At 35.7% G+C, this 144,179-nt stretch overlaps 2 protein-coding genes across 2 annotated transcripts; one reads left to right on the forward strand and one right to left on the reverse strand.

The window, feature by feature from the left end:
• Positions 1-9,762: 9,762 nt before the first annotated feature.
• On the reverse strand, positions 9,763-31,937 carry CENPQ (centromere protein Q). The gene is made up of 8 exons (XM_049765231.1): positions 31,814-31,937; positions 30,528-30,579; positions 26,748-26,874; positions 19,521-19,589; positions 18,227-18,356; positions 11,960-12,079; positions 11,549-11,626; positions 9,763-10,130 (listed from the first exon to the last, which is right to left on the reverse strand). Exons 1-8 carry the CDS (start codon positions 31,913-31,915, stop codon positions 9,999-10,001), a joined length of 810 nt encoding a protein of 269 aa, XP_049621188.1. The 5' UTR covers positions 31,916-31,937; the 3' UTR covers positions 9,763-9,998.
• Positions 31,938-35,741: 3,804 nt separating this feature from the next.
• On the forward strand, positions 35,742-70,718 carry MMUT (methylmalonyl-CoA mutase). The gene is made up of 13 exons (XM_049765338.1): positions 35,742-35,805; positions 40,341-40,765; positions 42,330-42,697; positions 44,773-44,930; positions 48,423-48,594; positions 50,073-50,321; positions 51,552-51,663; positions 52,903-53,018; positions 56,451-56,566; positions 59,264-59,395; positions 60,302-60,449; positions 66,909-67,076; positions 70,516-70,718. Exons 2-13 carry the CDS (start codon positions 40,381-40,383, stop codon positions 70,642-70,644), a joined length of 2,253 nt encoding a protein of 750 aa, XP_049621295.1. The 5' UTR covers positions 35,742-35,805; positions 40,341-40,380; the 3' UTR covers positions 70,645-70,718.
• Positions 70,719-144,179: the final 73,461 nt, after the last annotated feature.

The raw sequence follows: 144,179 nt of genomic DNA on the forward strand, positions 1-144,179 counted from the left end.
TTAACAGGCCAGGTAGCATTGGTAAATCAAAAATAACCCAAATTTCAAGTATATAAAACAAAACAAAACAAACAAAAATACCCCTTAAACACAGGTACAATCAACTATTATTTTATACTGGTCAGAAAAAGCACAGAAAAGTTTAATATTTTCTAAATTGAAAATATTTTTATATACTATTTTTGGTCATCATGACTTTTTTTAATAAGGAAGTATTACCATTCTAAACTCAAACACATTCAATGCTTAGTTTAGTACATCAAAGGTATATCTTGTTCTTTACAGTAAGTTCTCCAAAAACATTGTAACATAATTACAGGATACACACAAAATTAAATATAGCAGCATGATGCAACTATTCAGTACTCCATACAATGTATTATTTATAAGACACCACAGGACACAATTCTTATAAATTAACATGGATTATTGTTCTCAGGTTTGTGCTATTTATACATGTTAGTGATAGTGACTATCAACATTTTTTAAGGTTTGGAGTCAAAGGAGCACTGTAAAAACAATGTTAGTGTGGCAATTATCGTTTGCAAGGGCCCACCAAAGATTGGGGGTCATGGAATGGAAAAACTTTGGCCTAAGTACAAGGAGACCCTACCCCTGAAGTTTCCTGACAGAAGACAATTTCTAGGCTCCAGGCAACCCAGTTTGTCCAATCCCGGTCATTGTCTTCAGTGCCCATACAGCTATATTTTTCACAGTCTCTGTTGTTGATCTCATGCCCCTGCATTAAAGGTCCTGGAATCTGTACATCCCACATTGAAGTCAGGATGGTGTGGAGTGGCGTCTAATTTCATCTCACAATTAACGAGCAGTGGCAGAAAGCCCTGTCCAGTACGCAAGTCCTCGTTGTTGTTTAAATCTTCTCAGTGTTAAGGGAAGACTCTTTTGAGTAAATCGATGTCAGAGCAGCAGTAGGGTCTTTCCCTGTAGAGGACTGCTTCCAGGTGATGTCATAAACAACATTGAATATTTCATAGATGGCTTCCCTGGTTCGGGGTGACTGGAAAATGCCCAAACCTCTGAGGCCTGTGCCAGGTCATCATGTCAATGTTCAGGGTTTGTAAGGTTCCTTTGCACCACAAGATTAGTGTGTTCCCATCTCTATAGATAAGAACTTATTTGTATATATAGTATCTTCCATTTTAATGTGCCCATGCAAACAAAGAATAATGCCACCTGGCGTTATCAGCGCATAAGGGGGCCGCAAGAACAAGTCCAACAATCCCCGTGACCTGGTTCAAACATAAGCATTAAACTGAGGGACTCTTTCACCAAAATTTCTTATTGAACAGTTCCCAGCAAGATTGGTGCCTATGGGGATGCTAGAACAAGTCCAATAATCTAATTGACTTGGTTCTTATATATAAGTTAAATGGAGAGACACTTCTACAAACTTCCTTATTTAACAATGAGCCAGGTCTTTAAGACAATGTTCAGGGTGTAAGGTCCTACTGCATTACAAGATTTGTGTGTTCCCATCTATATAAGGTAAGAACATGTTTGAATATAATTTCCCATTTTAATGTGCCTATGCAAAGGAAAAACAGTATCACATGGCGAAATTGGTGCCTATGGGGATATTAGAACAAGTCCAACAATGGAATTGACTTGGTTCTTATATAAACTTTAAATGGAGGGACACTTCTACTAACTTCCTTATTTAACAAATAACAAAAGGATAAAAAGTGGGGAAAATAAACAATCTAACTTAAGACAGTGGACTCAATAGTCACCGTATGTGGGAACTAATCAGAAACCTAGTATGGTAGCAAACACAGTTACACAGTGAAGAAAGGAAGAGGCCAAGAAGCCACTGAGAGTGAACAAGTAGAAAAAGAGTACTGGCCTCTTCCCAGCCTGAGAGTCCATCCTCTCATTTTTATTTTGAACATATATGGTACCCCCACGCAAAGTGGTCTCCTCCCAGACTGAGAGTCCATCCTCCCATTTTTATTTTGAATATATATGGTTTTTAAAATGGAGACCAATGAGAAAAAAAATAACCAGTGAATGTCAAGACATACACCAGTGCTGCATCGGCCCACCCTCCACCCCATGCGTCCCGCCCTTAGTGTAGGAAGACAAAGGCGGAAAGACTGAGGACCACGATAAAGTCCACCTAGGCCGGCAACCAGGGAATACCTGGAATAAAGGGGAGATAGCTAGGGAGAATGCCATACAGCATGGGGTGTCCCCTAACCCCAATACCTGGGAAGAGCTGGCCTCCAGGATCAAGGCACCGGAGGCCAGCTATCTGCCCGGCCCCTCCCTTTGCTCCTCCTCCCTAGAGTAGGGAAGGGGGGAAGCCTGGGGACCCCTAATAGTGTCCACCTGGAACCCACAGCAGGCCACCTGAGTTGGCACTCAGGCCAGGCCTAGAGTCCAGGGGGATATAGGGGGACAGCTGGAGGCCTGCCAAGCCTCCCAGCACCCCCCAAGCTAGGGAGAATGCCATCCAGCATGGGGTGTTCCCTAACCCCAATACCTGGGAAGAGCTGGCCTCACAATCAACTTTTTTAATTTGGCATGGCTAAGTTGTACTCTACTGCAATGTTAAAGTTTGGGGATTTTTGTGTTTTATTTTGGCTAAACTCTGTGCACGTAACATCATATGTGTCCTGTAAGTGGCTAAAATTTGATTCACAATTTAAAGTCTCATGACACAGAGTACATTGAGAAAAAAAATCTTGCTCTGTGTTGTGAACTAAGATATGCATTTTAATTCTAATACTTTAATGTGTAGGAAAAACAGACATTAAAGGGCTTTAAACCAAAGATTATGGTAGCTAAAATCTAGGCTGGTTAAGACTCTATAAATATAACATAAATGAAAAAAAATAACATAAATGGGTTGAAATGATAACACAGTGGGTAGTGTATGCTTTGCATGTGGCCAATCCAGGTTCGATCCTCAGCATCCCATATGGTCCCCCAAGCCTGCTAGGTATGATTTCTGAGGTAGAGCCATAGTAACCCCTGATCGTGCCAGGTCTGCCCCCAAACAAACAAAAAAGACAAAAAATAACATATTAATACAAAGTATAATTATTTCCCACATTTTTACCCAGTTTCCCATTTTGAAACTATACAAGTCAAAAAAGGGAATCTTGCTAGCCATTTGAATTTTTAAGGCAATCCTTTCTTTCAAAGGTTCTTCTTTCTTTATGCAAAAGCTAAATTTAATAATTTTGGTTAAATGTTCTTAATAATCTAACACTGAACTGTCAAATTTATAAATATTTTCCAATGTTTCAACATCAATCCCTTCATCAGTGTCTACTTCCCTCAACCAATGCCCCATCTCACCCACTATTCTGCTTCTATGAGAAGCACTTATGCATGTGTATATTTCTGTGTTTATATACATTTGTTATACATATATATATACATATGTTTTATTACATATGCTTTTGCACTGTGTTTGACAGTACAGTTGCTGAAAGGATTTCATACATAAAATTTTACCACCTTTCAGAATCACCTCCTCTTCCTGGTTGAATACTTACCTCCATCATAGTCATTGCCCCCACCCTTTCCTATTTCCTACCTCCCTCAAGTTTCATGTTTATAATTGAATAACAATTCTCATGCTCTTTGGTTACTTTGTCTTTGGGCATTTGTTTACTTTGTCTTTGGGCATGTGACAAATGAGATCATTTTCTATCTCACTCTAACTTTACTCAGCATGATCCTCTCCTGGTCCTTCCATTAAGCAGCAAATTGCATGACTCTTATCATTTGATCATTGATCAGTTTTATCATTTCTTATAGCTAAATAATATTCCTTTGTGTAGATATGTACCATTGGTTCTTTATCCAATAATCTTATTCTTGGGGTTTGTTTTGGGTGGGAGTGTGCCGCACCCTATAGCGCTCAGGGATTACTCCTGGCTCTACACTCAGAAATCACTCCTGGAAGGCTCGGGGAAACATATGGGACGCCGGTATTTGAACCACCAGCCTTCTGCATGCAAGGCAAACACCCTACCTCCATGCTATCTCTCTTGCCCTAAAAGTCTTATTCTTGAACACTTAGGTTGTTCCAAGATTTTGCCAATTGTGGATAGTGTTGCAAGGAACTAAGAGTATGATTATCTTTTACCAATTTGTTTTAGTTCCTTGGGGTATAATCTGAGAAGTGGAGTTGCTAGCTCAAATGGAAGCTCAATTCCTATATGGTTTAAGGATGTTCATATAGTTTTCCAGAAAGTTTGGATTAGTTGATATATCCACCAGGAATGAATAAGATTCTCTTTCTCCCACATCCATGTTAACACTAGTTGTTCTTTTAAAAAAATTATTGATGAAAATGCATCACATAGTTGACATAATAGATCATAATAAATAATTCAAGATGAGGGAAAGCAAACTTATTAAAAATAGAAAGAACATAGAAATAAAAAATAAAATGGAAGAAAAGAAAAAAGAAGAAAAAGTTAAGTAGTAGATATATTTGTGAAAATTATTGTATCCCCCAATAAAGTAATTAATACAATAGTGGAAAGTTTAGCAAACTCTTTTTTAAAGGTCAGAGGTAAAAATACAATATAAAAGGTGTGTGTATTGTGTGTGTGTGGCAGTTGATATTGTTTGCATAGGCACAGCAAAATATGGGGGAAATAGAAAGGGAAAACCTTTCTATTTCTATGGGTAAGGGAGACCTTACCCATGAAGTATCCTGGCATAAGACCAACTACAGGCTCCAGGCATACTAAATTGTCCAATCCCAAAATCTTTCTCTGTGGTCCCAGTGAAAACTCTTCACAATCACGGTTGATGCTGTCAGAGTTCTGTAAGAGAACCTGGTTTCTGTACAGATACTTTGTTGATGTCAGGGTGACTGGGGTGTCTTATGGTTTCATCTCACCATTAGGTGGCAATGCAGAGAACCCTGCCCTAAAAACAGGTTGTTGCTGTTACCAAGTCATCAGGGTGTTATTTGAACCCACTCTGGAGTAAGTCGATGCCAGGGCAGTAGTAGGGCCTTCCCTGGTAGAAGTCCAATTCCTGGTGTTGTAGAAAACTGTGGTTGTTTCCATAGATGGAATCCAAGGTTCAAGGGTGAATAGTCAATGCCCAATCTTCTGAAACCTAGGCCAAGCCACTATAACAAGTGTTCAGGGTGTAAGGCCCCATTACAGTAAAAAATTTATGTGTTCCTATCTCTATTAGATAAGAACTTGTTGGCACATGTAAGATTTCCCCATTTTAATGTGCCTATACAAAGAGGAATAATGCCATAAGGTACTATTGGTGCATATGAGGGCAAAGAAAACAAGACCAACAATCTCTATAACCTGGTTCTAACATGAACTCAAAACACTATAGAAACTTATCTACTAGAATTCCCTACTAAACATATCCCCAAAAGTGTGGGAAATTTCTGCTACATAAGAAGATAGACAATAAAGATTGTGGTCCCAAAGCTCTTGACAATCACAGTTGTTGCTGTCAGGTTTCTGTAAGAGATCCTGGTTTCTGTACAGATCCTTTGTCGATGTCAGGGTGACTTGGAAATTTCCTATTAAGGAAATACATCTAAAGAAATATTCAAAGGAGATATTAAGTCTTTTGAACAAGTCTGGGGGGTGGGGCGATAAAATCTGGCACACAGCTTCAGCATCCGATTTGGTCTTGTCGTCTAAAAAATGGCTCCCAGCTGTCACATATCAGGATATATCCTTGAGCTGGAGGCTTCTCAGAAACTGAATCTGGTAGCAAGCAACAGTTCACAGCAAAGAGAGGTGTGGGGGAAAGGGACCACCAAGAGAAAAATCAACAGCAGTGGCAGTGTCGGATTCTCAGGCTGAGAATCTGTCTTTTCACTTTGGAAGCTGATTGGCAGCTGGCTGAAGTGGGGGGGGGGGGTTCGCTTCTACCAGAGTTAGATTTTATTTTTTTTAATGTTTTTTTTTTTTTAATTTTTAAACAATAATTCAAAGAAGGACAAGGTTAAGTTACAGTGGAAGGACAATCTCCCAAAAACAGAGTTCTCAGAAGAAATCCCCCTGCTGACACCCTAATTTTGAACTTATAAAGAACATCAAGAAAAATAAAACAAAACCCATGTACAATTACTTTGTCCCTCAAGACCCCAGATTGTAGTACATTACATTTCATAGCAGTACACAAAGCAATCTAAAGCCACAAAATTTATGTAACTCCTTAAACTTGAAGGCATAGTAGTATTTTACATTTCCATGTACATGCATATTACTTTAAGTCAACCACAAAAGTTTGTGTTTTTTTTTTTTTTTTAAGGTTTAGAGTCAAAGGAGCACAGCAAAACGGTGTTAGAATGGCAATCATTGTTTGCATAGGCCCACCAAAGTTTGGGGGACATGGAAAGGAAAAGCCTTGGCCTAAATACAAGGAGACCCTACCACTGAAATTTCCTGACACAAGACCACAGAGTTAGACATTTTTGAGCTACACTTTATATAATTGGCTGGTAAAATTTTTTCTTTTGAATCTATGAACTGTCTTTGTATCTTGGTCATCATTTCCTTTGAGATGCAGATGTCTTAGTTTAAAGCAGTCCCTTTTATCTTGCTTCAATTTGCTTGGTCAGTGGTCTATCATCCTTTAAAATACCTTTACTGTCAATGTCATGAAGAGTTCTGCCTTTATGTAGTTTTATGGCTTCAGGTCTGATTTCAAGGTTTTTAATAAATTTAAATTTAACCTTTGTGAATGGCAAAAGGAGGTGTGAGTTTAATTTTATTTTATATAGATGATCAGTTTTCCTAACATACTTAAAGAAATTTTCCTTTCTGCACTGTTTTATGCTACTTTGTCAAAGATTAACTGATCATACACCTAAGTGTGTTTGTCTCACGATATTCAATTCTATCCATTAATTTTAGTCTGTCTTTATTCCAATACTATGCTGTTTTAATTACTGTTTTGTACTGCAGTTTACTATTTAAGGTATTTGATTGTTCTATGAATTTTAAGAGTCTTTGATCTATTGATAAAATATGCCTATCCTTATAAAGAATGTATTGGATCTGAATAGTGCTTTGAATGTGTGCTTTATACTATACAATGTTATTGCCATTTTGATAATAATCCCAACCATGAGCCATGGATGTGTTTCCCTTTAATCATGTACTTTTAAATTGAATTATAGTTAAAAAATTGAGTTCTTTCAGCCATACATTAAAACACACATCTCATCAGTACCCCAATTTAATCTCCCATGTCCACACCCCCAGTCTGTTTCTGAGAATCTAAGTGTCTCTAAGAAACTAAGAGAGTCAACGTTAAAGTTGAATGATAGGGAACTAGAATGGTGATTGTGATGCGGAAGATAGAAAATGGTAGTTTTAAACTTTTGGGGGAGGGGGTGTATTTGGGTCACACCCATCAGCGTTCAGGGGCTATTCCTGGCTCTATGCTCAGAAATTGCTTCTGGCAGCTTGGTGGACCATATGGGATACTGGGATTCGAACCACTGTCCTTCTGCATGCAAGGCAAAAGTCCTACCTCCATGCTATCTCTCCAGCACCTCAAAAGTTTTATAAGGCTTTCTTTACATGTTGCACTTCATGTTTCTTTTCTGAAGATTGTTTCCTAGAACGGATTGCACATTTACAGTACTGAAATGATCCAAGGGAACAGTAGTAGACAGATACATTTGGTGGAGAGTAAACAAGTTAGCTTTAAGAAGCAAGATTTTCAAGGGGCTTCTAAATGATTTTTATTCTGATAGATTGATGATCAAATACATTTAAAGTTCTGATCTAAAATCTTTTAATGTTCTTTGTCCACTCTTTTTTTTTTCTTTTTGGTGGGACGCCGGGGGATCGAACCGCGGTCTTTCCTTGGCTAGCGCTTGCAAGGCAGACACCTTACCTCTAGTGCCACCTCGCTGGACCCCTTTGTCCACTCGTTTTGGTTTTGGAGTAACATCCAGAGGCACTCAAACATTTCTTGCTCTACACTCAGGCATTACTTCTGGCAGGTTCAGGGATCATATTGGAGATTGAACCTGTATAAGCAGTGTTCAAGACGAACATCCTACTTGCTGTGCTATCACTCTTACCCCTGATCACTATTCTTAAAATTTTTTCATCTTTTTTGAGGTTTTGACAGAATATCTGGTCTTCATCATTGCAAGGGATGATTTAGAAATGTATTGTTTTTATTTTTATTTTGTTTTTTTGGGCCACACTTGGCGACACAGGTTACTTCTAGCTCTGCACTCAGAAATCAATCCTGGTAGGCTCAGGGAACCATGAGATGCCAAGGATCAAACTCAGATCCTGCTGCATTTAAGACAAATGCCCCACCGCTGTGCTATCGCTCTGGCCCCCAAATTTATTATTTTAAGGATATACACTTGTTTATTAGTAATTTCTAAAGTAAATATATGCTGTGATTACAAAAGAAAACAAATATTCAACTCTATTCAGTAATCCAATTAAGAAAATAAAATTTTCATGCTACTTAAATTGCCATTTTTTTCCCCAGACCCAACTGTGTACCTCAGATGGGTTCAGGGTCACTCCTGGCAAAGCATAAAGATTAAGAGCACAGGATTAAGGCCAACAGGAAATAGGGTCATAAGGAGCCAAATGGTAGGTGCTAAAAAGTAAACTAAAAATTGTGATCTTATCTCCTTGGTCTGTCACAGATTTTATTTTTCCATTTTTATTAGATTTTAAAATTTAAAGCACTGATTTTCTAAGTTATTCATACTTGTGTTGTAGACATAAGTGTTTTAGCACCAAAATCCACCAGCAGTGTCAATCTCCCTCCGCTAATGTTCCCAGAGTCCAACCCAAATCTCCACACTCTCCCTTGCAGCCTGGCATCACAACAGACACATTTTTATGTTTGGTTGTTAAATTTCGGGTCATGATTTCACTGTTGTTGACTCTATGGTTTGGACATTTAGTTCTATTCTTCCCCAATACCACTGAAGTACCTGAGCCCCCAAAGTACTGTCCTTGCTCTCCATTATATCACACCTGTCTTCCTCCTCTTAACACATTTTGTTTCTTTCTCTGTACTATACTGTGAGGCCAAGAGTGTTCTAGACAACTCCATTTAAACCATTCCATTTCTTCATGCAGTTATTCTAAAGTGCCATAATAAGGGATATCATCCTACACTTATTTTTCTTTTCCTTCTGGCTTACTTCACTTAACATAATTATCTTCCAGTTCCATTCATGTTGCAGCCAACTGCATGATTGTATCATTACTTAAAACTACGTACTATTTAATTATATATATGTATCACATTTTCATGATCCACCCATCTGTTGTTGAGCATGTATTCTGATTCCAAAACTTAACTGTTAATATTGGTGTGGATATGTTCTTTTGAATGAATGTTTTTCTGTCCTGGGGATAGATACCAAAAAGTAAAACTGCTACAACATATGACAGATCAATTCTGAATTTACTGAGAACTCTCCATACTGTTTTCAATAGTGGTTGAAACAAACAATATTCCCACCACTGGTGGATGTAAGTTGCTTTTCATCCCATCTCAGAGTCTGTGGCAAATTTTAATTAGGTCATACAAAGGTTAGCGTGTTACCAAAAAAAAATAAAAGTAAACAAACTTGAGAATTTTCTCAAATTCCATGTAATCAAGTAGAAGATGCAAGTTATCAGCTAAAGGATGAGAAAATATGTACATATTTACTATAAACACCTTACAGACACTAAATCACTTTGCACTAGCTAACAATGAACTCTATTCAACAAATATACATTTTATTGTGGCTATATTAATTTTATGGCTTCAGGCAAATAACTAGAATAAAAAGACTTAACATTTTCTCTACTATAAAAAGTTTTCAAAATTATATTAGATGCTAGTAGTAGATCTGCTAGAGTCTAACTTTAAAGTGTATATCAGAAGATAATAAACTAGAAATATAAGCCTCTGTCCTACAAACATAGATGAGGAATTTTACAAATTTATAAACATTACATAAATATGGAACTAGATTTAAGAAACTTTTAATATGCATCCAGTCTTTTATAGGCTTCTTCGATGACAGTTAACATGTTCTTTATCTTAGATGAGTTATGGAGAGTATTCATGTCCTTTAGAAGAGCACTCTGGTTTGGAATTAATGCCAAAATTTCTTTCTGTGGGTACAACAGTACAATTAGATTTAGCATTTCCAAATTAAAAAATGACCAAATTAAGTTATTACGGTATAATAAGCCTCATGCATACCATTTCTATATCTAATGCTTATTAATGCTATTTTTTTTAAATAGGTAGATTTTTTCCCCCTCAGGCTAAGTGCATAGGGTGAGGGTGTGTGGGATTGGATCACACCCAGTGATATTGTAGGTGTCATTATAGGTAGTGTTTGAGAGGACCATGAGATATTAAGGATTGAATCTGTGTTAGCTATATGCAAAGCAAAAGCCTTACACTATCTCTCTAGACTCCCACGTGGTTCAATCCCCAGAACCCAAGTCTCAATAGGATTGATCACTAAGAACAAAGACAAAAGGGAAGTCCTGAATATCGCCATTCTTCCATCCACAAAATTTTCAAATTACTTTCTAGGAAACAAAGACTTTCTGTCATCAAAAGTATATTTACAAAATGTTATCTTGAGATATTTATTGAAGATAAATTTCCAGTTTACATGCTAATACAAATAAAACACTGTACTATTTTATAATCTTATATCATTACTAACAATAAACAAAAGCAATTGTAAAAATTTATGTTTAGAAATATATCTTAGTTGTAACAAGTATGTATAGATATATGTATAGTGCATCCAGTATGACCTAGAATAGCAAATATTTCTACCAGTTATTACATTATAGTAAATCCATAAAACGAAAAGTTGCACAATTATTAATAAGCAATGACACATCTACATGAACTGACAAGACTTTTAAACTTGTTGCCAGAGAGAGCATTCAGGGGTTAAGGCATTTGCCATTGCATACTGCTGATCTTGGTCTATTCTCTGGCTCTGTGTATAGTCCCCAAGCAAAAAGAACAAAAGAATACTAGTTTACTGCAGCATGAGGCTGCAAATACAAAAATCAAAGGAGAAATATAAAAACTCAAGGTTAAATGAGAAAAAATAATTTTGCCTAATAGTTTATAACACAGATTCCATTTGAAAGCCATTTATATGTTGGAACATCCCACGCAGTACTCAGAAAGCCTAACAGCCACTCCCAGTGACACTCAAATAATTTGGCTCAAGAGTTCAATGGTGGAGCTTGAAAATGAGATGTGACATTGCCCAAGGATGCAGCAGACTTAAGGCTTCCCGAGCTGCAACTGGCAGTTAAAGCGGAGTCCAGAGTATGCAAAGCATTCCTTTTCTGTCTCTCCATTTGTTCATTAAGAAAGAAGTGATGTAGATTGAGGAGATGAATCAAAGGGCTAAGAACAAAGCCTAAGGAACGTTGAGTTCAAACACCCTAGAACCCAGAAAACCAATAAATTGCCCCTAACTCAATAAATATTTATGAAAATGACATTCATAAATGCTTCTGATACAAACAATGTGGAAATCTGTATTTACCTGAAGTAGGGGTGAATTCAGACTTTCCTCAGAAAGTTCTGGAAGACTGAGGCTCTCAGTACAAGTTCTCTGATGCAGCTAGAATTAGAAAAAAATCAAGAATTTAAAAAACTTATTATGACTATTTTTTATTACACACAGTCTCCAGGTTGTGAAGGGGGACTGAGAGAAAAGTAGTAATGCATATTTAATAGGTTAAAGGTTAAATTCAGTCCCCAAATCCTGGAGCCTGGAGAACCTCTCTAGCTTCAGCATCATCAGACTTCTCTGCTAGACTGAAATCTATGGCCCTTTACCCCACAGCATTCCTGAATGGCTATTATTTAAAAACGAAACAAAACACTGTTGGTACAATTGAAACACTTAATAATTATACTGAGATTCCACTAATATATCTTTTTAAACAATTACCTCTTTTATTTTCTTCTCCTCCTCTTCTACCTCATTTGACAAAATCTCAATATTGTTCTTTAGGTTCTCAATCTTTTCATTAATTGAATGTACTGTTTCGTCTATCTTTTCTATTTCTTCCTGAGGCCAGAAAAATAAGTCAATATTTTAACTTAATGATTTTACTCTTTAAAAGCATATTAAACAAAATCAAATATCATCAACTTATATAGTATACATATATAACTGTTTATATACTTCATCTAATAAAAACACCAAAGCTGCTGCAATGAGGGACTCTTGGAATACACATATAAATAAATTTTGAGCCTAATGGCTGAGGTTAGCACATACATAGTAAGCCATATATGATATTATAAAAGTCATAAATATAAATTCAGAGTATTTGAATATCAACATTTTCATTTGCCCAAATCAACATTGATCATTATGGCAGGAACACTAATAAAAATTATATTTTCCTATAATTAAAAGGAATAGTTACATTTTTGGCATATGTTTTGGGTCATACTTTGCAATGCTTAGAACTTACTTCTGGCTGTATGTAAAGTAATCATTATTGGCAGGTGTGGAAGATCAGAAAGAGTGCTGGGGGGATGCCTTGTTACATGCACGGAAAGTGCCTAAATCACTGTTCTATCACACCAAAATTATATAATTTATGGAAGAGGACAAAGAGAAATCAATAAAAACAAGTATGAATAAGTTGGGAATGTGTACTTGTTGCAGGTCAGATTACTGATAACCATCAGTGTATTATGGTTTTTAGAGAAAAGGGAGAGAACAAGTAGTGGGAGAGATAATTGCAGAAAGCTTTCCTACTAGGGAGAAAAGCAGCTGTGCAAATTCAAGAGGCAAAAGAGTACCAAACAAAATGAATTCAAAAAGAACAACACAAGACATATAGTAATCAAAATGGCAAAAAAAAAACAAACAAAAAAAACAAAAGAGGGAAATGGACTTAAGACAGTATGGAAGAAAAGGCTTATATAAAAGAAAGAACAAATGAAACCACAACAAATATCCCCTATGAAAGACAAGAGTGGAATGACATATTCAGATTACTGAATGAAAGAAACTTTCAACCTAGAGTCCACTACCCAGCAAACCATTTTTTAGATAGAAGGAAGGCTAAGTAACAGGAAACTTTTTTTTTTCATTTTCATCATCATTTTGGCACAGTGCTCCAGAAAACATCTGAGATTTTATAATAGGGGTGAAAAAAATAACTTGTTATCCTAAGTAATATCTTTCATATACAAAGTTTATGCTAATGACTCAGATGACGAAGTCTGGTTGCCAAAACAATAAAGTGAACAGAGGTTTATCATTTCAGTCTCATGAACTGACCTGAAACGTCCCAGAAATAGGGCTAGGAATTTAATCCGATGATACTTTCATAAAAGCAAGCTTGTAAAATTCCCAGTTTGGTGAATTACTTAAGTGCTAGGAGAGTGATGGGTTCAATAAAGAAAATCATACCTCTTCCCAACTATGTTCCCCTCAGCATCTCTCATTTGGTTTTCCCGAGTTATAGTCTTTTTTTTTTTTTTTTTTTTTTTTTGTGGTTTTTTGGGTCACACCCGGCAGTGCTCAGGGTTACTCCTGGCTCCATGCTCAGAAATTGCTCCTGGCAGGCACGGGGGACCATATGGGACGCTGGGATTCGAACCGATGACCTCTTGCATGAAAGGCAAACGCCTTACCTCCATGCTATCTCTCCAGCCCCCGAGTTATAGTCTTTATATTGTTAACCAGAATTTAATACATTTGAAGACCTACTTGACTTTATGATTCACGAACCAGGCATAATCTAATGATAAAACAAATACTCTGAAAAGTTATATAAAAAGGAAGGTGGGACCAGGCGGGTCTTCAGGGCCAAGCCTGGTTAATCGGGCCCTAGGGGGAGGGGTGGAGAGAAATTTCTCCCTATGCATCCACAAACTACAGAGGCAGGGCTGGGCTCAGAAGACTCCACATGCCAGGACTTCTGGGTGTCTTCCACTGGTATGTTGGGGGCTCTGGGCAGGACAGCTAGCCATAGGCCCCCTGGGCTGACCACTTAGTCCAGGGGACTGAGATCCTCCCACACCAGGCGGGTCTTCAGTGCCACACCTGGTTAATTAGGCCCTGGGGGGGAGAGAAATTCCTCCCTGTGCATCCACAAACTACAGAACTGCGCAGGGGCTAGTGTGTATTAAGAGTATTCCTTATCCTTATGTTATGTTTTGCGTATCCAGAATGTCCATTTTGTATTCTGCCCTTTCCCACACCCCTACAAAGCTCATTTTTACTCCTTAACTCTCTCACCCCTCCAAACATCACTAACCCACATTATTACTCTTTTTAACTTCAGTACTGCACAATCCTAATCACAGACCAAAGCCGTGCATTGTGTGTAACAACCCCAAACTGTTTCAAGAGACATAAAATGGACACATATTTCTTTAGAATATTTTGTGTTTTCTCTGACAGCTGTAAGTCTTACTAAATGTTCTTTTATACAGTGACGATTCTAACCACTTTTTATCTTCTCTTTATGAGCTGTTCAACAAGGAATTTTGGTGAAAGAGTCCCCCAGGTTAATGCATATGATTGAACCATGTCATGGGGATTGTTGGACTTGTTCTTATGGCCCCATATGCACCAATAACGCCACGTGGCATTGCTCCTTTTTTGCATAGGCACATTAAAATGGGAAAATACTATACAATATAATATATAAATAAAATCCTATCTAATAGAGATTGGAACACACAAATCTTGTAGTGCAAAGGGACGTTACACCCTGAACATTGACATAACGACCTGGCACAGGCCTCAGAAGAAAGGGCATTTTCCATTCACCCCTGAACCAGGGAAGTCATTCATGAAACATCCAGGTTTGTCTGTAACATCACCTGGAAGCAATCCTCTACCACGGAAGACCCTACCACTGCGCAGACATCGACCTGCTCAAAAGAGACTTCCCTTAACACTGAGAGGACTTAACAACAACGACCTGCTTACAGGACAGGGCTCCCTGCATTGCCCTTTAATGGTGAGGTAAAACAAGAGGATGCTCCACATCCTGACTTCAATGTAGGATATGCAGATTCCAGGATCTTTAATACAGAAACATGATAGCAACAACAGAGACTGTGTGAAAAATAAAAGTGTGTTGGCACTACAGACAATGTCTTGGATTGGACGATCTAGCTTGCCTGGAGCCTAGAGTTGGGTCTTATGCCAGGAAGCTTCAGGGGTAGGGTCTCTTTGTATTTAGGCCAAGGTTATTCCTTTCCATGCCCCTCATCTTTTGGTGGGCCTATGCAAACAACAATTGCCACTCTAACACCGTTTTTACTGTGCTCCTTTGACTCTAATCCAAAAAAAAAAAAAAAAAATAAACCACCTAAAATTTGAGGTTAACTTAAGCTAATATGCCTCTAATGTTTAAGGAGTTACGTAAGTTTTATGGCTTTAGATTGCCTTGTGTGCTGTTAAGAAATATTATAATATGTTACAATCTGGGGACTTGAGGGACAAAGTAATTGTACATGGATTCTGTTTTATTTATCTTAATGTTCTTTGAAAGTTCAAAGTTAAGATATCAGCAAGGGGACTTCTTCTGAGAATTATGTTAAGGGTGATTGTCCTTCCACTGTAACTTTACCTTGTCCTCTTTCTTTGCATCTTTGTTCTCATAATTAAAAATAAAAAATTAAAAAAAAAAGAAAAATTAAAAAAGAAAGGAAGGTGGGGAAAGTAACAAAAGGAAAATAAAGTGCAATGGAGAAAAATAAAATTTCAGATGACTATCCCTCTCATTGGCTGAGTTCCACCCATTGGCTGGGCTTATAAAGGTAATTTACCTAAATGACCATAAAGGTAATTTAACTCAAGTTTAAACTGATAAGTAGAAGAGAATAGGGCTCCCTCTACAGGCCTACTCATCTCCAATTTTAATTGAAGTTTCCTTCATTAATGTTCACAATAAATTGGTAATAACAAAGTGGCCTTCATGAACACTCTACATTAATTTCTCATAAGTAGCCAGGGGTGTGATCATAGGAACTCCTATTTATGAATTTTAATATTTAATTTAAAATTTAATATTTAAATTAAGTATTTATTTTTGATGTGAATTAATATAAAACAAAATGAAGATAACACATTGGTAAAACTTTTATTCTTACAAAATACATGTAAAATGCTTGGTTGATAAGATAACCAGATGTAGGAAATCCTTTCTCAAAGTATGTGTATCAAACCACCACATGTAAACTTCAGCTCATAATCTATTATTCCTCAATCAAATTAAATTTAAAAGAAATAATCAATATCATCTAAAATTGTTCATTGAGGGGTGAAGCTTGTGACAATACTGAAATTAAACTCTTGACAAGGTATTAATGTTGGGATAAAAATTAAATCTTATTCTATGAAACTGAGGTAAAAATGATCACTTTGGACCAGAAAAGGATGCAGAGGGTAGGTGTTGCAATATGAGCTATGAGTCCTGAGTGCAGAGCCAAGATTAAGCTCTTAAGCACAACTGTATGTGACCTAAATTCCTTTCCCTCCCAAATATCACACTAATACTTAAGGGTTATTCTCAGTCATATGAAGAAATAAACATGAGAATTTTAAATTAGAAAACTGTGATGATGTACTTTTTGAAGATGGATTCTTGCATACTATTACCTTGCATTTATTAAACTGCAAAAGATGTTAATAGCAGAAGATGTAAGCAACTATAATCTAAATTCTGAAATAAAGAATAAAACAATTGTCTACATTTTCATAATTAAATAATCTGCTTTATCATTTCTTTTAAAAATTTTATTTGCGGAGGCCGGAGCAATAGCACAGCAGCAGGGCATTTGCATTGCATGGGGCCAATCCAGGACAGACCTCAGTTTAATTTCCAGCATCCCATATGGTCCCCAAGTAAGCCAGGAGTGATATCTGAATGCAAAACCCAGGAGTAACTCCTGAGCACCGGTGTGAACCCCCCAATTTTTTATTTGTTATTAATATTAATTTTTGATGTTATGATAGGGGAGGCACTACTCAGTGTGAAGTCATTTGACTAGATCTACATCATAATTTTAAGCAGCATACCCAAAGTTAATTAAAAATACCTTTCACTTTTGTAAAATCAGGATAGCATAGAACAAGCATTTTTACTTAGTGTGAAGATACAGATATGGAACTATTAAATGCTGAGAATAGTGCCTAGAAAGTAGAAAGCTGTTATTGCATATTAGCTACAATGATAATAATGATGAGGATCCTGATGTACAAGATGGAAAAACTAGGAGAATTTCATTTGTCATTCCATAGCATTTAATGGTAAATTTAATAACCAAGGTAAGGTAGCTCAATTATAGATAAAATGTTATGGAAAAATAGCACTTTTAGATCATTAATGACATATGAGAACTTTTAATTTATCATTACATTCTTAAACTTTTTATAGAGGCAAATCCAGTGGTGTGCAGGCCCGATACAGTTCAATGGCACTCAGGCCTGATAAGAGCTTAGGGGTTACCAAGATTATGCCCAGAGGCACTGGGTATTGGGAGTCCAGGAATGACCTAGGCTCTAATTTCTACATCACTGTCTATTGAGAATGCTCCAGGAACTAGGGCAAAGGCCTTGCTTTGGAACAACCTTCCTGGTTTGATGTGGGCCTGGTAAGTACAGATCCGGTTGATCCCAAGACAAATTGTAGCAGTCATGCTGCACCTTATGCAGAAATCTGTTTCTGGTTTGTCTCCCTGTGATTTTTGTTTCTATTCTTTTATAATCTTCATAATTAACTCACCTCTTTGCCTCAGGGTTTATTCCCTTTTGATTGATTACATGGAGCTAATCATGTAGACAATACTTATAAAATGTATAAGGCATTAGCAGCCCTAATAAATGTGCTATTGACTGTCAGTTTCCAGGCTACTTATCATCAATCAGTAGTCCACTTCATTTTTTTAGGTTCTGTACACCAGGAACACCAAATTGTTGGATGAACACTGGGGAACTGTACAATACTGTGCACACACAGAACCCAGGGTCTTCCATATACCAGGCATATGATCTATCTCTTGAGTCATATATCTTTAGAATCCTGACGTTCAAGCACGTTTTGTTTTTATTAAAAAAGAAAACAAATAAAAATAAACAAAAACAATATCTAATACTACTAGGAAAATATCCTAATTAAAACAATATTAGTCTTTCCCCTTTCTTCCAATTTAAAAACTCCACATTCAAATTTCATACCTGCAACAATGCTATTCCTTCCTGAGTACTTTTAAGCTGTGTACTCTTCACTTTCACAGCACCAGTTGTATCAGTTGAATATTTCACCTTTTTGGGAGGAACATTCAAGGATTCACACTGCTGCAACAATCTTAGGAACAGAATAAAAACCAATTATTTGTTTCTGTTTGAGTACCACCAACATCTTGTTCTGTTTTTACAAGACAGTTGTCATCTTTTTCTTTCCTCTAATTCCCTGGATCTATAATACTATTTTATAAAAAAATATTGAATAATCTTTAGTAATAAACTCTCCCAGGACTCCTAAGAATTCATCCACACAAACTCCCACTCCACTGCATGGCACTATTTTAGTTTACCACCAGATTAATAAAAAAAGCAAATTAGTGTTCAGACTCCCCCCATATAAAAATTAGATTAAAAAAATTCTCAGGCAATCATAAGGAACAGTATAAAGACTAAGGAAAAGTCATCATTGAAACTCATCAAACATACCATCAGTAGTGTGCCTCACTGTCTCTGAGGAAAAAATAAATTTTTTTACAGTTGCTTTAAGTATTAGAAAATAACACTTTAAAGCAAACTAGTTATTTTTTCCTTTTTTTTTCCTTCAGTGGGGGTCACACCCAGAGATTACTCCTGGCATTGCTTGGGAGAATCATGAGATGCTGAGGATTGAACTCAGGTCAGTCATGGACAAGGCAACTGCCCTACCAGTTCCGCCTATGCAAAATAATTTTTTGGGACACACCCAGTGATGCTTAAGAGTTACTCCAGGCTAGGCACTCAGAAATCATTCATGGTTTGGGGGATCATATGGGACGCAGGGGAATCAAATTGTAGTTTTTCCTAGGTTAGTCATGTGCAAGGCTTTACCGCTTGAGCTACAGCTCTGGCCTCTATGCAACTAATTTTATACAATAATGAAAGAAAACATGGAATCAAGATAAATTAATACCTAAAAGTATTAGACTTTCAAACTTTAAATTGTTCAAAGTGAAGTTAAAGAAGTTAAAATTGACAAAATACAGAAAAATAGCTGTAAAAATAAACATTTTGCATTTTGTGGTGTTACTTTCTTTTCCCCCAATTCTCTGTACTTATTTTATAATTATATAGAAGGCATAAGTTTAGGGAAATATATATACTTATAGCTTTCTTTTAAAAATGATAAAAACAAAAATCCCAAACTTCAAATGAAAAGCTTTCAAATATGTATGTTCTGGCAAAGTAAGATTGAATAGGTTTTTGAAAATCATGTCTTAAATTATCACCTACTGCATGACTTTATTACCTTTTCTTCAGACAGTTAAGATGATACTGAATCTGTTCTTTTTCTTTGACATTTTTACTCAATATTGCTCTAGACATAAAGAGAAAAGGATAAAAAAAAGCTTAGTTTGAAACAAAATTATTATAATTTTTTTCTTTTTTGGGCCACACCCATTTGACACTCAGGTGTTACTCCTGGCTATACACTCAGAAATCACTCCTCACTTGTGGGGACTATATGGGATACCAGGGGATAGAACCGTGGTCTGTCCTAGGCTATTGCTTGCAAGGCAGACACACCTTACCTCTAGCGCCACCACACAAGCCCTTATTATTTTTATCTTACTTCTTAAAAGCCAGGTAAAAATCAATCACTTATCTTTATCTTATTTTTGTGGCCATACCTGGTGGCCCTCAGGTTACTCCTGGCTCTGCACTCAGAACCATATGGGATGCTGATGATTGAAACTAGGTGGGCTGCGTGCAAGGCAAACACCCTACCTACCTGCTCTGCTATCACTCCATTTCTACTTTCCTTTTATTTTTAACAAATTATTTTAAGCATCTATATTTAAAGATTTTTTTTTATTTTTGTCACTATGTATATTACATAATTTATATGACTGGCTCAGTTCACTAATGCCTGAATTCCTATTCATTTTGTTGGGGGGCTTCCTGACTTACTTTCACACAAAGCCCTCACTGCTCCAATCTACTATAGGCAGGTTCCCTTTGAAGTTTAATATGGATGAAATTTCTTCATAAAGTATCCCTGTTGATAAGATTTTAAAGATAGAAGATGAGTTCATAAGACTCGAATTTTGTTTCATGACAGAATTCCAAATTTCTGAAACTAACTTTTTTGCTACAGATAAATAGCAACAAGAGACAGCTATGTTTTCTTCTAAAAAAAAATAATCCATGTTTATGATCATGGTGCTTAAATAAAGATATTAAAAAAAAGAAATATGCTACACCCATGGGGAAAATAACATTTAAAAATGTTTATAAGATATTAGCCCCTTATCTGATGAGTAGTGGGTGACTAGTTTCTCCCAATCAGTGGTTGGCTCTTGTATCCTGGGCACTATTTCCTTCCAGGTGAGAAGCTTCTCAACTTAATATATTCCCATCTGTTAATCTTTGCTTTTATTTGCTTGGAGAGTGCAGTTTCCTCCTTGAAGATGCCTTTAGTCTCAATGTCATTGAGTATTATACCTACGTGTTGTCCTATAGACTTTATGATTTCAGGTCTTATATTGAGGTCTTTAATCCATTTAGATTTTACCTTCATACATGTTAGGTGGGGGTCTAAGTTCGCTTTTTTGCAAGTGGCTAGCCAGTTGTGTCAAGACCACTTGTTGAAGAGGCTTTCTTTGCTACATTTAGGACTTCTTGCTCCTTTATCAAAGGATGATTGTATGTCTGGGGAGCATTCTCTGAGTACTCAAGTCTATTCCACTGGACTGAGGGTCTTTCTTTATTCCAATACCATGCTGTTTTGATAACTATTGCCAAAATATACAGGGTACTGACAGTACTCTACAAGAAAAAAAAATATAATCCCATCAAAAAATGGGGAGAAGAAATGGACACTTTGATAAAGAAATACAAATGGCCAAAAGGCACATGAAAAAATGCTCCACACATCACTTATCATCAGGGAGATGATATATGAGATACCACTTCACACCACAGAGATTGGCACACATCACAAAGAATGAGAACAAGCATGTTGGTGGGGATGCAGTGAGAAAGGAACATTTATCCACTGCTGGTGGGAATGCCAACTAGTTCAACCTTTCTGGAGAACCATATGGAGATTCCTCCAAAAACTGGAAATTGAGCTCCCATAAGATCCAGCTATACCACTCCTAGGAATATACCCTAGGAACACAAAAATACATTACAAAAACCCCTTCTTTACACCTATATTTATTGCAGCACTATTTACTATAGCAAGACTCTGGAAACATCCAAGATGCCCTTCAACAGATGAATGGCTAAAGAAACTGTGGTACATATACACAATGAAATATTATGCAGCCATCAGGAGAGATGAAGTCATGAAATTTTCCTATACACGGATGTACATAGAACCTATTATACTGAGTGAAATAAGTCAGAGAGAAAGAGAAAGACAGAGAATGGTCTCACTCACCTATGGGTTTTAAGAAAAATGAAAGACATTTCTCAACAATTTTCAGAGACAAAAGAGAGGAGCGCTGGACGTTACAGCAGATCTCATGAACCTCAAAACAAAGAATGATGAGTTTGGCTGTGGGGGTTGCCGGCCAATAAGCTGAGCTCTCTGGCCTGCACAAGCTCTGCCCTGCTGTGCCTTTGATCACTCTGAGGACTTCAGCGGAAATTTCTCCTGTGCCTGTCTGTGTTTCTGAATACCTGACGGTCTCCTCAGAGGCCTAGGGAGTGTACCCCCAAAAAACTTTCAACTAGAGGCAGCAGAAGAGCACGGCTGCTCTGCTTCACTTCGCGGCCACACACTTTTTCTAACCAATGAACCCTACCACAACATGCTGGAAAAACCACACTACCAGCATGACAATGGGGAAACCTCGCAGGCAAACACCGTGCACAGAGAATGAAGATGAAAGCTCGGATGACCTAATAAATTCCAACCACCTGATTAACCTCTCAGATAAGGAACTTAAAATAGCAATATGGAAGATGTTTGTAGAACTCAAAGAAAGCATAGATCGATCTGAGCATAATACAAAGACAGAAATCAGAAAACTCTAAACTGAAATAACAGATCTGAAAAACACGGTAGCTCAACTGAAAACCTCAATGGATGACCTCGCCAGCAGGGTATCAGCAGCTGAGGAGAGAATGGGAGTACTGGAAGATATGATGCAGAAAAACTCAACACAGCAGAAGAAATTGGAAAAGAACCTTAAGACAAATGAACAGGCAATAGAAAAAGTACTCAAGGAATGCAAACAGATGAAAATAGAAGTCTTTGATAAACTCAACAGAAAAAACATAAGAATCATTGGAGTCCCAGAGACCCAGTTAGGAGATCTCCAGGAAGAATCAACTGTCAAAGACATCATCAAAGAGATACTCCCAGAGTTAAAGAGTACATGCAATCAAATCCTGCATGCCCGAAGAGTACCAACTAAAAGAGACCTAAAGAAAAACACCCCAAGACACATCCTTGTTACAATGACAAATCCCACAGATATAGACTACTGAAAGCAGCAAGAACAAAAAGAGAAATTACATTCAAAGGAGCTTCCCTAAGACTTACATCAGACATGTCACAAGAAACTCTTAAGTCCAGAAGACAGTAGTGGGATATTGTGACAAGACTGAATGAAATGAATGCCTCACCGAGAATACTGCACCCAGCCTGACTCACGTTCAGGTTTGAAGGAATACATAGCTTCATGGATAAACAACAGCTCAGAGACTTCACAGATGAAAACCCCGTCTTAAAGGAAAAACTGACAGGTCTACTCCAAGACAAGAGAGACCAACAGACACAGCAAACTTATCTACAAAGATGACATTAAATCCTATGACAATCATCTCCCTCAATGTCAATGAACTAAATTCACCAATTAAAAGACACAGAGTGGCAAAATGGGTCAAAAAGATGAATCCAACCTTCTGCTGCCTACAAGAAACACATCTGAATAGTCAAAACAAACAGACTCAAAATCAAAGGATGGAGAAAAATCATCCAAGCAAACAACACCCTTAAAAAAGCTGGGGTGGCCATATTAATATCAGATGACACCAAGTTTATACTCAAAAAAGTGGTAAGGGACAAAGATGGACACTATGTACTAATCAAGGGATATATGCAACAGGAAGAAATCAGACTATTAAACATATATGCACCCAATTGAGAGACCAGCAAAATATATAATACAGTTACTGAAAAATCTGAAAGAAGAAATCAATAATAACACAATAATTGTGGGAGACCTCAACCCGGCCCTATCAACACTTGATAGGTCAACCAGACTGAAACCCAAAGAAAACATACTAGTCCTGAAAAGAGTAATGGAAGAAAGAGGAGTAGATATTTATAGGACACTCCATCCCAAAAAACCTAGATACACATTCTTCTCCAATGTACAAGGGTCATTCTCCAGGATAGACTACATGCTGACACACAAAACATACCTCCATAAAATCAAGAGGATAGAAATCTTGCAGGCTACCTTTGCTGACCACAAGGCTCTGAAATTAGATGTGAACTACAAAGGCACACAGAAGAAAAACTTTAACAATTGGAAATTAAACACCCAGTGGGTCCGAGATGAAATCAAAACTTTCCTGGAAACAAATGATAATGAAGACATAAACTGCCAGAATTTATGGGACACAGCAAAAACGGTTTGAGAGGAAAATTTATAGCTCTAAAAGCACATACCAGGAAGGAAGAAGGGGCATACCTGAATAACTTAATGACACAGCTCAAAAAATTAGAAAATGACCAACAAAAGGAACCAAAAATAGGGAGACAGAAGGAAATAACAAAGCTGAAAGCAGAAATCAATGAAGTGGTAACCCAAAAAACAATCCAAAAGATCAACGAAAGTAGAAGTTGGTTCTTTGAAAAAAATAAATAAGATTGATTGGCAAAACTAACAAAGAAAGAGAAACCTGATAACCTGTATTAGAAATGAAAAGAGGGAGATCACGATAGATATTGCAGAGATCCAAAGGGTAATCAGAGACTACTTTGAGAAACTTTATACTACTAAACATGAGAACCTAGAAGAAATGGAAACATTCTTGGACACTTATAACATTCCACATTTAAATGAGGAGGATGTAGCATAACCCCATCACTACTGAGGAAATTGAAACTAATCAAACATCTGCCCAAAAAGAAAAGCGAAGGCCCAGATGGATTTCCTAATGAATTTTTCCAAATCTTTCAAGAGGAACTACTACCAATCATAGCCAGGCTCTTCCATGAAATTGAAAAAATGGAACATTCCCAAACAGCTTTTATGAAGCCAACATCACCTTGATACCAAAACCAGAGATAAATGCTGCCAAAAAAGAAAATTACAGACCAATATCCCTGATGAATGCAGATGCAAAGATCTTCAACAAAATCCTGGCAAATAGGATCCAATGCATCATCAAGATCATACACTACGACCAAGTAGGTTTCATCCCAGGAATGCGAGGATGGTTTAACATCCGTAAATCTATCAGTATCACCCACAACATCAACAACAAGAAAAATAAAAATCACATGATCATATCAATAGATGCAGAGAAAGCATTTGGTAAGGTCCAACACCCATTCTTGATCAAAACTCTCAGCAAGATGGGAATGAAAGGAACCTTTCTCAATCTAGTTGAAACCATCTACCACAAGCCAATGGCAAATATTATCCTCAATGCAAAAAAACTAAAGCCTTTCCTCTAAATTCTGGTACAAGACAAGGCTGTCCGCTCTCACCACTCCTCTTCAACGTAGTACTGGAGGTTCTTACTATAGTGATCAGGCAAGAAAAAGATATCAAGGGAATCCAGACAGGAAAGGAAGAAGTCAAGCTCTCATTGTCTGCAGATGACATGATACTTTACTTAGAAACCCCAAAAGACTCTACCAAAAAGCTTCTAGAAACAGTAGACTCATATAGCAAGGTGGCAGGCTACACAATTAACACAGAAATCAATGGCCTTTTTATACACCAATAATGATAGGAAGAGTCGGATGTCAAGAAGGCAATCCCATTCATATTAGTGCCACACAAACTCAAATATCTTGGAGTCAACTTGACCAAAGACATGAAGGATCTATACAAAGAAAACTACAAAACCCTGCTCCAAGAAATAAGAGAGAACACACGGAAATGGAAACACATACTCTGCTCATGGATTGGCAGGATTAACATCATTAAAATGGCAATACTCCCCAAAGCATTATACAGATTTAATGCGGTGCCCTTAAAAATATCCATGACATTCTTCAAAGAAGTGGATCAAACACTTATGAAGTTCATCTGGAACAATAAACACCCTCGAATAGCTAAAGCACTCCTATGGAAAAGGAAAATGGGAGGCATTACTTTCCCCAACTGTACTACAAAGCAATAGTTATCAAAACAGCATGGTATTGGAATAAAGACAGACCCTCAGATCAGTGGAAAAGGCTTGAATTCTCAGACAATGTTCCCCAGACATACAATTACCTAATTTTTGACAAAGGAGCAAGAAATCCTAAGTGGAGCAGGGAAAACCTCTTCAACAAGTGGTGCTGGCAGAACTGGTTAGCCAGTTCTTGCAAAAAAGCTCCCATTCGACCCAGCTATTCCACTCCTAGGGATATACTCTAAGAACATAAGAATACAATACAAAAACCCCTTCCTCACACCTATATTTATTGCAGTACTATTCACAATAGCCAGACTCTGCAAACAACCAAGATGCCCTTCAGCAGACGAATGGCTAAAGAAACTGTGGTACATATACACAATGGAATATTATGCAGTCATCAGGAGATGAAGTCATGAAATTTTCCTATACATGAATGTACATCTATCATGCTGAGTGAAATAAGTCAGAGGGAGAGAGAGAGACGCAGAATAGTCTCACTTATCTATGGGTTTTAAAATAAAAGTCACTTTTGCAACAATCCTCAGAGACAATGAGAGGAGGGCTGGAACGTCCAGCTCACTTCATGAAACTCACCACAAAGAGTGGTGAGTGCAGTTATTGAAATAACTATACACATAACTACCATAATCATGTGAATGAATGAGGGAACTGGAAAGCCTGTCTGGAGTACAGGTGGGGGTGGGATGGAATGGAGGAAGATTTGGGACATTGGTGGTGGGAATGTTGCACAGGTGAAGGGGGTGTTCTTTATATGACTGAAACCTAATCACAATCACATATCATATATCACAATCATATATGTAATCAAGATGTTTAAATAAAGAAAAAAAAAGAAATAAAAAAGAGTGACGAGTTTAGAGAAATAACTACATTGCGAACTATCCTAACAGTGAGAATATATGTGGGAAATAGAAAGCCTGTCTAGAGTACAGGTAGGGGTGGGGAAGGGAGGAGGGATATTTGGGTCATTGGTGATGGGAATGTTACACTGGTGATGGCGGGTCTCATCTTATATGACTGAAACCCAACCACAATCATGTTTGTAACAAAGGTGTTTAAATAAAAAAATATTAAAAAAATGTTTATAAGAAACATGCAAAGGAAATCAAATGTGACAAAAGATATTCATACTTACATGATTATGGACTCGATTATAGTTTGTAAATACTCTCTACTATTCTTTGAGAGAGGTTGCCAGGCTTTCCTTTTGTTGGATGATATCTTTACTTGCTTCAGAATAATATGGCTTGTTTGTCCTATCACTAGTGACAGAAATAAACTGGTCAATACAGAAACTAAATGTCACTTAAAAGGTAAAAAAGAAGCTTATCTCAAAAAAACTAAAGAAATTATGAGAAATCAAATGTTATAAAGTTGTAATTTATTTCTCTTTTGCTGCAATTGTAACATGGTAAATATTAAATATAACTATAAGATCTGTATATTAATTGAAGCACTAGTATGCAGATACAAATTAAGATTTAAAATATGGGCCCGGAGAGATAGCACAGTGGCGTTTGCCTTGCAAGCAGCCGATCCAGGACCAAAGGTGGTTGGTTCGAATCCCGGTGTCCCATATGGTCCCCCGTGCCTGCCAGGAGCTATTTCTGAGCAGACAGCCAGGAGTAACCCCTGAGCACCACTGGGTGTGGCCCAAAAACCAAAAAAAAAAAAAAAAAAAAAAAAAAGATTTAAAATATTCAGGATAAAAATGTTCATTTGGCCAACTGACAGTAACTGGTGGATAGAAATAGAGGGGGAGGGGCCGGAGAGATAGCATGGAGGTAAAGCATTTTGACTTGCATGCAAAAGGTCAGTGGTTCGAGGGGCCGGAGAGGTGGCGCTAGAGGTAAGGTGTCTGCCTTGCAAGAGCTAGCCAAGGAAGAACCAAGGTTCGATCCCCAGGCGTCCGATATGGTCCCCCCAGGCCAGGGCAATTTCTAAGTGCTTAGTCAGGAGTAACCACTGAGCATATAATGGGTGTGGACCAAAAAAACCAAAAACCCAAACAACAAAAAACCAACCAAAAAAAAGAGGTCAGTGGTTCGAATCTGGGCATCCCATTGGGTCCCCGGAGCCTGCCAGGAGCAATTTCTGAGTGTACAGCCAGGAGTAACACCTGAGCGCTATCAGGTATGACCCAAAGACCAAAAAAAAAAAAAAAAAAGAAAAGAAAAGAAAAGAAAAGAAAAAAGAAATAGAGGAGGGAAATCTGGAAATCAATTAATAAAGAAATAAAAGATGGTAAAATAGAAAATTCTTCCGGGAGCCAATACTGAATTGATTACAAGAAATGATTGCTCTACACTCTCAGCTTTGAACTTGTAAAGTTTCCATCATAGGTAGGAATTATTAGTCAGTTACATTATCAAATACAGAAATGGGAATGTGTATGTATAAAACTAAAATGGTCAAGGGAATATTAAAAATAGCAGGGAGCTTAGCAGCATTAATTTTGGAAGCAAATTGTTCTGCCATTTGTATGCCCTTGTGCATGTGATTTAAGGCTTTTGGAGGTTGTGAATAAAACAATGCATACATAGGCTAAGCAAAGTATGTTTACTTTACATCATATAGGCACTAGGTAAATGACAACTGTTTTTATTACTTTTATGCTATTAATTCAGACTTGTCTTTTTTCTTTTGGTTTTTGGGCCATACCCAGTGATGCATATGATTACTCCTGGCTATTCACTCAGAAATTGCTCCTGGCTTGGGGAACCATACAGGAAGCCAGGGCATCAAACTGCAGTCTGTCCTAAGTCAGCGCATGCAAGGCAAATGCTCTACTGCTTGCGCCACTGAACTGGCCCCCTAGACTTATCATAGTCATCTCTAGTACTATTAGTCTTTTTATTCTGTGTGGACCAAATACTGCTTCTGAGGCAAGAGGGCACATTCCAGCAATTCTTCACCAACCAAATCAGCAGTTCAATGTGAGGGCCTAAGATGCTTTGCTGCTCAAGCCCTACAATGTTAGGGTTACCTAGGCCACCATAGATGTGCCTGGGGTCTTCAGGGCTGCACCATATGATAGGGAATGGGTGTAGGGTTTATATGGTGATGGGGCATAGAACCGTATGCCATACATAAGCCTTAACTTATACCATGTATCTGGCTCCACATTCATTTGTCTTTAAATAACATCTCCTTTCTCCAATTCTTCCATTTCTCAGTTCCTCTTTTGATAACCTCCTCAAAATCTTTTTATCTGTCAACCTGGCTTTTTCTTCCTTTTTTTTTTTTAATACATAATTCGTATAAAAAAGACATCATGAAGATCTTTCTCCGGCTTACTTCACATACAGAATGCCCCCTCAAGGATCATCCAGATAGTCATAAATAATAGGATATTTCTTTTCTTTCTCTTCTCTCTCTCTCTCTCTCTCTCTCTCTCTCTCTCTCTCTCTCTCTCTCTCTCTCTCCCCCCCTCCCTCCCTCCCTCTCCCTCTCCCTCTCCCTCTCCCTCTCCTCTCTCTCTCTCTCTCTCTCTCTCTCTCTTTGGTTTTGGGTTCATACTCAGCTGTACTCAGGACTTATTCCTGGCTTTGTACTCAGAGAAAACTTCTGGTGGGGACCATATGTTATGCTGGGGATTAAACCCATATTGGCCATCTGAAAGACGAGTGCCCACTGTACTATCACTCCTGCTTAGATACCCTTTTTTTTTCAAGGCTATAGAATAATCCATCACAGCAAAACTTTGTTCATTCATCTCTATATAAACACTTATTTTCAAATTTTGGAATTATAATTTATTACCAGAAGCAAAGGTATTAGGCATACTTCTAAATATTTCTATTTCTTTTAGATATATTATCACAAGTGGAAATACTGAATCAGTTAACAGGTCTACTTAAAAAATTTTAGCCTCCATACCATTTTCCCTAACAGTAGTACTGGTTTACTATTCTCAATGTGTTTTCTTGGAAGACTGATTTTTGTTTTGTTTTCAGGATGTACCTAGCAACGCTCAGAGTTAACTTCTGGTTCTGTACTCAGGAGTATATCCTGGAGATTTCTGAGGAAACATGGGATGCTGGAGACTGAACTGGAGTAGGTGGTGTGCAAGGTAAGTTCCAAGCTGCTGTACTATCCTTTCAGCCCTTGAAGACTATTAATTCTAATGAAGAATTCTGCCATTGTTATTAAGATCAAACAAAAGAGTGTGGTCCTTAGGAGTAAACTAAAGAATGTTAATAAGAAAACCAGAAAATTATACAGATCCAGGCTGTTATTTGAAATGCCAACAGATTAGTTGGCATTCACTGCCTATTAGATGAATGGTCCTGTTCTATTTATAAAAAACAAAAGAGAGATACAATTAACAAGAACAAACAAGAAAGATGGCCTTAGTTCTGAACAGAAGGAACAATAAATTACAGATATACAAAGTATTACAAAAGTAAAAGGACTGTTCAATATGGGAAATAATAATCTATGTGGAGAATATCATCTAATCTTGCATGACTAGTGGCAGGGTAATATTTAAGTAAGGTTATTACGAAAACAATTTCTCCAATAAATTTATTAATAGAATGAAGAAATTTACAGTAGAATATAATCTACTATAGATTATATAGATTACATTATAAATTACATGTTATATATTCCATAGAAGCAGAGACATATTCAGAGGAACAATTTAAGAAATGTCCATGAGTCACAGAGAATAATTCAAACTGTGGTATACATTTTGATTTTCTCTAGTTCTTATCCATTTAGAAACATACATTATTTTGCAAGGAATATTAGTGAAGATTCAATTATCCCAAATAACTTAGTACTATTAATTTTTGCAAAAATGAAAATGCAGCTGATAATTATCCTTTCTAGTTACAAACTTTGTAGGCAAGGCACTGTGAATGTTTTAAAAGAACACAAATACCCCCAAAAAGATAAAAGAAAACAATACCTTTAGTAGACAGGCACTTTGGCTGACTTTTTTTTTTGTGCATTATTCCAATCTAGAGGAAAACATACACACAGAACATTAAATAAAAGAGTATTAATTATGCAATATACCTGCTACATGAGAAAAAGTATTAGTAAACTCTTTAAATTTTTTCAAAGAAAGCATACTTCTGGGGCTGGAGCCATAGTGTAATGAGTAGAAAATTTGCCTTGCATGCAGCTGAACCAGGTTAGATCCTCAGCATCCCATATGGTCTCTGAAGCCTACCAGGAGTAATTTCTGAGCACAGAGTCAGAGTAATCCCTGAGCAATGTCAGTCGTGGCCCAAATCAAAATGAACAGAAAACAAAAACAACCAAAAAAGCAGTATCTGAGATAAAAGAGTACTGCAAGCAAAATAATAATGTAATCCTTGACAATGGAGGTAATATACAACAGAATTCTTTGTTTGATAAAAGATCAACCTTTTAAATATTTATTTTGCCAATGAAATAGAAGTATATTAATCTCTGCAAAACAAGGATAAACATTATCAAAATAAAGTAAAACATTTTAGCTAAGTTATTTATGGTTGGAAGAAATAAATTCCTTCTAAATAATTTAAACGTATTTTTGTATCTGGGCTACAACAGGTGATGTTCTACACTCAGGAATTACTCTTGATAGTGCTTCAGGGAACTATAAGAGATACCAGGAATTGAACTTGGTGTGCTGCATGCAAAGCAAACATCTTTCCACTAAGCTATTGCTCTGACTCTAATTTTTTAAATGTTACTAAAAAAATCTTGGCTGACAAAAAATTCTCCACTTTTAACATATGAACACAGAAGAATTCATGTACCAGATACCTAAGCTCTTTTTAAACACTTTAACAGGGGCTAGAGCAATAGCATAGCAGGAGGGCATTTGTCTTGCATGAATCCAACTCTAGAGGAACCCAGGTTTGATCCGGGCATCCCCCATATAGTCCCCTGAGCCTTCCAGGAGCTATTTCTGAGCAGAGAGCCAGGAGTAACCCAAGTGCCACCAGGTATGGCCCAAAAATAACAAAAGAAAACAAAGCACTTTAGAAATATTCCATGATACAGACATCCCCAAAGAATTCTATGTTAAAAACAAAAGAAGTTTTATGTAAGAACTTCCACAAATTATGCTGTAAGTTCTAATAATAATATTACCAAGATTTACAATAGATTTGATTTAGTCTTCACATTCTTTGATAAAGAATAAAGTGATAATCAAAATGATACTCAGAGTTCCAAATGATCATTACATGCTTTTATTACCTCTTCCTCTGATAAATCTATGCCTGCATTGTCAATTTTCCTTTTTTTATTTCTTTTCAATGGGTGAGATTTTTTCTCGGAAATAGTTGCTTTGCCAGACATCTTGACCCAAACAGAGTAATGGTAACTATAACAGTGCTTCGGAAAAATCTGTATAGGTAAAAAGAACACAAAAAATTACTATAGCATTGCACAATAATTTTTAATATATCTATATATTCCAAAGTTCATGAAAGGGAATAAGAACTGTTACTGAAGGGTAGTTTGTCTTGCACAAACCTGACCCAGGTTTGATCACAATACCCAATATCCACCATGATACCACCCAGTACCCCATTATCCATTATACACTTCCGTGTATGGCCCCCAAACAAACAAAATTATTAAATTACTATTTATTATAAAATTTGGGAAATATTATAGTGTACTTTTAAAATACTTAAGTGTATTTAAAACAATTTGTTTTACTACCATTAATATAAAGATATCTAAATCAATTTCATTCCTAGAAATTTATCCCATTTGTATGGTATTAATATATAAAAATACTTCTGCATCTCTTACTTTGTACTTTCTTATATAATATTATCTCCATATTTAATTCCAAGAAAACAGAAGTATAATAATTTATCTTACTGAACACAATGTCAATTTGATAAAACCCAGTATTGAGATACCTATTTTATGCACAATGCACTACTCATTTATGACTTAGGTAAAGGAGACAGCTTGTAGAATTATATCATATATCAAAATCTATATTGTATATGTGTAAAATCCATATATATATATGGATTATATACATGTTGTGTATGCTAATTTCTTGTGGTAACTTGTCATATATTAAAATTTATTTGTAAATCTGTTAAGTTTTTAAGAATGACAATTAGTGGTGTTGAGAAGAGGTATGGAGTCCAGTGCCTCATGCATACTAGGCCTGTATTCTAGCACTTGAGCCATCTCCCCAAGGCAAAGGCTATCTACATTTAATAAAACAAAAGTATACTAATTTCTCCATCCTCTCAAACTTAAGTATCAAGTACTGAGTTGCGGATGGTGAAAAATCTAGGAGAATCCCTTATCATCAAATTTCTGACAAAAAGAAAACAAACCCAGGCTGTTTATTTTTGCATCATAGCATAAGGAAAAGGTAGGCAAGTATACAAAAGAAAGTATGTACATATCTATGTGTGGTCTGTCCTAAGTCAGCTGCGTGCTAGGCAAATGCCCTACTACTGTGCCACCGTATGGACCCTGGTAAAATCTTTTTTAAGTATAAACATTGAAGGTATTCATGTATGATCCTTGATAAAAAAAAATAGAAAAATTTATGCTAGGTTTAATCATAAAAGTAAGTTAAAATTTTTTATCTTCAGAGACCAGAGATGAGCACTGATTCCACAGGTGGCTGAGCTGTGGGATATATGTAGTGATCACAGAACCCAGGCATAACTGGAACCGACTGAAGTCCGAAGATGCCTGCCTCTCTAAGAAACTGCTGTTATCTTGTTCAGCAGTCATGTAGCTTTAAGCAGTTTTGGAAAGGAGCCACTGAGGTCACCAAAATTCTCAATAGAGGCATCCTGGAGTTTCGAGTGATGACTGTGGACTCCGAGGCTCAGGAGATCATTCTCTGTTGTGTGAAGACAAGAACATGCCCTAAGTGCTCCTATGGTCTGAGCAGAACCTGGGTAGGGCCTGTGAGGTCTCCAGCCAAATTGACAATCAAAATGACCTGCAGATACTGTCAGATATTCCAAGTGGATAAATGCTTTTTGAGAACCACAGAGAGAGGCACTAATAAAGAGAAAAAGGCCAGTTTCCTAATCTAGGCTCTGTTGATTAATTCACTATGTAGTTTTAGATAAGCCAAGTTTCTCTTTTGCATTGCTGAAAATCATATAGTGAAGCACCAACACTAAATGTTTCTGTGAAGCTAACATTTTCCTACATATATTGTCTTCAGCAACAATTGGGCCATGACAGAACAGATAAAAGCCATGACTGTTTTGCAGGCTGGTTGCAGCTACGGAAAAAGCAAAATTCTTTCCTCTTTTTTTTTTTTTTTTTTGGTTTTTGGGCCACACCCGGTGACGCTCAGGGGTTACTCCTGGCTATGCGCTCAGAAGTCACTCCTGGCTTGGGGGACCATAAGGGACGCCGGGGGATCGAACCGTGGTCCCTCCTAGGCTAGCGCAGGCAAGGCAGGCACCTTACCTCCAGCGCCACCGCCCGGCCCCCTTTCCTCTTAAGAGATCCACACAAAAATCTCAGTCTCATGTAGTGATTAGTGATAAAGAAAGAAAAAAAGGAAGGAAGGAAGAAGGAAGGAAGGAAGGAAGGAAGGAAAGAAAGAAAGAAAGAAAGAAAGAAAGAAAGAAAGAAAGAAAGAAAGAAAGAAAGAAAGAAAGAAAGAAAGAGAGAGAAAGAAGGAAGGAAGGAAGGAAGGAAGGAAGGAAGGAAGGAAGGAAGGAAGGAAGGAAGGAAGGAAGGAAGGGAGGGAGGGAGGGAGAGAAAGAAGAAAGAAAGAAAGAAAGAAAAGAAAGAAAAGAAAGAAAGAAAGAAAGAAAGAAAGAAAGAAAGAAAGAAAGAAAGAAAGAAAGAAAGAAAGAAAGAAAGAAAGAAAGAAAGAAAAGCTACTACATACAATCAAAAAGGATGCCAAGTGCTGGAAGTCAAGTGAGTAGCTCAAAAATGGGTGTGCCTAGAGGCTAGATATAAAGAGAAAAATGCAACAACTGAGTTAGATTTCTGAGTCATCCAGATAGTAGGAAAAGGAAAAAAGTATTGGAGTAAAAAAAAAACAGGTCTAGTTATCCATTGTAGAAAGAGGAATATCAAGTATTGGAGGGAAAAAACAGGGCAACCTGAGGGCAGTCAGAGCTTTGGATAAATGGTTGAGTGCTGGGTTTTGAACAACCTGAGGGCAATCAGAGCTTTTGGTAAACTGATGATGAGAGCAGGGTGTTGAAAAAGTTCTGAGTGACTTTTACCTTGCAATGAAGGTGTAGATAGGTTGCAGACATAGGTGTATACATATATACACTGAGATACACATTATCTACATATGTATACATGCATAATCTGAGATCAGATTACAGGAATGGATTGGCAGCAGGTTTCCTTTCCTTACCAATTAACTAGCTGACACCCGTGGACTCCCAAGTTTTTCTGAAACAGATTCTAGGCGGGAACGGGGAAATGCCACCAAACACAAATCAAGCCACTGCAGGTCAGTGGGTCTCCTCAGAAATGATGAGTTCCAGTCGACTGCTGTGGGGAAACCTGGACGAAAGGAGAAAGAAGGAGACATAAACCCTGAGGAGCTTCTTTCACTCCCTCCGGCAAAAATGAAATAATCCAACCGAAGCGCCAACCGTCATTCAGGAGAGGCGCAACTGGCCACCCAAACTCAACCGCCGGGCTCCACGAAACGAATTTGGCGCGTTCACTGCCCCGCCTTAATTTCTTCCGGGGTCACGGCCCGAGGAGCTCTTCGCTCCGAGCGCCCGAACGCTCAAAACACTGCGACAAACCGGAAGTGAGCGTCGGTAACAAGACCGGAAGAAAGCTGAAATGCTTCCGGGGTCACGGCTCCCGGTGCTCTTTATGCCCCGAAACGGTCGAAACGGTGAGATGAACCGGTAGAGAATGCGGTAAAAAAAAAAAAAAAACCCAAACCGAAAGCGCTGAAATCCTTCCGGAGTCACGGCTCAGGGAGCTTTTCGCGGCTCAAAATGCTCAATAAACGCTGGGATGAACCGGAAGAGAATGAGAAAAACGGGGAAAAAAAAAAAAGAGAGAAACCGGAAGTGAAGGCGATTGGCCCGTGCGAGGGCGGTGATGGGCGACGCCCCCTGACTGACTGACTGACTGACTGACTGCACCTGACTTTGTGGGTCCACCCCTGAGGCTTGCAGCTGACTTTGTTGGGAACGCCGTCTTTCTGAAAGCCTCTTGCATGACTCACGGGGGACCAGACAGGCTGGCCTGTGAGTAGACATGTGCAAATTTTAGGGCCAGGCATGCTTTCAGTTTCCTTCAGGCTCTTCTCCTCAGAGGGTCCTGTCGTACCCCCCAAATTTCGCTGCGCCTTGGTCACCTCCTCCAGGTTGAATTCCAAAGGGACCTTCCCACTTTCACGAGGTCTTGGGGAATTAGTCTATTTGGGGATCTATGATTCTAGACCAGGAATTCAGGGGCCTCCAAATTTCTTGTTTCAGTATCTGGAATTTTGGAAATGTTGAATCTTACAATGGGGAAATAGTCACTTAATATTTATAAATATAAGTATTTAGAATAGTTATAACATTTATAAATATTTATAAATATCATAATTGCTTATTATATTTATAAATCATAGTTTTTCCTTAAGCAAATGATATTTAAGCTCTACATTGTCTAGGATTATGGACAAAGAATTTAAGAACATGAAGCTGTTCAGGAGCCTCCAAATTTCTTGTTTCAGTATCTGGAATTTTGGAAATGTTGAATCCTACAATGGGGAAATAAATATTCACTTAATATTTATCAATATTTTAAGTATAATATTTATAAATATAACATTTATGATATGTATAAATATTCATAATATTTATAAATCATAAATAGTTTTCCTTAAGCATATGATATTTAAGCTCTACATGTCTACATGTAACTTTATTGTTACATACAAGCAATGGGAGATGCTCAGTAGAAATCAGAACTCTTGTCAAGTATGTTTCTAGTCATGTTAAGGTGCTTCTCTACAAATAAACTGAATCCAATTTATAGTATAAAACAAAAAAAGAGAAAGGATCCCTGGAAGAAGCTGCATTTATGGGTCTGGGGCTCCCATTATGAGACTGTGAGGTCTCATCCTGTGGTTTCTCCCCACCAGGCCACTAAAGTTCTAGAAGCAGAAGTCACTGGTAAGATTTCAAGGTGTTCCTCCTGTACCTCTTTTCCTCCTAGACTGCAGCCTTTCTTAATCTGATGTTTTTTTCTGGAGAGTGAGTGTTGTGGAAAGGACTCTCTGCATGCACATGGAGGCAGTAAAGTCACATTTCAATGGACTAAACTCTACTCGGTTGGGGCGTTCTGATGCCCCAAATACTTTCTAATGCACTCAGAGTGAAGTTTTTTCCTCCCATGTGTGCTTCTTCAGTTATATGAAAATGACAACTTGTATGCACACTGTTTCCAGGTTTAGGAAAATCCTGTGTGTGTGTGTGTGTGTGTGTGTGTGTGTGTGTGTGTGTGTGTGTGTGACTGTTGTAATAGTTCTTGTCTGTTCTGCTTTAGTGAGTGTGTGTGTGTGTGTGTGTGTGTGACTGTTGTAATAGTTCTTGTCTGTTCTGCTCTAGTGAGTCCCAGACAGTTTTTTCAAATTACCTTTTGTGTATTTATTTTTATTATTACCCTAGTGGTTCCATATCAGCTTTCTTCCTTTTTATAGCTAGAACCGGTACGCTTTGCAAGAGGATGGATGGAGAGAAACTGTGGATTTGAGAGAATGCCAACCATAATAGATTTTAAAACAGTAATGAGAATCAGTCAGGAGGATTGTGCAGTGGGGGAGGTCTGCTTGGTTCAGTCCCTAATAACTTAAATGTTCTTTCACTCAACACTGGGTATGACCCCAAAATCCAGTGAACAAATGAAACAATGGAAATTGTTTTATATTTCTGCTTGGACTTTGTTTTATGCACTTCTATTATGTACTCCTAGTTAAATATAACAGTTAATTTTTAAAAATCTTGATTCTTGTTTAAAGTTCTTGGCCAAATGGGTAGAAAGAGCAGATAAAGCTTTTAGTTTGCTCATCACCAATTTGGCTTTAATCCTAAGTATCATAAAAGGTCAGTCCTTTGAGTACTGGTAGGAGTAATCCCTGAGTACAGAGCCAGGAGTAATCTTTGAGTATAGAGCCAGGATTTAGCCCCGAGACAGCCAAGAGTGGTCCCCAAACCAAATATGTTTTAAAAACTAAGTAAATAAAATTCTAACTTATGAATAATATACTTACAGATAAATGCACTTATTGTAATTGTACCTTTTTGACTAATTTCCACAATTCATCTATACAATTGCCATTTGCAGTGGCCCTGCCTTTATACTTTCTATATGAACTACCACTAATATCTACTCTTCTGGTTTAAAAAGAAATTGGGGGGCCACATCCAGTCATGCTCGGGTTTCTTCTGGCTCTGTGCTCAGAAATTATACCTGGCAAGCTCTGGGGATCATATGGGATGCCAGGGATTAAACCTGGGTTGTTCACATGCAAGCCAAACTCACTACCTATTGTGCTATATAGTTCAGTTCTTATATTCTGATATTTAAAATGTTGAACAGCTACATAAAACAAGTATCTATACATTTGTATATATATATATAAACATATATATATATATATATTCTAAAATCAGCTTATTCATCCCTGTGTTATATGCATGCATTATTGTTCTTTCTTGCACAGAAAATGATAGGGAACATATATTTTATGTAGTAAGTTATGTAGTAATTTTCCAAGAAATGATGTTTCTCAGTGGAATAATACAGTCATTTCTAAACATTTGCGTATTTAAATTATAAACACCTACTATGGTTTTCATGATGTATGTGTTTTGTTTTGCAACTTCCTAACAAATGGTGGGTGATCACATTTTTTCTTGTTTCACTAATTTGTAGGTAAGAAATGTTATGGAAAAACTTTTAGCATACTCTGTTGCTTTAAGCATTATAAAACAATTTGGTATAATGACTGTATTAGTCATATTTGTAACTCAATTCTTTTAAAATACTAGCTTCTGTGTTGTCAGTGTGAATGAGAAGTATTTATTCAAGTAAACAATATACTCTTTTTTCCATAGTTTTTGTAATCAATGCAATTAATTTCTGTTTCTTTGGGTCTTAATTTCTGCATCTAGAAAATGATGGAATTGGGTCAGGTTACCTATTCTAAGACTTTATGCTAATTATTTGGACTATAGAACTATTATGTTAGAGCCAGTTGTAGACCAGCTGTAAAAAGATACATATATGCATATATATGTATGATATACATGAACACATACAATCTTATGTGTTTTATATTAATTTAAAATATGTGGGGCAGGAGCAGTGGCACAAGCAGTAAGGCATCTGCCTTGCCTGCACTAGCCTAGGATGAACTGCGGTTTGATCCTCCGGCATCTCATATGGTCCCCCAAGCCAGGAGCTATTTCTGAGCACATAGCCAGGAGTAACCCCTGAGTGTCACTGAGTGAGACCCATATGGTCCCCCAAGCCAGGAGCGATTTCTGAGCTGATAGCCAGGAGTAACCCATGAGTGCACTGGGTGTGACCCAAAAAACAAACAAACAAAAAAAAAAATAATAAAGTTTAAAAAATAGATGCATACATTTTATAGAAACAGGAAAACCTAGTATGGGAGATGCTAGATGCATAAAAAAGAAAAAAGTGCCATGGATATTGAGTTGCCCATTTAAGTCTGGATTGTGGGGTCAGAGAGTATATTGATAAAACTATATGAGTTAAAAGATAAGCTTTCCTACCAAGATTACTTATGGTTAAATGTTGGCTATTTTCTGTATTTTTTTTTCATCTGTAAGTTGGGGATAATAGTGGTACCTTTATATTAATGATATATAATAAATAAAATTTCTACTCAATGTACTATTATAAAGTACTTATTATTGTGATTTCCCCTTAGAAAGCTGTTCATGTTGGAGATGATATCTTAGGTGAATTAGCCAAAGAACAATACAAGCATATAAAACTAACAAGTCAGAGAGCTTTGATGTTTGTGGATAATTGTATTTAAGTGAATGTTTTTAGAACATAAGATGTGTGAGAGGTAAGCAGGTTATGGGGTCCTGAATGCCAATGTGTTCTGACATGTTCTTTTTTTTTTTATTCTAACACAACATAATGCATGCCATAAAATATAATGCACTGAAAAACTTCACCCAGGATACAAAACTGACACAGGAAACTATGCTTTCCACATGACGCAGAGCCCTTGAAAAGTCATTAACGGTTTCAGATCAAAATTGCTTTTTTTTTTTTTTTTTTATTTCTTCTGTAGTTTTGATTAGTTGGGATCCAGTGCTATTTATTAAAGCCAGCTAAGAAGTATTGAAGAAAAAAAAAATCATAGCATGTGTTTAGTTGTCTACAATGATTGTAGGCTTTGTTTTTGTTTGTTTGTTTGTTTGTTTTTGGGCCATATCTGGTGACGCTCAGGGGTTACTCCTGGCTATGCGCTCAGAAATCGCTTCTGGCTTGGGCGACCATATGGGATGCCTGAGGATCGAACTGTGGTCCATTCTAGGTCAGCTGCATGCAAGGCAAATGTCCTAACGCTGTGCCACTGCTCTAGCCTCCAGTCATGGTAGTTCTAGAAAAATGGAAAGTTATGAATTATCAGGTACAGGAAGCAGAAGAGAAGAAACCTAAACCTCTTTTCTGTTGTACCCAGTTACTCCCATTTTGCTTCACATAAATACGTGTTCACTGAACTTTTTTTTTTTTTTCTCCCTAGACCTCTCCTTGTTCCTGTTGGGTGTTGTCCATGTTCCATCATGTTGAGGGCTAAGACTCAGCTTTTATTGCTTTCCCCTCATTACCTGAAGTACTCAAAGAAGTCATCAAGTTCCAGATATGTATGGCAGCGGCTTCTACACCAGCAACAACCCCTTCACCCAGAATGGGCTGCCCTCGCAAAAAAGCAGCTGAAAGGCAAAAACCCAGAAGACCTAATATGGCACACTCCAGAAGGGATCTCTGTAAAACCTTTGTATTCTAGTAGAGATACCAAGGAATTACCTGAAGAGCTTCCTGGAGTGAAGCCATTCACACGTGGCCCATATCCAACCATGTACACCTTCAGACCCTGGACAATCCGCCAGTATGCTGGTTTTAGTACTGTGGAAGAGAGCAATAAGTTTTATAAAGATAATATTAAGGGTAAGAGTTTGACATGGCATATTTATGGTCAAATTTGTTCTTCCTTTGTTTATTTTCGGGTCACACCTGGTGATGCTCTAGGGGTTACTCCTGGCTTTGCCAGAAATCGATCCTCGCTGGGGGACCATATGGGAAGCCAGGGATAGAACCACAGTCTGTCCTAGGTTAGCCACGTGCCAGGCAAAAGCCCTACTGCTGTGCTATTACTCCGGCCCCTTTTATTAGATCTTGTGAATGGAAGCTGACTAATCTCAATAAAAATAATTTAATTTTGTACTTAAGATTATACTCTGGCAGTGGTCCTCAAACTATGGCCCGCGGGCCACATATTGTATTTGTATCTGTTTTGTTTCTTCATTGCAAAATAAAATATATGCAGTGTGCATAAGAATTCGTTCGTAAATTTTGTTTTTACTATAGTCAGACCCTCCAATGGTCTGAGGGACAGTGAACTGGCCCCCTGTTTAAAAAGTTTGAGGACCCCTGCGAGGGGCTGGAGAGATAGTATGGAGGTAAAGCATTTGCCTTGCATGCAGAAGGACGGCGGCGGTTCGAATCCGGCATCCCATTTGGTCCCTCGAGCCTGCCAGGAGCGATTTTTGAGTGTAGAGCCAGGAGTAATCCCTGAGCGCTGCATGTGTGACCCAAAAGCCAAAAAAAAAAAAAGATTATACTCTGAAAAATGCCTTGTCAAAAGATAGGTAAAACAGAATAAAGTACAAACAACTCATTATACATATTAAAAAATAAATTAGGATAAAGTAAAAACATTAGTTTTGCTTAAACAGCTTTTAACTATTATTGGTAGAGCATGAGTTAGTGAGACAAAAAGCTTAAAAAATAACCCCTAAAGTGATAAATTGTGTCTGTGATAATATGTATCTTGGCTCATCTGTATTCACTACAACTCAGTATTTATTCACTGAAAATTATATTAATTGCTATTTTTACTTTTTGTTATAGTAATACAGTCATCTTGTTTGAATGCTAAATTTTAAAATCTCTTATGTTTATATTACCCAGGTAAGGCTAAATTTATAGTGTAGTTATTTAATTTTTATATTTGTTCACAAATCTATTTTCCTGAATGTTTAAATTGTTAAACCATTGTTATAACCACATTTAAAGAACACAAATAAATTACAGCATGTAAATGCTAAATTGTGTGAATTGTATATAAGCAACTGAAGTGTTTTTTGAACTTGAAAATAATTCATCAGCAATTTATTAAAATTTAAAAACTCAGATAAACATGAGATAAATAAGATGTTATATTCATTTCATTTTTACGACAATCTGACCCTCTTAGGAAGTAAAGTACATGGAGTTTTTCTTTTGTTGTTTTTTGTTATTTGCAAGGCTGGGGATTGAACATGGGTATAATACTTGTATTCTATTGCTATCCCAAAAATGAAACATTTACTTTAATTTTAACATGTATAATCATAAAATATTCTATAGAGGTATACTATAGTAACATAAATCAGCATTCCTAGTAGTGTTAAAGCAAGTCAGTTTACTTGGCGCCAGACTTTAATTCAGTTCTTGTTCTTTTTCTATTTAGCTGGTCAGCAGGGATTATCTGTTGCCTTTGATTTAGCAACACATCGTGGCTATGATTCCGATAACCCTCGAGTTCGTGGTGATGTTGGGATGGCTGGAGTTGCTATTGACACTGTGGAAGATACCAAAATTCTCTTTGATGGAATTCCCTTAGAAAAAATGTCTGTGTCTATGACCATGAATGGAGCTGTTATTCCAGTTCTTGCAACTTTTATAGTAACTGGAGAAGAGCAAGGTGTACCTAAAGAAAAGCTTACGGGTACAATCCAGAATGACATCCTAAAGGAGTTTATGGTCAGAAATACTTACATTTTCCCTCCTGAACCATCTATGAAAATTATTGCTGACATTTTCCAATATACAGCAAAGGTATTTGTCATAGATTATGTTTTATTTCTTTCTGGGAATTTTTATCATACAATGTAACCTAATTTGAATTTGATGACTGAGTCTGAGTAACACTTTTAATATAAAATATATGTGTGCGGTTGGTTTTGTTATTTTGATTTAATGTTTATCTTTGTGACTCACCCTTTTTTTTTAACATTAGAACAATGTTCTTAAGAAATTACCATCTTGGGGCTAGAGCGATAGCACAGAAGTAGGGTGTTTGTCTTGCACGCTGCTGACCTGGGTTCAAGACCTGGGTTCAATCCCCGGCATCCCCTATGGTCCCTTGAGTCTGCCAGGAGCGAGTTCTGAACGCAGAGCCAGGAGAAACCACTGAGTACCACCGGGTGTAGCCCAAAAACAAAGAAAAAAAGAAAAGTAAAGAAATATAAAAAAAATAATAATAAATAGCAGGATTAAACTTGGGTAAAAAAAGAAAAGAAAAGAAATTACCATGTTGGGATATGTATCAGAAGTTTTTCTTTTAAAATTTCTGTGCTGTTCCAATGTTTAAACATTGCAATATTTATAGTGAAATACTGAAAAATAGGATCTTATAGTGAAACATTGAAATGTTTACAGAAAATTTATTCTTATTACTAAATTCTGCTTTTTTCCCTGTAAAGAGAAGTACCTGTTTTTCTTATTTGTAAACTTTCTTCCTATTTGTAAACTTATTTGTACTATCTTTTCTCTCAGTCCATTGTAATTCAGTTTTCTTAATTGCTTTTGTGGTAAAACATTTTCAGTGCTTTTTGGTAACAAAATATTTACTAATCTAAAATATAAAGAATATATGTGACATTTGGATATTTACTATGAATTGGCATAATACTACATGTAAGATATAAATTATTTGATTAATTCCTAAGGCTCTATAAGAAGTTGCAATTATTTTTGTATACTTTAGAAAAACAAGTAATAAAAAGGTTTCCCTACAGTCTTCTGGGCACTGAAGTCCATAGCAAAGATTTGAGCACCTTAATTTTAGAGTTTATGCTTTATTGACATTAAAAATTTTTATTTTTATTATTTAGTTGGGTTAATTCTTGGGAAGGATGGTAATTTTTACCCAGTTTTATTATATTATTTATATGTTACAACATAACACATTTTAGGAGAATATTTTAGTGGAGATGCCATTTTATTAGTGCTTATGGAAGAAAAACTCTGATATATGGCTATCATGAAATGTTACTTTAAATCAAACTGAAATCTTTGATATTTTTAGCTATTTAATCTCAATTTTCTCTATTTACTAATGATGAAATAATTTATTTGCTCATAGTGCTTATTCATGTTCAGTATATTTATTCATATAAAAATTAAAGTAAAAATTGTAATAACTAGACAAATAATTTAATGTTTATATTTTACTTTAGGTTGCTTATAAGTTTATAAGTTTTTGGATTGAAATTTAGTTACATCTTCATTCTTTTTTTTTTTGAACTACACTCAGTAGTGCATAGGGGTAGCTCCATGCTCTGTGCTAAGGATTCACTCTTGGCTGTGCTCAGGGGACCCGAGGGGATGTCCAGATTTTAACCTCAGCTGTGTGCAAGACTATGCTATCACTCTAGCCCCCTCTTCATTCAATTGTTAAGCTAAATATTACCTTCTTAACTTCAGCTAGCTAATTTCAAAGTTTAGACTGTTGACTTGAGTCAAAAGGATGGTTAGTACAAATTTATTTTTGGTGGGGAGCTCTGCACTTAGGGGTTACTTATGCTTCTGCTCTCAGAAATCATTCTTTCTAGGCTCAGGGACCATATGGGATCCTGGGATTAACTCTGGGTCAGTCCTGGGTAGGTTGTGTGCAAGCAAATGCCCTACCTGCTGCGCTGGCCCCTCCAAATTATTTTTTATGAGAAAAGTAAGACAGGGTGTAAAACAGTAGGGATTTTGTGGGAGTAGTGAATTAAGTATAACAAAGTAAATATTAAATACTTTTAGTTATTATCTGAATGGAATATCATTTAAAAATAACACTTTTTAGAAATGGGTTTAATAGAAAATAATTTTAATCACATTGTAATTTTTATTATTTCATATAGCACATGCCAAAATTTAATTCAATTTCGATTAGTGGGTACCATATGCAGGAAGCAGGAGCTGATGCTATTCTGGAATTGGCCTATACTATAGCAGATGGATTAGAATACTGTAGAACTGGACTCCAGGCTGGTCTCTCCATAGATGAATTTGCACCAAGGTGAGTAAATTAAACTCTCAGATCATCTCATCATTAAGGAAATTTATAGGGACATTTTAAGTATGTAGAGGAAAATATATTGAAAAATAAATGTGTATACTGTAATGGACTATTAGTGTCTAATGCTTTATTTGAGAGATAAGTATATGGAAGCCATTTCTATTTATAATTAAAATAGGTATGAATTTCAGTAATAACTATTAGTAAGTTAAATGAATCTTGTCTTTAGCTATAAAGAGATTGCAATTGACTAACATATTTTAGCAAAGAATATTTCATTATAAACAACATTTAAGGATTTTTATTTCCATCTTAAAGCCCAGTCATTAATTTTTCTGTTGCACTTATATAAAAATACAATAAAATTCACAGTTCTATTAAAAAAATTTCTGAGGGGCTTTGAGTTGTAGTGCAGCATGTTAAAGTGCTTGCCGTGCACACACCCATTTTGGTTCAGTCTCCAGCACTGCAAATGGTCCTTATAGCCTTCTCAGGAGTTGTCCCTGAGTAGAGAATGACAAATAACTCCTGAGCACAATGGAGTGTCCAAAACCAAAACCAAACAAAAAGCCCTTGTTTATGTTTTTTTTTTTTTTTTGTTTTTTTTTTTTTAGAAAAGAGCTTGTTTATAAAGTTGTATAAACATTTGGAAAAACTTGGGGCCAAGAGGATAATACAGTGCTGGGTCTGATACTTAATACTATACGGATTACTTGTCATCACTGGGTCGCCTAGCCCTGGAAGTTTGAAAACAAACTTTGCTGAGTTAGTACCTTAGGGCCATAGCAGTTCTGAATTCATGGGCTCTTGCACTGGTTTGTTGATTTTCCTCAGGGTCCCATTAATACTGCTTGAACTCTATTGTATAATTATATAAGCAGTTTATATATTGATACACATTTGGAAAACCTTCCATATAGTTTTTGTAGTATTTTAACTTAAAGGTCAAAAACAAGTCAAAGAACACCACAGGGGTTGTACAGTGGTTTAGGTGCTTGCCTTGCACTCATTCAGCTGATTGGATCTCTGTCACTGGATATTGCTCTCTGAATGCTGCCAGAAGTGAGCCATGAGCACCACTAGTTATGCCTCCAAAACATACAACTGAAAGTCAGTTACATAAGCGTTTGGTAATTTTCTTTTGGCTGAGCACTATCTTACACTGTGAATACAGCATGTGTTACATAAAGGCTTCTAGTTTCAGAGTTTATAGGCTACTAGTGAGTATCTTTATCTCAGGAATTGTTGTATACTTCTCACACCAGTTCTTTAAGTTTCTCACTGGTGTTTCTAGATCAAAACTCTCATGAAATTTGCTGATAAATGGATGGATATCGAAAGTATCAGACTAAGTGAAATGAGTCAGAGAGAGGAGGACAGACATAGAATGATTGCACTTATTAAAGAAACATAGGAGAATGATTGCACTTATTAAAGAAACATAGGAGAATAGTACCCAAATACAATAAGAATAAAGGTCGGGAGTATTCTTAGCAGAAAACTTGCCATAATAGGAAGAAAGAAGATAGGACAGAGAAGAGGATGTATATGACAGTGATAGTAGAAAGTGGTCACTCTGGATAAAACTGTGAAGAAAGGAGGTTAAGTGTTACATATGATACTCTTTCAGTAGCAGAATTTAAAACTCGAATGTATAAAAAGAAAAAAGTTGAAAGGAAAGTGTCTTCCATAGATGGAGGTTTGGGAGCAGAAGGAAAAAATGGGAATATTTGTGGAAAGATGTGGTCACTGGTGAAAGAAGGGTGGTCAAACACTGAACATCTGAAATGTAATCATGAAAAGCTCTATAGCTTTGTATCTCATGGTGGTTCATTTAAAAGAAAAACATTTTGTATAATTTTCCTACTTATTTTTATATATGTAGAGTGGCATTTTCCAGAGACTACATAAAACATAATTCAAGAGACTGAATGTAGATGCAAAGAGTAGACTTCAGCTCTTAAAGGAGACTTCTCTCAAACTATACATTAAAGAGAATTATAAAATTATTATTTTATTTGATCAAAGTATAATTTCTCCATGTTAACATAATACAATATTTTATTATTTTTAAATACTACAAAATATTGTTAGATATCCAGATAAATAAATGTTCTTTAGGGTTGAGGCCGGAGAGATAGCACAGTAGGTAGGGTGTTTGTGTGTTGCCTGGGTATGATCTCTAGCATCCTATATGATCTCCTGAGGATGCCTATAGTAATTTCTGAGTGCAGGGCTGGAGGGACCCGTAAATGCTACCAGATGTGGCTCCATAACAAAAAACAAAAGGTTTCTTGGGGTCTTTAGTGATTTTTAAGATTTAATACTGAGGGACTGTAGAGATAATACAAAAATAGTAAAAAATATGTGGCAAATACTTGGAGACTTACAAGTGTATATATCAAAAACTTTTTTCTTAGGTTTTACTTTCTCTTAAGGCTAACTTTTGGGGGTGGTGCAAATGCTCAATGGTGCACAGGGTATTTCAGCTTTGTGCCCAGGATCAGGATCTCCTATCACAGTGAACAGATTCTAGAATGTCAGGGATTGAATCTGGGTAGGCTGTGTGCAGGGCAGAAACCTTACTTTTTGTATTGTAGCTCCAATCCCTTACCCTATTATATCAGGGATTACAGTGTTTGTGCCTTCAGGTTCAGGCACATAAACTAAATACTTAATTAGCTATAGGAATAAGATAAAAATAGTGGAATTAGAGATAATTGGTAGTGTATATTAAATACACTACCTTTATAGAGAGCTCAGTGATTGGAATAGAGGCCTTGCATGCTCAGTGACCTAAATTTGAACCCCTGTATCTCATGTCCTCCCCTTACTTCAGCACCACCAGGTATGTCCCTGTATGTCTTAGAATAGTAACACTATATATCTGAGCCTGAATATTGAACTCTCAGCCCAACTGACTATTTCATGGAGTGGCTTCCTGAGAAGTGCTGCCCTCCCCAACAAAAAGAAAGCCATTCAGAAAGTGAATTTGGTGAGAAGCAGTTTGGAGCCTTCTTGTAGGTGATGATGTTCTGGGTGGTTCATATGTGGTGCTGACACATGCTCCATTCACATATAAGGCAAGCATCTTTATCCCTCAGACTATCTCTCCAGTTCCAAATTAAACAGAAAAGACATTTTTTTTTCTATGCTTATTAGTACATAGAAATCACTACTGAGTATACTTAGGGATCATGTACAGCCTAACTTTGGTTTGCGCATGCAAGGCAAGCACTGTAACCCCTATAGGAAGTATTTCTCTGAGTATGAAGAATATTTTTACCTGAAGCATATGATTTCTTCTATATGCAGATAGCTGCATTTTGTGTATTGGGTATAAAAGTTACTTAAATATTTATACTTTGATGTTAATTAAAAATTAACTGAAAGTATAATTTAGATATTGAGTTATTTTACATATTCTATAATTAGATTTATTTTCCATTTTCATATTAAATCTAATCCACTTCTGTATATAATGAATTTTAGATTGTCCTTCTTCTGGGGAATTGGAATGAACTTTTATATGGAAATAGCAAAAATGAGAGCTGGGAGAAGACTCTGGGCCCATCTGATAGAGAAAATGTTTCATCCTAAGGACTCTAAATCTCTTCTTCTGAGAGCACATTGTCAGACATCTGGCTGGTCACTTACTGAGCAGGTATGCATGCAATTGAAAGCAGAATTATAGTAAAGCTATCACCCTACTATCAGACTCCTACTCAGTTGTAAGATGAAATCTTGCCTTTTGCTACAAGTTAGGTAGAACTAAGAAGAGAAGTCTTCTGAAGAGAAATAAGTCAGAGAAGAACAGCTACTAATGATCTCACTCATATGTGGCATATAAAAAAAAGAAGGGGATGTAGCTAAGAGGTACCTCACCTCACACAGTTGATGCCCTCCCTGGGTTTGATCCGCCAAAAGAAGAAGGAAAAAAAGACTATCACCCTTATTCTCAACAACATAAGTTAGCTAATGGATTAATCCATTTGAAAATAGTTTCAAACTATTTCAAAATAATAGTTATTTTAAAGTTCAATACCCTTTTTTATATGTGTAAACATAAAATAGGTGAGTTTGCTCCCTCTAGTAATTAATAATATCAAGTAACTTAAGACTTACTTATATTACACCTTTTGAAAGTAAAAGCAATATTATTTGACAGTGCAGACAAGAACTTAATAGTCAAATAATTTTATTAAAATAGTTCAAATATTCTAATTTTTAACAAATTACTTAATTAAAACATTTTGGTTATTTTTGGGGGGGCACACCTGGTGACGCTCAGGAGTTACTTCTGGCTATGCGCTCAGAAATTGCTCCTGGCTTGGGAGACCACAGGGACACTGAGATCCAACCCAGGTCCATCCTTGGTTAGCCATGTGCAAGGCAAATGCTCTACCACTGTGCTATTGCTTCTGGCCCCATTTTTTTCTTTTTAAAAACTTTATTTTTATACAGATGCTTTGTAATAATGACTATGTACTTAAATGTATGCAATCAAAGTTAAATTATTCATTTAAAAGTGAATAAAATTATTATGTTTCAAAATAAACATAACTTTATTTAAATGGAAAATATAAATATTCAAGTTAAAAAGGATTGATAATTATTTTTATGTTAATCTCTTAATTTTTACAGCAAAGGAAACAAATTCAAAAGTATTTCCTCTTGTTCAGATCACATAATTGACTAGTTTCCAGAGTTTTTTGTTTTGGGGCACCATGCTATCTATTTCTTTATTTTAATAGATTAGGATAATTTAATAATTAATTATGTATTGAGTTTCTTCTTTGTAAACACTGTGGTACAAATAGTTTTCAGATGAGTTATGAGATGAAGTGTGTTACAGTTAAGCAAGGAATACATTGATGATGCAATTATAGGAGAATAGGCAAATAGAACTAAATCACAAATATTTAATGTTTTGGATGATTATAAAGTAATTTTTTTTGTGCTTACAGACAGACTCAACATGTTGACTCTTAATTCTGAGTCTGACTTGATTACTAATTTGACCAAATTCTTTGAATATTGTAGACATTAGCCAGGAAAGCATGCAGATACTGCTTAGTGTGTTATTTCAGAACTGCAATACATATCAGTTTTTGTCTTATTTTTCTTTACTAAATGTTTTAGGATCCTTATAATAACATTATTCGAACTACAGTTGAAGCCATGGCAGCAGTGTTTGGAGGAACTCAGTCTTTGCACACAAATTCTTTTGATGAAGCTTTGGGTTTGCCCACTGTGAAAAGTGCTCGAATTGCCAGGAACACACAAATCATCATACAGGAGGAATCTGGAATTCCCAAAGTGGCTGATCCTTGGGGAGGTTCCTATATGATGGAGTCTCTCACAAATGATGTTTATGATGCTGCCTTGAAGGTCAGTTCTCATTGACGCTTTGCTTTGAAAGCTTAGGGGTTTAGAGGCCAAAATGATATTACAGGGTAGTAAAGCTTAAAGCTTTGCATAAAGATGATCCTAGTACTATCCCAGCATGACATATGGTCCTCTGAATACCACCCTATGCACAGAATCAGGAGTAAGCTCTGCACAATGTAGGTGTGGCCCTCAAACTAAGCAAAACAGCCCTGATATTGTATAGAGTTTATAGATACTTACAAATGAACTTACATTGAAATATATAACCAGATTTATAAGCTAAACAGAGGGAATTTTCAATTTTATTTTATGTCAATCAAAGCTAAACTTATTTAAAAATATGTTTGTTTTTTAATAAAGAACCTGGGGGTACAGGACACTCCCAAGCAGTTCTCACTCAGCCCCCTGGCAGTTCTTGGCTTATTGAGCTGTTGAGAGTGTGAGGCCTGAGGATGATATAGAGCTACTCTAGACTGTGGTGCTTACATGGGAATAGTTTACATTCATCTCTACTATCTCCAACTCTTACGTTTAAGTATTTAAAAGTTAAAAATCTTCTAGTTTTAATATTTACTAATAAAAAACAGCGTTTTTATTTTCTTCTGCATGCTTTTTTCCTGTTTTCTTGAGTCAGCTACATCTTTTATTTGTTTTTGAATATACTATTTTTTCCTGTTGTCATTTCAAGTAATTTAAAACATAGGCTTTTTATTTTTGAAAATATAATTGATACATAACAACATCTATGTTTGTGTCTGTGTTTGTAAATTAGTAAAAATTAAATTAAATTAAAAATACATAGTTTTACCCTTTTGATTTGTGATTGGAATTTTTTAATTGTTGTTTTGGGCCACACCCAGTGACACTCAAGGGTTACTTCTAGCTATGTGCTCAAAAATTGTTCCTGGCTTGGGGGACCATATAGCATGCTGGGGATCAAACTAAGATCCATCCTGGGTCAGCTAGGTGCAAGGTAAATGCCCTACCACTGCACTATTGCTCTGGCCCTTGTGATTGGAATTTAGCTCTAATTTCAGCTGTTTTCAGATATATATTCTGCTAATTGAAGAATTTCTAATTTTATGCATGTTAACTCTTCCTATAAAATACTACGTTCATCACTTAAAGAGCTTATAATTTCATAATATGAAATTATACTATGGGTTATGTCATTCATAAAAATATTTTATATAGCTGAGATTTATTAACTTAATTTAATTGACTCATTAGCTCATTAATGAAATTGAAGAGATGGGTGGAATGGCCAAAGCTGTAGCAGAGGGAATACCAAAACTTCGAATTGAAGAATGTGCTGCCCGAAGACAAGCTAGAATAGATTCTGGTAAGAAAAAAAATGGAAAACTTTCATGTGAAAGCAAATATTGAAATAGTTATTAGTATTATAAATCATAATACTCAAAATTAGAAAAATAAGAAAAATAAAAATATTAACTTTAATTTGGAGATATATCAAATTAATAAAACAAAAATAATGTAAATGATACTGTGTAACCTTTTTATTTCTAATAAGTCAGAAAGCCATTTATCTAATTCTTTGTGTTATATTTTTAAAAGCCACACAACATAGCATATTTACAATGTATTTGTGAGATACGCTCTTTTTGTATAAATCTGTCTGATTAGCTTCAATTTTTGGAAGATGATAATATTGGTCATAGTGCTCTAAATTGGGGTACTTATTCATTCAGCCAATCAATATTTTCTCAGTTTTGGTATTTGAGGCACTGTATTTTGTCTGGTCATCCTTCTCATAGTGAACAGAAATGGTTTCTGCATCTATAGGATTTACATTTTAGTAAAAAAAAAAAAAAGAGAGAGAAAATGAACCAAGAAATAATTATATATTGTTTTAGATTATAGTTACTTCTCAGAAGAAAATAAAGAGAATAGAACTTGGAGTAGAAGTGAAAAGATGGGCCGGAGAGATAGCACAGCGGTAGGGTGTTTGCCTTAGACGCAGGATGGTGGTTCAAATCCCGGAACCATAATGGTCCCCGGAGCCTGTCAGGAGCGATTTTTGAGCATAGAGCCAGGAGTAACTCCTGAGTGCTGCCGGGCGTGACCCAAAAACCAAAAAATAAAAAGAAGTGAAAAGATATTTTCAGACAAAAATGTAATCTGGTTGTAGAAAAAATATATTCTTTATTATATTAAATAAATGTATTTGTAATTCTGGCTTATCAGTCACAGATATTTAAAAAATATATTTGTTTAAAGAGATTGGCAAAAGGAGAATTTAAAAAAATTTAGAAAAATTTATGTTTGCTAATCCATGGCTTAATAATATTAGTTTCTAGCTGCTATTACTATGTTTAATTTATAGAGTTAGAGGACAATATCTTACAAAATATGCATAACTTCTAATATATGAAAAAAATGAAATTTTTCCTCTGTGGAGATACATATATGTACCTGTTTCTTTATATGCCTTTGGAATTTGCTAAAACTACATTGAGTATTATTAATACTTTAATGATAATCTTATAGGGAAAGTGTGAGATGATCAGTAACTTGCCTGTTAATACAAACTGCATGTTGTTTTCCCTTGGGAAATTAACAGGTTCTGAAGTAATTGTTGGGGTGAATAAGTACCAATTGGATAAAGAAGAATCTGTGGACGTTCTGGCAATTGATAATACTTCAGTTCGTAATAAGCAGATTGAAAAACTTAAAAAGGTAATTATGGCTGTTATTTTTTAAATGCTTTCTGTGGTTTAGGTGCTAATAACTTACATTATGTTTTTAATCTTTGAGATACATGGCTTATTATTTCTCAAAATTTTAAAGATAAGTAGTATAAAAAATTGAGAAACTTTCCAAGGATAACTAAACAAGTAAGATTCAAATTAAGGTGTATTGATACTCAAAACTCATATTTTAAATCATGGCATCTCCTTCTGTGAAACATGTTATTAACAGTGACAGTTTAATAATAATAATAATAATAATAATAATAATAATAATAAATCCTCTCATAATTATAAAGTAGGATTAAAATGTATAATCTCACAACTCATTGAAAATTGAAAACAAAGTTCAGAGTTATTGGTTAAATCCAGAGATTCTCACTTTAATTCTACCAGATCATAGTTTCCTGATACGAATCTCTTACTTTCTACTTTTTTATGGGGGGGGGGCTTTTTTGTTTGGTATTTTTTCTTGGGGGTGGCAGCTGTAGGAGCTCCGTACCCCCTGGACCATTTTGACCAGCTGGGCTGGAAGTTTTGTGCCAAAGCCTGAGGATGTAGTTTTGTTTGGGCCTTGTGATGCCAGAAATACCTGGGCCACCCCAGCATGCTGAGGATCTTTAGAATTGCGCCTAGTGATGGTTGGAGGGCTGCACAATGTTGAATTAGGTCATATATATGCAAGGCTGTACTATCTCATGACCTCTGCTTTTGTGTTTATCCATTTATTTTACCAACTGTCATTTATAGTACTTTTAATGATAGGATTTAATGCACACATCTCAGCACCACACCCTCCACTAGAGTGCCCTCTCCCTCAACCTATATCTATAGATCTATGTACCAATTCTCAAGTTCTTTTGCCTTTAGTCATTTGTTATTCCCTTACTTTGTTTCTTTATATCCTACATATGAAAGAAGTCATAAGTCATATATTTGGTGGTAGTTTAGTTAGCTAGGATTGATAATGAATTAAATTTATTTTGATGAAATAAGAATACTTGTATTTTTTATTCCTACTGTTCACTGGATAATCCAAAGTATATGAAATACTAAGATAGGTAAAACAAGTTAATTCCTTCTATTGTAAACTATACAAAGCTACCCTGGTCTCTTAATCTTTGACTTTTGTAATGATTGCTGTTTCTTTTTCTTACTATGTCTACTCTATGACTAACGTTTGTTATTTCAAAGACAGTAGGCTTAAAATCACTTAAGATGTTTTGTCTCCTTACTTTTACTGTGATTGTTGTAAGATTCTCTATATTCAGCATTGCATATTTTGAAAAAATGGAAGTCCAATGAATTTAATTTTTGGTATTCGCCAAAGGTATTATATATATACATATATATTATATTTGGAAGCTCCTTTTTAAATACTTTATTTATATTTCTTTTTTGTTATTTGGTTTTTGGACAGTATCTATTGGCTTTTATGGCTTATTGCTGTTGCTGTGCTTAAGGATCACTCTTGCTGGTACTCAGAGACCTTGTTTAGTACCAGACATCAAACTAGGGTCAGCTTCATGCAAGGAGTGCCTCACATTCTGCACTCTCTCACTGGCCACTATTCTTATAGTTGAGTCTTAACTCTATATAGTTATAACTTAAGCAGCTCATTTACATAAATGCTAAACCTCATTTTGGGTGGGGTAGATATTCAGTAATGCTAATGTAGATAGGTTTTTTCCTTTCTTTTATTTTGTGTTTTTTTTTTGTTTTGTTTTGTTTTGGGGTGACACCCAGTGGTGCCAGTGATTACTCTGACTTTGTGTGCTTAGGGTTTCAATCTTTGGGGCTTGGTTAAATCAGGCCATTCTTTACTCTTGCAAGGCAAGAACCTTGAGGCAACTGTTAACCTTTGTACTCTGTCTAAATACTCTCTTTTGTTTAATATAAATTTTCTGTCTCTGTTCTGCCTCTCAAACTGAGGGGGAAATAATGGAAGTTACCAAAAACAAACAGTCCTATGAACATTGAGTAGAAATAAAAAATGATCAGACTTAGGTGCCAAATCCAAAGCCAATGACAATAGGATCAATACCCAATCTACCAACAAGCAAGACACAGAGGGGACCACTTCACTAGCAGCCCAGGGAGCAAAAGAGCAGGATATGGGATTTATGCTGGGAACTGGGTGGGGGATAGGGTGGGGGTGGAGGAAGACAACATTGGTGGTGGGAATGCCCCTGATGTCACTATATACCTAAAATTTTACTGTGAGTGATTTGTAATCCACTTTGCTCAAAATACAAATATTTATTAAAAAATAAACAGTAAAACATTAAATTCCTTTACATTGATTAATGTATAAAATAGAGGAAACAAAAACAGAAATTATGCTCATTAAAATAGTTTACAATTTAATTAATTATGGTTTAAATAGGCATAAGAGTGGTTCCAAAACAAGAATAAAAAGTAGAAATATGAAGTAGTTAAAATTTTCTTAAAAAAAAAAATTACGGTGAAGGGGGGTTGTTCTTTACATGACTGAAACCCAACTATAATCATATTTGTAATCAAGGTGTTTAAATAAAGATATTAATTAAAAATTTTCTTTTTCACCTCCATATATATATGAGCTTAGTGAGTAATTCCATAGTTAGATACCTTACAGGTGGTAAAACTTGGACTTCATTCCATTTTCTTTTGGTTTTGTGGCCACATCCAGTGGTGCTCGGGATACTACTCCCTGCTCTGTGCTCAGGAATCACTCTTGGTGATGCTTGGGAGAGGAGACCATATGGGGTGACAGGAATCCAATTCAGGTCAGCCATATGCAAAACAAATGCCCTGCCCTCTGTGCTTTTTACTCCCTTCCCTTGATTTTAGGTTCCTTTGTTTCAACTGGTTGTTGGTTCAACAGAGTAGAACTAAGTTCTAAGAGAAAAGTGTTTTTCTTGCTTTTCACTGTCTTTATCTCTGTTTCTCTTTATTTCTGTCTCTCAGGATTAGTTTTTTAAGTATAAAAAATACTATAGACATTTTATTACCAATAAATTGTTTTATAGCTAAGCTCAACTTAGAATATAACTCAATTACATTTAGGTTTCTGTTCCCCCTGCTTGTCTATTGATCTTTAGTGTATTTTCAGAGTTCTTCATTTATTAGATTGACTATTTCAGTGACTTGCCATATTAGAAAGGTTGTCAAACTTGGGAAAGTGAGCATGATTATCTATTGTTGTTTTGCTTGTTTCTGATTTATTCTGAGTTAATCAGAATTTAGTATTACTGTAGAATATTCTTAAATGTTTTTTTAGTAAATAAGTGATTTTATAAACTGAATAAATTTAGGCCTATTATATATGTTTTCTTTAAAATGTTTAAAATTAAGATTTAATTGTTGCTATAAGATGCAGCTTGTTCTTTTTATTCTCCATTTTCATAAAAATGTCCTTCTCCTTAACATTTTATATAAGGTCAAATCTAACAGGGACCAAGCTTTGGCAGAACAGTGCCTTGCTGCTCTGACTAAATGTGCTGCTAGTGGAGATGGAAATATTCTGGCTCTTGCAGTGGATGCAGCACGTGCAAGGTGAGGTTATATACATTTGGTGATTTCCACATCCTGAAGGTCATCCTGCATAGTGTTTTGGAGTCATTTAAATACAATGGCAGTCAGAGTGATACTACAGCATGTAGTATGCTTGATTTACACAATCTCTGATACCCATATAGTTTCCTGAACCCCTTCCAGGCAGAGTCAGTAGTAAGCTTAAGCATTGCTAGGCATGGTCCCCAAAACAAACAAAAAAATATTTTAAAATAAGTTAATTAGATGGTGATCCTATAAATTGAGCCTAAAGAAAAAATTGAAATCCGAACTAAATTTAATTCTTTTTCCTACCCATTTGAAATATTTTGAATATTTGTGTACTTCTCTGTGAATAATTTATTTGAAGCCACAGTAATGAAATCATTTTTACTGGCTTATAGGTCAAATTTGATGTATTTTTAAATATAGATATTATTTATTGTATTAAACTGTGAGTAAAACTGTCTAGTGTATAAAGCAGTGTATGTGAGGTGTTCTTCTCGCAAACTACTGGTCTACCACCTTGATTATAATTGCTGGTTCATGGATCAGTATGCAGGACCACAGATGTATAACATCAAAGAAAGCTAGCCGAGATGCTGATAATACTTTTCTTTTCTAAGAATATTTGTGAACAGACATCCTTAAATAGGTAGTTTAGAATGAAGAGAAGTCAGTGTTTGGTTTCACTGGGCTTCACTTGGCATGCAAAAACCCATAGTAATCCATGAAAATATTTTCCCTCATATATAATAATGTCCATGAAAAGAATTGTTTTGCTTTTATCATTTATTATTTAATATAATGAACTTTTTAAACCATCTTATTTTAATTGAGTTATAACAAATATATAGATTTTTTGAGGTATAATTTTTAAAGGAGATTGTATGAACTCTTTGCTTCTAAGTTATTTTAATAACTCATGCTATTATTGCTTAAAATATATTTGCATAAAATAAATGATCTTTCATTTATTTTAAAAAGTGAAACTCTAGGGCCAGAGGGATAGTATAGTGTTAGGCACTTTGCCCTTTTATGCAACTGATCTCTGTTCAATCCCCCACATTGCCTATGGTTCCCTAAGACCCCAGAGATAACAGAACTATAGATATTAATAGTATCTAATCAACCCTCAATCCTCACACATCCCCTAAAAAAAAGAGAGAAGAAAATTGACTATACCATAGCAGTATTGGTGTGACTTTTGTCTGCCATACCTTCCTTATCTGTTGTATGTGACCCAGTATCTTTTTTATTTTTATTTTTTTTTTGTTTTTTGGGTCACAGCCAGCAGCACTCAGGGATTACTCCTGGTTCTATGCTCAGAAATTGCCCTGGCAGGCTCAGGAGACCATATGGGATCCCAGGATTCGAACCACCGTCCTTCTGCATGGAAGGCAAACAAACGCCTTACCTCCATGCTATCTCGCCGACCCCATTTTTATTTTTATAAATAAAAACATAAACACAAAACCACACATAAACACATAAAATATGTAAAATACATAAATATTTTAATCTCTCAGAATCTTTGTGTTTACTGTTTCCTTTCCAAACAATTCCTCTTATGTGTCCTTGGATTTCTGCATGATAACACTTTAGGTTTTAGTTCAAAAATCGTATCTTTATTTCCTTTTTTTTTTTTTTTTTTGGTTTTTGGTTTTTGGGTCACACCCAGCTGCTGTCAGGGGTTACTCCTGGCTCTAACTCAGAAATCATTCCTAACAGGCTCTGGGGACCATATGGGATGCCAGGATTCAAACCACCATCCTTCTGCATGCAAGGCAAAAGCCCTACCTCCATGCTATCTCTTCGGCCCCATATTTTTATTTCTCTAGTATCTTTAAATTATCACTCTAGAGCACCTCAAAGATGACTTGGTGCCTCAAAGTGCTGCCAGGAAAACACAAGTTATGAGTTCTAACCCTAGTGCTGCCTGCACCACATTGGGACAATTTTGGCAACTCTGATATTCAGATCCCTGGAGAGAAAGGGCCTAACTGTGAGTTAGTGTCCCTAGTCAAGCTTAATCTAATTCCTGATTTCTTGCTGAGACAATCCTGACAATCTGTGCTCTGGAGACCTGGGTAAGGTAAAAATAAAATTAGTTTTTTCCCAGATAACTCATTTCATTTGGCATACTTTTACTTTCTTCACAGTACTTACTAATATGCAAAAAATCATATTAATTTATTTGCATTGATATTATTGTTTATATCTTTGAACTAGATAAATTCTATTACAGCAGGTACTTTGATGCAGGGATCATATTTATTACTTCATGTCTAGCACTTAGCTATGCCTTGCATTTATACACTTGGTACATATTAATGTATAAACATGTGTGTTAAATGATGTGATAAAAATATTACTAATTTCTATTTTAAATTAAAATGATCTATTTTTATTACAAACTATTTAGATTAAGCTACTCAGTGGCCTCAGATACTTGTCTGATTAGTCTTTAGGTAATTTAGTCATTTTTTGGTTCACAGCTGTTGATAAGAGAGCACTATATATAAAAAGAGAGATTTTATGCTAAGGAAAGATGTTTTTGGGAAGATAGTAAAAATAACTGTGGATTTCAATAGCCTAATCTTAATTTAGTAATAAAATATGCCTAATTATTTTAATAAAAAGTTAACAAACATTCTTACCTTAAAATGATGTTAATAGAACTTGCTTTTTAATTTTTAGATGTACAGTTGGAGAAATCACAGATGCCATGAAAAAGGTATTTGGTGAGCATAAAGCAAATGATCGGATGGTGAGTGGAGCCTATCGCCAAGAATTTGGAGAGAGTAAAGAGATAGCATTTGCTATCAACAGGTAGATGTAATGTTTCTTACTCTAAAGTTTTATATTTACATATAAACAATCTCCATGAACCTATGGGGGTGTAATTTCTTCACAGACCACTTATAATATTCCATGTGGAAATTATTGTCTTTCCTTTGATTCTATAGTTGTATAAAAATAATATTTTAGGGGCCAGAGTGATAACACTGGGCATTTGTCTTGCATGCAGCTGGCCCAGAATGTACTGGTTCGATTCCTGGTTTCACATATGGTCCCCTGAGCCTGCCAGGAGTAATTTCTGAGTGCAGAGCCAGTAGTAACCCCTGAGTGCCGCTGGTGTGGCCAAGAAAAACAAATAATATTTTGAACTTTCAACAGTCCTTTTTAGAAGTTTCTCATTTTAAACAATATTTGTTCAAAGCAAACTTTAACTGGCACTGATACTGCCTCATATCCTCTATGTGCTTAGGTTTTATTTTCCATATACAATATACTTTTATATATTTTTGTTTGGGGACCACTCCTGGCAGTGCTCAGGGGTTACCCTACCCTTTGAGCTCAGAAATTACTCCTGGAAGGCTTGAGGGACCAAATGGGTTGCGAGTATTGAACCTGGGTCAGTTGTGTGCAAGGCAAATTATCCTACCCACTGTACCTTAGAGATTGGTTTAAGAAAGTTAGAAATTGTCACTTTTGCATCTTGCTTCATTCAGGGTTATGTTCTGTTTTATGAGCTTATAGGCAGTTTTCTTTAAAATGTTCTTTATGAGATGGCAAGCATTTATTATATAGAGCTCTCAATGTAAAATAGAAATACTCACAAAATATGAATGACCACAGTTTTTAAACTTCAAAGTTTTACTGTGAATGTAGTTTAAAATTTTGTCTTTCAGTGGTTAATATATAACTGTTCTTGTATTTTAAAATGTTTCTTAGGGTTCAGAAATTCATGGAACGTGAAGGTCGCAGACCTCGTCTTCTTGTTGCAAAAATGGGACAAGATGGGCATGACCGAGGAGCAAAAGTTATTGCTACAGGATTTGCTGATATTGGTTTTGATGTTGACATTGGTCCACTTTTTCAGGTACTGAAAAAATTTCAGGCACTGGGGAGAAATTGCAAAAAATAAATCAGATCTCACTTATGTTTTAAAATAATAGTAAAATGATTCTACATAAGATCATATGTTTTGATTTGTAAAAGTAAAACATGTCTAGTAAAGTTCCTTATTTCTGAATACATCCAATTATGACAAATATACTTTTTATTAAGATATCATTAGTTTTGATTCAGAACTAAAACTTTCATTAAACTTTTGAAGCAATGAAGATATTTTTCAAGTATCTTTATTTATTGAAATTCAACTATCATGTGGGAAAGAAGACCCATATCAGAAGATATTTTTCAAGTATCTTTATTTATTGAAATTCAACTATCATGTGGGAAAGAAGACCCATATCAGATTTTATAATAGGTCACAGAAAAGATAGCTCATACATCAGGTTAATGAAAACTTTTAAAAAGGCAATCAAATATCAGAGTGACCTTAAGTCTTAATTAAATTTTCTCTTTTACTATCTGATTATACTTTAAGAACTTAAAAATCAATAATATTTCCATATAGGATAGTAATGTATCAAAAAGTAATTTAGAAATGGAATTCTCTAGAGAACTATAAATACTTATTATTTATTCACGTAAAAATTTTGGCTGAATAGTAAATTGATTTAACTTTCATGTAAAAACATTATTAGATTTTTTATTGATAATCTCCTAATGATAAAACTGAATTAATAAGAGTTTGGGTCAGCTCTTACTAGATTCACTTGCTAATTATCGCAGAGAGTAGCAGTTGCTGTACTTGATGTTTGAATGAGAAACTCATCTCAATTACTTCGTTAAAATGTTCCTTTCAGAAGTAGAAAGCAGGGGCCAGAGCTACTAGATAGGGTTTAGGGCTCTTATTTTGCATGCAGCTGACCTGTGTGTGATCCCCAACATCCATATGGACCTCCAAACCCTGTCAGGAGTGGTCGCTGAGTGTAAAATAAGACGTGGGACGTGAGCCTGGCTGGGGGTGGCCCAAGAATGAAAAAAATGGAGGTAACAGAAACACTTCCAAATAGCTTTTATGAAGCCAACATCACCTTGATACCTAAACCAGACAGAGACGCTACCAAAAAAGAAAATTACAGACCAATATCACTGATGAATGCAGATGCAAAGATCCTCAACAAAATCCTGGCAAATAGGATTCAATGCCTCATTAAGAAGATCATCCACTACGATCAAGTAGGTTTCATCCCAGGAATGCAAGGCTGGTTTAACATCCGTAAATCTATCAACATAATACACAACATCAATAACAAGAAAAATAAAAACCACATGATCATATCAATAGATGCAGAGAAAGCATTTGATAAGGTCCAACACCCATTCTTGATCAAAACTCTCAGCAAGATGGGAATGGAGGGAACCTTTCTCAATATAGTGAAGGCCATCTACCACAAGCCAGTGGCAAATATTATCCTCAATGGAGAAAAACTGAAAGCCTTCCCTCTAAATTCTGGCACAAGACAAGGCTGTCCTCTCTCACCACTCCTATTCAACATAGCACTGGAAGTACTTGCTATAGCGATTAGGCAAGAAAAGGATATCAAGGGAATCCAGATAGGAAAGGAAGAAGTCAAGCTCTCACTGTTTGCAGATGACATGATACTCTACTTAGAAAACCCTAAAGACTCTATCAAAAAGCTTCTAGAAACAATAGACTCATATAGCAAGGTGGCAGGCTACAAAATTAACACACAAAAATCAATGGCCTTTCTATACACCAACAGTAATAAAGAAGAAATGGACATTAAGAAAACAACCCCATTCACAATAGTACCACACAAACTCAAATATCTTGGAATCAACTTGACTAAATATGTGAAGGACCTATACAAAGAAAACTATAAAACTCTGCTCCAAGAAATAAGAGAGGACACACGGAAATGGAAACACATACCCTGCTCATGGATTGGCAGGATTAACATCATCAAAATGTCAATACTCCCCAAGGCATTATACAGATTTAATGCCATCCCTCTAAAGATACCCATGACATTCTTCAAAGAAGTGGATCAGACACTTTTGAAATTCATTTGGAACAATAAACACCCTCGAATAGCTAAAGCAATCATTGGGAAAAAGAATATGGGAGGAATTACTTTTCCCAACTTTAAACTGTACTACAAAGCAACAGTTATCAAAACAGCATGGTATTGGAATAAGGATAGGTCCTCAGATCAGTGGAATAGGCTTGAATACTCAGAAAATGGTCCCCAGAGATACAACCATCTAATTTTTGATAAAGGAGCAGGAAATCCTAAATGGAGCAGGGAAAGCCTCTTCAACAAGTGGTGTTGGCACAATTGGATAGCCACTTGCAAAAAATTAAACTTAGACCCCCAGCTAACATCATGTACAAAGGTAAAATCCAAATGGATTAAAGACCTCGATATCAGCCCCAAAACCATAAGATATATAGAACAGCACATAGGCAAAACACTACAGGACATTACAGGCATCTTCAAGGAGGAAACTGCACTCTCCAAGCAAGTGAAAGCAGAGATTAACAGATGGGAATATATTAAGCTGAGAAGCTTCTGCACCTCAAAGGAAATAGTGCCCAGGATACAAGAGCCACCCACTGAGTGGGAGAAACTATTCACCCAATACCCATCAGATAAGGGGCTAATCTCCAAAATATACAAGGCACTGACAGAACTTTACAAGAAAAAAACATCTAACCCCATCAAAAAATGGGGAGAAGAAATGAACAGACACTTTGACAAAGAAGAAATACGCATGGCCAAAAGACACATGAAAAAATGTTCCACATCACTAATCATCAGGGAGATGCAAATCAAAACAACGATGAGATACCACCTCACACCCCAGAGAATGGCACACATCACAAAGAATGAGAATAAACAGTGTTGGCGGGGATGTGGAGAGAAAGGAACTCTTATCCACTGCTGGTGGGAATGCTGTCTAGTTCAACCTTTATGGAAAGCGATATGGAGATTCCTCCAAAAACTGGAAATCGAGCTCCCATACGATCCAGCTATACCACTCCTAGGAATATACCCTAGGAACACAAAAATACAATACAAAAACCCCTTCCTTACACCTATATTCATTGCAGCTCTATTTACCATAGCAAGACTCTGGAAACAACCAAGATGCCCTTCAACAGATGAATGGCTAAAGAAACTGTGGTACATATACACAATGGAATATTATGCAGCTGTCAGGAGAGATGAAGTCATGAAATTTTCCTATACATGGATGTACATGGAATCTATTATGCTGAGTGAAATAAGTCAGAGAGAGAGAGAAAAACGCAGAATGGTCTCACTCATCTATGGGTTTTAAGAAAAATGAAAGACACCCTTGTAATAATAATTTTCAGACACAAAAGAGAAAAGAGCTGGAAGTTCCAGCTCAACTCAGGAAGCTCACCACAAAGAGTGATGAGTTTATTTAGAGAAATAACTACATTTTGAACTGTCCTAATATTGAGAATGTATGAGGGAAATGTAGAGCCTGTTTAGGGTACAGGCGGGGGTTGGGTGGGGAGGAGGGTGATTTGGGACTTGGGTGATGGGAATGTTGCACTGGTGATGGGTGGTGTTCCTTTTATGACTGAAACCCAAACACAATCATGTATGTAATCAAGGTGTTTAAATAAAAAAAAAATTAAAAAAAAAAAAAAAAAAAAAATGGAGGTGGAAAATAAGCAAGGTTGAACATGCTAAGACTGAGTGCTGTCTTCAGTTAATATATTTGGTTCAGTAATATTAGAATACAATGCTTGAGGCAAGCTGTACATTAATAGATATTATATACCATTCTAAAGTGAACTTTAGCCTAACAGAGTTTGGTAGACTGGTAATAAAACTTCATGTTAAAAAACTAATTTTCTGATAGATTCACTTTCTGAAGTGAATAAAGGAAAGCTGGAGTTATATGAAAGGAGTTACATTCAGTAATCTGGGGTTGGAGACTAAGTATTTGCCTTGGCATGGAAGTGATTCCCGTTCAATTCCAGTTACTGGTATGGTCTCTCAAGCACTACCAGGAGTGACCCTTGAGCACAGAGCTAGGTGTAAGTCTTAAGCATAGCACAGTATAGCCCAAAATGCATCCATCTGCCCACCCTACTATATCCCCCCAAAATAAAATGGTTTTAGCCAGTTCAGCAGAAACAAAATGTCTATTAGGATTTTGAGGGAAAAATGCGTGGGGGTTAAATGAAAGAATTATTTAAATATACTATACTATAAGCAGATAGAGAAAAGAGACAGAGAGAGAGCGCATCGAGGCAGACTGAGAGGATGAGGTGGGAGGGAAACTGGATATTGGTGATGGGAAATGTGCACTGGTGAAGGAATAGGTGTTGGAACATTGTAATACTGAAACTGATTTATAAACAACTTTGTAATTGTACCTCATGGTGAGTTGATTAAAATTATTAATTAAAAATAAAAATGTAGGGGCCGGAGTGATAACACAGCTATAGGATGTTTGCCTTGCAGGCAGCTGACCCAGGATGGACCTGGGTTTGATCCCTGGCATCCCACGGTCTCCCCAAGCCAGGAATGATTTCTGAGCTCAGAGCCAGGAATAACCTCTGAGCATCATTGGGTGTGACCCCCAAAAAACAAAAATAAAATAAAAATTAAATGAAAACCTTCCTTGGAGAGGCACAGCATAGCTATAGAATAAAGTGTATTTTTCCCAGTAAAGCAGTGAACCTTCTAGAAAAAGTTTAGTCTTTTTAGAATTTCCTGCAAGAATTTTCCTGTTTAGATTTTAAGAATATTTAATAGAATCTAGGTGATATTATTACTATAACAAATTAGCACAAATTTGTAGAAATAGAAATATGTATTTAAGTCTTTTGACAGATAAATATGTAAATTTTTATAGAGAATTTTATGAAATTCAGATGTTTAGTTAAGAATTACAAAGATATATTTAGATCAAATAAATATACCATTTATTTTTAATTTATTCTACTCTAAGTTGAATATTTTTAGTTATGTTTTTTCTGTCCTGCTACTCTTCCTTTAGTTTATATTAAAAATTGAATAAATATAATACATTTCTAATTCTTAATGATTATTTTTTGAGAAAAACTTGATAAAAGAAACTTTTAAAAATTATTCTCAGCCAGTGGCAATGAGAGATTTTTCAAGAAACTGTTTTCATTTATACACCAACTTAGTCACTGTATCATTCAGAAATCAAAATTATTGATGACTAAAGCTATAATCCTTGTAGTTATGTGATTATCTGAGATTTACTGTCTTATTGATAGCATTACTTATTCAAGATAGTTTACAAAGTTTACAAAGTATGATACTGAATAGTTGAAATGGGATTTTAATACAATATATTTTATTATATATAATATAGATGGTATAGATGACAAACCATTTTTAAATTTTTTACTTCTAATGAATCTATAATAAAACTATACTTTTCCTTTACTTAGTAGTTTTGATTTCACTTGTTAATTTTTATTACTCAAGGTTCAGTATGTTTCTAAGGAAACCTTTGAATGTGGTTCCACTACCAAAAGCATAAAATCTTTTATTGTTTTTACTTAAAATAATAAGCCTTATTATTCTGCCAAACTCATAAACATAACATATTTTATTTTATAATTGAGCATCAAAATCTGAGATAACTTTATCCTTCTCAAATTCTTTAATAAGTTTTATTATATTTGCAGTCAGGAAATTGAGTAGTCATGTGGAAAGGCTTAATAAATTATTGTGAGTTACAAAAGTAATGTTATAGATTTACTGTAAAAAGTAGATATGTTCTTGTATTACTTAACACATGAAAATGTATTATCCTCTGTCTTAAATATATTAAAATCAGTTAATAAATGGAAAGCATACACTCTTCAGTACTATCTCTTTTTCACTTACGCATTTATCTGGGCTCTGTGATCCTTTTACTTTCTAGAGTTCTAATGCTGTTTTTATATTGCTGTTAGGTCAGTGTTTCCATGGGATAAAAGAAATCTACAACATCCTAGTCTGCCATTATTTATTCTCATGTATTTTAAAATTTAGAAGTCATCATTTCACATTGCATTTTATATTTATATTTGTTACTTCACATCTGTAACATGTTACTTTGTACTGTATTCTATAAATAGATGTCATACTGAAAATGATGTTAACAAAAAACCTATGGTATGTTTAAGAATTAGAATGAAAGATATGTATATAACTTATATTCTCAGTCTTGAGTTTCTTTATGTAGAATACAGTATGGTGAAACTAGTTGATAAATTATAGTACAGGAAAGAAACACAACACTTTCCTTTATGGCCTTTATTAGATAGTGGTATTTGTGATTTGAGGATGATGAGATATTAAGGCTTTAATATTAAGATTTTAATAAGGAAAAAAATTTAAAGTGGTAGAACTGTTTTTGGAATACCTGCAAAATTTTTTTTCTTTTCCCAATTGTTTAGACACCCCGTGAGGTGGCCCAACAGGCCGTGGATGCTGATGTCCATGCTGTGGGTGTAAGCACATTAGCTGCTGGTCACAAGACACTGGTTCCTGAACTCATCAAGGAGCTCAGCTCCCTTGGACGACCAGATATTCTTGTCATGTGTGGAGGGGTGATACCACCACAGGTATTTTTTGGTTCTTATATTTTCGAGTATTTTGATAGGAATCCTGAGTAGCATTAGCTTACAAGAAGTTCTTTTATTACTATAGATTCACTAAAAATTACATTTATTGTGGGTATACAACCAAATTAGTGATTTTACAAAGTAACTCTACAAAAACAGACAGTATTGCTCTTTATTTATTCTTTACTCATGATATATTGTTTAACAATTTATAAACTTTTGTGAATTAGCTATCTCAAAACTAAATATATGGTTCTTCACATTCAGTAAATGAAGGAGAAAAAAAGGTTAAGTTAGTAAGACCACGCAACTAGAATAAAGAAAAATGATAAGCACACATGGGTCTATCAACTTTTGATCCAAGATAGAGTGAACAACCGTTGTTATGTTACTGGGGTTACTGGGTGAATCCTTTAGTTAGCTATTCTGTCATGTTCCCTTTCTTATGAAAACTAATTTTAGTAACATAAAATTTTCTTAGAATCAAATAATCCTAATTTAAATATAAGTAGAATCAACCTGTCCTGAAAATTATTGGCTGATGAAAAGGAGTAGATTGTTGAGCAAAAATGTGAACTGTGCTTGGAAAGAAGAAATAAATGTTAAATTACAATCAGTTCTGTATGGGACTGGAGGGTAGGAGTAAACATTTCTGCGTAATACCTTATTAATACCTTATTAATATCAATTAATTAAAATTCAAATTATATCTGTTTCTAACTGTTTAATTATGTAAAGATTTCTTCTTTCCTTATGAATGAAAAATAATTGAGTTGGAAGAACTCTATATAACGTAGTTCTAAATAAAAGATTCACTTATAGATACTTCAAAAACCTTTCAAAGAATTCAACAGTAAAGTGTGAACTTTTTTCATGTCTACATTTTTCTCTTTCCCAGAAAATAAAAGGACAGATTTATATGCTACTTATTATTTGAGAAAATACATATGAATGAGGTTATAAGATTTGTAACATGAAACCAGCAAGCATTAGTTGAATGTTTCTAAAACACAAGACTTAGGGGCCAGAACGGTGGCGCTAGAGGTAAGGTGTCTGCCTTGCAAGCGCTAGCCTAGGACGGACCGCAGTTTGATCCCCAGCATCTAATATGGTCCCCCAAGCCAGAAGTGATTTCTAAGCACATAGCCAGGAGTAAATCCTTGAGTGTCAATGGATGTGGCTCTAAAACAAAACAAAACAAAACAAATAAAACACAAAACTTAGAGTGTTTAATATACACAGAACTTTCATTAACATACTTGCCTATTATTTTTATAATTTAGTTTTTTATTTGGATTTATCAATGTATTTTATTCTTATTGATATGTATAGAACATTTGTTTCTAATTGTACTTTTAATGTATAATACCTAACCTCTTTGACATAGTGTTAAAATTAAAGTGTGAGAATAATTAAACAATAGATACTGAGATTGAAATAGAATTTACAAAAATTTACAAGTTACTTTTATAAATAAGCTAGCATTTTATAGAAATACATTTCACACATGCTGTAATAACTGTTTCAGTTATTTAAAACATACTTAAAATGTTTGCCATTCATTTTTTCTATAAGTTTATAATGTAAGAATAGTTTTCTCTAATAATACATTTACTAATATGATTATCCTTATAGTGTAAGCACTTGTTTACTTTTCTTACCTATTTATAATAAATTGGTACAATGTTGCTATTTCTTGGTTGAATGTCATATAGTTTATAAATTGAACTGTTCAGTGGTGACTAATCATACATATTCACACTCTATGTTGTTTACATTTTTTGCATCCAAGTTAATAAAAGTCATCTCTTCTCACAGTATGTATTAGCACAACTGGATTCCCTCAACCCAGTGGTGAGAAACAAACCCAAGCTCTATATATGAGGACCATTCCTGGCTCAGTTGGGATCTTTTAACCTGTTTACCAATATATAATGCTTCCAAATATCTTAGGATAACATCTATCATGAATAGGGAATGTAAGGTTCTTGGTCCTGCAACTTTTACAGTAATAATTTTACTTGACAATAATTTTGTACTATAGATAGTCTTAAAAATAAAAAGAATATGGAGAATACCTGTATGTTGGTTCCGTAGATTCACTTTTACCTAATACTTAATCCCTTTACTAAGTAAATTTTACAAGATAAGCCATGAATTTTTTGTCCAGCTGTAATATCTTACAGACCACTCTTGAGTTTTTCATCCCCAATATAGATCTCAGATCTCAGAACAAATATTATACAATACTACTAGAATAGACAAAAGGAGAAAAACTACCATTTTGACTATCCTCAATTTGGAGATAATTGATATATATGTTATGTATATATATAATATTAAAGTATTTCCAGGAACAATGACATGTTTTGAACAGTTCTATGTGTCTGGTGCTAAGGATATGAATACTAGACATAACCTTTGCTCTTAGCAGTTTATGAACTAGGGAAAAATTAAGAGATGTTAAGTGCAATTATAGAATTATACTATTATAAAAATAATACAAGGACAAAAGTGAGGGGACATGACTACTAAGTAATTTATCACAATATATGTGCTCATTTTTTTAACTTTTTTAAAAAATTATTTTATATGTGTTAATTTTTTTAATGTGAAGTCATAGCGGGCAGTGCTTGGGACCCGAGGCTACTCTTGGTAGTGCTCAAAGACCTCTATGACCATATGCGTAGAACTCAGGATCATTGACAGTTGAAAATCAAACCAAAGGCCTTGTATATTCAAGGTATATACTTTGCAGGTAGAGCCACATATGCAAACCCTATAATCACTTTTGAAAATGGAAATATGTGCTATTAAAGAGATACAGTAATAAAAATTAAATATGTAATAACCTTAAATATATATTTTCTCATGAATGCTAGGGCTTTAAAATATATTCAACTTTCATATTGTAGCTACAGATGTCTTATGTAAACCAACTTTAATCCTGGAACAGTTTTGGAGCCTTGGGAATTTTTTCACTTAAACCTTTTCCTTATAAAGAATCACAACAATAGCAGCAACAAAAATGAAAAAAATTAATGAGCCAATTTTACTCTCTGCAATGCCTATGAAAATAAATTTTGTAAACTCATGTTATCATATTCTAAATTTTATAAGATGATAAGTACAAATTTAAGTGAGAGAAAATTAAGGTTGAATGTATGGAGGTTCGTAGCTAGTAATGTATTATATGACCACCCACTGAGTATAACACAGTATTTGGAAAATAAACAATATATTTTGTCCTTTTAATATTTTGTAGTTTAAGAGTGCTATTAGTACTATAAATAGGAGGCCATGGCTTTTATCGTTTCGGATGTCAGTTGAAAATGTTTTGGTAATGAGAAGAGAGAATAAAAGATAGTATTAGTTGTCCTTTTCATTTCTTTGGAACTGGAAATTATGTGTCCTTATTAATGAAATATTCATTCAACAGGATTATGAATTTCTTTTTGAAGCTGGTGTTTCCAACGTATTTGGTCCTGGGACTCGAATTCCAAAGGCTGCTGTTCAAGTGCTTGATGATATAGAGAAGTGTTTGGAAAGGAAGCAGCAATCTATGTAAAACTGTTTTCGTTCTACCCTTTTTGTATTGGGAAATTACCTAATTCTATAGTTCCTCTTAAAAAATATCACCAAACTTTTAAATATAGTATCAGAAACGTAGACAACAGTATTTTTAACTAATAATAATATTTATTAGAAGTATTTCTTTAGTCAGAAATATTTCTGAATATACTATTCAGTATAGCATATTGAATACTAGAAAATAAAAATCTAGACATGAATAAAATTATTGTTTCTATCCTCCCAAAAAACTCAGTATTTTTAATAGAAAAATATATATTGTGGTTCTGTTCCCCAGTCAACTCTGATAATTATTCTCATGGTAGTATGTTAAGTAGGACCAAAAATTAAAAATGGGGAAAATACAGAAATTTTTTTAGATATGACTTTCCTCTTTGAAATGAACATGACCACAGGCATTTTACATTATTGCTAAACTTGACCCAGGAGAGTGGATGTTTCTGAGTATTTTTAAGATGAAAATACTGAGATTGTTAATATGACTTTGTCCCGAATTATAATATATTAGAGTCTAGAAGAATATTCGAGAGAGCTGTGCTTTGCAAATCCAGAAAGATGCTACTAATAATAAATTTTCTCTTTAAAGAAAAGAAAAAGTAGTTCAAATGCTTATTAAATTATTTTCTCAGTAAGAAAGGAACCTTATCTTTTATTTTTAATATCCATTAGATAAGAGAAAATAAGTGACTATACTTAGGGATTCTTTTATAATGACTTCTATTGTATTAGTTCAGAGAACAATTGTTTATTGCTGCTGTAATACTATTGCTATAGAATTTACAAAATGTGTAGGGTAACTAATCTTAATTTAATTCTTTGAAGTTAATTATTTAAGTTACAAGGTAATGATTTTTCAGACATAAAACATGATTTCCAAAACCAGTGTTATATTTACTATATTATTTCCTCCTCTTCATAAAGAAAAATCAATTCAGTAATACTTGGTTTTGTGATGTATTCAATGTGGTGTTATAAAAATAATAAATTCATCTTTAAGAAATTTGTAATTTTTGATATTCAATTAAATAAACAATTTTGAAAAAAATAGCTGTCTGCTACTAATAATCCATATTTACTTTGTATTTTGTACCTGAGTCTTTAAGAACTAACTGTTAGCCTCATTGTTTGAAAATCTGTTTTTTCAAATATTTTCCAATGACATAATCCCTAGAAATTACATAAAAAATCAAGATCAAATTGAATCACCACTTTGTACCCACTGAAGTAGCTATTAAAGCAAAACACAGAAAATAAGTGTTAGTGATGAGTTGGAAAATTTGGAGCTTATGTTAGTTAAGATTCTCCAGAAAAACAGATAACAAGAAATATTGATCTGTGTTTTTTTTTTTACCTCTTTGTCTATATTTCTGTAAAATTAGTTTACTCTGAAGGCCTAAAAACCAGGGGACTGACTATTAACCTCAGAAAAAGAAAATAAAATCTCCCAGCTCAAGCAGTAAAGGGAAAAAGCTTAAACTATTCCTTCCTCTTCTTTTTATTCTATTCGCCCCTTCCAAATTTGATAATCTCCACCAACTTGGGGAGGGTATTTTAGAGAGTTCATTTACTTTTAAATATTAATTTCACTCAAAAATATTCTAAAACAGAAACAATGAAATAATGTTTTTATGATATGTTATTTAAGCATCATAGTTGGGTTTCAGTCATAAAATGTACACACACACCCCATCTTCATCAGTGCGGGAAGATTGCCCTGGGGAAATAATATTGAAACTGAACATTTACTGGAAAAAGTTGGCCAGAGTAACTCAACTGTTTGGAGTATATGCTTTGTCTATAGTAAGTGCTTTTTTAACTCAGTGTTACATTGCACTACATAGGCACTGCTAGGAGTGAATACTGAGCTGACAGTAGCCCTTCCATATGACAATGTGGATCCCAGAATAAGTAATCATAGCACCTTTGTGCTTTGTTCACTGCAGTGTATGGATATAGCAGCTATAAAACATGAAGGTCAGTGCATGCTTTGCTTATGGAAAGCCCGGATACCATCTTGGCACTACATGGTTTCCTAAGCACTGCTAGCTAGTACCACCTGGGAGCCCTTTCCTGCAAAGAAATGAAATAAACTCACTCATAAATGGACATCTAATCTAAGATACCATATCCAATAACACAAAATGGAGATGAAAAACCTCTTCAACAGCTGATATTGGGAAAACTAGATACACTTTTATGAAAAATGTAACTAGTCAATATACTTTTCACTTATACAGATTTGCTTAAAATGTTAGTGCTTGAATATTATACTAAAAACCACAAAATACACTGAAAAACAGGCTTCATCTAAGAAAATAGATTTCAGATTGTTAACATCAGAGACAGATTTGTAAATAACACAATAAGCCAAGACAACAAAAGAAATAAAACACTACATCAAATTAAAAGTGTTCACACAGTAAGGAAAATTACTTCCACAAAAATAAAAAGGCATTCTAGCAAATGAGAATATATACTTTCTAAACATGTATGGCAAGAGGTTTAGATCCAAAATACATACTGTATTCTTGGGGCTGGAGAGATAGCACAGCGGTAAGGCATTTGCCTTGCATGAAGAAGGACATTGGTTCGAATCCCGGCATCCCATATGGTCCCCTGAGCCTGCCAGGAGCAATTTCTGAGCATAGAGCCAGGAGTAATCCCTGAGCGCTGCTGGGTGTGACCCCAAAACAAACAAAAACAAAATACATAGTGTATTCAAAAAAAAGCAGAAATAGAAAAGCAGAGCCAGAGAATAGTATCATAGCTTTGCTTTTAACTGACCCAAGTTTGATCCCCAGTGCAATTATAGCCCTCTAAAAATTATACTAGGAATGATCCCGGAGTACTATAGGGTTTTCCCCCAGATCCATCCTAAAAAACTACAACTTTTAAATACAGTCATGTAAGGATTTTAGCCAGGGAAGCAATCTTATTCAATTTGTTTTAACACAGTTGCCATCATATGCCTTTTAATAAGGACAAAACTGGAGATAAGCAACTATTACAGTACTATTCAAGTAATACATTAGAGGAATCCTGTTTACTAGTTTAATTACTTTGGTGCTGTCCAAAGAGGCAATCAAAAAGTGGATATGATCTTATTTTGGAATAACGAATTATCAAAATCTTACTTAATATTCAATATTATTATTCAACAATAATCTGCTGTTCACTGTATGTGGGCTCTTAGTAGACTATTTTTAATGTGCATTGATTTCCTGACTGAATATACTAGAGTCAGGGAAAATCAGGAACAGGTAAAATTGTTGGATTTGTTTTCCAATCATCCTTTTGTCTAGAGCTTTGGATACACAATAAAATGATGATTTATGTTATCTTAGACACTTTCTATACAACTTAATGAAAATGTAATTATTACATAAATCATGTTATAGCAGTTTAAAAAATGTAAATATGTGGAGAGGCATCCTTTCTGAGAAATCCTGCATTAAAATAGAGTTAAAGTAATAAAGCAGTTCCTTCCTCTGATTTCCCCAATCAGAACATGGGAAATTTATGTACAGGAGAGTGAGATGAATAGTTACGCAGCTCTAACTTCTCTATTTACAGAAAAGAATAAAATCCATGTCACCTTCAGCTCTCACTTGTACCTTTAAGTTTCTGTCTAATTCAGAGGGAAAAAATATATCTACTTGGAAAAAAAAAGAAATACACAGGGCCAAATGATATTATAACGGAAAGGTTGCTTGCCTTGCACACAGCTGACTCAGTTTCAATCCCTGGCATCCCATATGGTCCCCAGAGCCTGCCAGGAGTGATTTCTGAGTGCAGATCCACAAATAAACCTTGAAGGCCTGAGAGCGCAGTGGTAGGGTGTCCCTGTTAGATAGATCCCTGGCATCCCATATGATGCCCTAGCCTGCCAGGGGCAATTTCTGAGTGTAAATCCAGGAGTAACCCCTAAGTGCTGCTGGATGTGGCCCCAAAACCAATCAATCAAAGTTTAAAAAAAAAAAATAACCTGAGCATCACAATGTGTAGCCCAAACAATAACAACAACAGTAACAAAAAGACAGTAATGGTATGGAGAGATAGGACAGCAAGTAGTGCTTTGTCTTACACTTGAACTACCTGGGTTGAATTTACAGAACATTCAGCAGTGATCCCTGAGCCATATAGCCAGGAGTAATTCCTACGCAATGGCAGGTATGATCTCCATAAAATATAATAAAAGCATTTAAGTTTCATAAATGTCTGCCATTTTTGATCTTAGCTAAAAGACAACAAGGATACATAAATGTCTGCTAAGAGCAACTGCTTATTCTATCAGGGATGTTTATATTTCAAACAAAGAAAAACATCAGAGAGATTATATATAAATCTAGTTGTTACTGCTTGGTAAAGAAAAAAACAAAGTTGAAGATAATCTACCATTAATCTTTAAAGAAATTTTGGCCATTTTAGCCATTAGATTAAGCTTGATTTTATAAGTAGCTTGGCCTCACTGTTCTCGAAAGAGACGTATACCAAGTCATGAAAAGATACATTGGCCATGAAGCTAAAAGTGGAAATCTTAGGAAAGAATGGGCCAAGTCCCTGCCCTGCTGAAGCCATGCCTACTGCAACCATCACACACAGTTGCTGTTTTGACAAAGCCTTGTCTCACCATCCCTCTATGGCTCTCTGCAGAAACATTAATCTGACCAAAACTCCAGGTATGCTGAAATCACCAGGATATATATATGTGTATGTATATTTATATGTATATACATATGCATATATATGTATATTTTGGAGTGAATGCATGCACCCTCTCTTTCCCTCACCTCATACTTCCAGAAACCCTGGCAGCTGGAAACATGCCCCATAAAAGCTGTAGTATCAGCCAGCAATAGTGCTTGGAAATGAATACACCAATTTGTTTCTGAAGCCACCTAATGTTCAGAAACAAATGAAGTAACAGAAGAGTTAGCTAGCAGCACATGCTTACTAAATCTTCTGCCATGATCATTGCAGGATACAATTTTCACAATTTTTCTTGTTGCTATTTCTTTATTTCTTTTTTTATTTAATTTTTAAAAAATAATTTTACTCCTACTCACCTGGAAACAAGTGTATTATCATCAACTATGTCAACTATATGATACATGCACTTTAAATAAGGTGAATTAAATATATAGCTTAATTAATTAAATATATAGCTTAAAATTAAGAGACATAATTAGGTATATGTATGTTTAATATAAACACATTCATCTATTCTTACTACTAAGGCATATTTTGTGTTTATTGTTATAAAAATGCTCTCAAGTATTAAAAAGATTTAAAAATGTCATAATGCTGATTTCTATTTCTCAGTGTCATTTTATGTTTTCCTATTATGCCAGTAGGTGTCTCCCTAAGATCAGGATTTTCTCTTTCTCCATGCAGTATTTGAATGACCCTCATCTTGAAAAACCATAAATGCTATGGAAACATTCAGGAAAAGCAGATCTGTTAAATAATAAGTTCAGATATAACTGATCTCATATCTTTAGTTCTGTGGTCAGTTAAGCTAAATATAATAACTTCTTGAACTGTGAGCATTTGTGCTTATTAGCCATAAACCTAGCATATGGCCTTGGAAATGAAATTATTGTTGAATTCTATTCAATAAGCATCTTTAATTTACACTGACTCATTTTAAGTTATAATTTTCTTGGTGTTTTCTCTTTTGCATTAGAGTTTTATTATTGTACCATCTCCTTTGATCATTTGTCATGAAATCAGGGCACAAGGTTTTTGGTTTGGTCTGGTCTGCAGTCTACATCCCCTAATGCTGGAGGTTCCTTGTTGGTGCAGTGCTCAAGGCTGTTCATGTCTTGGTTATTGCTCAAGCATTTATTTCACTCCTTTGAACTAACTCCCAACCCTCAGTGCATGATGTTAAGTATATTTATGCAAAATAATGTATCTACTGGCTTCCTGTGTGCCCGAAGTTTGGACAGAATTTCTGGTCTTGAGAAAGTGTAAACTACCTCATTTCAGAGAGTACAGTGTCTAAAATGTAAAATTCAGTCAACTAAAATGGAGCCACAAGCAAAAGTATGCAAGGGGAAAATATGTCATGGGCAAAATATTGTTCAAATAAATGCCATGAATTAGTGATAAATACACACTTATTTGTGGGCAGCCATTAAATAATAACATACTATAATTTTGGCAAATAAATGCACACCTAATTTTTATTGTTTTCACAGTGTTCCACATAACTCATAAACATTTCATCATATATCTTTAATAGATATTTTTACTCTTTAGTTCTCTCTGTGAAAGAGACACTTGCCTCAGAGTTTGCTCAGGAAAGGGACTAGAGAGAAGGATAGAGTAGCAGTTATAATAATCCTAGGTTTTGGAACTTTCTTCACCCTGATGCCTGTGGAGGTCCCTGGGATGAGTTATGTGAAGTAGGGAGGAAGGTAGCAGCCCAGAAAAGGGAATTTGCTGCTTTCTCTCCACCCTTCTATACCACCAGAAGAAGTGGCTGGGAAGATATAGAACTGTCAACCTCATTCTGGCAACAACAATAAAGTCAGTCCTAGACCTTATGGAGGTACTGAGGAAGAGAAGAGAGAAGATAAGAAAAGGAGAGTAACCATTCAAGAAAGAGAGCAGGCTTCTCAAAGGTGAAGCGAACCCCGTTACACAAACACCCTATGAATGTAGGAAGTACCCATTGCAAGAGGGTCATAGATGCTCTGGTACCATGTACTCAGGCAACACAAATGCATCCCTGAATTATTCCAAATTGCCCTTCATAGGGTTTCCCAGTCTGCACCTCATGGGAGCTTTTTATCAGGTAAGAGTGCATACTCGGGGGTTACCAGGCTAGGTAGTAGATGGTCTTCTCTGATAGTCTTTACCTAATATTTGTTCTTAGTGGAGGTTCTCCTGATAGGGGCTCAGTCTGCTCTGGGTTTGCAGTGTTGCCAGGTGAGGCTCATATCAATGTTGAAGTAACACCTCCAAATTCTGTCTCTTGGTTTTATTCTATCTCAAGAATTTATTGCGCTTTCCCCACCTATTTCCCCACCTGCCTGCCTATTTTGATTTGACTTCACTTGACAGTCTTCCTATGGCCTCCTTCACTTTGTCTCTCTTATTAGGCCATATGGTCATCAGAGCAATGTTAACGACAATTTCTCACAGACAGAATACATGGTTATCTGGAGAATAAGTTTTGAAGGACAGACAGTAGACATATGGTCCTCTGCCTCTAGCCAATCCTCTGATTTTAGGCATCAAGACCTATATAAATGTTCTTTAAAGTTAGAAATACAGCTAAAGCAAAACTTAATGGAAGATGAAATTAATTTTAATTTGATTCTAAAATCATTGCCAAAGGGTTATTGTTAATTTGCCAGGTTGTCGCTGCTCAACTCCAGGGAAAAGCATTTGCATTACAGAACTTCACTGTCATACTGCATATTGTGTGCTAATACCTAATTTTGTTTTTATTTCTTTCTTTCTTCTCCTTTTCCTTTTTCTATAACTCCAACAGAACCAAAATGATTGAATCATCTTGTTCAATCTCACAAATTGAGGGGGAAAATGAATGGTACCAGTTCCAGACACTCACATGAACATTTAGTGGAAATTAAAAATGATCAGACCTGAATATCAAACCCAAAATCAATGACAACAGAATCTATACCTAATCCACAGCAAGCTGTACAAGCAGGGACACGTTACACTAGTATTCTGGAGAATAAAGGAAGGAGATATGGGATGCATACTGGGAACAGGGGTGGAAGGAGGACATCACTGGTGGTGGGAATGCCCCTGATTTATTGTCACTATGTACCTTAAATATTACTGTGAAATATTTGTAATTCACATCAGCCACAATAAAAATTTAAAATAAAAATAAAGATAGGTCCATGTAAAGTAATTGTTTAAAGGATTAATAAGATATATGAAATCTGTTCTTAGCAGTGAAAAACTTTACATATAAAAAACCAGTAAGTGAGTGTTACAGTATTATCATTTTATTTTAGACATCCCTCACTTATATAGAATTTGGGAATACAATTTCACAGGCCTATATAGATATCAGACTCACTATACCTACTACTATTGTAGAAGTGAACCCTACTGTCAAAAAATTCTCTACACATTCCTGTATTCTCTTCCCTTTTTATTCAGGTAGTTACATACATTTATATTTCAGAGTTAACTTTGTTAGTTTTTTTCTAGTTTTTTTTTCTTTAATTATTTTTCACATATGAGTGAAATGCTCTAAATAATTGTTTATTTCCTTCCTGACTTATTTCATTTAGTACATCATAGTATATTGTAATTTAATTTATACTTCATTATTATATTGTAATTTTATTTATATTTTGTTAGTATATTGTAATTCCATTTAGTATATATGCACTGCCAGAAATCAACCTTGCAGGCAAAGCATGTAATAATATGCTTTTGAGCTTATAATAATAATAGCCTTTGAGCTATCTCTCCAGTTTCATGATGAATTCTTTCTTAAAAATTAATTTCCTGGGCCACTGATGCAACTGTGTGATAGAAGTTTTTGCATACATGAGGGCATGGCTTTGATTGCCATCACTACCCAGGGTGACCCAGTGCCACAAGTGCAACACCACAACCAAATACATAAAGTTACATCAGCAGGCACTGTGTCCCACTAGAGTCCTCAGCTCTACAAGCGGAGATATCAAAGGTAGGCACTGTAATAGCAGGCACTGTAGCACAAGTGCAAACCCTGCACACAGTAGCAACAACAAAATATTGACTTCTTCCAACTAGCTTGATGGTGTCAGTAAAAAATTTATTAGCAACTTAAATTATTTTTCTTTTTTTTTAAAAAAAAATTAGAACTACCATATTTTCGGCATATAGGACGACTTTTGAAACAAACAAAAAAAAGTCAACCGAAATCGGGGGTCGTCTTATACGCCGAGTATATCCCGAAAAATGTTTCAATAAACGAAACAAACAAAAAAAAATAAGGCCGCAGAGTTTCCAAATCTCTTTCTTGGGGGCCCAAACAGTACTCAGATCTGGGGGCCACTTCTGGCAAAACCCAGCTAACCGTGTTGGTGGTTCAGTGCTAGGGTCCGAGGATGGGGTGTTGTTTGGTTCATGTAGTGGGGGAGATTAACTGACGCCACCAGGGAATTGCCAGAAGAGGTGCCTATGATAAGGGACCAATCACTGCCAGGCTGCTTGGACTGCCTCTCTAACTCAGCCAATCCAAGCAGGCTTTTGCTGCATGCAAATTAGACAATGTTCTGGACCCGAATGGATACTGTCAAAAGCCTGCTCAGATTGGCCAGAGTCAGAGAGGAAGTCAATGATAGTATAACCTTTGAACTTTTGCTTGTTGTGATTGGCTCATTGTGGTACAGACAGTTGCAGCACAGGAACGTTCTGTCTGATACAGGGAATATAGGCCTAAACCTATGTTTTAACTGCAAAATCAGGGGGTCGTCTTATAAGCCCAGTCGTCTTATACGTCGGCAAATACGGTATCTATTTTTCTCTTGTATCCTTTCTATAACTAAATTATTTGTGATTGATGATAGTATTCTTTGATGCCAGGGAAACAATTTGCATTTTCTTTGAAATTGAAAGGGGAGTCTATTCATTTTGATTGTTCTGTAATTAAATTCAGGCTTATTTTTATCAGTGAAAATAAATTTATCAATTGGAACCACTGGCAAATTATCCCTTTTTGAGAGAAAATCATACTTTTTACATATGTTTTATGTACACTTGGAATGTTAGCACAATTTATATAAAATTACTTCGAGACGGTGTCTGTAATAAATCATAAATAAGCCAATCTCTAGATACTTACGTTTCAGGTAAGAGAACTTAAACTCTTCCTATTTTGTTTTTCCCTTTACAAAACATACCTCTCCCCACAAATGAATCTTTTTTTTTTTTTTTTTTGGTTTTTGGTTTTTGGGCCACACGGGCGATGCTCAGGGGTTACTCCTGGCTGTCTGCTCAGAAATAGCTCCTGGCAGGCACGGGGGACCATATGGGACACCGGGATTCGAACCAACCACCTTTGGTCCTGAATCGGCTGCTTGCAAGGCAAACGCCGCTGTGCTATCACTCCCGGCCCACAAATGAATCTTTTTGACTAGATGCTTTTTTTTGGTTCTTCTAGTAAAGAACCAGGAATAAAAGTTATTTTTTTATTTTCAAGATTACAAATGTCTTTTCTGGTCTTCAAAATGCCAGGATTTATTACAGAAAACATTTGAGATGAATCTAGACTTTTATTTGCTGAGAATTCAGCAAAGAGTACTTTACGCATCCAATTGTTAGCCTGCCTGTGGGTATGAATTTATCTTTAATAAACTGAAAAAGAGAGTCTAAGAATTCTTTTCTTTGGTTTTCTGGGAATGATGAGATCACATTATTTACTTGATAACAAAATTACTCATTTTTTAAACTGGAATCACATTTTTTATTCAGATAGAAAATTTGTAGACCAAGAGAAGAATTCGTTAAGTAATATGATTTCAAAGTCAGTGCTCCCACTATCTGTGTGTTGTACAGTGCTGAAAATTCTAAGATCATATCATCAATTCGCTAGAATTAAAAGTAAACCATAAATCAACCTAAGAAAGGTGTTGGCAACCTGTTTAAAAAAGTATTTTATATATATTAGTGTTATTATAGAAGAGATTATAAAGAAGCTATGGTAGTAAAAGACATTTGTATGAGTAATAAAATAGGAGAGGGGTCAGAAAACTGGAGAAATAGGAATTTTTTGCAGTAGAGTTTCCTGAGCAATGGGGCCCCACTGTGAAAAATTGTGAGCGCTGCCTGTGTGTGTCTGTCTACAGTCCTCTCGCTTGAACCTCTTGGAAGTGGGCTGAAAAGAGGCTCCAGAAAACTCGCTCTCCCAGAGGCCCATTCTAGGGCGGGAACGCCAAGGAACTGCTTCATAACATGAAAACCGACTATAAGCAGTAGTTTGCAGAAGCAAGGTCCCCTGTTTGTGACATCAGGCTGGGAAAATCTACGAAACTATGCCTGCCCAGTTTGGCCCGACTGTGAAAAATTGTGAGTGCTGCCTGTGTGTGTCTGTCTACTGTCCTGTCACGTGAACCTCTTGGGAGTGGGCCAGAAAGAGGCTCCAGAAGAGCACGGCCACTCCACTTCGCTAACGGGCCGTGGGCCATGTGCTCTTTCTAAGAAAAGAACACCATTGCAACAAGAAGAAAAAAATCACACTAAGAACTGTGCTGGATCACTGAAGCCCAGCATTTCTCTCCAGACTGTTTTCTCTGCTGTGTGCTTGGGCCTAAGATTTGATCGTGTGTGAAGCTTCATCCACAGAGGACTCCCCTTCCTTGGAAGGCAAGTCGACCCACCTAGAAAGGGCGGGGCCAGAGGAGTGTGGCTTCCTACATCATTTAGTCAACGAATACCACCACAACACATAGAAAAAGCCACAATACAACTGTGACAATGGGGAAACAACGCAGGCCAGCATCAGACATAGAGAATGAAGATGACAATTCTGATGACCAGATTAATGACCAACTAACTAATCAACCTCTCAGATAAGGACTTTAGACAAGCAATATGGAAGATGCTCAAAGAACTCAAAGAGACCATGGATCGAGTTGAACAGAACACCAATAAGAACCAAGAAAATATGAAGACAGAAATCACAAAACTCCAAATTGAAATAACATGTCAAGTAACAGGCCTAGAAAACTCAGTAAACAAAGTGAATGACAAAAAATGGATAAGCTCTGAGACAGGGTATCAGAAGCTAAGAATAGACTTGGTGCTGTAGAGGATGAGATAAATAACAATTCCATACAGTGGGAGAGGTTGGAAAAAAACTTAAAGCAAATGAACAGACAGTGGAAAAATTAGTCAAAGAATGGGAACAGATGAAAATAGAAGTCTATGATAAGCTCAACAGAAACAACTTAAGAATCATTGGAGTCCCAGAGACCCAGGAAGAAAACTTCCAGGAAGAATCAATGGTCAAGAACATCATTAAAGTGAAACTTCCAGAGCTAAAGAATATATGTGATCAAATCTTGCATGCTCTAAGTGTACCAACCAAAAGAGACCCCAGAAAAAAACCCCAAGACACATCCTAGTCACAATGACAAATCCCACAGATAGAGACAGAATTCTGAAAACAGCAAGATCAAAAAGGGAAATTACATTCAAGGGAGCATCCTTGAGATATACAGCAGACCTGTCACCAGAAACACTCAAGGCAAAAAAGCAGTGGTGGGATATTGTGACAAGACAGAATGAAATGAATGCTTCACCTAGAATACTGTACCCAGCAAAACTCACTTTCCAGTTTGATGGAAAAATACATAATTTCACAGAGAAAAACAGCTCAGAAACTTTACAGACTCAAAACCAGTCTTTTTTCTTTAATTATCTTTATTTAAACACCGTGATTACAAATATAATTGTACTTGTATGATTACAGTCATGTAAAGAACACACCCATTCACCAGTGCACCACCTTGTCACACTGTGTCTGGTGTTACTCACCCCCCAAAAAAGCCATCATATGCACCAATTTCCCAGATCTACCTACTCCCCACCCCACCCACACCTGTACTCGAGACAGGCTTTCTTTTTCCCTCATTCATTCACATTGTTATGAGAGTTTTCAGTGTAGTTATTTCTCTAACTGTACTTATCATTATATGTGGTGAGCTTCATGTCATTAGCTGCACCTACATAGGAGGATGGGGGGAAGTAAAGGTTGGGACTGAGGCAGTAAAATATTAAAAATGAGCTTTGTAGGGCAGTATCAAGGTCCCAATACAAGATGGATATTATGGATTTATAGAATATATGCACACAATAAAATCAATATGAAAAAAAGAGAAAAAATTTCCACTGACTGTCCCAATATAAACCAGTGCTAGAACAGCCAGCCCTCCTCCCAGAGTGCATTCCCATTAGTGTAGAGAGAGATAGGGGGAAAGCCTGTTGACCCCTATAGAGTCCACATAGACTGGTGCCCAGTGAAAGACTGACGTCCAGGGGAGAAAAAACCTATACCAGTCAAGAGCTGGTCTCCATCTGGCTTCCGATTTCAAAACCAGTCTTAAGAGAAAAACTGAAAGACCTAATTTAAGACAAGACTAACCAAAAGACACACCAAATTTCGATATAAAGATGGCATTAAATCCCAGGACAATTCTTTCTCTCAACGTCAATGGACTAAATGCACCAGTCAAGAGACACAGAGTGGCTAAATGGATCAAAAAACTCAATCCAACCTTCTGCTGCCTACAAGAAACACACCTGAATAGTCAGAACAAATATAGACTCAAAATAAAAGACTAGAGAAAAATCATCGAAGCAAACAACACCCATAAAAAAGCTGCAGTGGCCATACTAATATTAGATAATGCAAACTTTATACTCAGGAAGGTTGTAAGGGACAAAGATGGACATTTTATATTAATCAAGGGGTATGTAGAACAGGAAGAAATCACTCTCTGAAACATGTATGCACTGAATAAGGGGCCAGCAAAATATTTAATACAATTGTTAACAAATCTGAAAAATAATATCAATAACAACACAATAATTGTAGGGGACCTCAACATGGCTTTGTCAACACTGGATAGGTTAACCAGACAGAAACCCAACAAGAATATACTAGACCTGAGGAGAGAAATGGAAGAAAGAGGCCTAGTGGACACTCCATCCCCAGAAACCTGGACACACATTCTTCTCCAATGTACATGGGACATTCTCCAGGACAGACTACATGCTGGCACATAAAACATACCTCTATAATATCAAGAGGATAAAAATTTTGCAGGCTACCTTCGCTGACCACAAGGCTCTGAAATTATTTGTGAATTCCAAAGGGACACAGAAGAAAAACTTTAACACCTGGAAGTTAAACAGCTTCATACTGAAAACCAATGGGTCCAAGATGAAATCAAGGAGGAAATCAAAAGGTTCCTGGAAATAAATGACAATAAATACACAAACTCTCAGAACTTATGGGACACAGCAAAAGCAGTACTGAGAGGAAAATCTATAGTTTTGCAAGTACACATCAGGAAGGAAGAAGGGGCTTACCTGAGTAGCTTAATGACACAGCTAATAGAAATAAAAAGTGCTCAACAGAAGGACCCAAAAATAGGAAGACAGAAGGAAATAACAAAGCTGAGAGCAGAAATCAACAAAGTGGAAACCCAAAAAACAATCCGAAAAATCAACGAAAGCAGAAGTTGGTTCTTTGAAAAAATAAACGAGATTGATAGACCACTGGCAAACCTAACAAAGAGAGAGAGAGAGAGAAACTTGATAACTTGTATGAAAAATGAGAGATCACTACTGATATGGCAGAGATTCAAAGGGTAATCAGAAACTACTTTGAGAAACTCTACACCACTAAAAATGAGAACCTGGAAGAAATGGATAAATTCTTGGACTCTTATAATCTTTCACGGTTGAAGGAAGAGGATGTAGCATATCTAAACACCCCCATCACTATTGATGAAATTAAAATGGTAATCAAATGTCTGCCCAAAAAATAAGCCCAGATCCAGATGGATTCACTAATGAATTCTTTCAAATTTTCCAAGAGGAACTACTACCAATCCTGGCAAGACTCTTTCATGAAATTCAACAAATGAAAACACTTCCAAATAGCTTTTATGAAGCCAACATCACCTTGATACCTAACCCAGACAGAGATGCTATGAAAAAATAAAATTACAGACCAATATCGCTGATGAATGCAGATGCAAAGATCCTCAACACAATCCTGACAAATAGGATTTAATGCCTCATTAAGAAGATTATCCACTATAATCAAGTAGGTTTCATTCCAGGAATGCAAGGATGGTTTAACATCTGTAAATCTATCAACATCATACACAGCATCAACAACAAGAAAAATAAAAATCACATGATCATATCAAATAGATGCAGAGAAAGCATTTGATAAGGTCCAACACCCATTCTTGATCAAAACTCTCAGCAAGATGTGAATGGAAGGAACCTTTCTCAATATACTTAAGGCCATCTACCACAAGCCAGTGGCAAATATTATCCTCAATGGAGAAAAAATAAAAGCCTTCCCTCTAAATTCTGGCACAAGACAAGGCTGTCCTCTCTCACCACTCTTATTCAACATAGCACTGGAAGTACTTGCTATAGCGATTAGGCAAGAAAAAGATATCAAGGGAATCCAGATAGGAAAGGAAGAAGTCAAGCTCTAACTGTTTGCAGATGACATGATACTCTACTTAGAAAACCCTAAAGTCTCTACAAAAAAGCTTCTAGAAACAATAGACTCATATAGCAAGGTGGCAGGCTACAAAACTAACACACAAAATCAATAGTAATAAGGAAGAAATGGATATTAAGAAAACAACCCCATTCACAATAGTGCCACACAAACTCAAATAACTGAGAATCAACTTGACTAAAAATGTGAAGGACCTATACAAAGAAAACTATAAAACTCTGCTCCATGAAATAAGAGAGGACACGTGGAAATGGAAACACATAAACTGCTTATGGATTGGCAGGATTAACATAATCAAAATGGTAATACTCCCCAAGGCATTATACAGATTTAGTGCGATCCCTCTAAAGTTACCCATGACATTCTTCAAAGAAGTGGATCCGGCACTTTTGAAATTCGTTCTTTTGGAACAATAAATACCCTAGAATAGCTAAAGCAATCATTGGGAAAAAGAATATGGGAGGAATTACTTTCCCCAACTTTAAACTTTACTATAAAGCAATAGTTATCAAAACAGCATGGTATTGAAATAAGGACAGGCCCTCAGATCAGTGGAATAGGCTTGAATACTCAGAAAGTGTTCCCCAGACATACAATCACCTAATTTTTGATAAAGGAGCAAGAAATCCTAAATGGAGCAAAGAAAGCCTCTTCAACAAGTGGTGTTGGCACAACTAGCTAGCCACTTGCAAAAAATTGAACTTAAATCCCCAGCTAACATCATGTATGAAGGTAAAATGCAAATGGATGAAAGACCTTGATATAAGACCTTAAACCATAAGATATATAGAACAACACATAGGCAAAACACTCCAGGACATTGAGACTACAGGCATATTCAAGGAGGAAACTGCACTCTCCAAGCAAGTGAAAGCAGAGATTAACAGATGGGAATATATTAAGCTGAGAAGCTTCTGCACCTCAAAGTAAATAGCACCCAGGATACAAGAGCCCCCCACTGAGTGGGAGAAACTATTCACCCAATACCCATCAGATAAGGGGCTAATCTCCAAAATATACAAGGCACTGACAGAACTTTACAAGAAAAAAACATCTAATCCCATCCAAAAATGGGGAGAAGAAATGGACAGACACTTTGACAAAGAAGAAATACAATGACTGAAAGACACATGAAAAAGTGCTCCACATCACTAATCATCAGGCAGATGCAAATTAAAACAACTATGAGGTTCCACCTCACACCACAGAGAATGGCACACATCACAAAGAATGAGAATAAACAGTGTTGGCGGGGATGTGGAGAGAAAGGAACCCTTATCCACTGCTGGTGGGAATGCCGTCTAGTTTAACCTTTATGGAAAGCGATATGGAGATTCCTCCAAAAACTGGAAATTGAGCTCCCATATGATCCAGCTATAGCACTCCTAGGAATATACCCTAGGAACACAAAAATACAATACAAAAAACCCTTCCTTACACTATATTCATTGCAGCACTATTTACCATAGCAAGACTCTGGAAACAACCAAGATGCCCTTCAACAGACAAATGGCTAAAGAAACTGTGGTACATATACACATTGAAATATTATGCAGCTATCAGGAGAGATGAAATCATGAAATTTTTTTGTACATGGATGTACACGGAATCTATTATGCTGAGTGAAATAAGTTAGAGAGAGAGAGAGAAACACAGAATGGTCTCACTCATTTATGGGTTTTAAGAAAAATGAAAGACATTCTTGCAATAATAATTTTCAGACACAAAAAAGAGCTTGAATTTACAGTTCACCTCAGGAAGCTCACCACAAAGAGTGATGAGTTTAGTTAGAGAAATGACTACATTTTGAATTGTCCTACTAATGAGAATGTATGAGGGAAATGAAAAGCCTGTCTAGAGTATAGACGGGGGTCGGGTGGGGAGGAAGGAGATCTGGGACATTGGTGATGAGAATATTGCACTGGTGATGGGTGGTGTTCTTTACATGACTGAAACCCAAACACAATCATGTATGTAATCAAGGTGTTTAAATAAAATATAAAAAATGCTAATTCCTGAAACTTAGTGAAATTTCATATATGTGGAAGCTCATATGGCCACAAATATGGTTTTGCTCTATGTATTTGAATTTCATAGTCAGGAAGTACCTTTTTGTTTGTTGTTTTTTGTTGTTTTTCTTTTTTTAGTTCTTGCTTTGGATATACTTTGCGAAAGTTTCATTGAACGTAATATATATTAAGGTCTGAGAGTCTGTTTAACTGAGCATATTCCAGCTGTTCAGGTCTTAGAGAAGTTCTTTTGTAAAGGTCAGTCAAGTTAATTTTTCTAAAAATAGCAAGAACTGAGAAATAATGTAGCTATGCGTTGCATTGGCTTAATGAAAACTTTTTGTCTATATTCTAGGATTTTTCCTGCTACTATGGGGTTTGAGACAAAAGATTTGCTCCAGAGATAAATTTTGGTCTTCTAATTTATCTTTTGGAGTTCTACAACATTTACTTCATGCCTAAAAATCCGGTAAAGTAATAAGATATAAAAAAAATAAGGGAGTGTACTGTTCAAGCTTTTTGGTCAGACATTTCCCAAAACAACAAGATGATTTACTTGTGCTATCCTGAGCATGTATTTGAGTTTTGATATCAGAGATGTCACCAAGAGGGTAGACACAAGGGAAGACACCAGCTGTCTGAGTGGACTGACAAATTTATGTTGCATAATGTCTACATACAGTCCAGAAGACTCCAAATCCTTTTAATTAACTCACTGGGATCTCTAAGAATATGCTTGTTTGCTTCTCTTTTATATATTTTGGTTCATGAATTTGTATTAAAAGGGCTGATAGATATCTAGATTACTTAATTTTAAGAATATTATTAACTGATGTTTGTAATGGCGCACACAAGATGTTCCCCATCCTCTCTTTTATGTCAATTTCTAGCTACTGAGATGTTCTTTATATTCTGTTAGAATTCCTTCTTCTCTTCTTCCACACACTTTAGTCTGCTCTTTTCTCTCTTTGACACTACATGTTGCATGTATTACACTGTGTATGTAATAATCTGATTTACATCCTTTCTCCACTTTTATGCATGTGCTCTACTCCATCAAAAACTATGGACTTTAATGGGGGCCAGAGAGACAGCATGAGGGTAAGGCATTTGCCTTTCATGCAGAAGGTCATTAGTTTGAATCCCACCGTCCCATATGGTCCCCCAAGCCTGCCAAAAGCGATCTCTGAGCATGGAGTCAGGAGTAACCCCTGAGCACTGCCGGGTGTGACACAAAAACAAACAAAAATCTATGGACATTTGATTTTCATTGTTATTTATGTGAGCTCACATGTATAAACCCTAATATATTCATGAAATATTAAGTTCTAATTTTTGTTAGAGCATTTACTAACGCTATTATGTTTTACTCTGCTTTTAAAGGGCAGAGTCTCAATTAAATTTATACAGATTTTTCTCCACAGTCTATACTTTGCATCCAAAATAACTTCTCAATAATACTGTGAAATTCAATTTCGCAACTGATCCTGCAATCATATTCTCAGCCTCAAGATTTGATCATTATTGGGTGCTAATTTTATTTGCTTATTTTCTTTTCTAGACTTAAAGCTAATTTGGGATAACAATCTGGCTACGCAGAGCCTGGATTCTCTAACTCAGTCTGACCTTAATGTCATGATTTCAGTTCTAATTTGTTTCTAAGTTTATATACTAGGAGACTTACAAAACTGAGGAGACTTGATTTTTTTTTTTTACTAATTACTAGTCTTTCTTTTTACTGTAGTTTTAAATGGAGTTAGTATTTTTGACTTTTATGTACAAAGTGACAGTACCTTCACTACCACGAAGGTATCAAAGACCTTTCACCATTCTCATTTGTCATTTCTAATCTATCTTAATACCCTTCCCAACTTCTCACTCTAAGTCTATTCCCACTTCTTGATACTCTTGTTTTTTAAATACTGTTCATCTCTGAATTCTGAGGTCCCCTTTCTTATTTAAATTATGAGAGTAATTTATCTACTTTTCAATGCAATGAAAAGATTAAAGTCAGAGTTTTTCATTTGTGATAAAAAACAAAAATGTTCTTTGTAAACTATTAATCATCATAAAAAGTTGTTATTTAAATTTGTTGTTAATTTGAAGCTCTTTATAGAAATATATATGGATATATTAAACTGTATGGAAGATTATGTATTTTGTCATCACCAACAATCTTTACCCTAATGTTCCTTTGTATCTTTTTGTCATTAGAATTCTTCAGATTTTCGATTGAATATGCCTTAAGAATTTCTCAAATCTCTGAAAGCTAGGATTTAAAATTCTTATCAATGCTACCTGAATGAAAAATTTTTTTTTTAATTTTTTGGGTCACACCCGGTAACACTCAGGGGTTACTCCTGAATATGCACTCCGAAATCACTCCTGGCTTGGGGGACCATATAGGACACCGGGGGATTGAATGTGGTCCATCCTAGGCTAGCACCAGCAAGGCAGATACCTTACCACTTGCATCACTTCTCCGACCCCCTTGAATAAAAAATAATTCTGTGATACCTAGAAAATAGTGTAAGTTCCAGATTTTAAATATAGTGAAAATAAAATCTCTTTTCTTGGCCTTGTTGCAGTTACCTGGAACTGGAAAATCTGTCTTATCACTGCAAGGAGAAAATCAAGAATGAGAACAAGTAATCTAAGGGTGGCAGAATGAAAAGCTGTACAGAATATGGTCTTTGATTCTGTTAAGTGACTCTGAAATAGCCTTACCTTCAGAATATATGTCATGAGCAAAAATTACTTTTCATGTCAATCAAGCCACTTTGAGATAATTTTTGCACGAGAGTTCTAGCTAATATATATTTCTGATGTATACTTTGCAGAATCAAAACCTAGTTTCAGCTATTAATTACCCTGATAAACATTGTGTTTATCTTCCTGGCATATTTTTGTGAAATGGGTGTTTATGTTCTTAGATTCTTTAAAAGGCAAAGAATTTGCATCCTAGAAAAACAAAGGCATACTGGAATATAAGATCATGTCATTAGCTGAACTCCATGGGCCTATCGCCTGAAAAGAATAAACTTAAAATCAGATTTGCTGCGGGAAAGATGAAAAGTTTCAATGAAAATAGAAGCAATGATTATGGAGATGCTTCCAACTACATACAGTCCATCAGATTGACAGTACAAATCATCTCATTCTCTTTCTTAAATGGCTCCACATCCACTTTACTTGGTAACTGCTAATTTTTTATCGATTTCTCTCTTCTCCTTGTTCTCATTTCTGATATCAGTGTGAATATATTATTCAATGACCAACAACATAAAAATTTAAAAATTATAGATCAAAGTATATTTAAAAACACTCAAAGTCATGTTTTCTTTTTATTTTATTTTAATTTATTTTAATTTAATTTTAGTTATTTTTAATGGGATTGCCCTCAAAATCCCAAAACCTCATAGTAAACCTATGTCACATGAAATAATAATCCAGCTAAAATAATTTATCAGGCTAAGGCCTGATTAATAGAAATTGTATCCAGTCTACTTTACCAGCCAGATAATCCTCATTGTTAAAGTTTTGCTTTCTATTTCTATCCTAGTCAGTAATGGACCATCTGTATGAATCTGTATGAAGAGGAAATATCGCTTGATTGACTGATAAATGTCCTTATTAAATTATTGTATTGGGTTGGCTGCTTTACTGGCAAAAGAGTTGACTGACCATTAGTAGCAACACCAGTTTTGAAACCCATGAAATTACCTTATAGTGTTGTAATTGTTTATAGGAATTGATTAGAATGAAAGCTCTGTTTTCAGCCACAGATGGAGACCTATGGAAACCTTTGCCTCAGAAAGGTCTCTACGGGGGTAGATGGAATTTGAAGCATCCAGGAAACCAGTCTTATTTCTCTCTTAGTTGGTATCAATGGCACAGTCAGTAGTTTTATTAGCTAGTGAGGAAATGCATAATCAAAGTTAGTCATATTTTACTCTTAAGCACCCATCTATAAGCAAAAGGTATAAACACAGATATAAATATACAAATCAAATCAGAATATGCAATCTCAGTGTAGCAAATATACAGGAGTCTGAAATTGTCTATACTAGAAGTCTCCAGAGATCATGATCGGGTGGTGAGAGAGCTCTTAGAATGCTTCTGCCTCTGTGAACTTGTGTTGGATAATGAAAAGGCAGACATAGAATAGATTAGGGTTATTTTTGGTCGGTTTCAAGCAGGGATGACCACACAGGCACCTCTGGTTATTTCAGCTGATCTGTAATAGTGAAGAGAAAAGCAGGTAGGTAGTTATCAATATGGTACCAACATTGGGAAAACTTCCTATGGAATGGCCAGCAGGGGGAGAGAGTCAAGATGAGCTAGCAGGTCTTGGTTACTGAATTTCCTGATAGATATAAGTAGAAATTAACATTTCTTGTGTGTGTGTGTGTGTGTGTGTGTGTGTGTGTGTGTGTATGTGTTATTTTTTAATATATAAAAAGTTTATTTAAGCACCATGACTACAAGCATGATTATAGTTGTCATAAACAGTCATAAACAGAACACCCCCCTCTTCATCAGTGCAACATTCCCACCACCATTTGATAAGTGCCAATGTGCCAATTGCATATAGTAAAGAAGTAGTAGCATAGATTTGCAAAAAAAAAAAAATGTCAGTGTTCCCAGACAGCGACTTCCTCTCCATCAAGTAATTTATCAATTAAATTTACATCAGAACACATAAAACCAAAAATGAAATGAACATTTATTAAGCCTAAAAAAATGTCACCAATAAAGTAAAAGTAAGAGTACTTTGATAAACACAAAGCTGTCTAAATGATTCCCATGGAAATTATAGTTAGTTGCTGTTCCTATGGCTGCTGCAGTCTCTTCAGTGTCTACATCAAAGCACATTGAAAGGGTGAGGTCACTTTGGCTTCAGTAGCAAAGTGATAAATCTCTTTGGACAATTTATTTCCGTATTGATAAAATTCATACTAATCATTGAATGTAGGTCTTTTGTGATAGCAAGGTGGGGAAAAGTTGTCAGCACCACAAATGTTTCACTTTGATAGAAGTCTCTGCTGACAGGAAAGGGTTATGGTTTGCTCTCAGGACTTGAGAATCTTGTAGGCTTTCTAGGAATATAGTGTGGTAGGATTCATGATTTAAAACTAGAAATACTTATTTTCTCTCTAATTCTATGTATTTTCCTCAAAATTTATTTATTCATTTCTTATATATTCCTACTATTAGTGTGATTTCTTCTCTTTTTCTATTTCCGCAATACCTACATGGCTTTCTGATACACTCATCTATAAGAGCCATGCATCATAATGTGATATGCATTTCAGAGAATGTTTATCCTAAAATGTTTAATGACTCTAACATGACTTTGCCATGCTGTTAAATACTGTAGGAAAATATAACAGAAAAAGACAATTTCTTACTCTATTTGTTGGTTATAGTAGTAGCTCATGAGACCCAATAATTTTCACATTGTTGAGGATGGGGCCTAACTATCTGTAATGTTATTCTCCTTTGGTAGAGAGAAACTGACATACCTTTGTGTTTTGTGAGCAGAAAATCAAGAAAGCAATATAATATAGTAATAACTGTATGAATTTGATCTTAGCATATCTGGAATTTCAGTTTTAGTGTGTCTTGTCCCAGACATTTAGGCTCTTTAATTGTATTTTTTTTGTATTTAATTGTATTTTTTACATATAAAATTAAAATAAAAATATGTGCCACTACATATATTTTATAAAATTATTTTTATCATTAAGTCTTGAGATTATAAGTTTATTTAAGTAATAATACATATGGATTGTGATGAAATATATTTATATAATAAATATAAATATGTAATATGATATTTGTATATTTATATTTGGTTTTATGAGCATTTTTCAAAGCAATATCAATATCAGAGGAGGATAGTTAAACCATAATTTCTGCACCAGTCAGAATTCTTGGCGACAAAAATGAAAAAACAATCTGTTTCTTGAAATTTATTGAACCTAAAATACATAGATCTTTCAAAGAAAAGGCTGACAATAGAATAAGATAATGAAGCAAAATTTTGAACCAAAACAAGTTCCATTCTAAAGTTTCTCTAGTTTACTTTTAAAGAGCATGCATCACATAGTTGATATAGATGATCATAATATTGTTGTTTCTAGATAAATAAGAGAACAATTATTTTAAAAAGAATATAAGGAAAAAAAAGAAAGCCATTCTGAAGTTTTCTGATGCTACTTAGCTCATTAACATTGGATACTGAGCTCTATGACATCAATCCCTATTGCCAATCCTATCAGTGCTTTAATATTGAGAAACATCCCAGACCAGTAGCAGCAACTTTCTTATTAAGCTATCATCATATCCTTGACTTTCAGCTTCTCCACAGCTTCCTAGAGCAAGCATCAATTCTTTAATTTATTTCAAATATCTTAATAGTTTTTAGAATGTACATTTTGCTGTTTTAAATGTTCTTCAATATACTTTGTTTTTATGTTGCTATTATGACCTTAATTTAATTTTAAAGTACTGATTGCCAGTCTCTAGAAATTCAATTGGTTTTAGTATATTACTCTTGTAATATATAAATTTGCCCAATAAATTTATTAGCTCACTTATATCTTATTAAGTTTCTTTAGATTTTTCTGTATTCAAAATTGTGTTATTTGAAAAATGGAGAATGTTGCTTGCTTTTTAATCTCTGGTTTTTATTTCATTTTCTTACATATGCACCCTGCTTAAAACTGTTAATATGTTTTTGACTAGAAGTAGCAAGAAGAGCCTATTCTTTTTTTTTTTTTTTGCATTAGATTCTTTTACTTAAAAACATTTTTATTTTAAATTTAAACACCATGGTTACAAAGTTCATTCTACAGTCTTTTTCTTCCCTAGATATAGTTTTTCATGATTGAATTATAGTCATAAAATGTACAACAACCTTCACCAGTGCACATTTCTGGCCACCAATGTGAACTGTCTCCCTTTCACCCTCTCTGGTACCCTCTTCTCTTCAGTCCACCCTCCCCACCTGCCTCTGGAGCAGACATTTTATTCTGTCCTCTCTCACTTTCTTTCTGGCTGTGTCTCTCTTTTTCTCAAAGAGCCTATTCTTGTTTTGATCTTAGGGATAAATAGTCTTTCACGTTTAGCGATGATAGTTGCTTAGTTTTTCAACTGATATTATTTATCAACTTAAGAAATTTTTCTTCTGTTCTTGGTTGAACATTTTTATCAGGAGGAGGTATTGAATTTCTGGAGACATTTTTATATTACTAGTAAAAGTAATATGGTGGGTAGACATTTTTATTTTACTAATAAAAATAATATGGTGGGTTTTTCTCTTTTGTCCATTGATCATATTTTACATTGGTTATTACATACAAACTACATTGTCATGAAACACAATTATTTTTATGAATAATAGATTCTGATTGCAATATTTTTAAGGTCATATTTTTCTCTGAAAATATTTTTGTAATTACCTTAAATTTTCAACAGGGAGTTATTTTGGTCAAACAATGTCTTATACTTTAGCAGCTAGAAGATTGGGGAAGAAAATATTTTAAAAATATAGATTTTTAGAGTGTAAGAGATAGAATTCCTCTTCTACTTTGAAATTTTCTTTAAACTTGAAAAATGCATACTAGACATGCATGAAATAAGGAAAAAGTTTATAACATTTCAGGTTATATAATATAACATCTTACAGGTCATATAATTTTACATTATATGTTTATATTCATATAAGAATACTTAAACAAATATATGTACGAGAAAATGAACTGGCTTTTAAAAGTTTCACTACATAAATAGCCTCATCTCTAACTTTGCTTTTTTCATTTTTTCATGACCTCTTTTGTTGCCTCTGAGCTTGTTATATAAATGAGGTAAAATAGAAAATCACTAAAAAAACAAAAAGAACTGTTTCACTTGTCTAAAGAAAAGGGAATGGGCATTGAACCCTGACTGTTGCCATCTTCCTGATAAAGAGAGGACTTGGAAAAACCAGTTCTAGCTGGTCATTGGAATATCTCAGTTGCCTTGTCTCAATTTTCTCATTAAATCCGGAATCCTAATTAACTTACATGCCTCTAACTGCATAATTAGATGCAATACTACTTGTCATGTGCTATCATTATTGAAATCATGTAGTCTTTATACACATATGCAGCTTGAAAACCATCCCAAATCAGACTACTCGAATTCCTTTATGCATATTTCTCCCCATAATTAGCTTACTCCTTCAAAATGGTTGCTCAGAAACTTGGAGAGCATCTACACTACATCTGTGGTGTGTACTCCCTTTTTAACAAATATCAAATCTGTTATCTACTTTGTCTTCTTGAATTTTGTTGATATAAAGATAAGGAAATGAGGTACAACATGGCCCACCCTTGCATTCTATTTTAAAGTAACATTTTTGGCACTGCAGCAATTTTAAATGTAATTTACCTTCTGAAAACTTTCTTTCAGAAAGATCTTTGTCTTTTCTGCAAAGAAGCTGACTGTGTAGGGAGGCAACTTTTACATATTTTACTGGACTCAAAGGAGCTAAATCATATCCTGGTTGTTCTGAGATTTTGGGAAACGAGTTAATGTCAAGCCCCAGCTTATCTGATAGGTCTAGTTGTCACCTGATGGCCACTCTGTGCAATTGTCTGGGTAACATCAGCATATTGATCAGGAACTCATCTGGATTGTCCTTTATTTTTCTCTAAGATTCATATGAACAGTTATTTACTTGGGACTCTCTTCTATCTGAAGTTTTTTTTAAATCTTTTCTCCACAGTTAAGCTGATAATGTAATCATGTTTAGGACCTAATTTACTGATGCCAACGGTAGTATGTGGATGTTATTTTGGATGGAATGGATATATCTCAAAGTTAAATAGTCTCTCTATTTTTCTTCTTTGGGGGGGGGGATTGGACCACGTCCTTTGACACTATAGGCTCAGAAATCACTCCTGGCTTTAGGAGCTCAAATGGGACACCGGGGATCGAACCCAGGTCTGTCCTGGGTCAGCAGAATGCAAGTCAAACGCTCTACCACAGTGCTATTGCTCTGGACCCTCTACTTTTATTCTTTAAGTTGTTGTCTGATTCTGGGTAAACATGGGGGACTGGGATAGCTGATATCAGAGGTCCCATTTCATCTTTCCTCAGTTTCCATACTTCCCTGTTATTCATTCCTCTTTGCATCCTCCCAGTCTCAACACAAGTACTCATGTCCTAAGTATGCAGGTGTAGAAGACTATCATGTATCCCACCATGGAACTTGGAAGATGAATCAGAAAAAGGTTGGTGCCAAATCTGCATTCTTTTAGCACAGTGAGAAATCAGCAGTACAATTGCTCAATGCATGCTTGTGAATTGATTATCTTAAGCTCTGTGATTTAACACGCGGCTACCTTCCAGAGCTCAGGGGAGACAGTAGGGCATTTCATATTGTGCTGAGCAGAATTAACTTCAGAATTTAGGTCACAAACCACCAGCCCTGGAACTGAGAAGATCTCTTTGGTTACCCTTCAGTTTATACTTTACTAGGGGCAAGGCACAGTTTCTAATTGGACACATTAATCTTTTTCTGACAGGATGATGTTACTTAATATACAACCTGTCTCCTAAAGTACTCTTCACTGTAAAGGAGCATTTCGAGAGAAATGCAGGCTAAATGGGATCTTACATTTTAAATTATGTCCTATGTTCTTAGAAATTAAGTTAGAACAGCACAGAAATGTTTATTTAATAGATGAAATGTTTTGGAATCTTGCTAGAGGGATATCAGATAAGGATTTTATTATTATGATAAAACAAAAGAAGAGTCAGGACTTAAGAAGGAAACAGCTAGTGGCAATTGAAAGAAATTAGCCAAGATATTTGCCTCCATAGGGAAAATGTGCAGTTTATGGGTATCATTACAGTTTATGAAAAAAGAAAGTGGGAATCAATGAAAACCCTTTTAAGGTCATTCATAGATTTTTGTTTTGTTTTGTTTTTTCAAACAGGAAAGTTTAAGTTTAGGTCAATAGAAAGAGCTGATTCATAAAAGGCAATTTTTAGAAATACAGATATTATTTCTGAACTTTGGGTAATCCCACTAAATAATTTATTATAAGCAATTCTTAATAATGCCAACAGAAATTTTATGGGTTTCTAGCATCAGTGTTTAGCAATACTTATTTAAAATTTGAATATTTTTTAAAGAAAAAAAACTATAGCAAATTTTTATATTTTTTAATAGTTTTTTTAAACACTTTGATTACAAAGTTGGGTTTCAGTCATGTAAAGAACACCCCCCAACACCAGTGAACATTCCCATCACCAGTGTCCTAAATCTCCCTCCTCCACACCCCACCCCTGCCTGTACTCTAGAAAGGCTTTCTATTTCCCTCATACATTCTCATTGTTAGGGTAGTTCACAATTTTTTCTCCCCTTAATCTCATTTCTTCCTTTTATCGTGAACACAACATTGGTTGGCATCTAACATACAAAATGTTTTTGGTAGTGTATGTGATAGAAAATCAGAATTGTAGGGCTCCAAGCCCTTGGACTATCTGGAATGCAGGCTCATAGCTCCTCCTTTCTCTCTTTTTTTTTTTTTTTTTTTGGTTTTTGGGCCACACCCGGTAACGCTCAGGGGTTACTCCTGGCTATGAGCTCAGAAGTCGCTCCTGGCTTGGGGGACCATATGGGACGCCGGGGGATCGAACCGCGGTCCGTCTCCTAGGCTAGCGCAGGTAAGGCAGGCACCTTACCTCCAGCGCCACCGCCCGGCCCCAGCTCCTCCTTTCTCTTTATGAAGCAGCCGAATCTTCCTGGGTCCAGTAAATGAAGTCATCAAAAGAGAGACCTGTTTTGGCAAGAGGAATCCGGCATTCTTGAGCTGTCTGTGGACATTCTAGAAGTCTCACTAATAATAGCTGTTCTTTTGCTCTCCTGCAGTCTCAGAGACACCCTTTCTCCAGGATAGAGAAAGACTCTGTTGGGGGCAGCCAATTGTTGTTAGGGCTCTCTCCAGGCTCTTGAGGGTTCAGGATAGAAGTAGTCTTAACTAACGTTATGTTGGTGGTTATCCTGGCCCCTTAAGTTAACTTGATTTAAGTTAACTTGAGTTAACTTGATTCTGGTAGCTTCTATTTAGTTTCAATGGCTTTGGCATCTCACAGATTTATTTCTTAGTTGCATTCTATATCTCACTTTCTGTTCTAGCTCTTTCTAAGGTTCAAGGACAGTGGCAACCTTCTCCTCCTCTGTCCTCACTCTCTCTGAGCTCATCTCAGTGGGGTAGGGGTGATGACAACATGACAACACCCCTCAGATTACTGCACCCCTATATTAACTCTGCCACCTCGAATTTACTCACTCACTTCTATCCCTAGATCCCACAAAAATTAGGACAAAGTTAGCTATGTACTAAGACTTTTCTGAAAACATCCAGATAAGGCGTTTTCATAAACAGGTACCCAAGCGCTCATTTTTAATTTTGGGGCAGGTGGGGGTATTTTGGACCACACCCATTGACGCTCACAGGTTACACCTGACTCTGCGCTCAGAAATTGCTCCTGGCTTGGGGGGGCATATGGACAGACACTGGGGGTTGAATCATGTCCATCCCAGATATTCTGCATGCAACGGAAAAGCAGTACCACTGAGCAATTGCTCCTGCCCCCAAGATCTCGTTTTTAAAATGTATTTTTTTATTGGTTTTATTTTGTTTTGTTTTGTTTTGTTCTTTGTTTTTTGGGAGTCACACTCATTTGACACTCAAGAGTTACTCCTGGCTGTGTTTTAACAAAACCAAGGACTTATTTTTTGAGGGGGCTTATCAAAATATGTGTGAGGTATTATTTACACTCAAGGACATATTTCCATTTTGCCCCCAAAATATGCAAACAGGCATACAAATCCTTTAGTCCAAAGGCCTACAGTGGACTTACTGTCGGATAAAAGCCTAATACTTTAGGCAGAAACCTAGCTAAGTTACAGGCATTCTAATAGACACAGGGAAAAACTGGCATAGTATTTTTATTTCTGAAACATATCATATGGGTCATAGATGAAATACATTAAAGGATAAATATAGCATGTATAGTTACACTAGTTGTGTTAGTTCCATTTTAAGAAGTCAGTTTGGGCCTGAGCAATAAATAGCACAGCAGTGTTTGCCTTACACATGGCCAACCCAGCTCAATTCCCAACATCCCATATGGCCTACCAAACCTGCCAGGAATTTCTGAGATTCGAACCAGGAGTAACCCCTAGGAGCCTTCAGGTGTGGCCCCCAAACAAACAAACAATAAAGAAATTATTTGAGCTTTTAGATAGCTTGTAAATGTTTTTTGTTTTTTGTTTTTTTTTTTTTTTTGGTTTTTTTTTGGTTTTTGGGCCACACTCTGTGATGCTCAGGGGTTACTCCTGGCTATGCGCTCAGAAGTTGCTCCTGGCTTCTTGGGGGACCATATGGGACGCCGGGGGATCGAACCGCGGTCCGTCCTAGGTAAGGTGCCTGCCTTGCCTGCGCTAGCCTAGGACGGACCGCCGGGGGATCGAACCGCGGTCCGTCCTAGGCTAGCGCAGGCAAGGCAGGCACCTTACCTCCAGCACCACTGCCCGGCCCGCTTGTAAATGTTTAACAAAGAACTTAAAACTTGCTTAACAAAGTCTTTTCTAAATGAATACTTCAGATGAAACTACATTATGCTGTTTTGGGCATAATGTTCAGCATACTCTAGTACTTCTTGGCATTATTGAGTTAATCAAATCTTTTTTTATTTCTAATATATTCACTTTGATAATTTATTTGTTGTTGAGAGGGGATATTAAGACCTTAATTATTAATTACTTTTATCTCCCTACCCATCATATCTTCCAAGGGTTTTTTACGTGTAAAAAAGGGTTTTATACATATAAGTGCTTTGATTATATACATGAAGCAGGCAGAAAGGTAAAATGAGGCCCTGAAATTCAGGTCTCAGAAATTACTAAACCTAAGATGTAATTTAACAAAATTACTCTTTTCACTAAAGTCAAAGTAATTAAATGCTTTAATTAAATACATAAAGATCCAATTTGTGGATATAGAAACTAAGGCAAATAAGACCCAAATTTGCACCAGTGTTGGCCCCAGAGAAGTTGAAACACCCACAGAAAGGAGAAACTGTAGCAGAAACAAATGAGAGTGAAAAAGTCATGAAAGGAACCCTTCACAAGTTCAAAACTCTTCATTTATAAAAGTGATTAGCTCTTGTGTCTACAGAAAATTTCAGACCAAGACAATTTTGAAAATTCATCCAAAAGCCCTTTGGAGAACACACAGTTCTCTCAAACTTATTTCTTTCTTTCTTTCTCATAATCTCTAAAGATTTTTATTTTACTATAGACCTATGTATAAAATTGTTTGCTGCAAGGTAAAGTAACTGACCTGTAAAAATAGGGTAGAAGTAGAACTGTTTTCTCTTCCAGCAAAGAGCAATTCCTCATTCCAGTCTAAGTTCAAGGTACTTGAGGGAACTGCAGAAGAAAACATTCATTGAATATCTAGTCTAGTTCTTTTATTTCTTGCCTCATTTAATGTTCACATCACTATATGAGGTTTAGCTATTCTCATTTATAGTTGAGAAAGTTGATAGGGAGATAATTTTGAAAACTGTTTTATTACAAGCTAAAAATGAAAGCATAGTATTCAGAAGACTTAGGTCTTGCTTATTCTAAAATCTGCTTTCTTTCTATTATAACATTTTGCCTTTCTTTTAATTAACTATGATCATTAATGATGATTGGACTTGAAATTTATCTGAATAGAATCAATGATGCTGTGTGATATGCCCCTTGATAAATGGAGTAGAAACACATGAAATTTTAGATATTGGTTTCAGGGATATAACTTGTTTGATGCTTGTTGCTAATTTGAGAATACCACAAAGCATGTCAGAGAAATAGTACAGAGAATAGTACAGCTTAGAACACTTTATTTTCATGCAGGCAACCACATTAGGATCTTCAACACCACATCTGGCCCCTTGAGCACCATCAGTGTAACTCCTGAACATAGAGCCAAGAGTAGTAGTTCCTGAGCACCACTGGATATGGCCCTCCAAAACAAAACAAAACAAAATAAAAATTCAACAACAAATACAAATGATACTAATATGATCTTTGCTTTTATAAATTATCACTGGTGATTCCAGAAGAAATGTGAAAAGATTGATGTGGACAAATATTATATTCAGACAATAGGTGTAGTTCCTTTAAGTAAATTTATATTTAATTTACAATTTGGTAAGAAACTGATTAACTCTTAGAAAATAATCCTATAATTTTCAAACATCTATTTCTTCCTCAGGTGAGGAATTTTATGGTGTCAAACATGATTATAAGTCACTATGTAAGGACTATTTCCCTTGCAGTATTGATTTGATTAGTGAAAAAGTGGTTCTAAGAGAACATAGATATAAACAAGTTCCTCATTTCTTTTCAAGCTAGATGCACTGGCCTTAAAAATGTTAACTCATTGACTCCAGAGTAGAAAAATATTTCATCACCAGACAGAAGCTTTCACATAAGCACTTAATAGAGATAGCTTAGAGATAGAGCTGATATCACAGAAGTAGTATTTTAACTGCCCTCAGACTGAATTATATGGATAACTGGTGTCAAAAGTCACTAGAAGAGAGATAAGGCTCATATCTAATATCTGGTTTAGAACTGCAAAATGAATGGTCACTGAACTGAAGCTGAGGCTCCATTTGCTGTTGCATGACATATACAAATATGCCTAAGAAATTTGAAATTCTGTAGTTAATGTTTTGTTGTCCACTAGTTTTTTTCCCTGCACTTCATGGTAATAATATCCATAGTTTTTTTGTTTTTGTGTTTAAATAATCCCTGTCTACAACCCTTCATCTCACATTTATAACTTTAAATGTGGAATTTATTTGGTTTAAAGAAATCAATCTATCCATTTCTATAATCACACTGATTGATTACAAATGAGTACATGATTATAAGTGTTCAATTTGAGTAAATATCTGGAGCTTTATTTGGAATAACAAAGAGAGAACCAATATCTTTTCAGAGTTTAGCACAACAACTTAGTCCTGTGTTATGTTGGGAGAAAAAAGGATGTTGTTGTTGTCAGTGTTTAAAGGCATAATTCCTAAAATGGAACCAAATGTGAGGGAAAATATTAGGTGATAGATTCTACAGATGTCTTCTGAATTCTAGATCAAGACAATACCTGAAGCCAAGAATCAAAGGTAAAAACAAGACCTCTTGTTTACTTAAGATCAAGACCTATTCATTAGTACCTTAAAGATTCCTAAAAATAAGCACACAAGAAAGAATTATGGCACATAATAGGATTACTATTAAAAGACATTGAAAGTGCTGAGAGATATTACAGTGGGTATGGTATTTGCCTAGTAAACAGCCTAGATTAGATTCTTAGCACCACACATGTTCCTCTGAGCATGATTGGCAGTGATCCCTAAGCATAGAGCCAGGAATAACCCCATGAGTACTGCCAGGTGGGACCCAAAATAAACCACCTTAAATGAGTGTTTGCAATGTGCTGTATGTACAGCTGTGGAGAGAGGTGGAACTATGCAAAAACTCCTGTATATGCTTCGTGGCTCTGTTAGAACACAGGGGGAAAAAGAGGAATGGTGAACCAGTTCAATAGTTAGAAGGTATTGATCTAATCAGGTGGGATTAGAAAGAGGAGAGGAGAATCAGATAGAGAGGTAGAAGTAGGGATAAATACTCAGAGATTGTTGCTGTGGATACACCAAGGCATGAGAAAATCAGTAGCACAGCAGAACTAGCACAAATGCTGGTGTAGAGGAACTGTGTAGTTTTGATTCTGAAAGGAAATGGTAGAATCATGGAGGGAAGTTATTATCAGCTCTTGTCCTAACCTCAGGGCAATAAACGATCTCCAGGTTACACATTAAACATCCCTGAGGTAATCAACAATATTTTTATAAAAAAAATACACGTAAGATAATAAATGTTTTTTCAGCGGGACAGGCATGGAAAGTTATCAGTGAGAGAGAACAGTATAGTGCCAACTGGGGTAGAATTTCTCAGATCATCAGACATCCGCTATCTTTTTGTATTTCAAAGCATATAGTCTCCAGAGGACACAGTGAATCCTTTGCATCAGAAATGTCAGTTTCAATCAATGCCAAGAATGCATTTTGGGGACTTTGAATTTGTAAACCTACCAAGGGATTGGATATGCATTTGATCCCACTTATATTGTACTAGACTGAAAGTCAGGGACTTGAGTTTTATCTTTGACTTTAATCAACCTTTTGATTAACTGGATATCTGCCCTCCCTGGGTCCTTCTTTTGAAACTAATCTAGTTATAGATACTTGAGTAAAATTTTATACCACCTTTGTTTTATTTTATTTTCAAAATGTCACCAAGAGCAAATATATCACAGAACTGTTGTGAAGTTAGGATAATAATTAATATATAGATAAATCTTTGAGATAGTGCCTGCATACAAAGCAAAAGTCTTCCAATGAGTGTACAGAGCTCTCCCAAGTTATGATTTGGAAATAAAAAAATCTTATGTGAGTGCTGTTTACTGTTACATCTTCTGAGTGAAGAATTGAAAATTCAATCATCTTTTATTTTATCAGTGACCTCTCAAGGGTAAATCCAGTGCTATTTCAAAATAAAGTTTTATTGGACTGTTTTCTTAGGAAGGATGCAGCACTCTGGTTGGAATACAATTTGTACTCATAGCACTGGGCACTAGATAAACCAACAAGAAATTGGGAGAGACTTCCATGAAGAAAATATTTGAATATTTTGAATATTTAAATATTTAAATCATATGTGATTTAGCTCTATTTTTATACTGAATATTACTGTTGGTGTTAATTGTTAGATAAATTCAGAAGAAAAGGGAAGCTAGGTAATCTAATTCCTACAACTGTCATTTTGGGATCAACTTGAGGGGTAGTCAGTCCATTGGAAAATGGAAATGGTTAAGGGATAAGAATAGTAATGCCTTAAAGGGGAACACAGATCTAGTAATTTCTCCTTTAACCCTACACTCACTCTCAGATGAATGATACTTCACCAGGCAGAATAAAATAACAATTCTAACAATTATGTCTAGAGAATCAAGAAAAAAAACAAAATGACAAAGAGCAGCAAACACAAACAAGGATTAGTGGTTTATAAAATAACAGTGAAAAACCAGAGAGTCACTGAAAGTACCAAGACACTGAAGTCAGAACTAGCAAGATACCAGCAAGGTCCCAGGACAACATTTATGGGAACCAGTGAGGAACCAGCATTTAGTCTGAACACTGGTAGGACTCGAAACTTTTTAAAGCTATTAGCCAATTTTCTAAATAAACAAACAAACAAAAAAACAGAACACTCACATTAGAGACAGCTAGTACAGTTACAGTGAATTCTTTGGTGCCAACCTTATCCTCTCAGAAGAGATATAAAGTTTCAATTAAAATTGAACATTACCAGGGATCTAATACTTAAAAATATTAGGTTATGAATGTAGCATGATATATGTGCTTGAGAATATATGAGCTTGAGAATACAGAATTTTATTTTCAAAAATTAAAGGTTCAGATCTTAAAAAATAATGAGTGTGAAATAAAGAAATAGCAATATCAGTTAACAAAAAGGAGCTAGACAGACTATTTCTTTTGCAAGACTCACAAAGTGATTATTTATCTCACACAATTAAAAATGCTACAACCTGAGAGTAAGTTTATATAAAATCAATGGTACTATAATAAAAAACAGTTCAGTTCTCTGTATCCTTGAAAAGAGAAGCCCCCGATTCCCCTTTTGTCACAGACATATTGACAGCAAGTCGAAGCTTAATTTAGGTGATGACTGCTTAGGTATTCTGAGTGCTTACCAAGAAATGTTGAAGGACATAAGATTTACATTGAATTTGAATCATATACTTCCCTAGTAAAGTTTCATAGTAAAATATTTTGAATGAAGTTATGGTTGTGTTAGTGACTAGAGTCTGGTCTTTACTTTGCTCTTAATAAAATAATTAAAGTGGGTCCAGTAAGGTGGTTGCCTTGCATGTGACTGATCCATGGTTCATAACTGGCACCCCACGTGGCCTTGGAGTTTACCAGGTATAATAATTGAGTGCAAATCCCGGAATAAGTCCTGAGCATAGCTGGGTGTGTCTCTCCATGCCCATTATAACTGTTCATATAAAATGGTTTAATGGGTAGGTTCTCAGACTTTGCATGAGGGAAACCTCGGTTCAATCATATAGCTCATGGTTCCCACACTAGAAATTGGCTACTAAGCACTAATAGGTAAAGACACCAAAACAAATCAAAAGAAAAATAAATTGCTAACAGAATTTTTCCAGTCTAATATTTTAATAGTTAATAAATACTCATTACAAATGAAACTAAGTTATTTCTGAGAACTGGTCAATGCTTTTTATTTGTGTCATCCTCTTCAATATAAAATTATGACTCTAGGATTTATTGTTCACTTAAATTTTTATTCCCTATTGAAGATGGAAATATATGACTCTTTTACAACATTTCTGAAGTTCATTTGCTCTTTCAGCTCCTGTTTTTCAAAATCTTCTCACTTTTATGCTCGGGTATTATTCTTGTAGATATGCCCTATCGTTTTTCTATCTTTAACTTTGACCTCTCTTTTGCCAATTTCACTCTGCCATGGTCCATAATCTATACCTGACCTTCCTAAGAGATTCTTAGGGTAATAAGATAATAATAATAATAATAATAATAATAAGATAACAATAATGTCAACCATTATTCCCTTTTTACACAAATGTCTCTAGCCCCTATTTATGCTGTTACCTGTTCTTTCTCATTCCTCACTTACTCCCAAACATCTGCTTATTACCTTAGTCTTCCAAAACAAGCCAAACCGAAACAAAAAGAAAAACAAAAATTTTATTAAAGGCCTTAAGCTTTAAAAAAAAAAAAAACAACTTTCCCTTTGGGCATGGAGAGTGGTTTTAGCTTCAGGAAGCTTTAGGTTTGCATTAGATTGGCAGAAAATATAGGGCAGAGGCCAGCAAAAACTTTTTAGTGGCTTATTCTTTTCTTCCCACACAGATTAGGAAGACAAACACATAGTTTTAAGCTGTAAATGTCATAACCCCCAAGTTAGTAAAATAAAATTGTAACAGAGGCCCAGAGGTGTCATTTTGAGAGCTGGCCTGATTGCCTTCCTTGTGAGTATTTCACACACACACACACACACACACACACACACACACACACACACACACAGAAACACGTTTGCTTTCTCTTGGTCTTGAAATAAATTGTCTTTTCATAAAGCCGGTTCTGTTCTGTTCTTTGTAATTATCTTTTCATCACAGTGCAATGATTCACTGTCATAGAAACTTTCCCATTGTTTCCTTTTTTATTTTTATATTTTGTTTTAGTTTTGAACCACACTCAATGATGCAGAGAAGTCTCTCCTGGTTCTGCTATCAGGTCCTACTCCTGGTGTTGCTTGGGAGACCATGTAGATACCAGGGATCTAACTGGTGGGCCACGTGAAAGGCAAATACTATCTCTCTGTTCTCTTCATGTTTTTGGGCTGTTCTTGACCTCTGATTAAAAAAAATCATTTTAATTTAAACACCATGGTTACAAGATTGTTCATACTACAGTTTTCTTTTCCACAGATATTGTTCATGATTGAGTTACAATTACACAAAGTTCAACTCCCTTCTCCAGTGTGCATGTTCCATCACCAATATCAACATAGATTGTTTTTAAACAGCATTCTATTTCTCTGACAGCCACAAAATCAAAGTGTTTGGTGTGACACTTTTGTTTTGTTGTTTTCTTTGTGAACTCTGAATTTTAAGATGAATAAAAGTTTTATTTCCCAAAGTTTATCACTCAATATGTAGCTATTAGCCTGCACATGTACTCTCCATGTGACCTGCATTGGGACTGTTTAAAATCTGATTTTCCAAAATTACTTGGTTGTTTTAAATTTGTAATAAATTCCTTCAGAATAATTCTCTGTGTACAAATCTCTGTGTTTTGTTTCCTGGATAAATGATAGCACCATAGCAACACTATATTACTTCATTCTTGCTTTGCAAATTATAATCTGGAAATTTAGAATTACTTATAATTCCTCATTGTTTTTCTCACTGCTTTGCTTTTGTTCAGTTCCTCTGTTTGGCACCATTTACTCTTCTTAAATTCCATCCATTTGTCCAATTAACCTTTACACATCTTTCTCTCAGCTCAAACAGAGTTTCAGGAAACCTGGTTTTCATCATAATGACCTAAATTCAGGTCTTCATTCTAAGGTACAAATGTACACACCTGTATGTGCTCATATGTGTACCTACATTAACATTTAATAGTTTTCCCTTTAAGAGTCTGTATTTCCCATAGATGAAAACCTCCATGTTATCCAAGCTACTTAATTATTTCTGGTATCCTCTAAGCTCAGTAGAGTGTCTGGAATATCAATTTAGTTAATTTGAATTCTAAAAGACATAGAAGAAAAAACACTTTTTTCTTTTCATTTTCACAAATCTTTGTAGACTTCATAGTTGTCTACATTTTGTCAGACATGTTTGTTTTCTACTTTTAATGATTTAGAATTTTTAAAATAAATAAGTAATGAAAACATTGTTAAAATTATTATATACTATATTCTATAGATTCATATTATAAAAATAATATATTTTATTTTATTTGGAATGCCAAAACTTATTTACAGCCATGCAATTTGGTTTTTATATTTACTCAGTACTAATGAATTATTTATAATATTAGTGTTCATGTGACTTATAGTGTAAATAATAATTTTTTTCTTTTTGAAAGCTTTCGTTGGCTATGATGTGAGAAAGTAAAAAATAAACAGTCTACAATCTTTCAGTTTTAAGCTCAACCTTTATATAAGTCAAAGTTTGAGTCATAAAAAATAAGTGGCTCTAAATATAATAACTTGTTAGAACTAATTTATATTCATATTTTTGAATTTCTTGGTAAATTTTAAGTCACTTTTCCTTAAATATTAGCCCTATAGAAGAAATCAGCTATTTTCTCTGTACTTTTAAGATTAACCTGATCCTGCCCTACTTTTTTTGACTACATAGCATGTACCAATGGATCTATATTCTTTAATTAAAGATATCATCAATGTCAAGTATAATGCTCCAGAGATATTACTGATGTTATAACTTTTAATTATTAAAACAATCCATGAAACCTATGGGAATGTATTTAGATCATGATTTTTATTAATGTACTGTAACAAAGAGCTTCTCTCTTGTGATTCATTGGATTTTTCAGTGCTGTTGAATCGTCTCTGGTTGCTGTTTTATTCATGTACCACTGGGATGTATTACTGCCAAATGAAAGAGGAATTAAAAGGAAGCAGACAATTTTTTGTTCCTAAAAATCACCTGGTGCTTTGATAGAAAATCAGAAGACTGACCTTATAAAATATCACTGGAAAATCAACTCATGCAGAAACGGTATCATCTAAAAGCATTTTTTCCCCAGGTGACCATCTCATCAACAACTTTTTTTAAGTTCTAGCAATTTACTTACCACTTGGATAAAACTGTAGGAGAGAACATTTATGCAATTTTTTGTGTACTTTAAAATTTTTCTTTCTTTCTTTCTTTCTTTCTTTCTTTCTTTCTTTCTTTCTTTCTTTCTTTCTTTCTTTCTTTCTCTTCTTTCTTTCTTTCTTTCTTTCTTTCTTTCTTTCTTTCTTTCTTTCTTTCTTTCTTTCTTTCTTTCTTTCTTTCTTTCTTTCTTTCTTCTTTCTTTCTTTCTTTCTTTCTTTCTTTCTTTCTTTCTTTCTTTCTTTCTTTCTTTCTTTCTTTCTTTCTTTCTTTCATTTCTTTCTTTCTTTCTTTCTTTCTTTCTTTCTTTCTTTCTTTCTTTCTTTCCTTCTTCCTTCCTTCCTTCCTTCCTTCCTTCCTTCCTTCCTTCTTCCTTCCTTCCTTCCTTCCTTCCTTCCTTCCTTCCTTCCTTCCTTTCTTTCTTTCTTTCTTTCTTTCTTTCTTTCTTTCTTTCTTTCTTTGTTTTTTCTTTCTTTCTTTCTTTCTTTCTTTCTTTCTTTCTTTCTTTCTTTCTTTCTTTCTTTCTTTCTTTCTTTCTCTTTCTTTCTTTCTTTCTTTCTTTCTTTCTTTCTTTCTTTCTTTCTTTCTTTCTTTCTTTCTTTCTTTCTTTCTTTCTTTCTTTCTTTCTTTCTTTCTTTCTTTCTCTCTTTCTTTCTTCTTTCTTTCATTTTTTGGAGGAGAAAAGGTTAGGCTACATCTGGTGGCATTCAGAGTTAACTCTAGTAGGCTTGGGGGACCATCGAGGATACCGGGAATCGAACCAGGGTTGGCCATGTGCAAGGCAAAACACCTTGCATGCTTTATTATCACTTTGGCCTTTACACTTCAACTTTTCATCTTCAGCATCTGTAAAGCTGGGGAATATTAATAACTATAACATTGTTATAATAATTGTCTAAAAACTTATACAAGATGTTCCTTTCTACTTTACAAATTGAGTAATAATAATAGAAGTCACTCAGAATTTATTGGGCAAGAAATAGGACAATATTGACATATAAAATGTTAAATTTGCTAGTAGAGCTATTAACACAGAAAAATCTTTATAAAGATATTATTTCAGTCTACCATAAATACCTAAACTCAGCAAAAAATTTAGAAGCCAGTTTTATAACATAATTGTAAGCCAATAAAATAAAAGAAAATAAAATCACAATATATTCTGAGGACTGTTAAAAGCATATTTATACTTCTATAAATAAAAGGGTTACTTTAAGTATTTTTTCCTCTTAACAATGGGCTATGAACTGTTTTCCAAATCCATCATTTTTAAAAGACCATCTTTCTGGTCAAGAATACAGTATTTTGGCTTTTCTTTGTCCCATATTTTAGTATTTGTTTCCTTTTTCCTAGACATTTATGAGGAGTTTCGAATTTCAGTGTTTTCTCTATATAGACAATCCTGACCAGACTTTGGTTGTGGTGAATTGTAGTAGCAGTGTGCTATCCAGCTTGACTTCCAAGCTGTAACATGTTAAATAAATGTTACGAAGCCCTTGCCAGAAAAATATAAATATAGAAGGTTATTCTGTGTTTCCCCATCTCCATGCTCTTCGGTAATGATGCAATTAAAATTATACACTTTAAAATAATATGTAACTGGGCTGGCTCCCTGTGTGTGACACCAGGCGGGGAAAATCCGCGAAAGTACACCGGCCCAGTGGGGCTCAGCTGTGAAAGACTGTGAGTGTGACCTGTCCATGTCTGTCTACTGTCCTCTTGCGTGAAACTCTTGCGAGTGGGGCAAAAAGAGCCTCCAGAAACCTCGCTCGCCCAGACGCCATTTTCAGGGAGGGACTTCAGAGCATAAAAACCGGCTAACCTTTGCAAAAGCTGGCTCTCTGTGTGTGACACCAGGCGGGGAAAATCCGCGAAAGTACACCGGCCCAGTGGGGCTCAGCTGTGAAAGACTGTGAGTGTGACCTGTCCATGTCTGTCTACTGTCCTCTTGCGTGAAACTCTTGCGAGTGGGGTAAAAAGAGCCTCCAGAAATCTCGCTCGCCCAGACGCCATTTTCAGGGAGGGACTTCAGAGCATAAAAACCGGCTAACCTTTGCAAAAGCTGGCTCCCTGTGTGTGACACCAGGCGGGGAAAATCCGCAAAAGTACACCGGCCCAGTGGGGCTCAGCTGTGAAAGACTGTGAGTGTGACCTGTCTATGTCTGTCTACTGTCCTCTTGCGTGAAACTCTTGCGAGTGGGGCAAAAAGAGCCTCCAGAAACCTCGCTCGCCCAGACGCCATTTTCAGGGAGGGACTTCAGAGCATAAAAACCGGCTAACCTTTGCAAAAGCTGGCTCTCTGTGTGTGACACCAGGCGGGGAAAATCCGCGAAAGTACACCGGCCCAGTGGGGCTCAGCTGTGAAAGACTGTGAGTGTGACCTGTCCATGTCTGTCTACTGTCCTCTTGCGTGAAACTCTTGCGAGTGGGGTAAAAAGAGCCTCCAGAAATCTCGCTCGCCCAGACGCCATTTTCAGGGAGGGACTTCAGAGCATAAAAACCGGCTAACCTTTGCAAAAGCTGGCTCCCTGTGTGTGACACCAGGCGGGGAAAATCCGCAAAAGTACACCGGCCCAGTGGGGCTCAGCTGTGAAAGACTGTGAGTGTGACCTGTCCATGTCTGTCTACTGTCCTCTTGCGTGAAACTCTTGCGAGTGGGGCAAAAAGAGCCTCCAGAAACCTCGCTCGCCCAGACGCCATTTTCAGGGAGGGACTTCAGAGCATAAAAACCGGCTAACCTTTGCAAAAGCTGGCTCTCTGTGTGTGACACCAGGCGGGGAAAATCCGCGAAAGTACACCGGCCCAGTGGGGCTCAGCTGTGAAAGACTGTGAGTGTGACCTGTCCATGTCTGTCTACTGTCCTCTTGCGTGAAACTCTTGCGAGTGGGGCAAAAAGAGCCTCCAGAAACCTCGCTCGCCCAGACGCCATTTTCAGGGAGGGACTTCAGAGCATAAAAACCGGCTAACCTTTGCAAAAGCTGGCTCTCTGTGTGTGACACCAGGCGGGGAAAATCCGCGAAAGTACACCGGCCCAGTGGGGCTCAGCTGTGAAAGACTGTGAGTGTGACCTGTCCATGTCTGTCTACTGTCCTCTTGCGTGAAACTCTTGCGAGTGGGGTAAAAAGAGCCTCCAGAAATCTCGCTCGCCCAGACGCCATTTTCAGGGAGGGACTTCAGAGCATAAAAACCGGCTAACCTTTGCAAAAGCTGGCTCCCTGTGTGTGACACCAGGCGGGGAAAATCCGCAAAAGTACACCGGCCCAGTGGGGCTCAGCTGTGAAAGACTGTGAGTGTGACCTGTCTATGTCTGTCTACTGTCCTCTTGCGTGAAACTCTTGCGAGTGGGGCAAAAAGAGGCTCAGAGGAGCACGGCCGCTCCGCTTCGCTACGCGGCCGTGCACTCTTTCTAAGGAAAGAACTCCATTGCAACAAGAAGGAAAAATCACACTAAGAACGGCGCTATATCACAGAAGCAAACATTTCTCTCTGGACTGTCTTCTCTGTTGCATGCTCGGGCCTAAGATTTGACCCGGTGTGAGGCTTCATCCACGGAGGACTCCCCTCCCTTAGAGGCAAGTCAGCCCATCCAGAAAGGGAGGAGCCAGAGGAGTGTGCTGCCTACATCACATAGACAATGAATACCACCACAACACGTAGAAAAACCCACAATACAAGTGTGACAATGGGGAAACAACGCAGGCCAGCATCAGACATAGAGAATGAAGATGACAATTCTGAGGACCAGATAATGACTGAACAACTAATCAACCTCTCAGATAAGGACTTTAGACTAGCAATATGGAAGGTGCTCAACAGACTCCAAGAAACCATGGATCGAGTTGAACAGAACACTAATAAGAACCAAGAAAATATGAAGGCAGAAATGACAAAACTCCAAACTGAAATAACATGTCAACTAACAGGACTGAAAAAGTCAGTAAACGAAGTGAATGACAAAATGGATAAGCTCTGGGACAGGGTATCAGAAGCTGAGAATAGACTTGGTGCTGTGGAAGATGAGATACATAACAATTCCATACAGCAGGAGAGATTGGACAAAAAACTTAAAGCAAATGAGCAGACAATGGAAAAATTAGTCAAAGAATGGGAACAGACGAAAATAGAAGTCTATGATAAGATCAACAGAAACAACTTAAGAATCATTGGAGTCCCAGAGACCCAGGAAGAAAATTTCCAGGAAGAATCAATGGTCAAGAACATCATTAAAGAGAAACTTCCAGAGCTAAAGAATATATGTGATCAAATCCTGCATGCCCGAAGAGTACCAACCAAAAGAGACCCCAGAAAAACCACCCCAAGACACATCCTAGTCACAATGACAAATCCCACAGATAGAGACAGAATTCTGAAAACAGCAAGATCAAAAGGGGAAATCATGTTCAAGCAAGCTTCCCTGAGATTTACAGCAGACCTGTCACCAGAAATGCTCAATGCCAGAAAGCAGTGGTGGGATATTGTGACAAGACTGAATGAAATGAATGCTTCACCCAGAATACTATACCCAGCAAAACTCACTTTCCGGTTTGATGGAAGAATACATGGTTTCACAGACAAAAAACAGCTCAGAAACTTCACAGACACAAAACCAGTCTTAAGAGAAAAACTGAAAGACCTAATCTAAGACAAGACTACCCAAAAGACACACCAAATTTTGAAATAAAGATGGCGTTAAATCCCAGGACAATTCTTTCTCTCAACGTCATTGGACTAAATGCACCAGTTAAGAGACACAGAGTGGCTAAATGGATCAAAAAACTCAATCCAACCTTCTGCTGCCTACAAGAAACGCACCTGAATAGTCAGAACAAACATAGACTCAAAATAAAAGGCTGGAGAAAAGTTATCCAAGCAAACAACACCCATAAAAAAGCTGGAGTGGCCATACTAATATCAGATAATGCAAACTTTATACTCAGGAAGGTTGTAAGGGACAAAGACGGACATTTTATATTAATCAAGGGGTACGTAGAGCAGGAAGAATTCACTCTCCTAAACATATATGCACCGAATGAGGGGCCAGCAAAATATTTAATACAACTGTTGACAAATCTGAAAAATAATATCAACAACAACACAATAATTGTGGGGGACCTTAACACGGCTTTGTCAACACTGGACAGGTCAACCAGACTGAAACCCAACAAGAATATACTAGACCTGAATAGAGAAATGGAAGAAAGAGGCCTAGTGGATATATATAGGACACTCCATCCCCAGAAACCTGGATACACATTCTTCTCCAATGTACATGGGACATTCTCCAGGATAGACTACATGCTGGCACATAAAACATACCTCCATAAGATCAAGAAGATAGAAATTTTGCAGACTACCTTCGCTGACCACAAGGCTCTGAAATTATTTGTGAACTCCAAAGGGACTCAGAAGAAACACTTTAACACCTGGAAGTTAAACAGCCTCATGCTCAATAACCAGTGGGTCCGAGATGAAATCAAGGAGGAAATAAAAAGGTTCCTGGAAACAAATGACAATAAAGACACAAACTCTCAGAACCTATGGGACACAGCAAAAGCAGTACTGAGAGGAAAATTTATAGCTTTGCAAGCACACATCAGGAAGGAAGAAGGAGCTTACCTGAGTAGCTTAATGACACAGCTAATAGAACTAGAAAATGCTCAACAAAAGGACCCAAGAATAGGAAGACAGAAGGAAATAACAAAGCTGAGAGCAGAAATCAACGAAGTGGAAACTCAAAAAACAATCCGAAAGATCAACGAAAGCAGAAGTTGGTTCTTTGAAAAAATAAACAAGATTGATAGACCACTGGCAAACCTAACAAAGAAAGAGAGAGAGAGAAACTTGATAACTTGTATCAGGAATGAAAAAGGAGAGATCACTACTGATATGACAGAGATTCAAAGGGTAATCAGAAACTACTTTGAAAAACTCTACGCCACTAAAAATGAGAACCTGGAAGAAATGGATAAATTCTTGGACTCTTATAATCTTCCACGGTTGAAGGAAGAGGATGTAGCATATCTAAACACCCCCATCACCATTGATGAAATTAAAACAGTAATCAAATGTCTGCCGAAAAACAAAAGCCCAGGTCCAGATGGATTCACTAATGAATTCTATCAAACTTTCCAAGAGGAACTACTGCCAATCTTGGCAAGACTCTTTCATGAAATTGAACAAACAGAAACACTTCCAAATAGCTTTTATGAAGCCAACATCACCTTGATACCTAAACCAGACAGAGACGCTACCAAAAAAGAAAATTACAGACCAATATCACTGATGAATGCAGATGCAAAGATCCTCAACAAAATCCTGGCAAATAGGATTCAATGCCTCGTTAAGAAGATCATCCACTACGATCAAGTAGGTTTCATCCCAGGAATGCAAGGCTGGTTTAACATCCGTAAATCTATCAACATAATACACAACATCAATAACAAGAAAAATAAAAACCACATGATCATATCAATAGATGCAGAGAAAGCATTTGATAAGGTCCAACACCCATTCTTGATCAAAACTCTCAGCAAGATGGGAATGGAGGGAACCTTTCACAATATAGTGAAGGCCATCTACCACAAGCCAGTGGCAAATATTATCCTCAATGGAGAAAAACTGAAAGCCTTCCCTCTAAATTCTGGCACAAGACAAGGCTGTCCTCTCTCACCACTCCTATTCAACATAGCACTGGAAGTACTTGCTATAGCGATTAGGCAAGAAAAGGATATCAAGGGAATCCAGATAGGAAAGGAAGAAGTCAAGCTCTCACTGTTTGCAGATGACATGATACTCTACTTAGAAAACCCTAAAGACTCTATCAAAAAGCTTCTAGAAACAATAGACTCATATAGCAAGGTGGCAGGCTACAAAATTAACACACAAAAATCAATGGCCTTTCTATATACCAATAGTAATAAGGATGAAATGGACATTAAGAAAACAACCCCATTCACAATAGTACCACACAAACTCAAATATCTTGGAATCAACTTGACTAAATATGTGAAGGACCTATACAAAGAAAACTATAAAACTCTGCTCCAAGAAATAAGAGAGGACACACGGAAATGGAAACACATACCCTGCTCATGGATTGGCAGGATTAACATCATCAAAATGTCAATACTCCCCAAGGCATTATACAGATTTAATGCCATCCCTCTAAAGATACCCATGACATTCTTCAAAGAAGTGGATCAGACACTTTTGAAATTCATTTGGGACAATAAACACCCTCGAATAGCTAAAGCAATCATTGGGAAAAAGAATATGGGAGGAATTACTTTTCCCAACTTTAAACTGTACTACAAAGCAACAGTTATCAAAACAGCATGGTATTGGAATAAGGATAGGTCCTCAGATCAGTGGAATAGGCTTGAATACTCAGAAAATGTTCCCCAGAGATACAACCATCTAATTTTTGATAAAGGAGCAGGAAATCCTAAATGGAGCAGGGAAAGCCTCTTCAACAAGTGGTGTTGGCACAATTGGATAGCCACTTGCAAAAAATTAAACTTAGACCCCCAGCTAACATCATGTACAAAGGTAAAATCCAAATGGATTAAAGACCTCGATATCAGCCCCAAAACCATAAGATATATAGAACAGCACATAGGCAAAACACTCCAGGACATTACAGGCATCTTCAAGGAGGAAACTGCACTCTCCAAGCAAGTGAAAGCAGAGATTAACAGATGGGAATATATTAAGCTGAGAAGCTTCTGCACCTCAAAGGAAATAGTGCCCAGGATACAAGAGCCACCCACTGAGTGGGAGAAACTATTCACCCAATACCCATCAGATAAGGGGCTAATCTCCAAAATATACAAGGCACTGACAGAACTTTACAAGAAAAAAACATCTAACCCCATCAAAAAATGGGGAGAAGAAATGAACAGACACTTTGACAAAGAAGAAATACGCATGGCCAAAAGACACATGAAAAAATGTTCCACATCACTAATCATCAGGGAGATGCAAATCAAAACAACGATGAGATACCACCTCACACCCCAGAGAATGGCACACATCACAAAGAATGAGAATAAACAGTGTTGGCGGGGATGTGGAGAGAAAGGAACTCTTATCCACTGCTGGTGGGAATGCTGTCTAGTTCAACCTTTATGGAAAGCGATATGGAGATTCCTCCAAAAACTGGAAATCGAGCTCCCATACGATCCAGCTATACCACTCCTAGGAATATACCCTAGGAACACAAAAATACAATACAAAAACCCCTTCCTTACACCTATATTCATTGCAGCTCTATTTACCATAGCAAGACTCTGGAAACAACCAAGATGCCCTTCAACAGACGAATGGCTAAAGAAACTGTGGTACATATACACAATGGAATATTATGCAGCTGTCAGGAGAGATGAAGTCATGAAATTTTCCTATACATGGATGTACATGGAATCTATTATGCTGAGTGAAATAAGTCAGAGAGAGAGAGAAAAACGCAGAATGGTCTCACTCATCTATGGGTTTTAAGAAAAATAAAAGACACCCTGGTAATAATAATTTTCAGACACAAAAGAGAAAAGAGCTGGAAGTTCCAGCTCACCTCAGGAAGCTCACCACAAAGAGTGATGAGTTTAGTTAGAGAAATAACTACATTTTGAACTGTCGTAATATTGAGAATGTATGAGGGAAATGTAGAGCCTGTTTAGGGTACAGGTGGGGGTTGGGTGGGGAGGAGGGAGATTTGGGACTTGGGTGATGGGAATGTTGCACTGGTGATGGGTGGTGTTCCTTTTATGACTGAAACCCAAACACAATCATGTATGTAATCAAGGTGTTTAAATAAAAAAAAATTATGCATTAAAAAAAATAATATGTAACCTTTTTGATCTAAAATGTCTTTTAAAATTTCATTAAGTGACACCTCTAACATATTCTAAAATAATTCTGACCAAAATAGGACTGCAGTTTTCTTTTTCACAGGCTATGCAAAAAGCATTTTGTTTTAAACAGGGAAAAATATAGAAAATATGTCCAGAAAGAGAACTAGTTTGGATCATTTAAAAGGAAATGTTTTGTAAAGTGGTAAGCAAGAAAGGAGAAAAAGGAAGGTTTATATATAATAGGGGGAGGACTAAATACAACACAGACAGACATTATGTACAATACAGACGGACATTAGCTGGATCTAGAGGTGATCACCACAAACATACTCACACACTCATAGACAGGCCAAAAGATCCATCTACAAGTTTCAATTGAAAAACTGATTCAGTTGGAATGGGTCAGAGCACTTAAAAAATATAAAGCCAACATGTCAGATAGAAAAGTTTGCTAATTCCTAGGCAAATAATTGGTAAGGATAAACATTGCTGAAAAGAGCTTCCTGCATTGGACTGTGCATAGAATATTCTTAAAGCAATCAGAATTTTGAAGTCTAGTACCCTAAGTAATATGGTAGTGAGCATTGTAAAAGGAGTTCACACCATGAAGTATCATCTAATGGATCTTGAGCATCCAGGTTCTTATATTGAAAGCAAACTGAAAACATGGGCATTATGATATAATATAAACTATCTTGAATTAAAAATAAGTTGCAAAAACATAGTGAATGAGCACTGATGCAAGAGTCTATGGCATGCAGTTGATGCCAATGATATCAGTGGACATAAGCATTAGATCATATTAGCAGGCATAACCAAATGCAAAATAAATAAATTAGAACATTTGTCAAAACATTATCTTAACGAACACTGTATTTTGAGTCTAATATGATATAGCACTGTAATGCAAAACTATGGTGACCAACCTACATTTCCAAGAACCACTGTGAATAAAAGAATAAAAATTTATTACCGATATATTAAAATTAGGACACTAAAACATTCTTATAATGAGCACTCTAGTAGGAGTCAAGGCTTGCTAATGAATTATGCACCTATTTCTGTTGGTTAAACATTAGAACATTATTATAGACATCTATGAATTGAATACCTGCTCAATATAAACAGCTGTATCCATTGCTACAGGTCCGTTATTTTTCACTATTTAACCCATTTTACCCTCAGTTCTTAACTCCTCAAAAACCAGAATATTCCCCCCACCCCAAGCCACTGCCAGCTGGCTCCCAAAGCAAAGGACAGCACCCCAAAACCCCTTGCCTCAGCATGGAAAGAAGCTGCTGCAGCTCCCACTGCTGCTGATTTACTCCAACCCCACTTCTCTGTGGACTGTGACTTAATACTGGATTTGGCTTTTGAGAGACCCTCTGCTAGAAGACATTTCCTGATCCATGAATGCTGCGAGTCATTCTTCAGACTCCACAAGACCACATTGCAGGCTGAAGCTGTACTCATCATTGTATATGCCCCCCAGACTTAAATGGGATATATAAATAAATATATGAATATCTATCAACATAATACATTAGTAATTAACTTATTAATTAATGCTTATAAATTTAAATAATTATAAATATATATATATATATTTCTCCTGAGTTCTGAGTTCATGCTAGAACCAGGTTATAGAGATTGTTTAGCTTGTTATTTTTAATCCCACATACACCAGAAGTATCCTGTGGCTTTGTTCCTTTTGTGCATAGGCACATTAAATTTGGAAATCTTTTGTATAGAAAGAAGGTTTTATCTAATAGGAATAGGAACTCCTAAATTGCTTATTTTAGGAGTGCCTTTAACCCTAAACATTTGTCAAAGTGACTGGACTTGGGCTTCAGTTGATCAGAAATAAGCTGTTCATTCCAAAACTTGGATTCCATTTTTGGAACCAGCACAGTTTTCTGCACCAACAATCAAACTTCTACCAGGGAAGACTATAATGCTGCTCTGGCACCGACTTGCTCCAGAATGGGTCTTATGACACGCTGATGACTTGGAAACAGCAACAACTTGCTTCTTAGTATGCAAAGTAGTTGGTCTTATGGAAGGATGCTTCATGAGTAGGGATATCCTGGTTTTAGACCAAACGATTTTCCATTCTATTTTCCACAAATTTTGCTGAAATTTATGCATATAACTGCTGTCCCATTTTTATCATTTAGATTGGAATCCCGCCTTTTTCATAGAACCTTGGGAAACAAATTATTTTTTACCTTATATTTCTTTATTTTTCTTTACAATTAAGAAATGGTCTCAGGTGATTGGTGGATTAATAAAAGGGAAGAACTAAATAGTCAAACCAAATTCAACAACAATAGAATCAAGAGACCTACATTATAACAATCTAAACTTAAAATGGATTTGTTATATTGGCAGGCTAGAGGGCAAATTGTGGTGGTATAGGATGCACTCTGGAAACATTGGTGGTGGAAGGTCGACACTGGTGGTGGGATTGGCCTTGATTCATTGTCTAAAATCCAATTATGAAAGACTTTGTAAATAACAATGGTTTTATTAAAATAAAATATTTAAAACCAGCAGCTGTAAATAAACAGAAACTGTTTTCGATATTTTTGTGTATTAATTTGTTGAAAACTTCATTTATTGACATATATTTTTGAACAAAATGATTTTTTTCTTCATATGTCTACTTTCAGTGAATGCACCATCATTTCCATTCAGACTGGGCTGAAGAGGGTTGTGCAAAGGTGTTTGATATTGATACCAATACTCAGTGCTGCTTTCCTAGATGCTGTAGAAATTGCTTCCCCTGAAAATACTGTACAGAATTGAGGGATAAGGGATAGGGATTTATTTTTCTTTTTGTTACTTAACTTACGTTCTTCTAGATGATTAGGTAGGGAACACCTTAGTAAGGTCTGAGATGCTAGTTTTAAGTTCAGTTTGGTATAATTTTAGTGAAGTGGCATAAAGAAATTACAAAGAAGAAAGTTTACTTAAGAATAAAAAAAATCCTTCCTGAAACTAATAGAGACATTTTAGACATTAGATGGTGGGAGACAATGGAATAAAGTTTTCTTTTTTTTTTTTTTTTGTTTCCATTACACTCCTTTGGAATTTGCTGTGACTTGCGAATTCAATATGACTATCTTATGATGGAGAATCCTCCATAACTGTCTATGTTTAAATTAGAAGTGTCTTTGAAAACCAGGATTTAATATTTTATTCCTTTTCTGTGTCTCTGCGCATTACACAGAGGGGATTTAATATCGTTTTGATTGAAAATACTGACTGACACACCAATGCTTTTTATGTCAAAGAGAATATTCGTTCCCACAGTACATAACTCAAAGGTCTTTGAAGAGCAGAAAATAGCAATCAAAGAGAGTGTCTCACAGAAGCCAGAACTATATTAGTTTATTCTCCATCAGAGATAAATCTGGAATGTTGAGGTGATTTCCTTCTTTATACTAACAACAGAACAAATTTGGACTATTTCTTTCTGATATTTTTTTCCTGTACAGTACTCTACCTTATTCCTAAATTCAGTGATTTGACCTTCAGTTTTTATTATTGTACTTCTGAGCACCTCAACTGAATTTGTTTGCTTTGGGGCCACAATCAGTGTGATCAAGGGCTCTATACTCAGCAATTATTCCTGGAGGGCTTGGGATACCAGTTATTTAACCTGGGTTAGCCGCATGCAAAACAAGTGTCCTTCCCTCTGTGCTATCACTTTGGCCTCTTTAAAGTTCAGTTTCTCTATTCTATAGCAATATGATTTCTGTTTAGAATTTATTCCATGCCGTCTCTATTGTTAGATGTCGTTTTGCATCGATTTCTTCATTTCAGTAGCAATATTAGGGTTGTTGCTCTGAAATCTTATTGGGGAATTTTATAAAAGGAAATAATGCTTTCAGGAACATCATAGTGTTCTTACTGGATTTTGACTAAATCTAAAAATGGTTTGCTGTACACCTTTGTTCTTTTTAAATAAAAATGTGAAGGGAAGTTTTGAAGCAATTTTTTCATTTTTGATGCTATGCTCAAAACAAGGCTGGGATCCATGGTACTCCATTGATATAAAGAATTAGTTCAGAGATTCCCCAAAACCCTAGACATGAGAATACTGTGGATGCTCAGTTTCTCCACTTTAGAGAGGGTAGTGGTAAGAGGGACCTGCTGGTCCTTATAGAGCCACTCATATCCCATATCTGATAGCACTGTTTCCATCTTTTTCCCCAAGGAAATTTTGGAACCATTTACATTACCTTTTAGAAAGAGTCTCAAGTGGGGTTCAGAAAATATTCAAGGGAGAAAGTAAATGTAATGTAAATCCCTTGTTTCATTTTGATTTTGATAAAAAATGTCATTGAAGAAAGAAAGTCTCAGAAGTAGTGCATCTAGAAAGAATACACAGTCTAGCTCTGGTCAAGATTGGCATGAAGATGGAGCCCCTGTAAATACTGTCAAGTATTATTGGTGGTCAAGGTCAATTTATTGAGGGTGGCAATTGTGACACCATTGATTGCTCCGAAAACTGTGCTTTGCTCTGAGGATTTCATAAGTTAACAGGTACCTACTCAACTAGTAGAGTTTCCAGCACAAGATACAGAAACAATAAGCACAATTTAATCCAACTCCCATTAGTGCTCTGATAGTTACTAGCACTTACAAAACAGGTATAGTTTCCCTTTCTTTGTGGATGAGCACACAGGATAATGGAAAGGGGGTTGTCTGTAATTTCAGAATAGAAAGTGATATAGAGAAGACATGCAAACATCTCAGTTAGTTGATTCTCCAACCCAACCTTTTCTTTTTAATAGAATGACAAAGAATTTCACCAAAATTTCCTTCCTCCTATTCACACAAATATCTTTTTTTATAGGGGTTTTACCAAATGGTGTTGAAGTTCAGGGAACTTTCTCAGGGACCTTTCTTAGCAACACTGCTTAGTAATGCTCAGGTCTCTTATACCTGGTGCTATTGAGAGAAGTATGCAGTATACCACACACAAACTGCACAGAATGACTGTATTCACCAAGAATTATGCAAGTAAGCACTACATGTGCACAGACAGACACAAAAATATTCACTTATTCTCCTTTGTATTCAGAAACTAGAGAGAGCTTCCTGTACCACCTCTAAGAGAAGCTTGAAAGGTTTGAGCTGGCTTGGAGGGAAAGAAAGAGTTCGGCCTCGGAGAGACTCTCATATCCATGGATCCAACATAGATTTGAGAATGAGTGGAGGGAGAATGGATCCACCCATTCTCTTTCTTTTCTCCCAAATCTGAGTCTTCTAGAACTAGGATCTTATGGTGCAAGATCCACACCTTTAACAGGTTGTATAAAGATCTACATACTTAGAGCAGGGAAATGGGGTCACCACTCTCCTATAGCGTCTCACCCTCTGGGAAACAGAAAATTTGATAAATGGGAAGTGCTTTCATTGTGCACTCAACCAAGAACAAAAGCTCCCAAGGGTGGTCTATTCAGCTAGACATGCTCTCAGGAGCTCAAAGAAAGCAAACTAATACAGTACACTCTCAAGTGAGTACCTACTTGATGCTACCCTTAGGGCAGTCGATGACACAGAATGTTTAGGAGCTGTTCAGTAGCTGTATATTCCCAGTCACTCATTAATAGCAGGTGACAAGCTAGGCCAGAGGGGGAAAAACGCAACTAACATTTTCTGAGCACCAACTGAATCTCGTATTTTCCATCTAAGTAGAAACATTTCATCTCGAATCCTTTGAAAGCTAGATCAACTGTTCATCCAGATGAAAAAAAATTAGGCTCAGAGGTGTAAAGCAACTTAGCGAAGATAAATTAGCTTCCTACTCTGCTTCAGGGAAGGCCAGGACATGAACTTGCTAAAGAGAATCATCAGCTTCCCAACCCCTTTCTCAGTCCTTAATACATCCTCAGTTCTCTTTTCTCCTTGAGGCTTGACAAAGATACTGTTGAAGCTGTAAAACTGAGGAAAATAAGGACCAAGGCCTACTAAACTGTCTCTTCTTTCCATTACATGTGTGGTCTGTGTGCATGCTGTGGAGAAAGATAAATAAGATATTTTATTCCAAAGAGTCAGGGGTAGAAGGCTTACATACATACATAAACTCTATCACAGATATCACCGAAATTGATAAGGGATAGGACGACATGTCCAAGCCTTGTCATGTGACTATGAGGTATAGATGAACAGACAATAGACAGACATACAAGACAAACAGACAAGACAGACAGACTGACTCACTATTATAGTCAGTAGGAACTACCAGCAGATAATTTCTGGAGTACTCTATACAAAGTAAATGTTCCTGGGATCTGAAGATTCACAAACTTTCAAGAATTTCCTGCCCAAGAAAAACTTCTGGACATACTTGCCTCAAAACTTAATACATTGGGGCCCTTGGAGGCTGGGCAGACACAGATAAGGCTGACTATGGAAAGGACAGGCATGCAAGTGAAAAGTTTCTTTTTTTTTTTTTTTTTTTTGTGGTTTTTGGGTCACACCCGGCAGTGCTCAGGGGTTATTCCTGGCTCCAGGCTCAGAAATTGCTCCTGGCAGGCACGGGGGACCATATGGGACGCTGGGATTCGAACTGATGACCTCCTGCATGAAAGGCAAATGCCTTACCTCCATGCTATTTCTCCGGCCCCAAAAAGTTTCAAATAACGCATGAAAGAACAAAATTTTTTGTCCACTCTTCAGGATACATTTCCATCCTCTCCCATAAGATTAGAAATCATTTCTGGGTTTGCTGCATTTGCTACCATCAGAGAAAGGTTATGTAGACTGAGATGTGTTGACTTTTCATAGCTAAATTATAATGATAATACCTAGAGATTTGTTGGTTAGGGAGCTTTAAAAAAGCCAAAAGTAAAATTTTGAATGTTCTTTTCATATTAGCCTTCTGGATGTTAGTTGGTGAGGAACAGAGAAAATGGGATCTTAGGTGCCTCTTTCATCTACTCCCCAAACACTGTATCACATTCTACCTTAGCTAACCCTCTGCACACTTGTAAATAAAATGATATTACATTAAACATAGGTGTGGCTGCAACTTCTTGTGTTAATGTTTTCTTACTGTTGATTTTTATATAAATTATTCTCAGGGGTAAAAGGCATTCTCTCCTGATTTTAAGCAAAAAATTAAGAAAGAGCAAGCACGGGGTGGCCAGGCATGGCAAAAAATTATTACTGAACTCCCCCTGACTATATGTATATATATAATTATACTTTATTGAAACAAATATTATTAACATTATACACACTATATTAATCATTATAATTTATCTTTAATTATTTTGCTTATACTTTTTATTATGGTAATATTAATATTAACAGGTTAATATTGATAGATTTAATGTCAAGATAGCAATATATTTTACCATATTAATATATAAACATTAAATTATATACTTTTATTGTCATCATACCTAGTGGTTCTCAGGAGATCTGGAGAATTCAATGAATTTACTCAGTCTGGTAAAGTGTTTTTCTTTTTTTCTGCTAGATTGCTTCAGTGCCACCCAACTTTGCAAAAGTCAGAAAGTTGCCATTTGCTAGTATGAATCAGACTCAGGGTGTTGAGGATGCTACATATATGTTCTGCCACTTGAGTCACATACCTGGGCCTTGAGAGAGAAATAATTAAGAACAGAAAGAGCTAGAGTGATTTTTTTAAGAACTCTCTCAACCAACTCTTGCTTGCTTTGAACAGAAAAATATGAGATCATTAATTGAAGAATAAAGATGCATTAAATAAAGCTGAAAAAAAGGCAAGGAAATGGATTCTTCCCCAGTGTTTCCATAAATTAATTCAGCTCTAACAACAAACTGATTTTATCCCCAACAGACTCATAATGGATGAACAATTTAGCATATATAATGGGAAGATAAATTTTGAGACACTATGCCTGTGATAATTTGTTATAGCAGGGGCAGGAAACCAATATACCAGGTGATATTAATTTGCAGTCACTATTATGAGTCAGCAGGAACTACCAGCAGGTGGTTTCTGGAGATCCCTATACAAAAATATATTTTCCTGGAAACTGAAGTTTTTTGAACTTCAAGAATTTCCTGCCCAAGAAAAACTCCTGAAATACTTGACTCAACAGATGATTATACTGAGGCCCTTAGAAGAGGGCTGGGCAAGTCCTCTACCCTGCTGAAGTCCATGTGGCTGTACACTCAGATGGACTGTTCAAGTGGTTCAAAGAGCCCAATCTTGCCAATAGCTTAATTAATCTTAATTCTAGATTTTTCAGCATCTAAAATGTGAAAAAATTAATTTCTGCTGTTTCTGTCACCTAGTCTGTGATATTTTGTTATGGCTGCCCAAGCTGACTAATACAACTCTTCATAAGTTACTTGTTTTTAGATTCAACATGTAAATACAGAGATAATACTTCCTTTGAAAGTTAATAAATTAAAAGCTGATATACATATATTACTAATATGTATTGTAACACAAAGCAGTCACTCAACCAGTCATTCCCTAATTCTTCATTGACTGTTGAATCTTGAGTAACCTGTGGAATTTGACCTACATTTTTCTCTTAGTGACCTCTTTATTTTATGTACATAATTTGGCAAAATATTTTAAAAAATATTTATATATGACATCTTTATATGATTATATATTGTATAGATTGTACATATAAATTATATATTATATAAATACATAGGTATATATGATATATAAATATCTATAATATATTAAACAAATCCTTTCAGACTGTATTAGTGCCATAATTCACGCAAATCCTAGACTTCTACAAAGCTTAACACATTTACCATTATATAAGCACTTTGAAATCTAAATGTACATTTAAATCTTTCCTTGTGTATATTTGCTAAGCTTCTTTAAAAATCTTTTTTGAGAGCTATGCCGGGCGGTGCTCAGGGGTTACTCCTGGCTCTGCACTCAGAAATCACTCCTGGCAGGCTTTAGGGACCATATGGGATGCCTGATCATAACCTGGTTTGACTTCCTAAAGAGAAACACCCTACCCACTATGCTATCACTCTGGTCCTTCTTAGAAATCTTTACATAATCCAAATCATCTTGAGTTTTTACTTTTTCTTTCACCTTTTAGCAATGACTAACACAAAAATGGTGCTCACTTCTCTAACCTTCATTTCTCTTCTACACTCCCCCTTTGATTATATCACTGTTTCTCCTTTTGATATATAGATGATTAACTGATTGATTATAATGTATATTTAATCATATATATGATTAACTCAATATTTTTCTAAGATGCTTTAAAAGGTTACTTCTGCGTATTTTTAAAACTATAAAGAAATTAAGCTATTTACAGTAAAAATCAATAACCAGTGTTTGAAAACTGCAACACTTTTCATAATTACCTTTACCTTTTTTATTTTAGGGTCCCAATGCTATCATTATTTAATTTCCCTCTTCCTTGTTTCCTCCAAATCTAAAACCCAAACCAGAGACCATGATAAAAGAAAACACAATGAAACAAAATGTTAGTTAAAGTTTTTTTGCATACCAAAAAAATCTGTTTTGGTTCATTTAAAACATTTTTGACAAAGGTCCAAGATTAAATAAACTAAGACATCATATCTATGCAGAGTGGAGAGCTAAATAATTACTCATCTAATTTTAAAGACATAACTGCATTTGGCAGGCAGGCAAGATCAGAAATTTTTCTCATTTATGTAAAAAAATTTAAACACCATACTTCTACCATCAAAAATAACAAATTACCAACAATTTCAAAATGACAGATGTTTGAATAAATAGATAACAACTGAAATATGAAAACTTTAACATAAAGACAAAAAATGATTTGAAATGGAAAAATCTAGATTCTAAATTTTTAGACTAATGCTTCATTTGCAAGTAGAACAAAGTATGCATAATTACTTGAGAAATAACAAAAGGAATAAAAGAAACAACAAAAATTAAAAAAAAAATTGTCTGCCCAGCCTTTTGGTTTTAATAAATAGGCAAGGTCCCACATGACCTAGAAAATACTGGGACTGAATCTTTAAGTTAAAATGAAATGTAAGTATTCCCTGGAGCTGGAGAGATAGCATGGAGGCAAGGCATTTGCCTTGTATGCAGGACAGTGGTTTGAATCCCGACATCCCATATGGTTCCAGGAGCCTGCCAGGAGCGATTTCTGAGTGTAGAGTCAGGAGTGACCCCTGACTGTAGCCAGGTGTGGCCACCCCCCAAAAATTGCTTCTTTGTATCCAATAAAACATACCTATGATTCATAGAAATAATGACCTTTAATTTTTTTCATAGTCTTAATATTTGTCTTCTCTGGATAAAGTTTTATCCTTAATACTTCTCCTAATAGCATAAAAATAAAAAAATTAAAATTTCTATGGGTTTTAAAATTTCATAAAATATTTAAAATTAACATCAAATATAATTAGTTACTTCTTTAAATTAAGACTGGCAAACTATTGTAAACTTTCTTTTTCTTGGTATTTATTTATGTTTTTATTTATCTCTGAAAGGAAAATTAATTATTCAAATTTCTTACAATCTTTGGCCAGTGTGCTTAAGTTTTATTTTTAATTTATTGTTAGTATTGGATTTTTGTATGCTTTATCTTTCTGCCAGGAAATTTTTATTTGTTTGTCTTTCACTTATCAATTATTTTTCATTATCAATATTTCATACCTTGTAAACTGGCTAGTTTGATAAAGTAAAATCTATAAAGGATTCATATTTACTTCCTTTATTGCTTAAAAGCTTCCAGTTTTATGAAGAATATGTGTAACATAATAATATATTTATTAATTGATAAAATATTCAACTTATATCTTTGTTATAGGTAAGGTATTCGGTAAGAAATGAGTTAAACCATCAAAAATGTAATTCAAGAAGGTAGCTGGCTGAGTCCACATAGTATGGAAGTAGGGTGTTTGCCTTGCATGAAGAAGGATGGTGGTTCGAATGCCAGCATCCCATATGATCCCTCGAGCCTGCCAGGAGAGATTTCTGAGCTTAGAGCTAGGAGTAAACCCTGAATGCTGCTGGGTGTGCCCCCAAAACCAAGAAAAAAAAAGGGGGTAGCTGAGTTACAATCAAAAGGCTTAGATTTACATTTATTTAGCCATTACCTTAGTTTCAAATAAAATCATAAAATCATATTCAGCTTAATCAACCTTCCACTGAATACCAATATTAAAGTTATAATTCATTATACTGTTATAATATCTTATGTCTATATAATAGTCTCTTTCATAGATATACATCTCATTCTTTTATATATTTATTTCTATATATTTGTTTCTGTGTGGGAAGGGTGTAATACCTGACAATGCCCAGAATTTAATACTGGCACTGTGCTTAGGGCTTACTCATGTCAGTGCTTTGGGACCAAATGTGGCACCAGGAAAGGAAGCAGAATCAGCTGCATGCAAAGCAAGTGCCTTAAACTCTACTATTATTTTAGTTCAATTTAAAGTTTCTAAGATTGTGCTAGTGAGGAGACTATATATCTACTTATTTTTGCTTGGAAGAGAGGGTGAAAATATACCGTGGTGTTCCGGGGTTACTCCTGGTTCCATGTTCAGGAGTCATTCCTGGAGGTATACATTGAGACCGTAGTCCATGCTAGTGATTGACTATTACTGTGATAAGTCAGGGGACTGCTTTGTGCAAGGAAATATCTTAGCTCCTGTACTGTCTGTTACTTATCATTCATATTAGCTGCTGAAGAATTATTTAAAATGTTTAATCATAGGAGTCCTGCATCATAGATTATTTTATATAATTTATTATGAAACCCGAGTCAGAGGTAAAATTCATTACAGATTGCTAAAATATTTTGCAAATCATAAAGAACTTCCAGAGTATTTGACATTAATGCTATCCATTTAATATCTTTTAAAGAAAGAATTATTATTGGCAAAAAATTTGCCTACATAGTAATAAGAAATGGATATATATGTATATATACATATATCATTTAACAGGTGTCCAAGAATATGTAAATAGTAGTATAACTCAGAACATGGAATACAGAAAATTCTGAACAGGGCTCTGGTACCACATCCTTTTAAATGAGGAGAATTCACTAACAATGCAATATATGGTGATTTTCCAATGATAAACAAGTATAAATGGAGATTGCACCTCAAAATAGTCAGTGACATGAGTTGGAGAGGTTGTATGGTAGATAAGACTCTTGTTTACAGGGCTATTCCTGGCATTTTAAATATTCTCTCAAATCCAACCAGGAATGATCCCTGAGTGCAGAGCTAGGAGTAATCTTTGAGTAGTACCAGGTTTGGTCTCCTCCCTCCTTGCAAAAGCCCAAACCAAAACAGAACAAAACCCAAATAACAATAAATGATCTTCCTAAAATTCATGCACTGACCTTCCCAGAATGACATGAAATAGTATCCAATTTTTCAGATTTAACAAGTTTAGTTACTAATAATGACAAAACTTTTTACATCTCAAATAGACCAGATTGGGGAATCAGCCATAAAAGGGCAGTTCAAAACAAAAGCAAGTACAATCTTGAAATAAACAGAAGCCCCCCATAAAGGATGAAGCTGAGAAAATTAAATCAGGAGGGATGTGCTGAGTAAAATACCTTTTGGATTGAGTAGAGAACAGTTCATGGGAATAAAGCCATAAGGGAAGACTATGAACAAGGCTGTATGTATTGAATGTCTGGTTTGAAAAATCAGAAAAGGCTACTGCCTCTTTTGGGGGAGCTACTAATGAACATAAAAGAGAACATTACATTGATTCTAAGACTGCCTGAATGAAAACTCTGTCTGAAAAAGCAGAATGCATAACAAATGAGGATTAATGAATAAATTAAGAAGTTTATTAATACCAATTCTCTATACAGAGCTAATTCTAACTATCTGTGCTATTGCAGTGAACTTTGTGAAAATGCAAAGCTTGGAATCTGGACAGAAAGGTGGATGATTTGGAGCTACTCTTTTGTTTCAAAACTCAATTTTCCCTTTACCTTTTATTTCCCTACTTAAAATCATACAGCCTAAGTTTTTAGATAGTCACAGCTTAATAATAGAGTAACTTATCTAATTTATCAATGAATATTTTTTCAGTATTATTATTTGTTTTGTCTTGCTCAAGGGTTAGACAAGTAAAGATAAGCAAAACGGTTATGGTTCCTGATGATGAATTCATTGAGAAGATGGATATAAAAAGTATTATTTTTTCTTTTTTCTTTTTTTTTTTTTTTTTTTGGTTTTTGGGCCACACCCGGTAACACTCAGGGGTTACTCCTGGCTATGGGCTCAGAAGTCGCTCCTGGCTTGGGGAACCATATGGGATTCCAGGGATTGAACCGCGGTCCGTCCTAGGCTAGCGCTGGCAAGGCAGACACCTTACCTCTAGCGCCACCATGCCGGCCCCAAAACGTATTATTTTTTAAAACTTATTATGAGAGCCAGAGAAATAATACAGGCTATAAACTGATTGCCCTGTAGGTTGCCAACATTGGCTGAGCATCCCAGCTGTGACTCATGAGTGCTGATCCAAAAGTAATCACAGGGCACTTCCAGGTATGTCTCAAAATCCCCTTCCAAACCCTCAAAAACCAAAATAAATATAATTACTAACTATGGTATGATATGAGTTTTTTTTCTAATAGCATACTTAGAATTTGACAAAGTATTTTTGGAGAAGATAGTCTTTGATTGAGAACTGAAAACTTATCAGAAAAAAACAGTGAAGTCAAGCACACTAGGAGGTCATACTTCAAGGAGAATTATTCAAGGAGCTGGAGCAAGTGGTATAAATCAAGTGGCATGGTTAGATAGTGGTTAATATTTATTCAGGATTTATTTAAAAGGGTACCAGATCCTTAAACTGGCATTATTATTATAACATGAGGGTTTTTTTGTTGGGGAACCACAAGCAGTAGTACATAGGGGTTACTCCTGGCAATATGCTCAGAAATTACTCCTGGCCAGCTTGGAAACCATATGAGATGCCAGAACATGAACCCAGTTTGGCTTTGGTCTACCCACTGTTTTATTTCTCCAGCCCCAATATGAGTAAGTTTTAACTTTATTCTTATTAAAATGCAGAACATATTTTATACAAAGTCAAAAATCTAAATTTTTACTTATATTATCTATAAACTGATTTCATAGTATAAACATTTATTTGCAACTTAGTTATTTATCAGTGGGCCTTAAGGGAATTCTTTGTCACTAAAAATAGCAGTAATTCATTTATTTTAATTGCAAGATATATTAAATATACAGATTATATTGTATAATTATTTTTGAAATGGTTCTTAAATGCTATGTAGATTGTTTCCAAAATTTTAATGCCTTGAAGTATGTAGCCATTTTCTAAATATAAAAGTCATTGTTCTTAGTTTTTTAGAAAAAAATTTCTTCTGATTTAAAATTTGAAGCTATTATAACCAAACTGAATTTTTGAGTAGGTTTCCTATTAGCTAAATTATAAGTGGTACCTGTTTTCTACAGTGCTAAAACTAGCTTTCATTAATCCTAAAGTTTTGACAGAGTACTTGAAATCTGAAATACTTTCTGAGTAAAGTTAAAGTTAATTGTTTTGAAAAGTTCTATAGATATTAAATATCTGCTTGAATCAAAATATAACAATACAAAATGTCAGGTATTATATCAAAGTGGAAATAGCCGAACCTGCATAAAGACATTTAAATTCAAGTCAAAATACTGCAACAGACAAACACAACATTAATTTGAGGTAGAGCCTGATTATTTAAGTTTTCTAATGTCAAAAATCTGTCTAATAGAAAGATATTTGATCTTAATGTACTTGTGTTCCAAATATTTTAAATGACTATTAATCAAACATCATAAAGAGATAAGGTTGGTTACAATTTCTGAATATGCTATTAGGGCCAGCAATTTTGAAACTTTTTGCTAAGAATTAGAATGCTTTACCTCCATGATATCGCTCCAGCCCCTGTTGATGTGTTTCTCTTTCTTTTTACCTTTCTTCTCTCAAATTAATATTTATAGCCTCTAGAAGGACTACCCATTTTATGCTTGTTTAATTCTTACTCCCATTTTATTTATTTATTTATTTATTTATTTATTTATTTATTTATTTATTTATATTATTTTTCTCAAACAGAACCACATAATTTGAACCAACTTGTTCCACCTTTCAATTTGAGGGAAAAACAATGGAGGTCACCTAGACCAAACAGTTGTATGATCACTAAGTAGTAATAAAAATGATCGGACTTAAATACCAAACCCAGTTTAATGATAACAGAATCAATACCCAATCTACAACAAGATAGCCACAGAGGGGACCACTTATACTAGAAGTCCAGGGCGGGGGGGGGGGGTAAGTGAGAAGAATATGAGGAATATGGGATGCATGTTGGGAACAGGAGTGGAAGGAGGACAACTTTGGTGGTGGAAATGTCCCTGATCCAATGTCAATATAAACCTAAAATATTACTGTGAAAGATATGTAACCCACTTTGGTCAAAATAAAAAATCATCATTAAACAAACAAACAAAAATAATGAAAAAATAAAAGAATTAAGATGGTAAAATTTCACTCTCTTGTTCTTTCAGATGTGTTGAAGTTTTTCATACTACTGAAGGGTAGCCATGCAGGAAAATGGGACATATTTAGTTTCTTATGTATTTTTATGCATGAAACAGCTTAATAATGAGCAATGTAAAAAGTTTAGAATATTAATGGAATGGGATTAGTTGTATTCCAGCAAAACTCTATGTAACAGATGAGTGTTAAAAAAAGAATTATTATTTTTGTTTGTCAAACATTAAATTTCAAATGACAAGTCTTATGTCTTAAAATTGAAGAAGTTCTAACTTTGAAAAGTAGAACAGTTTTCTATATTAGTTGCAAAGAAAATATCTTTAATACTCATATGTTTTCATCCCATAAGTTTTTTTCTCTTGTTCCTAAACCTAATTTAACTAAATAGTCGACAGACTGTGACATATTTTCTAAGAATCATTTTTACAGAGTTGTAAAATCAATATGAAATTTTTTAAATAAGATACCACTCCTAGGAATATACCCTAGGAACACAAAAATACTACACAAAAATCCTCTCCTTACACCTATATTCATTGTAGCACTATTTACCATAGCAAGACTCTGGAAACAACCAAGATTCCCTTCAATAAATGAATGGCTAAAGAAACTGTGGTCCATATACACAATGGAATATTATGCAGCTGTCAGGAGAGATAAAGTCATGAAATTTTCCTATACATGGATGTACATGGAATCTAATATGCTGAGTGAAATAAGTCAGAGAGAAAGAGAAAGACACAGAATTGTCTCACTCATCTATGGGTTTTAAGAAAAATGAAAGACATTCTTGCAATAATAATTTTCAGAGACAAAAAGAGGAGGGCTGGAAGTTACAGCTCACTTCATGAAGCTCACCACAAAGAAGGATGAGTTTAGTTAGAGAAATAACTACATTTTGAACTATCCTAACAATGAGAATGTATGAGGGAAATAGAAAGCCTGTCTAGAGTATAGGCAGGGGTTGGGTGGGGAGGAGGGAGATTTGGGACACTGGTGATGGGAATGTTGCACTGATGATGGGTGGTGTTCTTTACATGACTGAAACCCAAACTCAATCATGTATGTAATCAAGGTGTTTAAAAAATACAAATACCAAATTAAAAATAAAAATAGAAGACTAATGTTCAGTTTTACTCACAGGAAATTGAAGCTCAAAGATGCTAAATTACTTCACTCAAAGCCACCCAGTGCTAACTAAAAAAGGCATGCTTTGAAATTCATATCCTTTCACACTCAGGATCCTACAGGTTTTGATTTATCATGTAGAGTCTGAGGTCTCTGAGGACTAATTCAAGCTCTTTCAGTTTAATAACAAAATCATTATTTTCAGAGAAAAAAGATTGAAGGTTGTAACAAATGTAGTGATACTGCCTGATTTCATCATGTTTATAAATAGAGATCAGAACAGATCCATTTGAAAGTTCAAACTACTGGAATGTTGTTACAACCGATATTCCCAGGCAGTCTGAAATGCATATTTATTACTGATGTTACTCTCAGAATTTCTAAGATCTGGATGATCATTCTGTGTGTATGAAAAAAGAGAAACATAGTTTACTGAAGATATATGTAGTGAAAAAGGATGGAAAGAATGGAAACCTGAACAGTTTACCATGCTTACTCAGGATATCTCTTTCATTTTTTGGGTACCAAAATGTACCTTAGGCTGCTGCTTGAAGACATTTTTATTGTTTGTTAACTTATCCTGATGCTGTTACTAGATTATGAATTCTACAGTATTTAAAAAAAAACAAAGAATATTGTTTTAGGAGCTCATGATTTTCTCATTTTCCCTCTTTTTAAAAAATAATCTTTATTTAAGCACCATGATTACAACCAGTAGTTGGGTTTCAGTTATAAAAAAAGCAACACCCCCACTCACCAGTGCAACCTTCCCACCAACAATGCCCCCCATCCACCTCCATCCCACCCCTTGCCTAAATTCAAGGCAGGCAATCTACTTCTCCTCACTACCATTGTCATCATAGTTGATAGTGTAGTTATTTCTCTAAGTGCACTCATCATGCTTTGTGGTAAGAAGCTTATGATTTTCTTACATAGTTTTCTTCCGCTAATCTGGCATAAAACACAGGATTTGAATAGGTAATTTATTCGAGTTTGCTATCTATACTTTTCTCTGATACATTAATACTGGTTTTTAGTTAGGAATTCCAATTATCAGAATGCAACAGAAAACCAATCACAGTGACAGTAAATATGAGTGTTCATTTTATATAATTCACTGCATAAATTTCTTTGAAGAAATGAATCTAAGAGTTAAAAAAGAATAAATGAAGTGAGTAGTACAAATGTGAGGTAGTAGCACCACCAGTGATACAAAAACTTTCTAGAAATTCCTTGTAGAATAAGACTTATATTCCTCTAAAAGGCCAGAGAGCAGTAGGGCATTTGCTTTGCACTTGGCCAATCCAGGACAGACCCTGGTTCAATTCCCAGCATCCCATATGGTCCCCCAAGCCTTCCAAGAGTGATTTCTGAGCACAGGGCCAGGAGTATCCAGTTAGCGCCAATGCCCGGTGTGACCCACAAAAACCAAAACAAACAAAAAGAAATATGTCACATGTTCATAAAATTTCAAGAGTTTGGAGTAAATGTTTTTATCCATGAAAATGTCAGTATAGGGGCCGGAAGAGTGCATGAAGGTAAGGCGTTTGCCTTTCATACGGAAGGTTGGTGGTTCGAATCCCAGCATCCCATATGGTCCCCTGAGCCTGCTAGGAGCGATTTCTGAGCATAGAGCCAGGAGGAATCCCTGAGCGTTGCCGGGTGTGACCCAAAAACAAAACAAAACAAAACGAAACGAAAAGAAAAGAAAAGAAAAGAAAACGTCAGTATGTACAGTATGTCTATGAATAGAATAAAAAGAATGCATATTAAGGAAGTTAAGAATAGTTCTATAGAATTAGTTTTCATTTCTGAATACATTGGAAACCATTACCAGGTTTTTGTTTTTTTTTGACTTTCACCTTTGTTAATCTAAATACTAAAGTTAGCTTTATAAATCTTTAGGCTAATATTTTTCACATAAAATCTCTCTGGTATCTGGTTTTATGAGGGTTATTTTCAGTGAAGAGTTTGCTAAATATTTAATAATAACTCATTAACAAGAAAAATTTTACATTGAACATGGTTCTTGATTAACTTTGGAAATTTACAATATGTTCTATTCTTTGTAAATATTTTTCCTGGACTAGAGAATTCATCTTCATCATATTTAAATATATGATTTTTAAAAAGTATTCATTTTTCCATCTGATAATACAGTCTGTCAAAGCAATTTGTTGTTGTTGTTTTTGGGTCACACCCAGCAGCGCTCAGGGGTTACTCCTGGCTCTATGCTCAGAAATCGTTCCTGATAGGTTTGGGGACCATATGGGATGCTGGGATTTGAATCGACGTTCTTCTGCATGCAAGGCAAATGCCTTACCTCCATGCTATCTCTGCCCCCCCAAAAGCAATTTTTAAATCTCCCTTAGTTCAATCACAAAAGCAATATCCCTGGTTCATTAGCAATAGAATGACTTGTTCTTTTATGACTTAATTCCTTGCTGATTTTCACTGTCATGCTCTTAAAAAGGAAAGCTTTTGCAAGACACAAAAATTCTAGGTTGCTAAATTTCATTTAAAAACAATTCTTTGGGAAGGAGATAACTTGAAAAGCAACTCAATGTTTGTTTACTGCTACCAGCTCCTTCTGTCACTGATGGAAATGTGAAAACAAAACCTGTCAAATGAAAGCTCATAACATCTTTGAATTCAAATGTGAGAGTGTTTTGAGTCCTGATTTACTAAAGGAAAAATATGTATGGGCTAAAGTGTGGTTTGTTACTATCAATTAATCAAAGAAGTTTATAGTTTTTCTTAAAGAAAGGGATTAAAATTTTGTTGTTTTGTTGTTCTTTATAAATAAAATCATATTTTACAGTAAAATTAGATAACTTCCAGGTCTTTGGGATAACTGTTTAAGAATAGCATGCCAACCAAATTTCTGGTGTTATGTGTCTTATTTTACAAATCTTTATTTGTAAATAGCTCAAGTAAGCATACTTCCATGGGTTACAGCAACCCCTGAAACAAGCAGCAACTCAATTAGTTTTTCTCTTCATCTTGCCACTTGACCTCTCCACTGCTCCATGGTTCATTCAGGCTTCTTGCTATGCCTTGTTGTTTTGTTCTTGCCAGTCTCCATCTCCTAGTGGATTGCTGGTCACCAATACATCTTTAGGGTCAACTGTCTCTGGTCTTAGTCTTCATCATCTGCCAATTTGTATGAATTTTATTTCACCAAGTCAACTGTCAGCATCTACCTGTCTGTCTCAATAATAGAAGTTAGTACTTCCATTGGGAATTGTCTCTACATATGAAAGGAACTTCTCATGTCTTTGTGCTTGTCTTCAGACTCACTTCAATTAGCACTTAGCACAATTATATTCAATTCCATCCAATTGTAGCAATCTATAAGATTTCATTATTTCTTATAACTGAGTAGTATTCTAATGGGTATTATCAAGATTTCTTTATCCACTCATCTGTTGTTGGACATTTGAGTGGCTTCTGGCTATTATAAATAATTCTGCTATGAACATAGGTGTGGACTTGTACTTTTGAATTAGTGTTTTCCTGTGTTCTTAGGATACATGCTTGAGTAAATTTACAAGGCTTCTATCTCCATGGAGAGCTCTATCTAGACTTAATTTTATGAGAAGTCCTTAAAACACTTTCCAAAGATACTGAAATAAACTAGCCTGCCAGGAGAGAATAAAAGTTCCTTTTTGGTACATCCTGTCAGCACTTATTGTAATGGAAAGGAAATGTTTACACATCACTTTGCATCTTTTTACTTCACTGAGAATGACAGTTTGATTTCTGTACCGTAGGAAATCCACTGGTTTCTCTTTATTTCCTAAGTTCTTTGCTTTTCCTACTTTTCCGGGGCATGAGTTATAATGACAGTTATTATTGCAGTGCTGAAGGGCTACTTTTGCCTGTACTACTAACAGGTGCTCAGAGGACCATAGTGGTACCATTTATAAAACTGTAGTCAGCTGCATGTAAGTAAGTAAGTAAGTAAGTAAGTAAGTAAGTAAGTAAGTAAGTAAGTAAGTAAGTAAGTAAGTAAGTAAGTAAATAAGTAAGCTTTAAGCCTTGCATTATAGCTCTTGTCCTTCTTGCTTAATTTCTATGACAAGAACTTCTAAGAAATTCTGTTATTGAATAACAGAGATTATTTTAGATAGCATCCTGTTGTTTTGTGCCTGATTTAGAGTAAAATATATTTGGTCTTTAATGAAGAATGGTGATAGTTGTACGTTTGTTGCATTATGTCTTTAATTATTAAGTTTTTTCAACCCCTATATAATTGAGGACTTTCAACATGTCTGGATGTTGGGTTTTGTTGAAGCGTTTTCTGAACCTATGGAGATGATCATGTAGCTTTTGTCTTTCCTTTTATTGATGTGGTGTATTACCTTAACAGTTTTGTGTATATTATACTATCCTTGCAAACCTAGAATGAAAACTAGCTATGATTATATATAATTATATATAATATAATATAATTATATAATATAATATATAACATAAATATATATAATATAATTCAATTAACACCTTGATACATACAATTCATAAGAATTTTTCTGGGGGCTGGTGAGATTGCATGGAGGTAAGGCATTTGCCTTTCATGCAGAAGACCATTGGTTCAAATCCTGGCATCCTATATGGTTCCATCATGCCTGCCAGGAGTGATTCCTGAGCATGGAGCCAGGAGTAACCCCCCTGAGCACTGCCGGGTGTGAACCAAAAACTAAAAACAAAAAAAATTTTTTTTCTGAGTATTTTTTGCATCTGTACTTATGAAAAATATTGGTCTGATATGTTCTTTCTACTAATATCTCTGTCAGCATTTAGCATAAAATAATGCTGTATTTTTAAAAACTATATTAGGAGATTCTTTTTTCTTTCTGATCTTTTAAAGTATTGATGGAAGGTCTCCTTTGAAAGTTTGGAAGAACTTAGTAGTGAGCCATTCTGATCTAAACTTTTATTCTCTTTTTATTTTATAGAAAAGAATTTACAATAATTATCTTTACTTCTTTGACAGAAATAAGGCTATTTAAGTTTTCTACATTCTCCTGACTCAGTGTCGCATAAGCAATAAGACTCAAAAAAAGTATAAATAATTTTGTTACTGAACTTAGTGGCTTACAGTTGTTCATAATAATTTTGTATAATTTTTTGTATTATTGGAAGATTTGTTGTAATTTTTCTCTTTGCAGTTTCTAACTTGTTTGCAGTTAGATGAACACTTGAATTTTCTTAACATCTTAGAAATAAATATCACCAAGAAATTAATTGATGTAATTATATTTATTTAATAGACAAAAAAATTTTTACTTAGGAGTTTTTCACATAGTTTTATGTCAAATAAACTAGTTACCTAGATAATTTTTCCCAAAAGTCAGACCTTTTTATGAAGTGAGTGTCCAATACCTTTTTCATATTATTATTTCCTGAGTGAATAGACTCAAAATATTTATACCCTTCTGGCTACTCAGCTGAACTTCTTCTGATAGATTCTTAAATATTCACAGATTGAGTGATTTTGGGGGTGCAGTTTTTAGATCATTAGTTGTAAAAGTATTGTAGAATCTTAAATCAGAAATAGGATCAGAGGCTGACAGATTGAGAACTGGTTTTGCAGTAATGTCTAGGAAGTTATTTTTGTACTATAAAGAATTCTTCTAGGGGCCGGGCGGTGGCGTTGGAGGTAAGGTGCCTGCCTTACCTGCGCTAGCCTTGGACGGACCGCGGTTCGATCCCCCGGCGTCCCATATGGTCCCCCAAGCCAGGAGCGACTTCTGAGCGCATAGCCAGGAGTAACCCCTGAGCGTCACCGGGTGTGGCCCAAAAACCAAAAAAAAAAAAAAAAAAAAAAAAGAATTCTTCTAATATCTATGATAATTTTATAAATGCCCACTATTCTACATTCAAACCATTACTATTTAAATTATATAATTACTAAGTGAATCAATTTAGTATCTGGTTCAAAAGCACATTACTAGCCAAAGACTTCAAGGTTTATAATTAGTAATTTATTTGACCTAGTTGCATTTAAAAATCAGCAAAGTATAGATAACCTTTATGTAATGACATACTACTCATACTACCAATCAAATTAAATTATTAGAGAACAAATGGTGGTGGCATAATATGTTATGATGAGAATGTAATTTAAGAAAACTATGTAATAATTTTTTGCAGAATTTAGTGGGAAGAAAAATGATAGATCTGAAGGTTTCAATTTTATACATTACGCAGTATAAAGTATATCAAAAGTAACAGAGAGTTTCTGCAGTGAAAAAACATCTCATTGCTATGTTTCAAGATGTGTATAGGTAATTCATGTGTGCTGACTCTGATGTTCTCATTTTCTAATTATTGAGAATAGGGCATTGCTATAAGAAAAATTTTTGAGTCTTCAGGTGTCTCATTCTGTAGAACCTGTCAACTGGGGTACAAGGAAATGGTGTCAGAGTGAAAAGAGAGATGGGAAAATTGAGTGGCTAAAGAAATCACTGATTTATTAAGTCTTGCACAAGCATTTTTATATCTCTTGGAAGCAGACAGTTTATATCATAGCAGGTGTCAGGGGTGCATATCAGGAAATTCCATAGCCAAGGCCAATATGTTTATGCAGCAAACACCTATTACTTGTTATCTGCTTGTTTTACAACCACCTGCCATATCCTGTAGCCAAGAATATCTTATTTATGATAAATTTAAACTTTACATTGCTTCTCATAAATAAGCCCCATTATTTGTTCAATTAGTTAATCATTCCAATCCCAGGGCCATTATTTTTTTTACAAGGTTAAATCGTTGTTTGTTTGTTTTGGTTTGTTTTGGTTTTGGTTTTTGGGCCACCTCTGGTGACACTCAGGGCTTACTCCTGGCTAGGTGCTCAGAAGTCACTCCTGGCTTGGGGGACCATATGGAACACTGGGGATAGAACCCCTGTTCTTTCTGGGTCAGCCATGTGAAAGGCAAACACCCTATCACTTGTGACACTGCTCTGGCCCCAGTTTACAATCTTTGTTAAGCTTTGTCAATTATTGTTTTTGCAGCAGATTTAAGTTTACTACATTTAAGCACATCTGAATATCTCAAATTTCAAAGTACTACAATTTTTTTCATGTCATTAGAAGTCATTCTTGATTATTTATCTGAGTACTAAGTATATATTCCTAAAATCTCCTTACTAAACTCACACAAACTCATTATCTGGTAGACTCAGGCCAATTTCCATTTCCAACGCCTGTTATTCTCCACTACTATCTCCTAGAATTAGAGCCAGAGCACTCTCGAATAAAGATTCATTGAAATTTCATAGCCTAGAGGAAAGGTTTTGCACATAAAAAATGATAAGACATAAACCTCGTGTCCAAATTTTGGGGGGTAGTTTGTGATGAAATAGATGCTAAAAATGCTAGGTCAGAAAGAGTGAAAATTATTTTAAATAAGACTAAATTAATTTGAGGCTCTGAAAAAGACATATTAACTAAACAAATATAAAAAAGGGAAATTAAACTTTATTAAGCCTAAATAGATATGGTTAATTTAATCTAAGATTTATCAGACTTTTTCTATAAAGGAGCATATAGTAGATAATTTTATACCCTTAGGCAAAATCAAGGATGTATAATGTATGTATTTAAAAATTGAGGGGAAAATTATATGATATTTTAATTTATTATGATATAACATTTTAGTACTTTTTGGCAAGATAGATATAGCAAAAATGTACCAAAAATCTTAATTTTACTTGGAACAGATAATGTTTTGCTCGTTGATATTCAAATTTAGTGATCACTTCATCAAAATTGCTTACATATGTTAATCTGTCAATGTAATATGAATATATATATATAGTTCAGCTAGACAAAAAATACTGCCAAATACTGATGTAAAACACATGATTTTTTTAAATTAATATCTTTATTTAAACATCTTGGTTACAAATATGATGTGATTAGGTTTCAGTCATGTAAAGAACACTCCCCCTTCACCAGTGCAACATTCCCATCACCAATGTCCCAAATCTCCCTCCATTCCACTCCACCCCCACCTGTACTCTATACAGGCTTTCCAGTTCCCTCATTCATTCACATGGTTATAATAGTTCTCAGTGTAGTTATTTCTATAACTGCACTCACCACTTTTTGTGATGAGCTTCTTGAAGTGATCTGGGAGTCCCAGCCCTCCTCTCATTGTCTCTGAGGATTGTTGAAAAAGTGACTGTTATTTTTCTTAAAACCCATAGATGAGTGAGACTATTCTGCATCTATCTCTCCCCCATGACTTATTTCACTCAGCATGATAGATTCCATGTACATCCATGTATAGGAAAATTTCATGATAGGTATTGGGGTTAGGGGACACCTCATGCCGGATGACATTCTCCCTAGCTTGGGGGGTGCTGGGAGGCTTGGCAGGCCTCCAGCCATTCCCCTATTTCCCCCTGGACTCTAGGCCTGGCTTGAGTGCCAACTCAGGTGGCCTGCTGTGGGTTCAAGGTGGACTCTATTAGGGGTCCCCAGGCTTACCCCCCTTCCCTATTCTAGGGAGGAGGAGCAAAAGGAAGGGCCGGGCAGATAGCTGGCTTCTGGTGCCTTGATCCTGGAGGCCAGCTCATCCCAGGTATTGGGGTTAGGGGACACCCCATGCCGGATGGCATTCTCCCTAGCTATCTCCCCTTTATTTCAGGTATTCCCTGGTTGCCATCCTAGGAGGACTCTATCTTGGTCCTCAGTCTTTCGCCTTTGTCTCCCTACACTAATGGGGTGGAGGGCCGGCTGATGCAGCACTGGTGTATGTCTTGACATTCACTGGTATTTTTTTTCTCATTGGTCTCCATTTTAAAAACCACTAGCCCCCACGTGTACCATATATATTCAAAATAATAATGGGGGTACCATATATATTCAAAATAAAAATGAGAGGATGGACTCTCAGGCTGGGAAGAGGCCAGTACTCTTTTTCTACGTGTTCACTCTCAGCGGCTTCTTGGCCTCTTCCTTTCTTCACTGTGTAACTGTGTTTGCTACCATACTAGGTTTCTGATTAGTTCCCACATACGGTGACTATTGAGTCCACTGTCTTAAGTTAGATTGTTTATTTTCCCCTTCTATCCCTTTGTTATTTGTTAAATAAGGAAGTTAGTAGAAGTGTCCCTCCATTT

Source organism: Suncus etruscus, chromosome 18 (assembly GCF_024139225.1).
Source record: "Suncus etruscus isolate mSunEtr1 chromosome 18, mSunEtr1.pri.cur, whole genome shotgun sequence".
Classification (NCBI taxonomy): domain Eukaryota; kingdom Metazoa; phylum Chordata; class Mammalia; order Eulipotyphla; family Soricidae; genus Suncus; species Suncus etruscus.

Excerpts from the sequence above, each read along its gene's own strand:
- CENPQ (XM_049765231.1), bottom strand. The coding sequence starts at position 31,915 with ATGTCTGGCAAAGCAACTATTTCCGAGAAAAAATCTCACCCATTGAAA. Across the intron at positions 26,875-30,527 it reads AAAGTGCCTGTCTACTAAAG|TGATAGGACAAACAAGCCAT; the intron begins GTATTGTTTTCT and ends TTCTGTCACTAG. Across the intron at positions 12,080-18,226 it reads AAGGAATAGCATTGTTGCAG|GAAGAAATAGAAAAGATAGA; the intron begins GTATGAAATTTG and ends TTCTGGCCTCAG.
- MMUT (XM_049765338.1), top strand. The coding sequence starts at position 40,381 with ATGTTGAGGGCTAAGACTCAGCTTTTATTGCTTTCCCCTCATTACCTG. Across the intron at positions 51,664-52,902 it reads ACAAGCTAGAATAGATTCTG|GTTCTGAAGTAATTGTTGGG; the intron begins GTAAGAAAAAAA and ends GGAAATTAACAG. Across the intron at positions 59,396-60,301 it reads ATAGCATTTGCTATCAACAG|GGTTCAGAAATTCATGGAAC; the intron begins GTAGATGTAATG and ends AATGTTTCTTAG.